This window comes from Argiope bruennichi, chromosome 9 (assembly GCF_947563725.1).
Source record: "Argiope bruennichi chromosome 9, qqArgBrue1.1, whole genome shotgun sequence".
Taxonomy (NCBI): domain Eukaryota; kingdom Metazoa; phylum Arthropoda; class Arachnida; order Araneae; family Araneidae; genus Argiope; species Argiope bruennichi.
In genome coordinates this window covers 943,605-1,087,783 of record NC_079159.1, presented here as the reverse complement: position 1 = coordinate 1,087,783, position 144,179 = coordinate 943,605, and the positions used below count along the sequence as shown (strand labels likewise).

The following is a 144,179-nucleotide window of genomic DNA, read 5'->3' as shown; positions in this document are numbered from 1 at the left end:
TTTACAATTGTTTCTATCTTACATTAATTCAATTTCTTCTTTTCTGAGAAATGCAATTTGAACAGACAAAAGCTGATTTAATCAAGAAAGAAACATTAATTTTCAAAATGATCACTTTTGGAAAGCAAAAAATCCATTCTTCATACGATTGAATGTGAATGTTTGATGATTACGCACCTTTCTCTTTGTATGCAAAGAAATAAATATATTAATCATTGCGGAAAGGCAGAAAAAAAGCAGCAGGTTCGCTCAGAAAGTGTCAATTTCTTTCAGATAAATGTTGGTATACAGTTTTTGTTTAAAAACAACGTGTTGAATGTGTACCCAGCTTGCATGCTGAGATATGCACATGGCATTATTGTCTGTGCATATCTCAACATGCAACGAGCATTATTTTTAAGAGTAATTTAGTATAAAATAATTTGTCGCAACATGAACGTTACATGAATTGTATCTTGGTTAAGTGCCGAACAGTTACGAATTTCAAAGATGCATCATAATGCAATATTTGCGATCAAATAGTGACTATCAAAACCAAGAACCAAAAATCAAAGTGGTGATTATTTAATGATGATTATCACAAGAATTCCTAAATTTCGAAACGGGCCTGCAAATTTGCATTTTGTTGGATGTCTTTCTTCTAATTTTATCGATCATTATCAAGATATTTTCCCAAGACATCTTTTTTTGTCGAACTTTTTTGAACTTTCTAGTTTAAAATATATTGAAATACGATAGAAAATATTTCATCAGACCAGATTTACACACACACACACACACACAAAAAAAAAAATTCTTGTTAGGTTTTGAAATGCAAATTAACGCTATCGTGTTATATTGTTCCAGTTATAAAAAAAATTGAACTTTATTTTTATATGAAAATAGTTAAAAAGATAGATTGGTTGGAGGTTAAAAATGCAAGGTTGGAGGAAATTTGATTTTAAGCATCTTAATTCAAAATAAAAATAATTTTTAAAAAATAGAATAACTGTTTTAATGTTGAAGAAAATTCCGAAGAGTTTCGTTTGCATTTGCCATCACAAATAAAAAATAAAATGTTAAGCTAAATCCATAAGAAACAAAAGCAGAGAAAAATGAGGTTCAAAAGTAAAGACCTTCGAATAAATGATTAAATGATATGTTTTCATATGAGACACAACCTTATAAAAATATATCAAGTAAGGCATCATCAGAAGTTCGTATATTAATTAAATGTATCGATGTCATGTTTTAAAAGTGTATTTGTTAAATGAAAAAAAAAATCAAGTTAAAGTTCGAAAGCATTTTTTTTGCAATAAAAGACCTTTTTTCGCTTTTTATTATTTAGTCTTAGTTAAGTTGATATATCTTCTAATTGCACCAATCGTTAATGTTGCAAACCCTTAATGTTGTTTGATGGGGATTTTTAATTCTTTCTGTCAATGCAACTATTAGAAATTTTATTCTTTCTCTCTCTCTTTCTCTCTTTTTTTTTTTTTTTTTTTTTTTTTTTTGTTATTCCTTTAAATTTTAAAGATTTACTTAATCTTTTCTTTTTCAGTTTACAAAGCAACCATCCCTTATGATTTAAGCAACAAACAAATGACTCAGGACGTACTTTTTTTTCGGGATCACTGTAAGCCGAATGAACGTGTACATCTTCCCCCATGTTTTCCACCAGGTCCTCCAGTCCTCTCTTCATCGAGTCCACCTCTTCCGGGGTCAAGAAATTTTCGATTTTGATGCAGCCATCTTCCAAGTACTGAAAGAAAGGAATGAATGGACATCCTTGCTGATAAAGTGGCGACTGTCATCGCAGTCACTTGCATCGACTCACCAAAAGGGACTCTCAAATGAACGATTATCAAAAAAGAAATTCTAACCACAAAATACAATGCATTTATTTATTTTTAGAAAAGTTCCATTTCTGCGTTTCACGGCAGTTACTTTCAGTGATCGATGACACAAAGAAGAAATTTCTTCTGCGTGAACTGTTCCACCTCATTTGCAATGAAGGACAAATGTTTTCAATCCAACGAAATTGGAGTGAATATCTACAATGTGTTGTATTTTAAACCGAATTCATTTTGAACAAAGAGGAAATAGGCAAAATATTAATTTTCATGTATAGAATATAGCATTTTTAAATACATAATAAATATAATAAGTTATATTAAATTAAGTAAGTGAAATAAAAAAGCTTCATTTCTGAAAAAAGATTTTTCGCTTCATAATAGTAATAGTTTTTATAACGAAGCGTTCGGAAAATTTTAGAAAATAATTTTTGTGTGAAGGAAGGGAGTTTTGGTAGTATTAAAGTGCATTTGATGTATTAGTAACAAAATCCTAAATTTCAGACTTATTTTCTTAAAATTGTATTAAAATATAGACGCAAATACCGACGACGGAATTTAGACACAAAATGACGTTATATTTTCCAACCTTTGATTGACGGAAAAAATGAATTTATATTTAGTTGTATATACAAGTGTTAATGAACACTTAAATATAAGTCAGTAAGCATTACTTGCAATTATTTTAATTCAGCTACATTCATAATGATATGAACAAAATTGTTTTCCACTGCATTCAGGATCTTATCAAACTTATACTAATAATTCTTGCTTAAAAATTTAACTTTCAAACTAATTATCAGTATAATTTACCAACGTTCGGAGCTTGCTGGCAAATATATATATATATATATATATATATATATATATATATATATATATATATATATATATATATATATATATATATATATATATATATATATATATATATATTTGGAAAAATATAGCAATAATTCGATTTGTTTTTCATTCAGAAGCGAAAAATGGCATTTTAAAATAAGGAAATTAATTTATAACTTTATAAGGAAATTAATTTATAATTAATAATTAATTTTCTTTTGGAGCGACCTGTAAGAAAACATTACGTTTATTGCCATTATGGAATTTTTAAAAATAGAAACGTTTTCCAGTAACGCAAATGCAATAATCAAAGTTCAGAAGTTTTAAAACGGTTGCTAAGCATTCCGTGAATTTACATTGATAGTATCTTCGCTAGATAAGGTGATGTGTTAAAGTGATGCCCATTATCTTTTAAACGTAACGAGAATTTATTAAATTATTTAAAGCACATGAACAAGTTTTTAGCAGTTTTTTTAATGTTGTAATAATATTTTTATGTCATGTGTAGCATGGAAACTACAAGTAATACTTTTTGAATAACATTTTAGTGAAAGCAAAATCAGTGGGAAAAGAGAAACCTAAAGTAAATCAAACAAACTTAAGTTTCGCCTAACACATTTTAAGAATGCTTTTACTATTTTTCTGAATTTATCATCAACTCAAAAATGCAATGAACAACTTAAAAATGTCAGAAGATACGTCGCACTATGATTTCAGAGTAGTAAAAAAAAGAATGAATTGGATTTCTATTAAAATGCGATTATTGTTTATATTTAAAAAAGACTCAAACGTTATCAAAAACTCGAAAGAAAGGAAACGATTATAGAAAAAAGTGTACATACATATAAATGATTGATCGTAGTAATTCTTTTATATTTAAACAACTAAAAAATTTTATGCATTATATCCATCATTTTTTTCAAAAACAAATTTTCAAAATTAGAATAGAAGTAGTAAAGTTCTAGAATGGAAAAAAAAATCTCAAATTCAACAGTATTTTAAGAATATTCTTCTTCTTCTTCTTTTTTTTTTTTTTTTTTTCCTTAACTATTTCAAAATAATTGAAGTCTCTATCCAACTCATGGGAAGAAAAAAATCATGCAAAAATTCAATAATTAATAAATTTTACCCATTCCTGTCTAAATTCGGAGAAAGAAAAGGCCTTACAATTTCATAAGCATTTGATGAATTCACCTGCGATGCGTTTTCAGGATAATAATTTCTAAGGGGAGTAAGGCATGAGGGGAAAGATAGCAATCCCTCAAAACTTCCGATTCTTTCCTCACATAATTCTCATCAACTATAAAACTGGATTTGGGGGAGGGGAAACAGAGAATACCGAGACTAGGATTAAATAAAGAAAAATAGAAAATCAATTAATTGTAAAGTATTAAATTGTAATTATTTATTGGATCCATTTTTAACGAAAATAATTTCCATACGAAATTGCGAGGCAGAAATGAAGGGAAAAAAATATTTTTAATTGCTTATATTTTAATTGCTTACTTCTGTTTAACTTTAAAAAGTTCTGATTCAAAACCAAGCACAATTTGCTCTTATGCATATTGTAATTAAATTGTACAATATAAATTTTTAATTACAAAATATTAGCGAGGCATATAATGCGGGAAACATTCAGATGAATTAAGACTAGCAAATAATAATAATAATAATAATAAATAAATTCTTTGTATCGAACTTTCTTTCCTTTCTAAAATGTCTACAAATTTAAATTATTGTGCATCCCACGGTTATTTCCCAGAAATCAAGTCAAATAACTGTGGCCACCATTCAGAACAAAATATAATTTTTTGGATCTAGCTTTAAATGATTTTAATTCCATAGCTAATACTTAACAGCACGAACAAATTTAAAAGATGCCAAAATATAAATTTTAGATTTGAAATGAGTCAGTTAGTCATTCTTCTAAAATGTGAATTTTCATTCTTTTCGAATTCAAGTTTCGTTTCAACTGCATCCCTTTCCGCCACAATTTTCCTAAATTGTAAATAGAATAGAATCTTTGTTTGAAAATTTATAATTTTTTTTTCTTCTGTTCACAAGAAAATCATCCTGAATTTCAAAAATTAGGCAGAATACTTACTTTCTCGTAATATTTTTGGTAGTCCATTGCTATCAGACGATAGTTTCGTGGCAAGAAGTGTCAATGGATTTTCTAGAATCTAGCGACATAGAGACAAAATAAATTTCCGATATATATACATATATATACTAATATTTGTGATCAGGTGATTCACGGCTGACTTACTATCAAAGCGGAACTGAGATAGAAAAATGCATTCTCTTTGTTCTCCACGATTGTGGAAGAATAAGCAAAATGATGCGATAATTCCAAAAGATAAGCGCGCTGTGTAATGACGATAATGGAAAGAAGAGAAAACGCGTTTTCAACGGGTGAAAAACGTTGATTTAAAGAAAATAAAACACTAAGACATCAGAAACTTTGTAAGATACGAGCATTTAAGAAAAAAGAAGAAGAAAATCGCAACTTTTAATGATAAGGTATAAATATCTACACCGATCAACATCATTTCTTATGTTCCGATTTTAAACTCTTTTAACCTCATAAGTCGTTGCGTATTAGTACAAATTTAAGTTTAAATATATTTTTGACTCAAGAAAAGTTCAAGGAAATTTTTGCTTTATACATAAAAGTTACCTAAAATAAGAAAGAAAAGTTTTGATACCTTGTCATATATGGTCTCCACATGTGAATCCTCATCTGTCTAGCTTGATGCATCTTTTAAGTATATCTTGATCACAGACTGACCAGCAGTTAGATAAACATAATCCACCCCCTCCCCCCCCAAAAAATAGGCAATTCTAACGTTCAAAATTCAGCAAAATTTCTAGGTCGGGTTTTTTGATTATATGACTTTTGTCAAATAAACGCGTGCAAATCATAAAACTGTCAATCAGTGGTCTTGACAATCAGTTGTCTGATGGATAAGAACAAATTCCGAAGAAAGTGCAAATTTTTTAACATTATATACAGTCCTGAGATTTGCTGAATTTTTTATCAAATTTTCGAAAGATTTGGAAAACATCCATAATTTGTTTATTTTAGAGATAAATTGTTGTCCAATGAACTTATATATATATATATATATATATATATATATATATATATATATATATATATATATATATATATATATATATATATATATATTGATTAATGAAATTGTTTCTCCTCTTGTAAATAATATACTTATTTTAAAATAAACAAGGATTTTTCAATATTTTTGATATCTAGCATTTGAAGTATCAAATTTCCATTTTATTGAAAAATAACGACTTTCAATAATCCTAAGATATTAATTATGTTAAGTTTTGGCGTGTTTAGTTCTGACTCAATTGTTTAATACAATAATATATATATAATATAAATTGCGTCCGAATATAAATTGCATGGTATTTTATTATGGACCTTTAAAAAAAATTTTTTTTTATCTCGAAGAAAAGTTAAGTGAAGTTATTAAAATGACTTAAATAAAAAGAGATTAATTGCTAATGAAGCATTCTTGAAATGCGATGAAGGAACTTCTAATAGGAACGTTTTCTTTCATAACATGATGTGAAATATCAGTTTCAAAGCATCCATCTACAAAATAGTAAATTTGCTACCAGAAACTTCAATTTTTCTGCTTCTTTCCAGAGTGACATTCTTAATGTTGTAGCAATATTTTTGTACTAAGGTTGGCCTAAATTATTGATTTGTTTTTTACATACTGTCTCATAATATGTATATAATAAATGAAATGATTCATTTTATAAGTACAAAGTGCATAATAATTGGAATTAAGACTAACACAGAAATTGCATCTCATTGACCATTTACTTCAAAAAAGCTTTTAAACAAACAAAAAAGATTTGATTCAATATACATTTGTTTAATTCATGATAAGTAATCTAGTTATTCTATCCCCAATTTGATGATACATTTATCTATACGCTTCACCTCATTGCAATCAGTGCATAGAGCTAATAAAGTTTTTTTTACCGCAGTATCGTTATACTTAATATTTCAATAGAGCATGAAACATTTCACCCTTTTTTCTCTATTTCAATAACGTTGAAAATAGATTTTATGAATTAACATGCAGTTTTTTAAGATTGTTAAAATGCAACATACTTATTGAGGGAAAGGAAGCACTCATGGCCAGAAAAACTGCGAGTCTTGTGAAAGTAGTTTTTCAAAGGAACTAAAGGATTTAAAGGATATTCTCTTACGATCACAATGTACGGACGAATTTAAATAATAATGATAATTAAAAAAACAGTAGTAACGATCCTTTCGAAACTTTCTCGCATACTCTCTAAAAATGGTTATCCCCTAAGAATACCTTGCATGGCATGGGTGTACCCTATTTACGAAATATTTTTTGCGTGAATTTAGCATTGGCGTCTGATTCTTTGTGAATTTTTTGGCAATGAATCCTCGATATGCTGTTAATAATATTCGAAAATACAATCTTGCTTTAGATACGTTTTTTCCGTCCGACTGAAATCGAAGTTGATCAAAAAATGACATTCACAGTCACAAAATGACGCGCCAAATTTGATATGTTTGCGTTTTTGAGTCATCCCATTTGCATGCTTCTGAAAGTGCGGATCGACAAATAATTCAGTCCCTTGATGCATTTCGCTCAAACTTTGATATTGGCTACAAAGTGCGTTATGGGTGTTAAACCTGTGCACCGAATTTTATTTATCTTGCTCTCTTCATTTTGTTGGAATAGCAGACAGACAGACTTCCCCTGATTGTATTTTGTTCAAAATTTGACAGGAATCTGCAAATTGGATGTAAAGACTAAACATCAAATTCCATCCGTCTATCTCAAAGAGTTTTTCCTATCTTTGCCACGGAGAGACATTTTCCAAAAATGCATTTTCCGAACTCAGGAAAGTCTAAAGCTTGGAGATTCGCGAGTTCGAATTTTTGACGATTGCAATTCTTCCCCCATACTTCGCCTACGAGAAAGTCAAAAAGGCAGAAATGAATATCATTTTTAGTTTTTGCAATGGATAAATCAAAATATATTCGAATGACAGACATATCTTAACATTATTTTAACGGGAAATTCGAATGACAGATTTCCACTTAAAATCGTTCTCATTAGCCAAATGTCATAGAAAATAGAAACATTTTAACAATTTTTAGAAATTAAAAAATATATGGTTCATTTTTAAAAATCGAAAGATGATAGTATTAGTTTCACTTATGTTCTCTAACGTCAAGAAATATGTCTTACATTTTTCTCGTCTCGGCGTCCAAAACTGCAACAGAATAATGCGCAATTTTTCTAGATTGCATGCTTTCAATGTCTTCATATCTTCTGCTAAATATGTGCACCCTCGTTATTTCTAAATAACGCTTAGTATGCGTCCGTATTTTCTTATTTCGGTGCATCGCGCTGCGCTTAGGCATTTCGAAAAAAGTGTTATAACCTTAAAAACGATGTAAACGACATTTGCTTGCTGAAACTGACATATGATACATTTCAAAAAACCATCGGCCAGTTTTTTTCTTTCTTGCATACGAAGTTAAACAAAGAGATAGAATTTGAGTCGTCGAAAAGTATACATTTTAGAATTCGACGAATCTCCAAGCTTCAGCCCTACCTAAATCGGAAAACTAAATTTTTGAAAGTCTGTCTGTCTGTCTGTGAACACGTTCACTCAGAAACACTTTGGGGTCGATGAAATGTGGTATGATGTCTTTACGTCAGATTTTTATCAAACTTTAAGCGAAATCCAATTAAGAATAATTTGCTTTTGTCCATGTGTAAGTAAATGCGGTTACTCCAACACACAAAGAGCTAGATGAGTGAAATTTGGAATACAATGTCAGAATCTAAAATACAGATTTTTAAGAATTTTTATCCACATTTCTCAAGGGGTTGACCACCTGTCATCTATACATTCGCATCTATGTAAAAGTTTTTAAAAATATTGCGCAATAACATAGATGAATGAAATTTGATGTGTGATCTTGTTACGAAAAGGGTTCCGCAGCAAAGTTCAGCTTTAAGCGACCGAAAATAAAATGCCCAGAATGAATATTCAGTTTTCTCTTTGTATTAAGAAGTACAAAATATAGATGTGTGATTCTTTAATAAAATGAAATTCTGAGAGCAAGTGGCGTCTACAGCCACATTTTTATGTGGGTGGGGGGTGCTAACAATTTTAATAGAGAGCATGCTGGAAGAGGAATTCCTCTAGTTTTCAGGTGGCATTCCATTTTTGTAATAATTAGGAATTTTTCTAAAATTAAATTTCATTTAATTGTTTATCTTTAGCGTCATTTCCACTCGGATTCATGCGCCGAGGACGGCCCGATATATATGAGCCGTTTATTTTTAAAATGGAGCAAGTCCATCTTTTGTTATTGCGAGATATTTAAAGGTTCGCGTTTCAATAAATTTTAAAATATTGACAAGCATTAATAGATATATTTTTTGTATTTTGTGGCACCAGATAATGTAAGTTTATAATCCAATAGTGTTTACAGTGCTGACCAAAAAAATAGCAGTTCCAATATAACTAAATGAACTTGCCTCACATTTCAAAATTAAAGAATTATTGCAATCATTCATTTAATTGGGAAATAATATTCCAGTTGCATCAGCCTTTTTTATAAGAATAAAAACAAAATACTATTCAAATTTTTATAAACATTTATTCATTTGATAATAAAGGAAACAAAACCAAGAATATTCTAGTAAAAAATATAACATAACAACAAACAATTCAGTTTTATTAAGAATTTTAATGAAATAATATATTTCAGTTTATACGTAGGTATAATAAATTTGAATTTTATTCAAGATTTAACATTAAAAAAAATTCATGATGAACGGGAGGTATATATGGTAATAAATCCATCATATCCTTGTATTTTTAAGATGTAATAAATCTCCTTTTTTTTCTTACATAAAAGATAATTTTATATTTTTGACTTGGAATTATTTACCTTCCTTGTTGTGTTGAGAAATCGATAATTTTAAATTCAGCATCTCGTTCTATCGAAGTTTTGTTGAACATTTTGAATGGTGCATCCCTTGTAAATCTGATCCAGTATATAGTTAATCAATTTACGGTTTCTTCATCGGTATTTTTCTTTCTTTTTAAAACCGCTTTTTCCAGAGGTTGGGTTGAGAATAAATGTCCATGTTTCATTTCATGTACTAAAAATTCATTATGTTTTTGATAAATTTGTATTATTTTATAGTAATCCTGGGGAATATGCAAGGAACTCGTTTCTGGATTGAATAATTACTGGATAGTTCCACTCCAAAATCATGATCGTTCGGTAGAAATGAATGTCCTGACAATAAAAATTTGTGATCAATGTTATTTATTTCATTGTCACTGGACTGAATAATCGGTGATGGAAGTAAACATTATTATCGAAACACAAAATTAAGATATACTTTTTATTATTTATAAAGTACTGTACAACCACCGATTTTCCATATCAAAAATAGATAAATAGAAACACCCTAGATTTCAGATATGATGTGAAATGACCACATTTCCTTCACCATAGAGCAACCGGTGCTAAATTTTACTGTAATATATTCGGTCAAGTTAAGAGTTAAAACTTCCATCACCAAATACTAGAATCTAAATATTTTTTTACTATAAATTTTTTAATCATAATAAGATCATAACAAGTTTTATCTATAACTGCCATGATCTCCATTTTTTTCAAAAATGGACTTGCCCCACTTTCAAAATAAACGGCTCATATATATATATATATTTTTTTAAGCATAGCAGTTATGTGTATCCTACGCATAAAAAAAGTATTTAGACGCTTCAAATTTTGCTGACATAACCAAAATGACTATTAGAAAAGAAAAAGAAAGAAAAGAACTCTGGGGTGCCCGCCAAATACTAGCTTTCTCAGCTACCATCGAGGGATGGAATTAGAAAGCACAAAAAGAAAACGTAGAAGAAAAACTTGAAGGAAAAATAATCCCATGGGTATTTCAGAATGGAGTCACTCCTAACATTCGTTAAGTTAGAATTCTAATAACAGTATGAACAAAATTCATTTGAGGAATTTATTATGAAAATAAATCAATATTTAAAAAAATAAAATCCTATTTTAGGCCACCATTATGAATTCAATATGTATAGTTTGGCCTAGTCAGTAAACGATGTCAAATTTCTAATGTTTTATACAGTGATATGTATTACTTTTCAATGATACCAACAGCCTAAAAACTAAATCCGTTTCAAAATGGGCAGATTCAAGCTACACTTCTTTACAAAGAAATGAAACACTGGCTTAATGCAAAATGAACGTTAAGACCTCAAACAGCCATCACATTCTTGTGATTTTAAACATGGCTGAACGGGAAAGAACGCTGGAGAAAACATCTCCGCACTCGGACACAAAGGTCCCCTCTGCACTCCGAAACACCGGAGGGAGGAGTCTCCCCAGAATATTCTCCTCAATAGAGAGGCCGTCTCCTTCCCTCTTCCTCCGTATTAAAAATTCTGGAAATGAGACACGCAAGTGTTCAGATTTTATTTTTACAATCCTACGCATGAGATTTTTGTGCTCCATAATAAATGGAAGAAAACCATTGATGCATTTTGTACCGACAAAAACCAACATTTGACATGGAACTGCCATTTTAGTATTTCTGTTTCAAAATACAACACATTTCATTCATTTAAATCACTACATTTTTGTATTATTACTTTTACACGGATGCGAAAGTCAAGTTCATAAAGCTGATTAAACCAGTTGGTTCAAAATCGATAAAAATCTACACTGCAAGTGTTATAACTGCCAGTCAAATCTATCCATGTGATTATTTCATCTCGCTTGCTTGCGTGCTAAAGTACAAATCGACACACTGCCAAACCCCTGGGTGATACGGATTTATTCTTCAGATACCAAAACTATGCACTAAATTTGTTTATTTAGCTCTTTATGTTTTGTAGTTAACGCATTGACTTGTACTCGGATCGTCAGTCTTCCTGCTGATGAATTCCGTTCAAAATGTGACAGAAATCTACACACTTAGAACTATTTACTGTCTTAGAGTTTTTGAGTTATGTTCACAGATTCAAAGACAGATAGATATTAATTTTTTTAAACGTATATTTTTTATCTGATCGAGGAAGATATGAAATGTGGAGACTGGTCAAAACCTCGAATACATTTTATTATTATTACGATTACAATATTTTTTTCTTTTTATACGAGACAGTGAAAATAAGAGAAACGAGTTAATGTGGGTTTGAGAAATACCATAAATGTAATAGAAAAAGGCCGCGTGCCAATATATATCTAGTTACATATATTGTATACTGTTTATATAATTGATGTGCAAGGGTTTTTTCTGTTATAAAGATGGAATTGAAATTCATTTTTCTTGCATGACTCATTAATACAAACTTTTAAATGAAATGTTATGGCATCTTTCCACGGATGTGTAAGCGAAAGTTGAAGGGATAATAATTAATAATAATTTTTAAGGAAATAATTAAAGCTATTAGAAACGTAATTAACAAATTTCTCTGAATCTAAATAAAGAGAAAAGCAAATGTGACTTTATTATATGCAATACGCCTTCGGGGATCAGCCGTTTCGCCAGGAGTAATGTTAGCTAAAGTCTACAATTAAAAATTTGATAGAAATAAAGCCTTCTTAAGTATTCATTTTTGATAGATATATAATTCATATGATTTTAGAAACTTTACGACGTTCCTTTCGTTCTATTACGTACATCCTTTGTTATCTGTCAGCTCCTCTAAAATTTCTAAAAATAATGGTTACATTCTGCTATTTTTAGACTTTTAAAAATGTAATCTAATTGTAACCTAAAACAATAAAAAATTTACATTTTTCTGCACGTTAATAGTATTTTAAATTCAAATCTTTTACAGATCCTGCTCGAAAACAAGTAAATTTACGTCACTTGCTTTCCTTAAATCTATTCCGGGAATAAGGATTTGCGGTAAGGAAAGAAACTGAATTTCTCTATTTTGCAAAGAGAACACACATGGTGATATTTCAATACACAGCCTTTTTCAGTTGCTTCAAGAATCTTTTAATTCAAGTTTGTTTTAATAACGCTAGTAGTTAAACTTATACAGAGTTTTTGTTATCTCAAATGTTAAGTCCTGAGAACATTATTTATTTATAATTACAAATGCAAATAAAAGTATGCATCTCGAATTTTTATTCAGTCATGTTTCATTATACCTATCAGCAAATTTTGAAAACATCTTTCTTAAATATTCAATGAAGAAAAGTATTAATATCGAGAGCCATTTGTATTTGTTGAAAGAGCCCCTTCATCTCTTTTCGTGCATATTTCTATGTATTCTGAATCAATTTATCTAAAATTTTATAAATAGGAATCTTTTGTTGCTCAAAAATTATTTAAAAGAGGAAAAATTGGGAAATGCAATCGGAAAAATTCGGAAATTATGCAAATATATATATGAAGATGTCCCTTTAAGTAAATAAAATTTGCATATTTTAAAAGAGGATATACTTACAATTTAAATAACATTATTTTCTTTGAATTTAACTTTTATAGACTATGAAAAATAAGTGTCAGAATACCTATTTATTTACCTGTATCGTGTTTGTGTTTTTCCTACCTGAAAACAAGTTATTAAATTGTGGAATAAGCTGATTCAACAGTAATTAGCAGGCAGAGACAAGTCCTATTTTCATTATATATGCCAATAAGAATAACATTAATTATTGCAAAAATTATATAATTTTTAATAATAGACTCAAGTAACACTTCAGGTCCTAAAAGCTCAGATGTATTGAAAAGTAAATGTTTTTACAGGGTTGCCGTCTGACAAAAGATTCCCTCTATTTTCCCTGTAATTATATGCAACAAAAGAGAAAGTGCGCAAATAAACTCATGTACAATAGGGTGAAACGAAAATGACTTTTTATTTATTACTTTTTTTTAAATATATAATAGTGCGGAAAAAATGCCTTTTGGGCTCAAAAACAATTTTGAAAAATTTGGTTGAAATATTACATTATCTTGAGGTGCCGCAAAAAGCTGGAAATTTGTAAAAAAATTGAAAAATTGGGCCTTTAAAAATTTTTCTTAGTTTTTAGTTTGTTAATAGTGCGGATAAATTACCTTTTAGGTTCAAAAACAATTTTTTAAAAATTTAGTTGCTCTTTCTTGATTCTGTGGGTGGTGGTGCATGGGCGTTCTTAGTTGGTGGGGCGACTTGTCTGGTTAATTCCGATAACAAACGAGACTCTAGCCTACTAAATAGACGTTCCCATCCTCTTGTAATGGGACGTTCTTCTTAAAGGGACAAGCGGCGTTTAGCCGCACGAGACAGAGCAATAACATGTCTGGGATGCCCTTATTGTCCGGGCCGTACTTATCTTGAAATGCCGCAAAAAGCCTTAAATTTGTAAAAAAATTGAAAAAATTGAAATTTTTAAAATGGGCCTTTAAAAATTTTTCTTAGATTTTAGTTTGTTAATAGTGGGGAAAAGTTAGCTTTTAGGTTCAAAAAGAATTTTTAAAAATTGGTTGCAATACAACAATATATCGACGTGTCACAAAGAACTTAAAAGTTTGTAAAAAAATTTAATAATTATAAATTTTGATAAAATATTTTTATGAATTTATTGTTCATATAATGTTACAAAAGATGATTTTAAATACACACATAAGCATTACAACTGGAAAAATTATTAATTACAAAGTATAATAATAATAAAAAAGAAATGTCGAATTTTGAATTTCTTACTTCTGTATCCTTAATGATTACAAATGTTACAGTTGCGGAATGTTTGTTTCTACTTCATTTCCACATTAAACTGCTTTTTTTAACTAAAATTTGGCATATTCATACGTGAGTCAATTTTTGCCCTTATATATTCTTCTCTTGCGATTGAACCACAGACATTTTAAGCCAATTCGGTCACCCGTTTCACACCTCTTTCCACTGCTTGCGTGAGACAAGAAAGCCGTGGTAAGTCAATAACCGAGTCCCCTATACTATTTGGTTCAGTTCCAGACGCCTTCCGTATAAAGTCTTTCAGAGAGTCATAAGAAACATGTTTTAACAGGGGATGTTCAGTTACATCATTTTCAAGCCATGAGATCATGTCGCTGTAATCCTTTGCATCGAAGTTTATCTTTGGAACATTAAACATCCTGACTCTGTTTTTACTTTCTTTTCTTGTTTTTAAAGCACGTTGTAAACCAAGTTCTCTTTGAATTTTACGTTCACCACTTAGTATGGACAAAAGGATATTTTCTGAAGTATAACGTTCTTGAGATCGTCAGACAGATAGCATGAATATGAGATAAGGTTAAAAAATGTTTGGAACCATAAGTACATGAACGTTTCAATTAAACCACACAGGCACCTGCTAGTTTTATCTCTTCTTGTCTATTTGATGGATCTGGTTGGTTTGTCTCTTTTTATAAAGAACACTGTTGTTCTTCAGCGTTGCCATTGTCGCCAGTAATCTTTGCTGCTGTGCTACTATTTTTTTTATCCATTCTTGATTAAACTTAACTATTCTCTGTAGTTCTTTACTCTTTCTTGCTTCTTTCTTCCTCAAAGCGCTTGTGGTAGCTATATTAATATTTCCTATAAACATTTTCCTGTTCGAGCGTTGATTGTTTAGAACCTTTTGTTCCATAACTGGCACTTCTTTTCTTTTATACAAGTCAGCAATATCAAATAAACGTCTAGCTTCTCTAAATTCTGTGAGGATGGAATCAAATTTATCTGAACATTTTCTACTTTTAGATTTTAATAAATTCCTGTATTTAGTATGATAAGCTTTTATCATTTGTGAAATTCTTTTGCTAGAAGCAATGGGAATAGAAGCTCTGGACCATATTTTTTCTATTATGAGAACTAAAGGGTCACCTATTTCGCTTACAGAAGGATCCTTCTCTGAAGCAGTCTTTGAGTTATACCTAATATAATAGTAGCACTTCATAACAGATTCGTAAGTAGGGAGCTTAACTTCAAGCAAATCACTAGATTTCTCAAAAATAGAACGCTCCGACATTTGTCTTGTCTTTACTAATTTAGACTGTGTCATTTTTACTCACAACAAAGCACACAAGCGCACAAAGTAACAAATCTGTTACACAATAGACGGAGCGGAGACGCCAACTCAATTGAACTCGGCTAAGCTACTGATTTGAAACCAGGTCTCCTTCTCACCGGATGCAGACAAATCTCCGCCTTACCTCAATAACACTTTACACTTTTATTCATATAAAAACGCCTATTTAAAGCTTTTTATTTCATAACCGAAGCATGCAAAAATTCTTTAAAAGTTGCAAAAAGTGTGTTTTTATGAAACTTTAACTCCTTGCGGCACCTCAAAATATACTCCAATATTTTTTATGTTTTTTATTTATTTTATTTATACCAAAAGGTAACTTTTCCGCGCTATTACAAATTAAAAATCGAAAGCTGATTCTTTCGTAAAAAACCTTTAAAATGTAACAAAAATTTCAATTTTTTGAAATTTAACGTCCTGACGGTACGTCAAGACTTACTCCAGTATATTTCCTATTTATAATTTATTTTATCTACACAAAAAGGCAACTTTTCCGCGCTATTACAAATTAAAAATCAAAAATTGATTTTTTCGTTCCACCTCACTGTGCAAGTTATAATGAAACAACAGTACTCCGCAGTTTTAAAGGGTGAGAAAAGAAAGGTTCTTCAATAAATGCAGATTTAAATGTAACATTTTTGTACATGTTTAGAAATATTTTTTTAGTACGAGACACCGGGGATGGTTGACACCAATTTTGATTACGAATTTTCGTATTTTTTTGGTAATGATTAAATAATTGATATATATTCCAATCCTTATTACATCCTTTGGCTAGTACAAAACTGAATTAATAACAGTCTGGTTAAATAAATAAGAAAATAATATCTAGTTGAATGAGCTAACCTTATCAGTGTCAACTTTTACCTTGGCCGGGGTTCGTTGGCACCATACGCGGCGTAGGTTGCATTATATATTTGTACTTTTCCTAATTATACTATAGGTACTTATCTAAAAATAAAATAAAAAAATATTTTTTAAGTAGGAACTTTTATTGAATTAAAGTTTAAATAATTGAATTTAACTAAAAATTGCACATTTTTCTTTCTTTTCGGATTTAAGAACATTTAACCAAAGTACAATAAATTGAAATCTGCTTCAAATCGAAAACAGTTTTTTTTCTCTTTATCGCCCCAATGTCCATCTTTAAATCAGCCGTTGAGACAACTGATATTTCAGTGTTATTGGGAATGTTCTAAATGCGTTCGTCATTTTAGAACTTTTTTTTTGAGAAAGTTCACCGTCCATTTTTAGTTCAAAACTTTAGTCACGAAAAATTTTGAATTTCTTTTTTTATCTTTAATTAACAGTTTCCCTAATATAAAACCATTGACCTCTGGATTTTTTTTCAAATTCAAATAATCGGAGTCCTCACTTAGATAACAGTTGATATCAAAATCGTCTTTATCATCGGGAGACACCCATTCTTTTTCACTCTCAGAATGAAAGATTTGCCTCTTGAATTTCGTTTTCTTTCTCTGTTTTTCGTTTTATTGATATTTTCCTACTTTTTAACTTGTTTTCTTCATTTTTATTGGAATTATCTATATATCTTACAATACAAAAATTAATAATTAAATTATTTTTTTTTCATTTTTTTATTATATTATGGAAGACTTGCACCTTGGTTTTCACAGTTGTTTTTAATCTTTTTATCGAAACGGCTTGTTTTTCGGCCTGAAATGCATCTTTCACGGGAGTATCTGTAAAAATAGCAGATACTTCCGTGCGCCGTTCTTTTTTTCCTTGTCCTGTGCCAGCCTTTTGTAATAGTCATAGTTCTTCCAACGGTGAAACAACACATGGAATCAAAACTTCGGGATTTGGGTATGATAACACGTGCAGCCCATTATTTCATGCTCTGCTGCGGAAGTTTCGTCGGGATCAGTTTACTTTTTAGTTTAGTTTTAGTTATATTAACGTCCCGTTTGAAGCAACACTAGGGCTATTTTGAGACGGACCTCGTAATTTTGAACCGCGATCAGATGACGAGCATGACACCTGAGCTGGCACCCCCCTCTCCACACCACACCACGTGCAACTGACCCCCTTACACGACGGTTCTTGGGTGGAATCGGGTCTCGAACCTGAAACCCTCCGGTTCCGAAGCCGAGACCTTACCACCAGGCCACCGCGGCCCCCCGTCGAGATCAGTAGATATCAGATTAGAACAAATGTTATTAAAAACCGAAGAATCACTCTGAGATACATTAGATATGGTTTGAGGATGGCCCTTTGAGTAAATGGGGAGAAATTCCGAATTGGGAAATATGTTTGGGTGCAGTGGACTTATATTGCGTGTTATATTGCTCTCAGCGGTAGCCAGGAGGAACAGCAGTCGCTGTGATACTTGGGATATCATAAATCATCATGGATTTTCCAGGATTGTGTCTGTGCCATGAATCATATGCACTCCTCACATATTTCTTTTGCGGGCCATACACACTGCGATCCAGAGGCTGCAGTGATATGAACCATAACTGCGTTCGCTTTCAAATAACTGAGTGCTGAAATTGAATGGTGGGTGTCATGGTTGCCCAGTAGTAGTAGTGTCGCTCTTTCAACACGAAATGTTCAGGAAAATGCATAAAGTGCTTCTCCTTCAAATGGGTGCCTCATTGAAGAGGTGATCTCTGAAATTCACATGAGGATAAATGAAAAGAGGAAGATCTTGTTTCCTATAGCAGATACAACAACAGCCAAAGTGATAAGAGTTCCTCCTTCAGCAGACAGCATTTTGTTAATCTGTCTAAATCCCCGACGAGCTACCACACGGGGTTTTGAATAGTTGAGATTCTATCTTATCCATATTGCATATATTCGTAGATCCGAAACTACATTTGTCATAATACTGTCAAAAGTCTAAAAAATGCGACAACGTTTGTTTTATTAAATGAGATAGCCCGATTAAAACTCATTGCTTCAGGCTTTCTGAAGAATAAGGAAGAAATTCATTTTAAAAATAAACTGAACCAGTCCTCGTCTGATTGATCATTTTCCTCCCCTGAATTGGGCACTTTCCGTTTCAATGAAATAGAAACTGGTAAGCAAATTTGCGTACTACTTTCAGACTAAGACCAAAATAAACATCCGACGCTTGCTTTACATATTCTGAGAGATCTTCTTCCTCCTAACAGCTGACAATTTTTCATGCGAGCAGGCAGCTGAAAGTCAAAGAATAAGCACTCCCGGCTTTTGAAGTTTTGCTGGTAGTAGCGTTTTAGAGAACACAAAAGTATCTCATACTTTTCAGCAACCTTTGAATACGACAATTTTTTATGAAATATCGCTTTTACTGCTTCAACAATGACCTCCCGGGGGGGGGGATGAAGCTCGGTTTGTTGTCCTCTTTTATTAGATAAGTAAACTCGGCATTGTTCAAAACACAAGGCCAACCTGCCCCGCCTGGTTTGGTGCCAACATGCCACGTCATGCCATTTTTATTTTTATTCCATTTTTTTCAGAAATATTAAATTAATTAAAAGACGTATTCTCACAAATACGTTCATGAAAATCAAAATACTAAATGTAATACGAAATAATCTTCATTGCTAATATTGCATTCTTTAAAAGAAAATCCTGTGGTAAGTAATTATTTTTCAAAGCAAAAAAATAGCAGTTTTACCTCTAGTATCTGTAAATGCATTATAAAACTGACTAAAAACTTCCGAGTGTATGAAGTCATACTTCCTGTTTGTTCTGTTCCTATTTCTATTGCTATCTAGTGACTTTTAACTGCGCTATTACCCGAGTGCCAACTTATCCCTGGTACTAAAATAGCCTGTCTCCCCTATTTATCACAAATATAAAAACACTTTGCTAAAAAGTGTTTTTTTTTTCAGTTTTAATAACTTGACTAATAATCAAGTGATTTGCAGCCATTAATCCAATACTGGTATTTTTCACAGCCCTAGGTTTTTAGGATCCTCAAGCTCCATCAAATATAAGTAACTAATGTTTTTGCTTCTTTTGACAATATTTTTCATTAATTGTTTAACAAAATGAAGAGATTTTCAAATAAAAAAGACACCATTGGTTCAGATATCTGGATTTTTTAAAGAAATGGCTGAAGAATATTATTAATGTAAGAGAAGCTAGTTTTAAACAGAATCACTTTATCTTGCAGAAAATACAATACAGGATATGTTTTTGTTTCAAACTTGCCTGTTTTCTGCCAAAACAGCATTTCTTACCGATGCATAATTCACTGGAAATCTGTTTATTATATATTACAACGTTTTTAAAACAAGCTACAATTTCGGAAACCATCTAACTTTATTTCTTTGGAGGAATGCAAAACTTGCAATACGTTGTTCTTACTTATAGCTATTGATATTCTACGTTATCAATCGTAGAATTTGATTCATTACTAGAAAAATGAAGCTGAAAATTTACTGAAGAAATAATTTCAACTGAGAAATTTTCTTTCAAAATTAAAAAAAGAAAGAAATCAATTGAAGTTTTACTAACTTATATATATCAGATGCATAAAAGGCAAATTAGGTAATCATCCTGATACATTTGAAGAAACGGCAAAATGCGTTCTTCGACTCATGAGGCAACAGCTGCAGCAGTGGTCAGCCAACTGAATACAAAATTTGTGACTGAGGACTTTTGGATACATGATATACGAATCGGTGCAGTTTTTCTATCTTCCTTTGTTTTTAAATTTTTTATATGCATGCGAATACACGGATCGATAGTGAACTCGTTAATGAATCTGGTTCAAAAATTTGATGTGGATCTATACTGTAGATGCTAAATCTGTTTCAATTGTCAGCACTCTTGTGTTTTGATATCATCGCATTCCCTTGCGCCGGGGTGAACGCAGAAGAAGAAATCTTGTCCGAAGTTTAATAGAAATCCGCCGTCAAGAAGTTCTGTAGTGTTTTGAGTTATTGTGTTCGTACGCAATCCAAACATTCATTCCCCAGTGCGATATCATCGTCCTGATGATGTGGATCTATACTGTAGATGCTAAATCTGTTTCAATTGTCAGCACTCTTGTGTTTTGATATCATCGCATTCCCTTGCGCCGGGGTGAACGCAGAAGAAGAAATCTTGTCCGAAGTTTAATAGAAATCCGCCGTCAAGAAGTTCTGTAGTGTTTTGAGTTATTGTGTTCGTACGCAATCCAAACATTCATTCCCCAGTGCGATATCATCGTCCTGATGATGTGGATCTATACTGTAGATGCTAAATCTGTTTCAATTGTCAGCACTCTTGTGTTTTGATATCATCGCATTCCCTTGCGCCGGGGTGAACGCAGAAGAAGAAATCTTGTCCGAAGTTTAATAGAAATCCGCCGTCAAGAAGTTCTGTAGTGTTTTGAGTTATTGTGTTCGTACGCAATCCAAACATTCATTCCCCAGTGCGATATCATCGTCCTGATGATGTGGATCTATACTGTAGATGCTAAATCTGTTTCAATTGTCAGCACTCTTGTGTTTTGATATCATCGCATTCCCTTGCGCCGGGGTGAACGCAGAAGAAGAAATCTTGTCCGAAGTTTAATAGAAATCCGCCGTCAAGAAGTTCTGTAGTGTTTTGAGTTATTGTGTTCGTACGCAATCCAAACATTCATTCCCCAGTGCGATATCATCGTCCTGATGATGTGGATCTATACTGTAGATGCTAAATCTGTTTCAATTGTCAGCACTCTTGTGTTTTGATATCATCGCATTCCCTTGCGCCGGGGTGAACGCAGAAGAAGAAATCTTGTCCGAAGTTTAATAGAAATCCGCCGTCAAGAAGTTCTGTAGTGTTTTGAGTTATTGTGTTCGTACGCAATCCAAACATTCATTCCCCAGTGCGATATCATCGTCCTGATGATGTGGATCTATACTGTAGATGCTAAATCTGTTTCAATTGTCAGCACTCTTGTGTTTTGATATCATCGCATTCCCTTGCGCCGGGGTGAACGCAGAAGAAGAAATCTTGTCCGAAGTTTAATAGAAATCCGCCGTCAAGAAGTTCTGTAGTGTTTTGAGTTATTGTGTTCGTACGCAATCCAAACATTCATTCCCCAGTGCGATATCATCGTCCTGATGATGTGGATCTATACTGTAGATGCTAAATCTGTTTCAATTGTCAGCACTCTTGTGTTTTGATATCATCGCATTCCCTTGCGCCGGGGTGAACGCAGAAGAAGAAATCTTGTCCGAAGTTTAATAGAAATCCGCCGTCAAGAAGTTCTGTAGTGTTTTGAGTTATTGTGTTCGTACGCAATCCAAACATTCATTCCCCAGTGCGATATCATCGTCCTGATGATGTGGATCTATACTGTAGATGCTAAATCTGTTTCAATTGTCAGCACTCTTGTGTTTTGATATCATCGCATTCCCTTGCGCCGGGGTGAACGCAGAAGAAGAAATCTTGTCCGAAGTTTAATAGAAATCCGCCGTCAAGAAGTTCTGTAGTGTTTTGAGTTATTGTGTTCGTACGCAATCCAAACATTCATTCCCCAGTGCGATATCATCGTCCTGATGATGTGGATCTATACTGTAGATGCTAAATCTGTTTCAATTGTCAGCACTCTTGTGTTTTGATATCATCGCATTCCCTTGCGCCGGGGTGAACGCAGAAGAAGAAATCTTGTCCGAAGTTTAATAGAAATCCGCCGTCAAGAAGTTCTGTAGTGTTTTGAGTTATTGTGTTCGTACGCAATCCAAACATTCATTCCCCAGTGCGATATCATCGTCCTGATGATGTGGATCTATACTGTAGATGCTAAATCTGTTTCAATTGTCAGCACTCTTGTGTTTTGATATCATCGCATTCCCTTGCGCCGGGGTGAACGCAGAAGAAGAAATCTTGTCCGAAGTTTAATAGAAATCCGCCGTCAAGAAGTTCTGTAGTGTTTTGAGTTATTGTGTTCGTACGCAATCCAAACATTCATTCCCCAGTGCGATATCATCGTCCTGATGATGTGGATCTATACTGTAGATGCTAAATCTGTTTCAATTGTCAGCACTCTTGTGTTTTGATATCATCGCATTCCCTTGCGCCGGGGTGAACGCAGAAGAAGAAATCTTGTCCGAAGTTTAATAGAAATCCGCCGTCAAGAAGTTCTGTAGTGTTTTGAGTTATTGTGTTCGTACGCAATCCAAACATTCATTCCCCAGTGCGATATCATCGTCCTGATGATGTGGATCTATACTGTAGATGCTAAATCTGTTTCAATTGTCAGCACTCTTGTGTTTTGATATCATCGCATTCCCTTGCGCCGGGGTGAACGCAGAAGAAGAAATCTTGTCCGAAGTTTAATAGAAATCCGCCGTCAAGAAGTTCTGTAGTGTTTTGAGTTATTGTGTTCGTACGCAATCCAAACATTCATTCCCCAGTGCGATATCATCGTCCTGATGATGTGGATCTATACTGTAGATGCTAAATCTGTTTCAATTGTCAGCACTCTTGTGTTTTGATATCATCGCATTCCCTTGCGCCGGGGTGAACGCAGAAGAAGAAATCTTGTCCGAAGTTTAATAGAAATCCGCCGTCAAGAAGTTCTGTAGTGTTTTGAGTTATTGTGTTCGTACGCAATCCAAACATTCATTCCCCAGTGCGATATCATCGTCCTGATGATGTGGATCTATACTGTAGATGCTAAATCTGTTTCAATTGTCAGCACTCTTGTGTTTTGATATCATCGCATTCCCTTGCGCCGGGGTGAACGCAGAAGAAGAAATCTTGTCCGAAGTTTAATAGAAATCCGCCGTCAAGAAGTTCTGTAGTGTTTTGAGTTATTGTGTTCGTACGCAATCCAAACATTCATTCCCCAGTGCGATATCATCGTCCTGATGATGTGGATCTATACTGTAGATGCTAAATCTGTTTCAATTGTCAGCACTCTTGTGTTTTGATATCATCGCATTCCCTTGCGCCGGGGTGAACGCAGAAGAAGAAATCTTGTCCGAAGTTTAATAGAAATCCGCCGTCAAGAAGTTCTGTAGTGTTTTGAGTTATTGTGTTCGTACGCAATCCAAACATTCATTCCCCAGTGCGATATCATCGTCCTGATGATGTGGATCTATACTGTAGATGCTAAATCTGTTTCAATTGTCAGCACTCTTGTGTTTTGATATCATCGCATTCCCTTGCGCCGGGGTGAACGCAGAAGAAGAAATCTTGTCCGAAGTTTAATAGAAATCCGCCGTCAAGAAGTTCTGTAGTGTTTTGAGTTATTGTGTTCGTACGCAATCCAAACATTCATTCCCCAGTGCGATATCATCGTCCTGATGATGTGGATCTATACTGTAGATGCTAAATCTGTTTCAATTGTCAGCACTCTTGTGTTTTGATATCATCGCATTCCCTTGCGCCGGGGTGAACGCAGAAGAAGAAATCTTGTCCGAAGTTTAATAGAAATCCGCCGTCAAGAAGTTCTGTAGTGTTTTGAGTTATTGTGTTCGTACGCAATCCAAACATTCATTCCCCAGTGCGATATCATCGTCCTGATGATGTGGATCTATACTGTAGATGCTAAATCTGTTTCAATTGTCAGCACTCTTGTGTTTTGATATCATCGCATTCCCTTGCGCCGGGGTGAACGCAGAAGAAGAAATCTTGTCCGAAGTTTAATAGAAATCCGCCGTCAAGAAGTTCTGTAGTGTTTTGAGTTATTGTGTTCGTACGCAATCCAAACATTCATTCCCCAGTGCGATATCATCGTCCTGATGATGTGGATCTATACTGTAGATGCTAAATCTGTTTCAATTGTCAGCACTCTTGTGTTTTGATATCATCGCATTCCCTTGCGCCGGGGTGAACGCAGAAGAAGAAATCTTGTCCGAAGTTTAATAGAAATCCGCCGTCAAGAAGTTCTGTAGTGTTTTGAGTTATTGTGTTCGTACGCAATCCAAACATTCATTCCCCAGTGCGATATCATCGTCCTGATGATGTGGATCTATACTGTAGATGCTAAATCTGTTTCAATTGTCAGCACTCTTGTGTTTTGATATCATCGCATTCCCTTGCGCCGGGGTGAACGCAGAAGAAGAAATCTTGTCCGAAGTTTAATAGAAATCCGCCGTCAAGAAGTTCTGTAGTGTTTTGAGTTATTGTGTTCGTACGCAATCCAAACATTCATTCCCCAGTGCGATATCATCGTCCTGATGATGTGGATCTATACTGTAGATGCTAAATCTGTTTCAATTGTCAGCACTCTTGTGTTTTGATATCATCGCATTCCCTTGCGCCGGGGTGAACGCAGAAGAAGAAATCTTGTCCGAAGTTTAATAGAAATCCGCCGTCAAGAAGTTCTGTAGTGTTTTGAGTTATTGTGTTCGTACGCAATCCAAACATTCATTCCCCAGTGCGATATCATCGTCCTGATGATGTGGATCTATACTGTAGATGCTAAATCTGTTTCAATTGTCAGCACTCTTGTGTTTTGATATCATCGCATTCCCTTGCGCCGGGGTGAACGCAGAAGAAGAAATCTTGTCCGAAGTTTAATAGAAATCCGCCGTCAAGAAGTTCTGTAGTGTTTTGAGTTATTGTGTTCGTACGCAATCCAAACATTCATTCCCCAGTGCGATATCATCGTCCTGATGATGTGGATCTATACTGTAGATGCTAAATCTGTTTCAATTGTCAGCACTCTTGTGTTTTGATATCATCGCATTCCCTTGCGCCGGGGTGAACGCAGAAGAAGAAATCTTGTCCGAAGTTTAATAGAAATCCGCCGTCAAGAAGTTCTGTAGTGTTTTGAGTTATTGTGTTCGTACGCAATCCAAACATTCATTCCCCAGTGCGATATCATCGTCCTGATGATGTGGATCTATACTGTAGATGCTAAATCTGTTTCAATTGTCAGCACTCTTGTGTTTTGATATCATCGCATTCCCTTGCGCCGGGGTGAACGCAGAAGAAGAAATCTTGTCCGAAGTTTAATAGAAATCCGCCGTCAAGAAGTTCTGTAGTGTTTTGAGTTATTGTGTTCGTACGCAATCCAAACATTCATTCCCCAGTGCGATATCATCGTCCTGATGATGTGGATCTATACTGTAGATGCTAAATCTGTTTCAATTGTCAGCACTCTTGTGTTTTGATATCATCGCATTCCCTTGCGCCGGGGTGAACGCAGAAGAAGAAATCTTGTCCGAAGTTTAATAGAAATCCGCCGTCAAGAAGTTCTGTAGTGTTTTGAGTTATTGTGTTCGTACGCAATCCAAACATTCATTCCCCAGTGCGATATCATCGTCCTGATGATGTGGATCTATACTGTAGATGCTAAATCTGTTTCAATTGTCAGCACTCTTGTGTTTTGATATCATCGCATTCCCTTGCGCCGGGGTGAACGCAGAAGAAGAAATCTTGTCCGAAGTTTAATAGAAATCCGCCGTCAAGAAGTTCTGTAGTGTTTTGAGTTATTGTGTTCGTACGCAATCCAAACATTCATTCCCCAGTGCGATATCATCGTCCTGATGATGTGGATCTATACTGTAGATGCTAAATCTGTTTCAATTGTCAGCACTCTTGTGTTTTGATATCATCGCATTCCCTTGCGCCGGGGTGAACGCAGAAGAAGAAATCTTGTCCGAAGTTTAATAGAAATCCGCCGTCAAGAAGTTCTGTAGTGTTTTGAGTTATTGTGTTCGTACGCAATCCAAACATTCATTCCCCAGTGCGATATCATCGTCCTGATGATGTGGATCTATACTGTAGATGCTAAATCTGTTTCAATTGTCAGCACTCTTGTGTTTTGATATCATCGCATTCCCTTGCGCCGGGGTGAACGCAGAAGAAGAAATCTTGTCCGAAGTTTAATAGAAATCCGCCGTCAAGAAGTTCTGTAGTGTTTTGAGTTATTGTGTTCGTACGCAATCCAAACATTCATTCCCCAGTGCGATATCATCGTCCTGATGATGTGGATCTATACTGTAGATGCTAAATCTGTTTCAATTGTCAGCACTCTTGTGTTTTGATATCATCGCATTCCCTTGCGCCGGGGTGAACGCAGAAGAAGAAATCTTGTCCGAAGTTTAATAGAAATCCGCCGTCAAGAAGTTCTGTAGTGTTTTGAGTTATTGTGTTCGTACGCAATCCAAACATTCATTCCCCAGTGCGATATCATCGTCCTGATGATGTGGATCTATACTGTAGATGCTAAATCTGTTTCAATTGTCAGCACTCTTGTGTTTTGATATCATCGCATTCCCTTGCGCCGGGGTGAACGCAGAAGAAGAAATCTTGTCCGAAGTTTAATAGAAATCCGCCGTCAAGAAGTTCTGTAGTGTTTTGAGTTATTGTGTTCGTACGCAATCCAAACATTCATTCCCCAGTGCGATATCATCGTCCTGATGATGTGGATCTATACTGTAGATGCTAAATCTGTTTCAATTGTCAGCACTCTTGTGTTTTGATATCATCGCATTCCCTTGCGCCGGGGTGAACGCAGAAGAAGAAATCTTGTCCGAAGTTTAATAGAAATCCGCCGTCAAGAAGTTCTGTAGTGTTTTGAGTTATTGTGTTCGTACGCAATCCAAACATTCATTCCCCAGTGCGATATCATCGTCCTGATGATGTGGATCTATACTGTAGATGCTAAATCTGTTTCAATTGTCAGCACTCTTGTGTTTTGATATCATCGCATTCCCTTGCGCCGGGGTGAACGCAGAAGAAGAAATCTTGTCCGAAGTTTAATAGAAATCCGCCGTCAAGAAGTTCTGTAGTGTTTTGAGTTATTGTGTTCGTACGCAATCCAAACATTCATTCCCCAGTGCGATATCATCGTCCTGATGATGTGGATCTATACTGTAGATGCTAAATCTGTTTCAATTGTCAGCACTCTTGTGTTTTGATATCATCGCATTCCCTTGCGCCGGGGTGAACGCAGAAGAAGAAATCTTGTCCGAAGTTTAATAGAAATCCGCCGTCAAGAAGTTCTGTAGTGTTTTGAGTTATTGTGTTCGTACGCAATCCAAACATTCATTCCCCAGTGCGATATCATCGTCCTGATGATGTGGATCTATACTGTAGATGCTAAATCTGTTTCAATTGTCAGCACTCTTGTGTTTTGATATCATCGCATTCCCTTGCGCCGGGGTGAACGCAGAAGAAGAAATCTTGTCCGAAGTTTAATAGAAATCCGCCGTCAAGAAGTTCTGTAGTGTTTTGAGTTATTGTGTTCGTACGCAATCCAAACATTCATTCCCCAGTGCGATATCATCGTCCTGATGATGTGGATCTATACTGTAGATGCTAAATCTGTTTCAATTGTCAGCACTCTTGTGTTTTGATATCATCGCATTCCCTTGCGCCGGGGTGAACGCAGAAGAAGAAATCTTGTCCGAAGTTTAATAGAAATCCGCCGTCAAGAAGTTCTGTAGTGTTTTGAGTTATTGTGTTCGTACGCAATCCAAACATTCATTCCCCAGTGCGATATCATCGTCCTGATGATGTGGATCTATACTGTAGATGCTAAATCTGTTTCAATTGTCAGCACTCTTGTGTTTTGATATCATCGCATTCCCTTGCGCCGGGGTGAACGCAGAAGAAGAAATCTTGTCCGAAGTTTAATAGAAATCCGCCGTCAAGAAGTTCTGTAGTGTTTTGAGTTATTGTGTTCGTACGCAATCCAAACATTCATTCCCCAGTGCGATATCATCGTCCTGATGATGTGGATCTATACTGTAGATGCTAAATCTGTTTCAATTGTCAGCACTCTTGTGTTTTGATATCATCGCATTCCCTTGCGCCGGGGTGAACGCAGAAGAAGAAATCTTGTCCGAAGTTTAATAGAAATCCGCCGTCAAGAAGTTCTGTAGTGTTTTGAGTTATTGTGTTCGTACGCAATCCAAACATTCATTCCCCAGTGCGATATCATCGTCCTGATGATGTGGATCTATACTGTAGATGCTAAATCTGTTTCAATTGTCAGCACTCTTGTGTTTTGATATCATCGCATTCCCTTGCGCCGGGGTGAACGCAGAAGAAGAAATCTTGTCCGAAGTTTAATAGAAATCCGCCGTCAAGAAGTTCTGTAGTGTTTTGAGTTATTGTGTTCGTACGCAATCCAAACATTCATTCCCCAGTGCGATATCATCGTCCTGATGATGTGGATCTATACTGTAGATGCTAAATCTGTTTCAATTGTCAGCACTCTTGTGTTTTGATATCATCGCATTCCCTTGCGCCGGGGTGAACGCAGAAGAAGAAATCTTGTCCGAAGTTTAATAGAAATCCGCCGTCAAGAAGTTCTGTAGTGTTTTGAGTTATTGTGTTCGTACGCAATCCAAACATTCATTCCCCAGTGCGATATCATCGTCCTGATGATGTGGATCTATACTGTAGATGCTAAATCTGTTTCAATTGTCAGCACTCTTGTGTTTTGATATCATCGCATTCCCTTGCGCCGGGGTGAACGCAGAAGAAGAAATCTTGTCCGAAGTTTAATAGAAATCCGCCGTCAAGAAGTTCTGTAGTGTTTTGAGTTATTGTGTTCGTACGCAATCCAAACATTCATTCCCCAGTGCGATATCATCGTCCTGATGATGTGGATCTATACTGTAGATGCTAAATCTGTTTCAATTGTCAGCACTCTTGTGTTTTGATATCATCGCATTCCCTTGCGCCGGGGTGAACGCAGAAGAAGAAATCTTGTCCGAAGTTTAATAGAAATCCGCCGTCAAGAAGTTCTGTAGTGTTTTGAGTTATTGTGTTCGTACGCAATCCAAACATTCATTCCCCAGTGCGATATCATCGTCCTGATGATGTGGATCTATACTGTAGATGCTAAATCTGTTTCAATTGTCAGCACTCTTGTGTTTTGATATCATCGCATTCCCTTGCGCCGGGGTGAACGCAGAAGAAGAAATCTTGTCCGAAGTTTAATAGAAATCCGCCGTCAAGAAGTTCTGTAGTGTTTTGAGTTATTGTGTTCGTACGCAATCCAAACATTCATTCCCCAGTGCGATATCATCGTCCTGATGATGTGGATCTATACTGTAGATGCTAAATCTGTTTCAATTGTCAGCACTCTTGTGTTTTGATATCATCGCATTCCCTTGCGCCGGGGTGAACGCAGAAGAAGAAATCTTGTCCGAAGTTTAATAGAAATCCGCCGTCAAGAAGTTCTGTAGTGTTTTGAGTTATTGTGTTCGTACGCAATCCAAACATTCATTCCCCAGTGCGATATCATCGTCCTGATGATGTGGATCTATACTGTAGATGCTAAATCTGTTTCAATTGTCAGCACTCTTGTGTTTTGATATCATCGCATTCCCTTGCGCCGGGGTGAACGCAGAAGAAGAAATCTTGTCCGAAGTTTAATAGAAATCCGCCGTCAAGAAGTTCTGTAGTGTTTTGAGTTATTGTGTTCGTACGCAATCCAAACATTCATTCCCCAGTGCGATATCATCGTCCTGATGATGTGGATCTATACTGTAGATGCTAAATCTGTTTCAATTGTCAGCACTCTTGTGTTTTGATATCATCGCATTCCCTTGCGCCGGGGTGAACGCAGAAGAAGAAATCTTGTCCGAAGTTTAATAGAAATCCGCCGTCAAGAAGTTCTGTAGTGTTTTGAGTTATTGTGTTCGTACGCAATCCAAACATTCATTCCCCAGTGCGATATCATCGTCCTGATGATGTGGATCTATACTGTAGATGCTAAATCTGTTTCAATTGTCAGCACTCTTGTGTTTTGATATCATCGCATTCCCTTGCGCCGGGGTGAACGCAGAAGAAGAAATCTTGTCCGAAGTTTAATAGAAATCCGCCGTCAAGAAGTTCTGTAGTGTTTTGAGTTATTGTGTTCGTACGCAATCCAAACATTCATTCCCCAGTGCGATATCATCGTCCTGATGATGTGGATCTATACTGTAGATGCTAAATCTGTTTCAATTGTCAGCACTCTTGTGTTTTGATATCATCGCATTCCCTTGCGCCGGGGTGAACGCAGAAGAAGAAATCTTGTCCGAAGTTTAATAGAAATCCGCCGTCAAGAAGTTCTGTAGTGTTTTGAGTTATTGTGTTCGTACGCAATCCAAACATTCATTCCCCAGTGCGATATCATCGTCCTGATGATGTGGATCTATACTGTAGATGCTAAATCTGTTTCAATTGTCAGCACTCTTGTGTTTTGATATCATCGCATTCCCTTGCGCCGGGGTGAACGCAGAAGAAGAAATCTTGTCCGAAGTTTAATAGAAATCCGCCGTCAAGAAGTTCTGTAGTGTTTTGAGTTATTGTGTTCGTACGCAATCCAAACATTCATTCCCCAGTGCGATATCATCGTCCTGATGATGTGGATCTATACTGTAGATGCTAAATCTGTTTCAATTGTCAGCACTCTTGTGTTTTGATATCATCGCATTCCCTTGCGCCGGGGTGAACGCAGAAGAAGAAATCTTGTCCGAAGTTTAATAGAAATCCGCCGTCAAGAAGTTCTGTAGTGTTTTGAGTTATTGTGTTCGTACGCAATCCAAACATTCATTCCCCAGTGCGATATCATCGTCCTGATGATGTGGATCTATACTGTAGATGCTAAATCTGTTTCAATTGTCAGCACTCTTGTGTTTTGATATCATCGCATTCCCTTGCGCCGGGGTGAACGCAGAAGAAGAAATCTTGTCCGAAGTTTAATAGAAATCCGCCGTCAAGAAGTTCTGTAGTGTTTTGAGTTATTGTGTTCGTACGCAATCCAAACATTCATTCCCCAGTGCGATATCATCGTCCTGATGATGTGGATCTATACTGTAGATGCTAAATCTGTTTCAATTGTCAGCACTCTTGTGTTTTGATATCATCGCATTCCCTTGCGCCGGGGTGAACGCAGAAGAAGAAATCTTGTCCGAAGTTTAATAGAAATCCGCCGTCAAGAAGTTCTGTAGTGTTTTGAGTTATTGTGTTCGTACGCAATCCAAACATTCATTCCCCAGTGCGATATCATCGTCCTGATGATGTGGATCTATACTGTAGATGCTAAATCTGTTTCAATTGTCAGCACTCTTGTGTTTTGATATCATCGCATTCCCTTGCGCCGGGGTGAACGCAGAAGAAGAAATCTTGTCCGAAGTTTAATAGAAATCCGCCGTCAAGAAGTTCTGTAGTGTTTTGAGTTATTGTGTTCGTACGCAATCCAAACATTCATTCCCCAGTGCGATATCATCGTCCTGATGATGTGGATCTATACTGTAGATGCTAAATCTGTTTCAATTGTCAGCACTCTTGTGTTTTGATATCATCGCATTCCCTTGCGCCGGGGTGAACGCAGAAGAAGAAATCTTGTCCGAAGTTTAATAGAAATCCGCCGTCAAGAAGTTCTGTAGTGTTTTGAGTTATTGTGTTCGTACGCAATCCAAACATTCATTCCCCAGTGCGATATCATCGTCCTGATGATGTGGATCTATACTGTAGATGCTAAATCTGTTTCAATTGTCAGCACTCTTGTGTTTTGATATCATCGCATTCCCTTGCGCCGGGGTGAACGCAGAAGAAGAAATCTTGTCCGAAGTTTAATAGAAATCCGCCGTCAAGAAGTTCTGTAGTGTTTTGAGTTATTGTGTTCGTACGCAATCCAAACATTCATTCCCCAGTGCGATATCATCGTCCTGATGATGTGGATCTATACTGTAGATGCTAAATCTGTTTCAATTGTCAGCACTCTTGTGTTTTGATATCATCGCATTCCCTTGCGCCGGGGTGAACGCAGAAGAAGAAATCTTGTCCGAAGTTTAATAGAAATCCGCCGTCAAGAAGTTCTGTAGTGTTTTGAGTTATTGTGTTCGTACGCAATCCAAACATTCATTCCCCAGTGCGATATCATCGTCCTGATGATGTGGATCTATACTGTAGATGCTAAATCTGTTTCAATTGTCAGCACTCTTGTGTTTTGATATCATCGCATTCCCTTGCGCCGGGGTGAACGCAGAAGAAGAAATCTTGTCCGAAGTTTAATAGAAATCCGCCGTCAAGAAGTTCTGTAGTGTTTTGAGTTATTGTGTTCGTACGCAATCCAAACATTCATTCCCCAGTGCGATATCATCGTCCTGATGATGTGGATCTATACTGTAGATGCTAAATCTGTTTCAATTGTCAGCACTCTTGTGTTTTGATATCATCGCATTCCCTTGCGCCGGGGTGAACGCAGAAGAAGAAATCTTGTCCGAAGTTTAATAGAAATCCGCCGTCAAGAAGTTCTGTAGTGTTTTGAGTTATTGTGTTCGTACGCAATCCAAACATTCATTCCCCAGTGCGATATCATCGTCCTGATGATGTGGATCTATACTGTAGATGCTAAATCTGTTTCAATTGTCAGCACTCTTGTGTTTTGATATCATCGCATTCCCTTGCGCCGGGGTGAACGCAGAAGAAGAAATCTTGTCCGAAGTTTAATAGAAATCCGCCGTCAAGAAGTTCTGTAGTGTTTTGAGTTATTGTGTTCGTACGCAATCCAAACATTCATTCCCCAGTGCGATATCATCGTCCTGATGATGTGGATCTATACTGTAGATGCTAAATCTGTTTCAATTGTCAGCACTCTTGTGTTTTGATATCATCGCATTCCCTTGCGCCGGGGTGAACGCAGAAGAAGAAATCTTGTCCGAAGTTTAATAGAAATCCGCCGTCAAGAAGTTCTGTAGTGTTTTGAGTTATTGTGTTCGTACGCAATCCAAACATTCATTCCCCAGTGCGATATCATCGTCCTGATGATGTGGATCTATACTGTAGATGCTAAATCTGTTTCAATTGTCAGCACTCTTGTGTTTTGATATCATCGCATTCCCTTGCGCCGGGGTGAACGCAGAAGAAGAAATCTTGTCCGAAGTTTAATAGAAATCCGCCGTCAAGAAGTTCTGTAGTGTTTTGAGTTATTGTGTTCGTACGCAATCCAAACATTCATTCCCCAGTGCGATATCATCGTCCTGATGATGTGGATCTATACTGTAGATGCTAAATCTGTTTCAATTGTCAGCACTCTTGTGTTTTGATATCATCGCATTCCCTTGCGCCGGGGTGAACGCAGAAGAAGAAATCTTGTCCGAAGTTTAATAGAAATCCGCCGTCAAGAAGTTCTGTAGTGTTTTGAGTTATTGTGTTCGTACGCAATCCAAACATTCATTCCCCAGTGCGATATCATCGTCCTGATGATGTGGATCTATACTGTAGATGCTAAATCTGTTTCAATTGTCAGCACTCTTGTGTTTTGATATCATCGCATTCCCTTGCGCCGGGGTGAACGCAGAAGAAGAAATCTTGTCCGAAGTTTAATAGAAATCCGCCGTCAAGAAGTTCTGTAGTGTTTTGAGTTATTGTGTTCGTACGCAATCCAAACATTCATTCCCCAGTGCGATATCATCGTCCTGATGATGTGGATCTATACTGTAGATGCTAAATCTGTTTCAATTGTCAGCACTCTTGTGTTTTGATATCATCGCATTCCCTTGCGCCGGGGTGAACGCAGAAGAAGAAATCTTGTCCGAAGTTTAATAGAAATCCGCCGTCAAGAAGTTCTGTAGTGTTTTGAGTTATTGTGTTCGTACGCAATCCAAACATTCATTCCCCAGTGCGATATCATCGTCCTGATGATGTGGATCTATACTGTAGATGCTAAATCTGTTTCAATTGTCAGCACTCTTGTGTTTTGATATCATCGCATTCCCTTGCGCCGGGGTGAACGCAGAAGAAGAAATCTTGTCCGAAGTTTAATAGAAATCCGCCGTCAAGAAGTTCTGTAGTGTTTTGAGTTATTGTGTTCGTACGCAATCCAAACATTCATTCCCCAGTGCGATATCATCGTCCTGATGATGTGGATCTATACTGTAGATGCTAAATCTGTTTCAATTGTCAGCACTCTTGTGTTTTGATATCATCGCATTCCCTTGCGCCGGGGTGAACGCAGAAGAAGAAATCTTGTCCGAAGTTTAATAGAAATCCGCCGTCAAGAAGTTCTGTAGTGTTTTGAGTTATTGTGTTCGTACGCAATCCAAACATTCATTCCCCAGTGCGATATCATCGTCCTGATGATGTGGATCTATACTGTAGATGCTAAATCTGTTTCAATTGTCAGCACTCTTGTGTTTTGATATCATCGCATTCCCTTGCGCCGGGGTGAACGCAGAAGAAGAAATCTTGTCCGAAGTTTAATAGAAATCCGCCGTCAAGAAGTTCTGTAGTGTTTTGAGTTATTGTGTTCGTACGCAATCCAAACATTCATTCCCCAGTGCGATATCATCGTCCTGATGATGTGGATCTATACTGTAGATGCTAAATCTGTTTCAATTGTCAGCACTCTTGTGTTTTGATATCATCGCATTCCCTTGCGCCGGGGTGAACGCAGAAGAAGAAATCTTGTCCGAAGTTTAATAGAAATCCGCCGTCAAGAAGTTCTGTAGTGTTTTGAGTTATTGTGTTCGTACGCAATCCAAACATTCATTCCCCAGTGCGATATCATCGTCCTGATCCACTGGTTTCAATCAAGATGACTGGATGAAATTTCGAGTTTCAGTTTTTTGCTATTACAATTTCTTCCTTTCGAGTAGTTCGTATACAAAAAGAAAAAAAAATCTTCATTGGAATTAATACAGTTTGGGCAAGAGTAACAAATTACCTTCAAGTAACTTTGGTGAATCATAAATATTTCACTTCCCTTTTATTTTTGGAAGCCTTGAATTATCGTTGAATTCGTGCTTGAAAACCCACAAAAAATTAAATAGAATATTTTCCAGCATATTAAAAAAATATTATACGCTTTTGCACAAAAATTTCTTGGAGTAAAATATATAAATAATTCTCTAAATGATGTTGAAATATAATTAGCAAATATTCTACAAAGAAGTAATCATCTGCAGAAAAGTAAGGACGTGTTGAAGTTACAGTTAAAAACTAACTTGTGTGGTTTTCCATTAATCTGTAAAATTATTCCTAGAAAGATTACCCCAATCAAAACAAGCCAAAGGAGGTGAAAGAAGATTCAAGTAAATGAAAGGCATACAATTCTCTCACACTATCAGTATTTCCCAAAACTGAGATTAGATCTTTTCCATTCATCTCCGGATTCATAGAGATCCGCTAAACATGGAAAGATCAGACATAGCAAAGAAAGCCGAGTCATATAGTGAAGATCTAGCATGGCTCATCAACATAGTGACATGCTTTTCACTGTCAGAAAGAGAGAGAAAATTTAGCACAGGGATAGAAAATGAGCACTTTTAAAACTCTTATATAACAGCTAGCAAAAATAAGCAGTTTTTAAGGACTTTTCATGATGCTACGCACTCTGATAATATACATTTTTGTACGACCTAAAGTACATATTTTTGGTTATTTCTCTATTAGTGAACATATGTGAAAATATTCCGATATATCATGGAACACATTAAAGGACGAATGTGACGCAACAAGTCACATGAAAGCCCATGAAAGTTCAGCTTTAAATGATTGTTATTGAATTAAAAAACTCGAAACCTGCTATTTTTGGACATCAAATTTGTAATTCGTTTTCGGACTTGGACTATTGGACTTCGACTATTTCTTTTTAGATAAATATCAATTACGATTTTTTTGAACTGGCATGCAGTTTTACGTTCTTCTCTTTTGACATCGCTAATAAGTGCCTGTTTTCCCATATTACTTAAGCTTGCAGCGGATCACCTTGCACATTGCTTACTTGAGCTGTAGAGCGTCCGTGTTGTAAAAGAACTACAACTCAACTTAGAGTACAGCTCAACTTCACTCGACATCTCACGAAAATATAAACAAGACCCTCGCCAAAACCGTCCTGTCTCGGCTCGCTATCGCATGCTGCAACGCAAAAGACTCCTTCTGATTTAATGTACTTTTATTCTTAAATTCTATTGTTTTTAAATTTTATATTGTTTTTAACATATGAATAAATATCTTTTAAAATACTACTCGAATAACCTTATTAATTTCTTATAAAGCAATCAATACACCAACAAATAGATTTTGTGAAACTTCTCTCATTTCTTCGTCGAAGTCGGGATTCATATTTTTATCCATCCAATCTGTATTAAACACGAATTTTGAAGCGTTCGTTGCAATTAAAAAAATACCCTAAAAAGCTTATAGTTTTTCAAATAATAAATACAGGGTGCATAGTGAGAAAGTGCTGCAAAAATGATGTACTTTTAAGAAATTTTTAAGCACTTTAGTCTCAAAAATGAAGCACCTTTGCAAAATATGCACACTTAAACTATGTATTTTCTAATCAGAGTATTATTTTTTTCTGTTTTATAATAATGCATAGATTTTATTGAAAAAAATCTTAAAAATTAATTTTAAATGCTTATTTTTTAAATTTTAATATTTATTTCCGTATTTACGAAACATCTTCTATAGTAAAATTATGCCTTTTTAGATTTGACAAAAGCATAAAAATGATCATAAAATTAAAAAAAAAAAAAAAACTATTAATACCTAAAAAAATTAAGTCAACTTTTATAAGATTAACAATAAAACTCATAACATTTAACATTTCTTAAAATTAGAATAAAATATCAGATGGATACAACATTTCTGAAAATGCTGATAGTGGTGAAGAAGCTCAGCATGACCGCACATTTTGTATTTGATTTCTATATAAGCGACAACAATTCAATTCCAACATGGCTGCGATGGAAAGAGCCCATTTCTCCCTGCACTGACGCATTCTATTGAATCATTTTATTTGCAATCTTATAAAGCTAAGAACTAAAGCATTCCTGTGATTATCATCATACGACTGGCAAGCTGCAAACTGCCATGAAATGGATGATAGAACAATGCCATGTTCTAAATAAGTTTTTAAAATCATTTTTTAATAGAAAATAATAGCAGCGTTCAGAAATGAACAGATTAAAAAGTCTTATCACCTTTCATTTGTAAAGTGCAGTAAAAGTCTTTTTTGAACGCTTAATGTTCCTAAAACTTAATGAAAACCAGCTTTTTAACCTATAAGAAAAAATTCTTACATAAAAAAAAATTACAGAAGAAACGTTATATATATTTTATGAAGCAATGATAATGCTTAAACAAGTTCTAGTTTTCATAAATAACGGGGAAAAATAAAAAAGTAAAAAAAAAAAAAATTAGCTCTGTATTTAGAACCAAAACGGAAATAAATCAGCCAGAGCGTGTCCCCAAAATTGTCCCGCATATTGCCGGAAAATGCCCTGTGTGGCATTGGCGTACGTTACGGAATATTAACACTAGGCGTGAATTTTTACTGATTCTTTCGTGTGATCGTTGACAAGTGTTTTAGGAATCATCTCTGGTAGGCGATTGAAAGTATGCGATGAAGCGAATTTGGGTTTTAGACGCCTTCTTCGCAATGGATTAAAACAAAAATCTGACTCAAAAGTACACTTGTAGTCATAAAATGACTTACCACATTTGATATATTTAAGTCATTACATTTTTGAGGTATTGCGTTTACATGCTTCTGAAACCAACAGAAGTAGGTAACAACATGCGGTGAACCCCTTGTTGGATTTGGCAGATTTTTATGTAATAGATATTAAATTTGTGTACCAAATGTTAATTATCTAGCTGTCTTCGTTTCGTAATGACCGTGATAACTTATATTCGAACAGCCCGACAGATTTCCTCTGAACGGTTGCTGCTGAAAATTTGATCAAATTTACTAGTTTGATGTGAAGACCCTATACCAAATTCCATCCATCTAGCTGAAAGTGTTTTTGTGCTGTCTTTTGTCACAGACAGACATTTTCCGAAAATGTGTTTTTCGCAGTCAAGGAGGTATGAAACGTGGAGATTCATTAAAATCTCGAGTACGAATTTTTTGACGATTGCAATATTTTCTAAATTTTGTATGAGAAAGTAAAAGCATTTTTTTTTTTTTTTAAGTCTTTCTTGAAGCCATCGCGAGACAAAATATCGCAAAGCTTCAAAATTTAACAAAACTTATCAAATGAAGAATTTTATTCAATGAACATACTTTAAAATTTTTTTAAGTTCAAATAAAAGCTTCCCTCCCCCTTTCACTACAATTTTAACAGTTGCGGAATAATATGATTCAACGATTTGAAGAAGCAACAGCATTTTAAATTTCATTATAATAAAAATCTTTGTTATATACTGTGTCCAAAACCAATTTCTCAGAAATTATTTTTAAAAAAATGACATTCAACCAATTTTGCATTTTTATTTTCCTTTATTTAATTATTTTTGAAATTAATTAAAAATTATTATTTTTAATAATTTTATAAATTATTAAAATTTAACTTCGAATTAAAAGTTTGAGAAATCCGTTCTTAGTGTACATCCAATGCCCAAAAAAGAACTTTTCAAATTTCATGCTCCTAATTTCAATGGCTTTATACTGGACAGACAAGAATTTATACATAAAGAGAGATGTCATTGGGGAAAATGTTTCTATAAAAGTTATAAAAAGAAAAAAAAATCATTATAAAATGATAGAATCCGAATCCTAAAAACATTTATTTTTAAAAAGTATTTAAACAACAAATCCAGCAGTTTCTTTTTTTTTTCTTAACCAAAACAATTTTGGCAAGATTAGTCCAACAAATAAAAATATTCAAATGGATGGCAGTATACAAAAAAAATACCGCGGAAGATATCATGATCATTGAAAATTTAAAATTTCAAGTTAAAATTTCATCATACTGTAGCATCAGAACTGTAATACATCACCGGATGGGATGACAGATCTCTGCCTTAAGTGAACATTCTGGCAACCCTTGACACCGGGAACAGAGTATTTCTGGAGTTTTTCTTCAGTCTGTATGCGGTTCCCTTGCTTGCATGTAAGGAACCCATGTTTACTTAAGCTATGTAATTTTTATACAATTGTTTAATAAAAATTTCTTTTAAATTATACTTGACAAATACCTATAAATTGACGCCCTGCAGATTGTGAATTGCACGCATGGCTCAGTTTTGTTTTAGGTAAAAAGACGGTCGTCTGTAGTTTTACGGAAAGGATTCAACCTGAATATTGAAATATTGATCAACCTGATCACTTTGAAAATATTTTACATCGCACAGAATTGTGGAGAACCTTATAAGCCAGATAACAGCTATGAAACACGGGCATTCACTTTTGTCTTGTGGTCTTGTTACTCGGCTGCGAACCACAAGATCCCAGGTTCTACTCTCGCTCATAACAAACCGCTACAGATGCTACAAAATACATCCCGTATCTCTCAGATAAGTTTATTAGTTTTTTCGATAAGTTCATTAGTTTGTTTTCTGTATGATCGTGTATTCTCTTAACAGGAAATGAATTGCCAGAATTGTGAATTTATGCTTTGATTATTTTGTAAGTTCATATATTTTTATTTAAAAAAAAAAAAAAAACTAATTTTGAATGAAGCAAGTGTTTCAAAAAATATATATATATTTCATATGCAATGCAATTACTTTGGTTTCTAACATTCCAAGATGATGGATCTTCCGATGTTGCCACTAGAAATTTTGTAACTTTTTGTTTAATTTGAGGATTAAACTGTTGCCACTATAAATATTGTAACTTTTCTGTTTACAAACATTGGAATTTTGAGATTCAGCTACACTTTAATGTGGTTTATGTTCATGAATCTCGGCAACCATAATTAAATTGTTAATATTAAGTTTAAATTTTACTAACAATTAATTGTATTTGAAAATAAATTTGGAAAATTTTGTGAAATGTTCCTGAGATAAATTATGATTACTGTATGCCTATGATAAACGATAATTTGATGTGATTGATGGTATTAAGTTATATCTAATTGATAATCTGAATGAGATTGATTATTATGTAATTAAATTTATTTACTATAAATAAGATTTATTTTATAAATTACGAATGGCTAGTGAAATCTACTTGAATTGAATTTTGATCACTATTTGTAGAAAATAATTAATGGGTAATATAAAATGAGTTGTTTAAGATATATTTAACATTATCTAATCTGAAAACTTAAATAAATGAAAGAAATTGGTGATATGTGTTTGGATAAAATTATGATCGCTACTAAATAATGTTGGTGACAATATGTTTAATTATGAGTAATTAAGTGAGTAGGATCATGACGATGTAATTAATTAGAATTTAGTTTAATGGATTTGTATATGCCAATTTAATGACCAATTCTGTGATTGTATAAAATAGTAGTAAACATTTATTCAAGTCAAAAGGTTCATTTTCAGGTTTGAGCAATTTGAAATATTTAATTGATGAATTCATTTGCAAAATTTAAAATATGTGTAAGGAACTTTTAAAAAACACTTTTGAGAACATTTGTGAAAAACTCACGCATTTTCTAGCCAGAGCAACACGTGAAGACCTGATCACATTGGCTACAGAGTTGGGTAAGACAGATAAGAGACGAAGGTCACTTTGAAGGATGTCATTTTGAAATCTGTTAACTATGAGGTGGAATATGTTAATGAACTTCTTCTCGCCATCGCAGAGGAGCGAAAGACAGGAAAAGTAAGAGCAAGGGCCGAAACAGAAGAAAGGGAGAGATCGAAAAGATTCGAATTGGAATTCGAGGAAAGGAAACACAAGGATGAGATGGAGTTCGAGTTGCAGAAGTTAAGATTGCAGCACAATACAAGTCTATCACAGACGAGTACAGGATCAAGTTCAGAACCGTTAGTTTTAAGACCCAAGTGGGTCCAAGTTTCAAGACCCAAACAAATCCTGATCCATCGATTCGATGCTAGCAATAATGACATCAGTCTCTATCTCATTCTCTTTGAGCGACAGGCTCAACGTGCAGAAGTACCGAAGGAGTTTTGGGCATCCCACCTCATCGGTTTGTTACCAAGTGACATTGCACAACTGTTGGCTCGGGAAACCAAAAAAGTAGCTCAGGACTTCGACCATATAAAAAGGTTTTTGCTTAAGCGGTACAAGATGACACCAGATAGAAAATTAAATGCAGTTACAAAATCTGATCCTTATCCATTGCCAAGAATGGATGATCTGTTGCATAAAACTTCAGCGACTAAGTACATGTCCACCATTGATTTGAAGACAGGATATCATCAAGTTAAGATCTATACCCCTGACATGGACAAAACTGCTTTCGTCTGTCCATTCGGAGTTTATAGATTCACTCGTATGCCTTTCGGCTTGAAAACAGCTCCAGCAACTTTTCAGAGACTAATCGACCTTTTCCGAAATGGACAAAAGGTAAATACGTTGGCTTATCTTGATGACATTATAATAATGTCCCCCACCTTTGAACAACATCTTGAAGATTTGCGCCTAGTCTTCAAAGGGCTTCAGCAGCTACAAGCAAATCGAGAGAATTGTCACTTTATGTGTCAGAAGGTTAAATACCTTGGACATCTCATCACGAGATCTGGCATTGAAGTTGATCCTGTCAGCCATTATGGACATTCCTCCACCAAAGAATGTGATTTGAGTACTCAAACCAGAAAACGAGCTACCTGAACCTGGAGTTCGGAAGAGCAAAATAGTTTTGATGCCTTGAAGGAAAGTCTGATTTCACCACCAGTTCTAAAACAATTAGACGGGAACAAACCGTTCATCCTCAGATCTGATGTGTCAGCCTATGCCTTAGGAGCTGTTTTGAGTCGAAACCAAGGTTCCGAAGAAAGCCCAATCGAGTACGCCAATCGTCTTATACCGACTGAAAGAAATTACTCAACTACAGAACGAGAAGCTCTAGCTGTGGTCTGGACATTGGAGAAATTCAGAGGATACATCGAGGGTGTTGAAATCCGAGTTCCTGGATCCGACCATCAACCATTGAAATGGTTACTCAGTCTGAAAATACGTATAGAACGTCTTGCTCGATGGGCTCTATGAATACAGTCATGTAACTGGAAATTTGAATACGTTCCTGGAAAAGCTAATGTGATGGCAGATATGTTATCTCGACTGGCGTGTAACCATAGTGAGATAACTTGCGAGTGCTGTGCTGTTGGACCTCCCCACCAGGTCGTCGAATGACATACGAGAGGAACAACTTAAAGATGCAGATTTGAAAATTGTAGAAACCTTCGAGCAAAGCTCAAAAGACGAGAACTTCATCAATTGAACGAGTCGAGGATATCTTATGTCCCAAGGAGTGCTGTACAGATACGCACCTGAATCTGACTCCGAGGAAGCTCAGTTGGTAGTCCCCAAGCAAGAATGGAGCGACATTTTGAAAGCACATCATGATGCCCCGACTGCTGGTCACTACGAAGAGGGGACATATCAACGGATTTCAAAAAGATATTACTAGTAGGGAATGAGATCCTTTATCTCAGACTACGTCAAGAAATGCCCCGAATGTAGTAGGTATAAAGCTGAAAATCAGAAACCCGCTGGACTATTAAGGACCCCAGCTTATTACCAACAATTCGAAACTTTAGCAATCAACCTTTTCGGCCCTCTCCCAGAAACACCAGATGGGAAGAAGTGGATATTCATCATCGAAGACACGGCCACAAAATGGGTAAAGCTCTTTGCCTTGAGGGATGCTACAGCGCAAGAGTGCGCAATAACATTGCTAGAAGAGGTTATCTCGAGTTACGGGCTACCAAGGCATCTCATCTCTGATAATGGAACCAAGTTCGTAAGTGCTGTTAAGTAGCAAATCTGTCATTTATTGGACATTGATCAATGTCTGACTCCAGTATACTATCCTCAAGCAAACCTGGTCGAGGGAAAGAACTGTGACTTAAAATCCAGAACTGCAATCCTAGTTGGGAACGGCCCTCATACCGCCTGGGCAGAAAAAACTACCAGTAATCCGATTTTCCATGAACTCTGCAAAATACAGCTGAACAGGGTATTCAGCTGCATTTCTGCAATTTGGAAGAGAGATGCGCACAGCAGATGACGTCAAGCATGATCTGCGCTCTGTTATATACAACGATAACTTCGTTACTGAAATAACGCCATACTTGCGAAAATTTGCCAATCTACACCAGGAGATGAAAGATCGTGTGAAGAAGCAAGATCAACAAAGAATATGCGGACAAGAAGCGCAGAAATGCTGTATCTTATGCACCTGGGGACCGAGAATGGGTAACTACTCATCAGAAGAGCAACAAAAAATCTGCAAAGTTTACACATCGACGTGATGGACCTTACATCGTAACGACCCAACGTTCCTTGACTAGTTACGAAGTTGCAGACCCCAACAACCCAAATGTCCCACTTGGAACATACCATTCTTCAGCTTTGCGCCCATGCCTTCAGTATCAAGCCAACAGTCAACCTGTAAATCCTCTATGTAGAAGAGATCGCCCACAAAAGAACTGTACTTTATAAACTTCTCTTGCTGGCTCCTTGTCGGGACGACAGCGGAGCCAGAGGGGGAGTCTGTAATGTATCACCGGATGGGATGACAGATCTCTTGCCTTAAGAGAACATTCTGGCAACCCCCGACACTGGGAACAAAATATTTCTGGAGTTTTTCTTCCGTCTGTGTGCGGTTCCCTTTCTTGCATGTAAGTAAGGCATGTTTACTTAAAGAATGTACTTTTTATAGAATTGGTTCATTAAAATTATACTTGACTAATACCTATACTACTGGATTTTACGCGATCGACTAACGAAATTTCATACCGCAATTAATTACAATTCAACACAGGACAGTTGAATACCTGTAGTAGGTCGTTCAAGTTATTGCTCCAAAACGACATATTAATGAGAATGATGATTGAATATATTAGTGATTTTAAAGCAGCTTTTACCACGTTCGATATATCGTTCTGGTGTCCTGCTAAACATAAAAATAGCATCCTACTATTTTTATATTTTTCATTGATCGGACCATATCACATATTTTTCTTTAGCAACACATAAAACTTTAAATATATACTTACCAGGCATAACTTAAATAAATTCTTCAACATCTAAAACATTAAAAATTGAAATGTTTTTCGATTCGCAATAAGTATGGCATAGTACGCATTTCGTACTGCTCCTTCCATATAATAAGCCTTTATGACCATGATTTCGAATTATCATATTTTATCTTGAGAGAAAACAAAACAAAACAAAACGAAAAGCTTTCTTTGTCTTCACGAGAAAATTAAGCAATTTTTAAGGATCTTTTCTGAAAACTAAGCACTTTTAAGGTGCTTAAAACTGATTTTCAAATTTAAGCAATTTTTATGCCACTACGCACCCTGAAATAAACTATTCGATAAATTAACCTGCGAATGACTAAACACCACCGAGATAGTCCTGCACATTGAGTGTTGCTATTCTGCAGGAGAAATTTACTCCATTCTCTCATACAGTTATAGCAGTCGCACCTATCTTTATTAGAAGGAATCTCATCAAAATAGAAGCATCTCTCAAAACGAGATTAGATTGATCTACACAGAAAATAGAGGTGCGAATAGAAAAGTTTCTGCGATTACAAGTGTGTTTCATTTCTGGTGTTATGGTTATGATCTTTTATTCTTATAATGTTCAGAGATCGGCATTTTTTAGATGGGGAAGAAACTTAAAATTCGTTGTACTTTTCTGGTTTTTATGGAAATTTCCCTGCTTCGTCGGTGACTTTTAAATTTCCTATATTTTCCCAGTTATGTGGCAACCTTGTTTTATGAAACAGGAAGAATTGTGGTAACTAAAAAACTTTAATAGTAACTTAAAATCCTGATTTTAAAAATTCATGTAGAATACAAATATTTCACTGAGCGTCATACATGGCCAAGAAATAATTATTTAAAAATTCCTTTGCATTCTTTAATACTACAGAATTTCTGATAAAACTGTGTTAACATTTATTTGCGACAAAAATTCTAATAAACAGAATATGCTGTTACAAAGTCTTACAAAAAGATTGAAAGGGTACAAGCTTTATTTTAAATACACATTTCTTACTAAAGTTCATTTATTTGTTATAAATTTTTATAGTTCCCAATTATTAAAGATCTTGCACACGTGAGTAACTTTCTGTTTCTCTAGGGTTCAATTTATTTAAATTTAACTATGCCTCCCCCCCCAAAAAAAATATTCAGAAATTATGACAATTTTAATTAGTAGCTTTCAAATTAGAATTGTTCCATATAAATAAATGAAATCGGTGTAAACATACCATAATCTGCAAAATGTGATGTTTCCATATGAATATATTTTATAAAAGCAAATCCTTTCCAACAATGTGCAATCCAATAAAGGAGCTAGTAATGTGCAAAAGAATGAAAGGGTACAAACTTTATTTTAAATACACATTTCTTACTAAAGTTCATTTATTTGTTATAAATTTTTATAGTTCCCAATTATTAAAGATTCGGGCATTTCTATATATGAAGACACAATCACTGAAACTGTGAAATAAAGTTTTTATTAAGTTTAATATCTTTTACAAAAAAAGAAAAACTAAACACATGACATTTAGAAATTTGGTGGACCAGTTATTTACTTCAAAATTCAATTTACTTTTAATAAGCTTGAGAAAGCAGAGAAATAGAATCTTAGCATTTAGTTACCCCTTAAAAATATCAAGCTATTAGGAAAAGTTGAATGTCTAGAAAAAAATATATCCCCAAGCCTTTTCTTTGAAACTGTACTAAGCAAAGTTATCAGAAATGACTAGGAAAGGCAAAGGAAATATTTGGAAATGAGAAGATTAAACCAGACAGAGGTAGGTAACATTAAAAAAAAAAAAAAATCAGGTGATTAAAAAGGAAATGTAAATAAAAATAAAAAAAATGGCAAATGAAAATGAAAGAAGCTAGTTTTCCTTTTAAAGGAGAGTGTATTTTTATAAATATACCCCACAGGGGTAAATTAGCAGCAACTAGCAATAGCTGTATAGTAACTTATGAAATGCATTTACTCTACCACTCAAACCAAATTTAATTTAACACTGATACAAGAATACAGGGTGTCCACACAATTGTATCAACGGCATCATGCAGAAGCATAAAATATTTTTTTTAGTCAGTCATCAGTTTCTTATTCAGCAATCCAGATTATTAAAAAAAAAAAAAAAAAAGTAAAGTTTTTAGAAAGGAGAGAAAAGATGTCATTGAAAACACCTTAAAAAAATACTGTCAGCAGGAGAGGGGAAAAATCATTTCAAGATGAAAAGATCTTCATGAATTAAATAGTTAAGTATTAGAGAGCATTTCTCTCATAAATCACATTTGCCTTTTCAACTCGTTAAACATGAAAATAATTTACTGACACCCTGAAATACCAATCATACAGGATGATCTATTCGTTGATGAATGTCATGTTTTTAGTTGTAAGTGATACAGTGACGCTCTCATACCAATAAAATACTTCGTACACACGATTCAGTAATGAGAAGTAAAAAGATGCTCTTTTTTTTCTTTTGTTTTTTAAATATAAACACTTTTGCTGACAGCAATATCACTATTTAAAAAACATCACAATAATGACAAAATAAATTGGTTTAAAACATATGAACACATTACAAAATGGTCAATCAAGAAGATCCAACAGATTAGCATATTTTTAAATAGCATATAAACACAAAACTTGGGTCATTCTATCAAAAAAATATATATATATATTTAAAAATATAATTCAAGTTTAGAAGAGTAAAATTATTTTTCCACAATTTAAGATTTAACATGGTATCTGTAATCAAACAAGTGTTACATAGAGAAGGCTATATTATTTATCTACAGTCGGGAAAAAGTATGGGAGGGGAGAGAAAAAAAAAGAAAGAAAATTTTCTCCTCATAGCCATTTTTTTTTTTTTTTTGCACACAGTGCTGCCTTCAAAAAGAGGCCAATAATTTCAAGATGAGATATCTTTTTTTTTTTGGAAGAATCCAATTAATTTATTTGCAAACATGAAGTGATGTTTATTTACAGCCACAGACAACCAAATTCTTTTAACCCTTTAGCTGGGATAAACACACACATAGCATTTTACACTTTCAAGCACCAGTTGCTGCAAAACTTAAAACTGAAGTTGATTATCTACAAAATATGGGCATGATGTTTGCATTCTTCCCTCAAATATGCAATAACACACATACTGTCCTAAAAATTTCACACACAAAAAAGGTTTTCTCTTGTTTTTTCACAAATATAACTTAAATTCTGAATTCAAACATATGATGAAGAAAATGAGAACATGGCAAAGATACAATGTTCTGAATCTGCAGCGCTGCTGAGTTATAGGTTGCACTACTGAGTGTTTGTGCAGCCTCATCAGTCCTGCATGTCTTCTGCAATTTCATGTGGGTTGAGAATGCCGGGCACTGATTTATCGATTCTTCGTTTCTCCTCCTGGGCTTGGAGAAGGGCGGCTTCTCTCTCTTCGAGAAACAAATCACTATCGTCCTCACCAGCAAATTCCTGAAAAGAATTTTTCACAGTTAATGATACTATCTTAACATAAATACATACATGATCTATATTTAGTTTTTAAGACCTACACATCTAAATAATATTTCTTTCAGGGCTAATGTAGTTAAAAAGTTTTTTTCAGATAAACTTTAATTTAGTACTATAACACAGTTTGTCTGAAAAGTAGTAATAATAACTAGGAGTCGTCCTATTATTGCAATCAGGGAGGGTCTAGTGTCTGTGGAGGAAATCCCCTTTAAACCCATTAGGACAAAAGAATATTTTCCGAGGAAATTTTTACCCATAAGGAACATTTGTTATTTAATCTCTAAAGACAACTTTTCTTCCTTCACCTGAGACAATACAAGATTTATTTTGCTGACATCAAAAGGCAAGGAATTCTTTAAGGCATAAAAGCCTTGATTTCATAGTCAGCGGCATTTTTGAAGTCATGAGATATTGCAGTTTTTGGTTAATTGTACTGCAGCAAATCACAAGATTAAAAAATCAATTTGGAGAAAATGCATCATGTTTTAGCAAGGAAACAAGGTGTACCGATGTTTGCAATTTCGATACAACTATAGCAGTACTTTCTTCAAATTTCTGATATATTTATGAACAGATGGATAAAAACTCCATGTACTCTACAATAATGTCAACATATGCATGGGCAAGTTATAGCATATTTCAAATTTTCAAGAATACTCTAGTTCAGAATAGATTTCAAAGCCTCGTAATCTTTAGAGTACTAAGATGCAGGCTAAGAAAATTTCCTTTGAATCATATAATAGAAAACTTGATAAAATATACCTAAAAAAAAACTGATTTTAGCTGCATCAGTGTCATTAGGACCTATTATTACTGAGAGTCCGCTACTTGCATCTTTAATTATAATAAAGATGAATGTGTATGTGTTGGCACCTAACAAAGACCATTTTACCTAAAGCTATCAAACTTTACATTGGAAGATAGGAATCCGCAGCATGCACTATAACTGTACAGAAATAAATTTTCCCCCATCTAAAATATATCAATTTTTATGCTGTAAAAATATTTTTTTCTATATTTAATCAATTTTAAAAATTTAATATATCTTCCAATAAGAATCATAAGAATACCAAAGTTAGTGATAAAAGTCCTTATTAAAATTACAGATATTTAAATTTTTTTATTATTTTACTATTGTTATATTCTGCCTTAACCCAAGTTATTACTAGTAAAGCTGATTTCAGGAAAGCAAGTGATTATTTAATTCTGGTCAGTAATTCTTAATCTGCACAAGATTTAAATTAGTTACATCGTTAAAAGACTAGAAATAGCAAAGTGCATCCACTTTTTATAAATTTTAGAGGAGTACACACAAGATAAGAGAAATGCATAGTAAAATCAACATGGTGTAATGCTTTTAAATAGAATGAATTAAATATCTTTCAAAATATAAAGATTAAAAATTATCTTGCTGAAAAAGCCATTAAGACCAAGTTACAAATAACACTTAATTAAAATTTTTAACAGTCATTGAAATCCCAACAAACCAGATGGCTTTTCAAATAAAACATGTTTGCCCAAATGTAGCTAAACTTATTTTTTATAATTTAAATGTTTTATTTTTAATTGTGAAATATTCCCTACTGAATATCTGGAAATTGATATATAACTGCTCTATATTTAAATAATAATATGGTAAACATTTAAATGAATTGCTTTCTGATATTTAATTATATTACATAATATATAAATAAAATTTGTGTGACGAATATAGTATGTAAATTGTTAAAATTTTTTTAAGATGTTACCCGAGATAATGCAAATAACTAACAAATAATGCATATAACTAACTGCAGTTGCATTTTAAAGGCTTACTTGTAACAACCTAATATATTTAAAATTAAAAACAGAACATTGTGTGATTCAAGGGTACTTTTGTCATGGTGAAAGTAATTATTATTATAACAATCATTATTTTGGATATATGTACAATCAAGCAATAAATTAAACAGGAAGAAAAATCTTCTAAGAATGTTGACAACATTTTTTATACCATATTACACAGCAAGTTTTAAATTTGAAAGGACCCCCCCCCCCCACACACACACACATACAACCAATTGGTTCAAATATGACCCTTTATCAAATGGATTCTTACACTATTCCTGGTTGCATCCATCAATTACAAAATGCATATTGGAAATTTCCCTTTCATTTCTATTCAGATATTTTAAATTTGCAATGGGTCTATTCAAAAATAGAATCTTATGCTATTTGATAGTTACAATGAATTATATCAAGTTTATAAAATATATTATATACACAACTTTTTTTAAAATTAGAATATTTCCATTTTTTAATTTACAACCAGATTTAATTAGAAAATTAACCATTAAATTTTTAATATTAAAACTTATATCTAAAGATCTAAATATACATAGAAACATTTGAAATAAATGCACTTATAGAAAAATAAATATTAGTGTTGAAAAAATGTTTTATGCATTCAGATTCATGAACAATAAATAAAAATTAAGACAAAACCTACTCGTATCTGCACCAAAAAGTCCCGTAAATGCTCCTTGAATGCAGGGATATCTTGATCCAAATTAAAGAAACCTTGAACTGTGATTTTGATTTGAGGACTAGAGGGGGAAAAATAGCTTGTTTATTATTAGTTAATATCATTAACATTGTTCATACAGGTACATGAAAAGAAATTTTAAAGATATTTTAAATGTAGGTTTAACATAAAAGGAAATCTTACTCAGACAAATGACCAAATGCAGTTTTCAACAGATGCGCTACAAACTCTTGGACATAGATGATATTATTCTGCTGTGTAGCCGCCTGCTCAATTGGGTTCAAGGGCACAGTGATTTTTCCACTCTCAACCAAACTGAACATATATGCCAATATTGTGGCCTGCATTGTTAAACCTGTAATCATAATTTATCCATAAAGACAGCTGATCAAGCACAATAACTTTTTTTCAAATCAATACGTCAAGCACAAACTGGAAAAATGGTGCAGATGTTTGATTTTTAAATTTTTTTCCCAAGCCCACTTATGAAACATTTTTCAATTTGATAAAATTAAATTGTTTTTCAATATATTTAAGAAGTACACCGGCATATTTCTAAGAGATCTATTAATATATAATATTCCGTCCCCCTGTTATGCTGCAGCTGGTATAAAAATGTAAAATCTGTTTTGCACGATGGAAAAAAAAAAAAAAAATCTTACTACCACTACTTATACTTTAATTAATCATATGTACAAAATGCAAAAATTAAAAGTTCTGCATCAGAAGCATTCAGCTTAATACAAGTTCTTTTTGAATTCTAATTTCACAACTATTTAAAATTCCTTAATAAAATAATAGAATATAAATTAGCTAATATAAAGAAATATATTGTATAAAAAATTGTTAAAAAAATTATTTGAAATACTAGCAACTGATATGAAACATTTCAAATGCCAAAAAAACTTGCACGACCCTCTTAAAATATAGCAAAGCCAAAATGCTTTGATAAAAAGAACAGCTCTTCAACATTTCTTTTAAATACTAGCTCCTTTACTTTCAAAAGGATCATATATGTTTCAAATTGAGTTCTTTCTTAATACTAGAAAAAAGTTCTTAATAAACAACAATTATTTCACTTTCACTTTAGTTTCTTTTTCTTATATATAAAAAAGAAAGATCTTATCTTTAATAAAATTTTCAGCAATGTAGTTTCCACAAAATGATTTCAAATCACTAGCGGTTAAAATTCCATTATTTATAGGGATGATGGCATAAAATAAAATCTACTTTTGTAAATTGGATTAAATTAAAAAATTGTAACTGCACTTCTTTGAGAACAAAATCAGCTTTCATGCAATAATCATTTAATTTACATTTACCTGCAGTATGAGAAGTATCTGTCACAACAGAAAATAAATGCTGTAGAATATCTGTGTAGTAGGTTTGATAAAAGCTTTGCGATCTGGCCTCATCACTAGCAATATTTTGCAACAACTGATATAAAATCTGAAGACCTGAAAAAACATTCAAAAGTTTTTACATAAGTATTTTGATAAAATTTGGAGAATATTTTTCACTTTACAATGAAATTTCAACATGAATAATTGCACCACCTTCACTACTTATTTAATAGGAATAAATCTAACAATAATATATCTTTTTATTCATGAAATTCCACAAATAATTTAAATTTTGTCATATTTCATTCACACCATGAAATAAAAGATGCAATTGCATGTATTAAATAGTGTATATATACACAGAGTGACTGGTAAAGTCTTGATAAGCCATAAAGCCAGGAAAGTACAGTATCTATAATAAAGTGATGACTATGCTGAATTCACTGACACTAATGCCAGCACCACCACCAGCAGCAGCAAAATAAGAAAGCTACAAAAAATAAAGGAGATCAGCTACAAAGTCCAATTAGAAAAATATATATTAAACAAAAGAAAAAATTCCATAGTTATTTGTGATTAAAATTATGAAATTTCAATTACTTGATAAAGGGTTCATCTCCTTAATAAAAAAAATGTAAGTTGCAATATTCCTCCCCCACCCCTCAGTGCATTTCAGACTTTTTAAAATATTTATTTTTGTTTACTTTCCCTGATGTGCAAATTTCCTTTCATCATTGTTTTATACTTGAAATTCTGTAGGATAATACCAGAAAATACATCTTTCAACTTAAAACAAACCCTAAGTTCAACACAAAGAAAGTTTCATAATTTAAATGTAAATATCTCCACCAATTTTACAGGCAATTCTATAAGCTTTTTGGATGATCTACTTTATTTATAACTTCCTTATTTCATTTCTAGAAATGCTATAAACCCTTCTCAGTAAATTTAGCATAGTCATTTTGGTACCATAGAGTAGAAATAGCGAGTAGAGATTGCAACTCTTCTCTGGTGTAGGACAAGATAAAATTAGGTCACTTGTGGTCACATAGAATTTGTATTCCTGTAATCGTATTATGTTTCAACAGCAAAATATTTTCTGCTTTTAACTGTGAAATTTTAAAGCACATTCAAACTGATGTATTTTTACAGTGCAATTGGATGCAAAGAAAAACTTCAAAGGAAAGTCTGGCATATCAGAGATATGCCAGACTTTCAGGCATAAACAGGATATTTACTGTTTACTGCAGGATAAACAGTAAATATCCTGTTTATGTCTATTTTAAAATTTTATTTAAAAGTGAATTTGATTTGATGTTCTAACTAAATAATATTTCATAATTTGGTTTAGTTATTGAATTTAATCAATTTGTTACTAAGCTTCATTTAAACTGTTACAACTGCATCATATTTAGCATATGCTTTATTTTAATCACAATTCATTTAAATAATCGTGTCGCATATGTTCAGTATGATTTCTTTTAATCACCAATATAAGTGCATATATAAACATTGACTGATTTATCATTGAGTAATTATTTTACTATAAATGAAATTTCTTATTATTTCTAACATTAAGTGCCTTTTTTTACTATAAATATTCATATAATATAATCCTGTAAGCAGCATTAAACCATCATTGTGAATGAAATAGTGAAACTGAAACATAAATTGAAAGTGTTATACAGTAAAATTTCATAAATGCTCAAGTAATAATTGCATGCTTTTATAAATTTAAATTAAGACTATGCCATCCAGTAGCTTCATGTCGAAACCATGTGATTTTTATTATATATATATATATATATATATATATATATATATATATATATATATATATATATATATATATATATATATAGTAAATTATTATTTTAACTATTTTATTGAAAATGAAAATTATCATCATTGAAAAAACACCAGTGACAGAAGTACTACTGACGACAAACAAAAAATAATTCCAATTAGACATGTAGACAGCATAGTATTAAGATCTAAAAAGATACTAGAAGATATTGTAAAGATTTAAAAGAAAATACTATCAAAAAGAATACCATCTTTACAGATGAAATTTTGTCTGGATGCCAGCTTTTATTAATAATTTAAAGTATGCGCATATTAAAAACGCCATTTTCATAAATTTTTTTTCTATTTTATATTACAGTCAATTTGCTTAGGATTCCAAAAAAGGTTTGCTTTTGTTCCTGGGGTAATTAGAAGCAAGGTATTGGCAGAATTATAAACCAAAAGTGAACTTTTTTAGAACAAACTAAATAACAGAAATACTAAAAATGTGTCTTAATAGCTGTAGGAATTGTCATTTATGCTAATGAATTGTTAAAAAGTCATCCCATAATATTTTATTTTGAAGGAAATTTGTTTAAATAAGGTACTTACCCAAAATTTTAATTAAATTTAACCACTTTAACATTAGAATTACATCTTAATATAACTAATAGATAAATTATGACAAGGTTGTTGATTGAGATTAACAAAAGATTAGTTGAATTTATTAAAGAATATTTTTTTTATGGTACAGCTCTATTTATTATTGTTACTAAAATGAATAATCTTCATAATAAATATTTAGAATTATAATAATTAAGGATTCTTCAACCAATTCTTAACTTTTTTTTTAAATCAAGATATTAAAGAAGTTTTTATTTGTATTACTTTTCATACAAAGAATCAACTTATAAATGATATTTAAAAAGTTTTTTTGTACAGTTTTAATTTTTTTAAAAGAATTACAATAAATAAGAAAACCGCATAATATGATATAATTGTATCTATAATATACAATATAAGATTCTATAATCTTCTATTTCTACTAACATGGATAGTATTGATATGTATATATAACACAGTATTTTAGGAGGGGGGATAAATCATATTAAAGCATGCAGAAAAATGAAAGTGAAAAGTAAACATGATATTTGAATCAACCAACTCGGCTACTGATGTTATGAAAAAGAAATCATTATTTTCGAAATCAGTATACTTATTTTTAAAAAATGACAATCTCAAGGGGGGGGGGGGGGGGGCAGGCTGACCCAATGTTGGTAAGAAAGAGGTTGTGTGACAGTTTTAGAGTATGCTAAGATTTGCAGTCTGTTGCCACAAAGTATTCTTAGTCTAAGATTCACCACAAATCATGCAACTCAAGTTGTGTATATTTTTTTAAACTTAATTTGAGAAGAAATAAACAACTCGCTCCCTCCATTTAAATCTCAACTCAATGATATGTACATGTTACTTTCTGGTCAATAAGATATACCATTTTGAATTTAAAGGGAATTAAAAGAATGTTATACTTATCACTCTGTATATGTATCTTAACAGTGCTTTACTAAGACATTTTGTATTTTATTTTCCCTGGAATATAAATATAATTTTTAAAAACCCAACTAAGGATTTTTATTTTTCAAAAAACATGGTTATACTAAACATTAATAAATAATATTTCACAATTTTTTTAAAGTTAATACACATGTTTTTTCACATAGATTTAGGAGAATCGAACACTATTGAAGGAAAATAAAAGATATGTTACAAATTATTCTACCACAATTTACATACCAGTATCAGCTACATTTCTCATTGTATGCTTGAAAGCCCAAATAATGGAGTCCAGTACCAACTTAAATTGAGCAGGAGCAATATTTAACAATGCTAAAAAAATAAAATTTATTTTAATAACTCTAATGTAAATGGATTAAATAAATAAAATTATATACTCTATTGAATACCTGGGAAACAATGAGTAACAGCAGCATGCAATAAAAGGAAAAAATTTGTTCGATGCTCTGGGAATTCTTCAAAGTCCTGTTAAATAAAAGAATATTAAAAATAATTTGTCACCACAAAAGAAAGAACAATTTGCATCAAAATAGAGATTTGCACAATCTCCATCATGATGATAGTTTCAAATAAAAATACACTGTATAATAAATACCTTGTTAATCATATCAAGAGTGCATTCAAACACATGATCGAAGATTTTTGGTATTTCAGGAGTAATGTGTCCCTGAAAAAAGGTGAGAAAGCATTCAGTTACATTTATTAAAAATTTTTTAGCAGAAAATTATTTCGAAATTGTGAAAATTTTCTTACTTCTAATCTATTTACAATAGTGGCCATAGTTGAAAGTACTTCAGGCTCTCGGGCGGATGGAACCGTACACCGCTGGTAATCCAATAATACTGCATCAAGTAGGGGTGGTATAAAGTTTTCCAATACCTAAAGTAAAAAATTTTTGTAATTTCTTTCATTATATATAATGAATAATTCATTATTCCACTGAACTATAGTACACTGAATAAATCTGGAACACGATATAAATAGTATAATCAAGGAGGAAAAATGCTAAATTTATTACTGTAAAATGAAAATTTTTTTAGTTCTTTAGTACAGGAAATATAGAAATAAGCAGAATTTCATTAAACAAAATTCAAATTGCTTTTATATTAGGTTGTAATCAAATTCAATGGACATCCAGGATTTTAAGTATTATATTAATTTAACAAATGATTTATTCTGTTTCAAATGCATAAAATTCTTCAATTCCACAAAAGGCCTGGATGATTTAAGTTATCTTTCAAAATGCTACAATGCTATTTATTCTCTATTTTCATAAATATTATATAATATAAAATAATATTCAAAATACAAGAATTTCCTTAAGTATAAAAAACTTTGGTTATCAAAAAAACTTGCGAAGTAAAATATTAAAATAATTATCCTCTTATACAATGAATGAAATGAATATGTAAAAGATATTTAAAAAAATAAACAATGCAAGATGATCTCACCATTTGAGGATCAGTAGACCGGCTCACCCATGATGATATTAACTTTAGAGTTTCTTTTTTTACAGTTCGCATACCACGGATTTTAGATTGTTTCATGGCAGATTCACCATTTTTAGCAATAAATCCTATAATATTTTCACTCATCACTTTATAAACATTCAGCATATCTAGGTAGATACGACCAAGCTGAGAAGATAAAAATTTTCCATCATATTTTTGACATTAAAATTATTCTAAAAAATTATAAGTACAATTGAAATAATGATGAATACATAAATGAAAATAAAAAATAAATACTAATTTGCAATAACTTACCTGCATAACGTATGGATGTCCTAAAGCCATGCAAGCTCGAACATTTGTCTTCAAAATATTCCCCAACTGTTTCACAGCATCTTCATGTTGTAGTACTTCTACTGACTGAACAAACAAAATTTATAGAAACAAATAAATTTTATTTCATGTAAACTCAATTATTATGCTGTAAAAGTTAAATGCATTAATTATAAAATTTAAGTTAAAAAAAGATTTGAACAAGATGCAGTTGAAACAACTGAAAATATATACCTTAGAACACAAAACTGAAGAAGTAATTCCAAATTAAAATTTTACTATAGCTTGAAAAAGAAAGAAAAAGCACTAAATATTTAAGTATTTGCTGTATTCCTACAACAAATATAAAAGTACAGGAAACTAACTTATTCCATTATGTACGGATTTAAAATTTAAGGATGACTTATTAAAAATGATGAAAAGGCAAGAATATGAACTACTTTGTACATAAACATCTTTCATAAAAATGATTGTATATTAGCAGTTTTCATAAAGATAGATTAGCAATAAAAGTTTTGAGAAAATGTAACTTTAAATACCTTAGTAGCTTGTCTAATGATTGCATCCCAAACTTCATTTGGGAGTAACATATATTTGTCAATCAAATGATCTCTGACAGCTTGGTCAGTCTGGGCAGCAATCATGCATCCTACTGCTTCGTAAAATGTGTGAACCTATAATTTTTAAGTATCATATTGAATACTGTGAGTATCCACATTTTATGTATTCTAAGTCTTAAATATTTCAGAAAATAAATAATGAAAATTACAACAACAACCCACCTGTTGTGGTTGCAAATCACAAATTATTGTGTTTATACTATTCAAGATATCCTCAATAAATGGCATAACTTCTCCAACTTGAACCTACAAATATGAAAGAACATTTTTTTAAAATCAAAACAAATATTACACTTTTTAAAATCTTCCCCATCAGCAGTCATTATTAAGAAGAAATCATTAACACGAGAATTAACCCTTTTTTTTTAATTAAAAATAATAGTAGTAAAAAAAAATTTGAGACTAAGATATTTATGCTAATTAAATCCAATAAGATATTTGAATAATTATATTAACAAAATAGCAAAAGTTTTTACATTCAAGGCGGAAATATGCACTATAACCGATAATTATTAAAGGGGGGAAAAAAAAAAAAAAAAGAGAGAACATCATAGGATTACCTGAACAAAATGTCTGCGACATTTCTGAGCTATTTTTATGAATGTATCACAAGCCATATCTTGAACACCAGCATGAGTTTCTATAAAAACAGATCTACAAGTTAATATTATAATGTCTGTGTTAAACTGAAATTAAAATGTATAGATAAATAAGTCAAATGTGACATCAACTTTAGCTTATTTTTTATTATCTATAATATTTCTGTATTAAATCTACTCTATGAAAAATGCACAATTAAAAACTTTCTAAGAATTCCTTTAGTGCATGTATTATTAATACATTACCACTTAATTTTTTTTTTTTAAATAATGAATATAGGCTAATTTCTAAAGCTTCTGTCATCAAAATATATAAAGCAAAAAAAAAAAAAAAAAAAAAAAAAAAAAAATAAGTAAAAATGGAACAGTAAAGCACACAATTATCTCTAATTCAAACTTTCAAGCACTGATAATAACAATTTGCTAATTTTGAATACGGCTTTTCAAATGATGCAGCTTATATTTTCCATGAAAATTAATCAAATTAGATCTTGATAAAATAATTTATTATGTTGTTTGGTCATATAATAAAACAGCTGGAAGAAAATTAAAAGGTTACATTTATCTAGGATTTTAAAACAAATAGGATGAAAAAAAAAGTTAAAGTATCAAGAAGAGATTCAAAAATCAGAGATCCACAAAGATATTTCAAACCTGCATATTATTGCATAGGTTAGTCAAAAGTTAATTACACTCTGGTGGCAATTTTATATTGTCTGATATTATCAATCATAGACATGACTTGGTAGTTTCAAAATGGAGCTCCAAAAGAAATGCTTGCAAGGATTTTTTTTTTTTTTTTTTTTGGTAAGGGAAAATGTATAAATGTACTGAAATTAATCAGCAATTGCTTTAAGTATGTGATCAAAATGCAATGCAATGTAATAATCAAGCTATTGCAAAATGGTGCAATATGCTTGAGAATTGACAATATTAATGATGATGAGCATGAGGAAGACCATCAATTGAGACTATTGTTTGTGAAAAAGATATTGGGCAGGATTTCTTTATAGAATGCCTTGAAAAACGCAAACCATTCCTAGACAAATGTTCACACAAGTAACTACATAGAAAAGAAGATTCTGCATGGATCAAATAAAATTATTGAGAAATTTTAATTATGTTCTCTTAAACAATACAACTAATTTTTTGACTAACCTTCATACACTATATGAAAGTTAAACATACACACACTTTCACCATGGGTATAATTTTAAAGATTTAAAAATATTCAAAATAAAAAGATAACTTTACCGTGCATGAATTCGAACAGTTTGTTCACCACTGTTTTCAAAAATTTCCAATGAGCTCGTAAAAATCGTGGGTATTGTCCAACAACATACATGATATTGGAAGCAATTATAGCTTTATTGTCCTTTCCACGTTTCTGTTCACACAAACCCAATAAATCCTGCAAAATGAAAAATATACACAAATATCAAAACATATACAAAAAGTAATAATCTCAGACAAAAAAACTTCCAACTTTCTACCATATGACCAATGTGTGCGAGAGGAGGAAAAATGGAAATACTTTAACGGCTACTTAATGCAACCATTTCAAAACTAAAGAATCTTAATACCATTAATCTTTTGATAACAATAATTAAACTGAGTAAAGTGAACTATATTTTTTATCATACCAGAGGAAAAGATGAGAAAAACAGCAACTTCAGGTATTCTATAATTTGAAGATTACATTTGAAATATTCCTTAATTCTTTTACTTATCAATAACTGTTATCTTAACAATTTAGTTGCTTTCATGTTATGGAAAATACTTGTTAAAATTCAGTTTTTAGATGGCATCTAATAACTAAGAAGCAACTTATAGCAAAATTCCTTTTTCCTAACTTCAATGGTTTTTATTCGCAGTGCCTCAGTCAATGGGCAAACCTCTCTTATATATACAAAGACTTTGATAGGGGAAAAAAAAAAAAAAAAAATCCTTAAGTTACAAAAAGAGAAAAAGCAAAAAATAGTTAAAAATGATATAATCTGATACCTAACAAATAAAATTAATTTCTTAAAAAATTATAAGCACCAGATCCAACAGGATTTTATTATACAAGTTAAAATTTGTCAATAGTGACCCAACAAAATAAAACAGAAAGATATCATGATTATTGAAAACCTATGGCTTCATGTTAAAATTTCATCATAGTGGAATTTAGGCAATGAACTAATGTAATTACACACCTCAATGAATTATCTTTTAATAGATTGTTCAAGAAATTGCTCCAAGATGACATATTAACGAGAACAATGATCGAATATATAACAAACTAAAGAGGCTTCAATACAAGTATTTTCATGCACTTTCTCCCATGTTCCACATATATCTTCAATGAACCAAATTTATTCTCTGTATTCTTATTTTATCTAGATTAGATCAATTTCCAGATTTTCTTTAATAACACATAAAAAGTTTAAACATACAATTATCAGGTATAACTAAAACAAAATTTTCACCATCTCTGAATCCCACTCAAATCCTTAAGCTGTACAGGAGGAAGGTGAGATAACCTTAAATAAATGTGCAGTGCGACTTTCTGCATGGTCGAATTATTGAGTTTTTTCTATTCCAATCCATATCATTTTCCAACAGAATGGGACACTACCACACAGGAATTTGAAAGTGCAAAAGGTTTTAGATGAAAGGTTTCCTGGATGATGGACTGAAATATGTGGTCCAATACCATGACTAACTAAATCACCAAACAAAATACCTTTAGACTTCTTATGGGGATAAGTGAAAATCCTTGTTTACCAATCTGCCAATTCATGACACTGATGAACTGAAAAGCCAAATTACAATGAAAATTCAATGCTGCTCTTGCATGCTTTACAGAACATGGCTAGAAATCTTGCACACAACTAATGGTGTACACGCCAAAATTGTGCAATAAAGCACTGCAAGAAAACTGATATTTTCTTTTGGCACCATAAAAAAAAACTAAATGAATATCTATGTTTAAGTGTAATTTTTGAAAGTGTAGTTATATTTTCTAGAGATGATTATACATTGATGATGAAAAAGGGAGTGGGGGGAAATGCATTAAGTGTTATCTTACATACTCTGACATTTTATTAGAAGAAACATCACATTATACATAATAGATTTAATTGAAATTAATCTCAATCACACTTTTCAGTGAACTCACTGACCATCAAAGGCAATGAGTAGTATGCTATAAAAATACATTATATACACTTAACAAGCAAGAAAAGTTAATATATATATATATATATATATATATATATATATATACAAATTTAGAAGATTATATATATATATATACAAATTTAGAAGATTAAAAAAAAAAAACTAGAATAATACTCTGTGCATGCATATAACTGTAAGGTTTCTTACCTTAATGACTGTGACTAGAAATCGTTTTTCATCTTCCTCGTGCATGGCACCACTTATAGAACCAATAGCCCAACACAGCTAATAAAATAGTAAAGGTAAATTTAATTTCAATATTTCATCTAAATGTTATAACATACTCTTTAAAACTAGCATAACTTACAGTATTTAAATTCTTCCATGACCACTCAGAACCATTCACTTGATTATGTAATTTTTCAGTCATTATTCGCTCTGTATCATTATAATCCAGATGAGTAAGATAAACTGAAAACAACATGGATATATGAATAAAATATATATATATATATATATATATATATATATATATATATATATATATATATATATATATATATATATAGCCAACAACATTCATTGTGCTTATATTTAAAAGCAAATATGGAAAGCTGGAACATTTTATTAAATGAGTTGATATACAAAACATTTCTCAAAATGAAAATACTTTCATATTTAATACTTTAAAATAAAAAATAATTCTGCATAAAATATTATAACACAAACTCTCCTTTATCAAACATTTTTTTAAAAATTAAAATGGAATATGAATTAATTGATCATACAATTAAAAAAATACCTAAAGAAAAATAGCCATTTGTTTTTTTTTTTTTTTTTTTTTTTTTTTTGTAAAATATTCATATTTGTTACCTTCCTATAAATAAAGGCTGTATTGAACTTTTTGAGATAAACTACTGAATTAATTTTTTTAAAAATGAAAATATAACAATATTTATGAAATTAAGCTAATAGATGTCTCTGATATAAGTTACTAATAGCCTATTTTTAAACTTTCTACTTCATTATATATTGTTATGAACTGCATATAAAATTAATTATTTATGAAAATGGGAAAAAATTATAAGGAAATTAAATCGATTTCTAAAATTTTTTTCGGATGTAAAAAATTCCATACTACTTAAAATTCTATATTCAAATACAATATTTATTTAATATTAGGTGCAAGTAAAAATGTCAAGATGTTAAAAATGGCATTTTTTAAAAATCAAATAAACTTCAGAATTCCTTTAAACTTATACATATATAAAATATATTCTTTAAAATTAATCAAATGTCACAAAATAAAGATAGAGTAACTCAAAAGTCTCGCTATTCCTAACAATAGAATCTCAATTTTAAAATGTAAAAAATATTTCTTTAATGATCTTCTAATATTATTGAATATTTAATTAATTTTTGCACTTTTGAAAAGTTGATTGATTATTGTTTCTCATCTTAAATAAAAAGTATGAGAAGTCTGAATTTGATCCAATTGTTAGGGCACACACATTAAATTTAATAATTTCAGATTTAATGTGTCATTTTTTCCTTGTATTGCTTTTAGATATTAAGTTCAACATCAAAGATGACTCCTTTAAACTGGCAAGCAGTCACACGTTTTCTTCTTTTGGCTTGACTAGTTAAGTGCCTATTTTCCCATATTATTAAGGCCTATTATTTTCTTACAAAGTGTTAGACAACAAATGGATTTTGCGTAACTCCTCTAACCCATTCAGCAAAATCAGGATGGACTTTTTTTTTATTTGGCCAGATTAAAATAATGTTAATACAGATTTTGAGAAGCTGACAGTTTCTCGAATAATAAACAAACCATTCAATAAACTCAAGTAAGATAGACTTAACACCACCGCGCTTCTTCTGCAGATTGAATGTTCCCACTAGAGAAATATATTTTATTCTTTCACACAGTTACAGGAGTCTTGTGCAAGCTCATTTGCTGCAATTCGGTACCTCATTGAAAAAGAACAACTGTCTTTCATATAGAAACTGGACTGATCTATTCAGAAAAAAAGGAAGGAGAGTAGAAAAGAGAAGAGTTTCTGCATTACACAATCACGAATGGTATTGTTTCGTTTCTGGAAGCCACGAGTACGATCTTTTATTCTTGCAATCTTTAGAGATTAGCATTTTTTTAAATAGGAAAACAATAAGTGAGGATTCTCTGTATTTTGCTGGTTTTTCCTGCTGATTTTTAAATTCCCCATGTTTTTCTAAGGGCATGACAACTGATTTATATCAAAATTAGGCAGGCATTGTAACCTGTTTCAACTATAAACACAGCATATAAAGGTAACCAATCATTTTTTTTTTCAAATATTAGAAAAATCTTCTGCAATTACCCATTAATAATATATGTTATTACTAGCAAATACAAGATTTAGAATTATTGGTAAGAAAACAAACTATAGTTACCCAAAGTTTCTCTCATATTTTTATACAACTGTATGGAATCAGTATCTTTCATGAATTCTCGTACCACTTCTCCTTGTTCATTCTCGACAACAAGAACTTCTTCAGGTTTGGCCATTCTTCCAATCATAATATATCTCAACTGAAATGCAAATATTTATATATATATATATATATATATATAAGTTGAACAGAATATTTTATCTACAGCTACCAAATTTGGCACAAACATACTTTAGAAGGTGAAAATGTGTACATTCATTTTTATTGATATTACTAATATTTCATAATGGTCTTTTTCTCACAATGTTGATTATCAGGATATAAATATTTGGCTTACTTTCAGGTAATCGATTTTTACTGGCAGCATTAAAGGCACGATTTTAATAAAAATTTTGAATCTACGAGCAACCGAAATTTAACCTTAGAACTAAGAACTGATAAAAATTTCTTAAAGCAGATCCATTTTTAGCCAGTGCTACTCTATCCTAAGAATAAAAACTGATTTTTCTGAGAAAAAATATTAAGGTAAAGTTTCACATTAAATTGAAATTTTTAATTACAATGTAAGCACTAATATTTTGACAAACCAACTGGTTGCCAAATATGGCAAGTCCATGCTTATAAAAGGATGTAACACATAGAAATTTCTACAAAAATGTAAGCACCCTAGCAAAAAAACTTTAGTATAAGCAAATATACATAAACATGCAACTTTTCTATCTGTTTAATAATACTACATAGTTTTAACTGAAAATTTGCTAAAAAATTAATTCCAAATATTTATTTATTAAATTTTAATATTTGTTTCAGCACTTGCATACTGTCTTTTATTGTAAAACATATGTCCTTTGGTTTTGACAAAAACATAAAAAAGGTCATAAAAATTTGAAAACTATTTAAAAAGTAAATCAATTTTTATACAATTAACAATAAAAAATGTGATCTTTATCAACATTCCTTAAAATTGATAAATTATCAGGTAATTCGAATGGATACATCATTTCTGAAAATGTCAATACTGATGTAGAAGCATAACACAGCTAAATATCTTATATTAGATTTTCAAATATGCAGCAACAAAGAAGATATCTGAAATACTTATTAATGCTTTTAGTTATTTGCTTAAAAATCCAAACATTGAATCGAAATATTCTACAGTTTTTTTGGGGGGAGGGGGAAAATCAAAATTCTCCACTAAGAATCCATCTAAACAATAAAATATAAAAATGACAATATTCAATAAGCCAGCCTATTACAGTACGGATGTGAATTTTACAAAAAGATGAAATAAACATATGAAAAACCAAAAGAACAAGCAGTGCTTAATTTTCTAACAAAATGAAAGTTTTATGTGTAATAATATATACTCTCAAGTACTACAAAAGTGTTACTGGTAGATTAAAAAAAAAAAAAGTATAATAGAAAATAGTAATTTAATTTTTTTCTTTTTTTAAATCTTCAATATTTAGCAGTAATGTTAAAGCAGTTTTCCTTTTTCTTCTTTTAGAAATTTAAAAAAATATCTAGTTTAAAAACAACATTAAATATCTTTTTTCAGGTACTGAAACACTTTCATGTTGTTGCACATTGCTATCCATTTGTCATGTTGTATGATACCACCATTTTGAATATCTATGAATTATCTATTCAAAATGGTATTCTATTCATATCTATTCAAATATCTATTTCATAGATATTTGAATATCTATGCAATCAAGTTAACTCATCAGCAGCAAGCCAGGTAAAAGAATTTAAACATGAATTTAAATGTAAAAAGACCTTAACTGCACTTTAATGCTATGCATAATGAAATAATTTATTTAGAAAACATTAGTACTCATGGCAACTAATATTTAATAGAATCAGTAAGAAGATCAAAATCTTAAAAGGTATTAGCCATTTTTGATTTCAATATAAATAGAACAGAAATCCATGCTACTACAACATTTTTCAGAATATGCAAAATTACCTTTGTTAAAACAGGATGGTAGAATTGTCTCCGTAAAGGCTGCACAGCACTTGGGCTTCTTGCAACAATGAGAGGAGTATTCGGAATTCCACCTTGGCATGGGCTTTCCCTATATAAATCTGCTGCTAAATAATTCCAGTACTCTAAGCAGATTTTAAATATTTCTACTTCTTCAACCTCTGATATTAAAAGTAAGTAGTGTAATGCCTGAAAAATATTTATGTTAAATATTTCTTTTCCATGGCTTACACAAAATTAATGACTTCTAAATGTTATTTCTTTTATGATAAATTAATTGAAATAAAGCAAAGTAAATTCAAAGATTTAGATAAGTACAGAATTAATACAAGATTAATAGTATTATATACCTGAAGAAAAGTCTTGCTAAGTTCAGGTTTCTTTTCAACATAGGATCCATGCTCTTTCAAGAAAATACTCAAAAATAAGCTAAGATTCTGGATAAATTTTTGGTTTTCATCTTCACCATTAGCATATGCATCCTTTATGACAGTGTCAACAGGAAGCATCTACAGAGGAAAGAGAGTACATTTTTTTTTATTTTAAAGCGAGAATCAATTTGCAAGATTCATAATATGACAGAATACTGCAAATTTCATTATTCAATTAAAGTTGTTTATAATTAAATAAACAACAAGATTAACAACTAACAATTCTCAATATTTTTTCTAGTAATAAAATTTACACCACTGATTGCCATTTTCACTAGTTTTAATTTCCATAATCATTGGCCTCAATTCAGATGTAGTAACAATTTAGAAGAAATATCCCATGATATCTATCCAAGGTTGGTACAATAGATAAACATTCGCTTTCATAAATTTTCGTGTTGGGATCTTAAGTAAGGTGAAAATTAAGGGCTCAAGAATAATTGGAGGGGGGGGCACGTTTAGAGCCTTGAAACAAAACTTTTTGGGACTCTTAAAAAAGGACTTTGATATATATGACAATCTCAATTTAAATAATATATATTGGAACCCTGCATGACTAAAAGCCTTCCTTTCTTATTTATATATTTGTTTCTGTACAATTGCATACAAATTCTACAAATTAAAAATATTTAAATAGTAATAAATAAATAGTAAACAAATGTCAAAAAAGCCATATTCGTAGAAGATTTTTCTTCTGTAATTTTAAAAAAATGCATGACTTTCTACTCTGTGCTACAAAAGAGGAAATGGGACACAATAGCTACATTACAATTCTAAAGAAATTAAATAGAAAATTCTGTTTTCTTGTCTTTATTTCTATATTAATGATAAAAATAACTACAGGAAAAAGTAAATAAAATAATAAATTTATAATAAACAATAATTAAGTACTTACCTGTTCAAGCTGCTCCATAGTTTGAGTAAAGAGGAGAACAAACATTTCATTGTAGTGTCCAGCAGAAACGCCAGCTTTAGAAAACAGAAAAGTAATTTAATTTGTGAAATCCAAAAAAATAAAATTTTATAGAAGAAATATTAATTTTTAAACACTTACCTATCTCAGTCAAACATTTTAAAGTCACATTTCGGAACATAGGAACATTAAAGAACTAAATGAAAAAGGAATAACAATTATTAAATTGTAATCATCATATAGAGTCAACACATATAATTTAGTAAATTTTACTGATAATAATATATATAATTACCTTATAGATAAGAGTGCTGATAAGCTTTGTTTCAAATATATAACCAAGAGGAATCCAGTTTAAAAATCGGAGCAATGTTTCTAATGTTGCATGAACTAGTAAAGGATAAGATGAGGTTTCCTGAAACACAGAAAATATTCATTTTAGTATAAAAAGAAAGCAATTAGCTTACATAATAATATATAAAGTTATAGTACCTGCACACAATGAAATTAATAGTGAAAATTACTCACCAGGACAGTGTTGCAAAGTTGGAAGATCTGAGAAAACTCATTACACATTGTATCTTTCAAATGTTTAGCTTTTATCTGTGTCATTTGACCACTTGAAAAATCGAACACCTCTTCACTGAAAAATTAACATAGTAAATAAACATTTAAATAGGAATTCATTAATTTTAAATAACTAAACAATTCCAATTGTCCAGACCATTTTAAAAGAAAGAAAATCTACAATAAAATTTTTTTCTGATAAAATAACAGGTATGATAGTAAAACAATTGATTTAGACTAAAATATATATTGATGCTCATATTTTAATATATAATATAAATATACAAAAAGGGAGCAATATTGCTTTAAAAATCAAATTTTCATATTATAAATAAATTTTGCCTTTTAAAATTTAATTATTATGGTAAGAATGAGCTCCCCCCATTTGTATCAAGCCTGGTTCCATTTATTTCAAAAAATTGAGTTCTACTGCAATTCTAAAAAAAAAAATACAATATCATTATTTAAATATTTAAAAAAATTCATATCCAAGTACAGTAGACTCCTGATTATCCGCGCCTGCCACACACAGTTTTTTTTTTTTGATTGATTTTTTCAAAAAGTGCAGTTTTACAGTTATGCTTTTGTAATTACATAATACATTACAGTATTAAAACAGTACATATGTATTCATTTTTCTGTGCATCCTTGACGCCTCTTGTAAATACAAAGCACTTTTCTGTTTTCATTAACAAAATGCATTTTAGGTTCGTTTTGAGTGATATACTAAAATATTAAGCGTTAGTTAAACATCCTGCTGTTTATTTTACGTTTTATTGTACATAAAACGATTTTTCCAAGTTGGAAGGACTGTTTTCTTTTTTGCTGTACCCGTTTTTAGCTTTTTTCGGATTATCCGCGATTTTTGTTATCCGCGGAGGCCGCGCCACCCAATTCCGCGGATAATTGGGAGTGTACTGTATTGTACATTAATCATTCATTTTTTTTCCATAATAAGAGAGCATCAATTCCTATTCTATTTATTTTCACAGTTATGTATAGTTTACATCTTAAATATCTATTCTGAAGATGGAAATATTTAGACTAGAGAATTAGTTATGAGAAATGAACCAGTAACAAAACAGTGTTTGATAATTTTACAGCTATTAAAATAAAATTTTATAAAAATTTCATATCTCCAATTATAATAAACGTATTTAAGATGGGGAAAAAAATTACCTCAACAGTTTTAAAATGGTCATGTTGTTCTGGCACAGACTTTCATTTGACTTGCTCGCACCCACAATATCTGTAATAAAACTTGGCCAATTTTTTGGCCATTCTCTCTTCAAAATCTAGAAGAATCAAAAATTAAATTATTACTCTAAATTTGGTTACCCAGAATTAAATCAATTCTTTTTCAGAATCATTATAATATTATACAATTATAAAAATAAAAACCTACCTGAACCAAAATCATGTTCAATTTATTCAAATACACCTTTTCTTGTTCCAAAGTTTTGGGATCAGAGGAGGTTTTAATAATTAGACTAACAATGTAATTCTTGATGCCTAAAAAATTTTAATTGGGAAAAGTTTCATGAATATTTAGTTATATTTCAGCTATATATAAGCTATAAACAGAGCTGTGCAAGAACATAAATTATGTTGCTTGTCTCAAAATGTTGAATAAAATGCATATTAAAACTAAATTAACCAAAATTAAAAGAATTTTGAAAACCTGAAATAAAAATGAAAGACAAAAACACTATAAGGGATATTAAATCTATTAATCCAATTCTTACCATCACACTGTTCCCGAGGCAAAACCTTCCACCTTGTTTTGATTACATTTTCCAAAATCTGCAACCCATAATACTTGGTTTGCTGATTCTCTGAAAACTCCAAAATGGTATCGACTCTAGTCCAAGCATCAGGATGCTCTTTAAGAGCTGTCAATATTTCTTGAGCAATTTTTTGCTGGAAAATATAGACAGTAAATACAAATGGATTTAAAAACTAATCTGGATTTTTAATAAATTACAAAGTATTTTAACTGCCTTAAAAGCTTTCTACAAATTCCAAGGAAGCAAATTCTTGAAAGATTCGAATCATTTTTTATATCCAGCATACAGAATTTACTGTAGAAGACTAACATCAACATATAATATGATCTCAAAAAAAGTATTAAGAAAAAACTTCCATGCTTAAAAAACATTTCCCAAACATGATAAACTTACCTCATTACCAACACCTGCATACATGCAATTAACGACATTATCAAGTAAAGTGATATCCAATTTCTGTGTGAAGTCAAGAAGCCTAGCAGCTTCAGGCATGCCCATCATGTTCCCATTAACTAAAATAAAATATGAAAAAATTCTGAGTATTTTTACTGATACAAATTTAAAAATTGGTTAAAAAAAACCAAAAAAATATCTTAAACCTTTAAAAGAAATTTTGGAAAAATTTAATTTGAAAGATGTATAAATATTTGAAGTAATTATCATATCAAAATAATGAAACAACTCGAACACTCAGCAATAAACTAAAATATCTAGCAAACAATTAACTACATAAAAATGACTGTGCAGAGTACACTTCTAAAAAGGGAATTTTTAAAAATTTTCTTGGTAAATTAAATATTCCTCAAAATAAATTTGGCAGAAAAAAAAATTCTAAAGTGCAACTCTAAAAAAGAATAATATTTTGGCAAACAAGAACATAACGCATAATTTGTAAGTTAATTTCGTATTTTAAGTTTGTCAATTTAAAGAATTAGCTTGTAACCTATAAATACTTACTGGTATAAATAAAAATGTTAAATATGCCAGAAATCTATAAAATGATTTCTTATCCTTCAGAGAAATAAAAATATATTAATTAGTATTTAAAAGGATAATTCAAACACCACATCTAGAAATGTTATATTCCAATACTGATCACATAATTATATGCCACAAGACATATAAAATTAAAAATAAATCACCTCATTAGCCTTAACTTAAGAGACTTTGTAAAAGTGAAATCATATTCTGTCAATATGATTGGATTTTTATGACAACTTTTAACTTGAAATAAAATTAATTCTCAATAATTTTCTATTTCAGAAATTATTTAAATTAAACTATCTAAAATTTGCTAAGTAAAAATAAAAATATATGGGATCTTGTGGGATAAACCATAAACTGAAAAAATATTCTTATGGCATAATCAATTTAAATTCTTAAAAAGCGTAATACTATAGATCAATATATGAACTCAATCATTACCATATTTGGAAAGTCGGCTTAAAAATTTTTTATAGCAAGAATAAAACCCTTAAAAAAACTTAGTATTCTTAACAACAAGGAAAATAAAACAATATAACTCTAGAATCGCAGTGTTCTACCGGATATTTTTCCAGAAGCAAGCAAATTTTTTATTCCATAATTTCATCTTAGAAAAACAACTCAGTTGGGGGGATAGGGGGGTAATTTTATCAAAATAACCAGTACCTGGGCCTCCGAATCCAACATGGTCCTTCATCCCATCCAATTGAACAGATGTCATATAGCGGTATTAACTAAGCGACCAGATGATCTGAAAATATGCCAAAAAAATTATACACGTTTTTTTACCTACAGAACAATTGATGTAAGGAAATTTTAAGTGATTACTAAGAAAATTTTAAGTGATTTTATGAACAATAGGGACAAAGAAAACCTAACCAAAATTAAATTACGATTATTCCTATAAATATCAAATATTCTACAATAGGTGAAAAATGCATACTGATTTCTTTTATGAATAATTCTGAAAGAGAGAGAATTAATGCAACTGATTAATTTATTTAAATGAAAGAAAAAATCTTTGCTTTCCAATCCAATAATGGATTTTTTTAATTTCAGTCACTTAAAGCACAGCTTAACAATGATCTCTGCCAAAAAATTAACACTATTATTTCATAAATGAAAGGTATTGAAATAATGAAATTATCTATGCATTTCAGAAAGATGATATATAAAAAAGTCCTATATATATCATTCTATTTAGAATTTATTTTACATATATCATATTAATGCTGGGATTTAACCCTTTGCACTTAGAAAAGTAATTTCATGCATAATCATTTACCCAATACAAAGACTGTTTATTACTCCCAAAAATAAATAGATATATAACTGTTTTAAGTTGAATTTTTTCATTTAATTTGCATTTTCTTACTACTCTGCAGGTATTTTTAACAATCAAAATTAAATAAATTTATCAATAAAACGTCAAAATAATGCACCATTTTGAATGGTGAATGAGAGTCACCATCCAAATGCAAAGGGTTAAAAATGCTATCACATTTCAAAATTAGCATATTTTTAGCATTTAAATAATGGTTCAGGATTTATTTTCTGGTGGACTGAAGATTAAGAATACAATTCAATTACTAACATAACTGCATTTTTTTCTGTTGTTGTTCCAGAGATCTATATCAACCACTAGAATTAAAGAATTGAAAAATAAAATCTATTTAAAAAATAAACATTAAAAAAGCTTTTAAGAGAATACATTTATTTATTCAACAGCAAACAAATGATATTTTATAATTCCAATAAAAAAATGTATGAACTTTCACCATTTATTTGACTTTATTTAAAATTTTGTTTGCTTTACCTTTCTATGAAATATGGATAGAAAATGAATGGTATGCAAATATCACACACCTTTTGTTTCGACAAAACCAGAACCACAAGTAGCTACTATTGACAAGTACAGCATTTTTTTAAACTTTTCTTCATCTTTGGCAAGTAAATGCACCATTTCTTTCTTTCATTTTTTTAAATATAAAAGACTGATTAATGCCATTTAAGCTGTTGCAAGTTTTAGTGATAGTGGGATGTACAAAGACCAGAACAGGTAACTACAGAAATTTACTTTTTAAAAAGAGACAAAACTAAGAGAGAGAGAAAACTTAGGAACTAAAACAGTAATTACACATGAAGGTTCTAAAACAAATTTTCTTATGATAATGAAGACCTTTACTACAGGAATAAAAGGCAAAAATAATAATCTTTAATTGTGAGTACTAAATGTTTACATTAGCAGCATATTGCTTTCAGCATTGGTAATGTAGCATATTTTTAGAAATTAATATGCACAGATAAATAAATTTAAACAAAATTACTTTCCAATAGTTATTAAATTTAAAGTTCTCTTTCTTTTCGATCTTAATTAGAAATGAGCTTCAGATTTATCATCCTTATCATATCAAGAAATTATGAATGTTTTTTTTAAGTAATATATTGGCTAACTAACAATTGACCTACTATGAATTCATACATTCTAGCAGTAATTTCAAAATGGCATCAGTTAGAAATCAAAGTAGGATTTTAATTCAAAATCATTTTTTGCTGAACACCTTACACTGTCTCTAATACCAATTTAAGAAACAATGACTGATGAAGACTGAAGCTATTAATAAAGGCACATTTACAATCATCAAGACAAATAGCTACTATACAGTACTAGAAAATTTATTAAAAATACCAAGACAGTTTATCACAATATATTAGATTGTTAAAATACTTACTTTTATTTACAGATCAACTAAAACAATGAAAATACACCGTTTTTTCCCACCTAGAAAAATAAAAATTCACATCATAGTGACTTTTGCAAAAATAAATAATTATAAGTATTTTCATAAAAGAATAATTCTGTTAAATTTACAAGGCTATTTCTATGGTTAACTTAAAAAGATCAAATGCTTCAAATAATACATTTTCAACTTTAAATTCTTTCTGAAAAATAAAGCAATTAGATCACTCATTATAATTTAATAAAAAATAAAATTCTCTCTTGGGTAAGTAAAATAAAATTTCTTATTCAGCAATATTTTTATTTCATTTTCTCAAGCATTTTTAAATTTTCAAAAAAGCTGATTTTAAAAAAATTTCGAGAATCCTGAAAAAAATTTCAATCAATCTCATTCAAATATTTATCAAATTTGTATTGAAAAAAACTTAAATTTTATAATCTGAAGTTTTATTCAATGAATTTACACTTTTAAAATCACACTGTTTAAGTGATGCATATTTAATTTATTCTTATAAAAGAAAATTTCATCTCCTCTGATGATAATTTTTCTAGATTATATATGTAAAAGCCACATGTAACATTAATGTCAACAATAAAAGTTTTACAAACTACATTAAAAGATAAAGACTGAAAACTTAACTAATCACAAAGCAATATTTTCCAAAAATATTTTATCTTTTAGTGAATTCCATGCTTACACTTCACAGAACTATTATACAAATTTAATGTTAGTGCAATTTTTTAGAAGAAAATAAGTTGTATAATTATTACTGTTCTACAGTATGCATTCTTTCTGCCATTTCAACTTCTTTTATTGATACTGAGAAAAAAAAGATTAGGAAAAGAAATTATGCAAAAAAATAAAACAAAACTCAATATTAGGTACAACTCTATTCATATTAAATAATAAAAAAGTAAATTCTGAAATTCATAACATTTATAATATTATACATCATTTTTAACTATAAATAAAAAGTTTGAAAGTCACATTAAAGCTTATTGCTCTTAATGAGACAATATCATTGAATTAATGAATAATTTCAGCCTTAAAAATAAAAAAAGAAATAACTATGAATAAAATAAGAAAATGAGATAAAAGCTTTTTAAGTTATAGAAATTTTGAAGATACCTGCCAGAGATTTCCCAACAAATATCCATTGTTTATAAACATTGGATGAAACGTATAAATGCTTTCATCAGTACATTCAAAACATTTTAATGCTATTTGAAGATTTACCGTTTTCAATATATTCATTCCAATGAATTTATATTCCAGCAAATATATATATAATTAATACAAAACAGTCTTGCATAATTAATTTAAACAATTATATAGCAATGAGATAAAATCTACTTAAACCTATTTCATAGGGAACCATATTTCAACTAATAACTTAATGCTAAGAATATTCCATTTAAAAAAAAGTATATCAAATTAAAAGAGCTTTGTTAATACACATACAAAAAAATATATATATCAACAGCAATTTAAAATACTTAGATCAGCCTTCTTATTATGTTTGCTTTATACATTTATTTTATGACTTTACTTGCCAACAATTTTCACTATATTGTGCAATATTGTTATTCAAATTTTGAACAAACTTCAAAAATAGAATAATTTGACTTCAAAAATAGAATTTGGATGCATTTAATTTTTATCTTATATATACATACATTAAACAAAAAATTGTCTTTGTAGAAGCAAAAGAATTTTTATTTATTTCTTTTGGAAACTTTATGAGTATATTCAATTTTGATAAGATATTAAAAAAATACCAGTGAAAAAAATACCTTGAATGAATTACTCTAAACATGAAAATTCTAATTTTAGAAATTTTTATAGTGACAGAAATAAATAAAGCTAAGAATTTTATGCTTCATAGATTATATGCAATCAAGAGAACGAAAGAATTATTGAAGGTAAAAAAAAAGTTATTGGAATTAATTCATATTTTCAAAAATACTAACTTTTTGATTAACAATGGAAATACAAGATAATAACATGCAACACATCCATAAAAAATTTTTAAAAAATTGTTTTCCAAATTGGAAGTATATGTTGATGAACTTGTACAACTAAATATTATATTAGTATGTATAATAACTGTCATAATTAAACATTGATGTGCATATCAAAAATGCAAATCACATAAGGTATAACCCAAATACATTATATTGATATAAAAGTTTTTCCAATAATAAATTTATATGTAATGACATAATATAGAAAGAAGACAACGAACTGTACATTAGCTACCATAACATTATAATGCTATTAATTGCAAAAATTCTTAACAAGTAAAAAAAATGAAAAACTGAGGGAAGGTCTTAACTTATTATGACATTATTTTACATCAAGGGAGGTAAACTTCTCTATAAAGAGAAGTAATGCAATATTCAATTTGTTTGTGAACTTTTCTTATACGAAAACAGAGCAGTTAGTGATCATAAGAACTTTCAAATTCAAGAAATATGTTAAGAAACTACACAGTAAATATAAATTTTATCAAAGTGAAAAAAAAAAAAAAAAAAGACACTCTACAAACACAGTAGTACAAAAAAAGTTATTAAAAAGCTTATACTATCAACAAATATTGAAGATTGATATTAAAAATTTCTTACCAAAAACAATAAATATGAAAAGCGCTGAAAGTATGGTTTATTATTATCAAGCTTATGCTTCGTTGTTACAAATCAAGTGATTACTACTACTCGTAACAGCTAAAAATAACAAATTTAGAGTAAACAAACATATATATATTTAATTTGGAACAGGAAAAATTGAACTGGAAAAGAAAGATTGTATTATGAATAACTGATTAAAATGTTATGGTTTTGGATGTAACATTATATTGTTATCGCAGTTCATTATAATCGGTCAAATATCACTAAGATTTCTATAACTGATATTTCTCTAAGGAGCGCATAAAATCAATGGTCTAACTACCGTTAATTTATAAATTAATGGCAGATCCTACACATAATGGTATCAGTTAATTACACTGAATACGATTCTGTTTCTTAAAACGCAAGTTGATTGAACAGCAACTAAATTAACGAAGAATAGATTAAGCAAAAATTCAGAAAAAGATTTCATAATTTTCAAAAATATAAAGAATATCAAGCCTTTGAAAATCAATCCGGCGTTACTTAAGCAGTTTTCAACACCTTATATATTAAAAAAAGAAAGAAGGATTTTATACGCATTAACTTGGGGATATACAAAGAGAGTTTCAAACTAAAATATTTTCTGAAATTAAATCTTATAATACTTACTAGACGAATATGAAGGATCGAATTGTCAATCGCAATAAACAAGAAGGTAAATATTAGAACTTTATAAAAACATTAACTCAAAAACCACGCTCGAATTTTCAATCACATTTCAGCGCATTATCTTACCTTCTTCCCGTAACCGGTTTGAACTGGTTTGCTTACATTTCTTTCGCGGTTCTCCTGGGGAGAGAGTAATTTGTCGCAAGTTTAAATAATTTTAAAAAATAATAATCAGAATTATAAAAAAATTAAGGCATCGAAAAATAAATTATTTTAAGCGGTTTTTTTATAAGAAAGAATGCATTAAGCAAAGCAATTTGAAGAAATGCAGAATTCAACAAAAGCATATGTTGGTGTTGATTTCATTGGTCGAATCGTTTATGTTTATGCAGTTGTGATTATCTGAAACAATAGAAGAGGTTCAAAATAAACATTTCATATATTTGCTTTATTTTTTTGCCCTAATTCTGAATTATCAACTTTTTATTTTGGAAATAATGCCATCAAAGTTACTATAGAAATGATTTTTTACACAAATTGCTTACGTATAGTCTCCAGGTATTTACTGCTCTTCAACTTGAAAGTCACGTGCACTGCATAAAATGAATTAAATTTTAAAATTTACTAACTCTATACTTTTAGTAAAAAACAAATCACACCTGAAGTTTAGAATTTCACGAATAATTCGTGAATATTTGAGAATTAATTTCTAGGAACTTTTAACATATTTGAAATAGTGACTACAGTTCCCAAGACCAAATTAGCTCAAAATAAAAAAATTTTTTTAAAAAAAAGGGAGAAATAATTAATTTATCATAAATTATGACAATTAAACTTCGAACTCTCTACTAAACGCTAGATATGAAATCATAAAAGGATTCTATTTGTAATTTATAGAGTGAAGTCTAATATTCCAACTTATCTTCAATGTCGTAAGCTTCAAATGACACAAAGCAACAAGCGCACAACATAGAGCGTCTAAAAATATCCATTAATTCTTCATGATCTTTTTTTCTTTGCCAGTGTTTTCCGTTTTTTTTTTTTTTTTTTTTTTTTTTTTTTTTTTTTTTTAAAGTGGACAATAAGCAATTAGTAGCTTCTATTGAAATGAATTGCTAATTAAAGTAGAATTTTTATTTTTCTCTTCCGTGATTAGGACTTTGATGTATGAATCATTCTAATTGTCATTTATCATATTCAGTAGCAGATTTTGAAAGTATGAAGCATGCGCAAAATTTTATTGAGAGCTCTTTCATATCTTATCCTGCCACTTTGTAAGGGACTTTGTATTTAATTGCTTAATATAATGTAATATAATTAATAATATATAAGATCATAAACTAAATTTTAATTAATAGTGTGAGCTTTATGCTTAAATTTTAATTTTGACAGTGTAAAATTTGTCCTAAAGTCTGTGACTTAAATTATTTACAAAATTAATAAAAAAATTATAACATTTGACATGAATAAACACTATGAAGAACAAATTTAATCAAGGAGTTTTAATCTACGTTCGGAGAACTTTTTTTTATCATATATATATTAATATTTATAACATATATAAATATTAATATATATATAAATATTTAAATCATATATATATATGTGTGTGTGTGTGTAATTTTATAGGTAATTCATATTAAAACAATACTTCACTCAGAAAAACGCATTCATTAATTTAAAACAAATGAAAAAAAATCCATTGCATGCGAACTTTCTTCAAAAAACCAAGCAATCAAAATTATATAACCTTTTGTAAGCATAATCATAGATGTGTGTTGCTAGATCCTATTCCAGAAATTTTATAATATCTTGAACCATTTCTAAATTATTAGTGAAAAAAAAAATCTTAGTTTTTTTTTTCTTTCAAATTTTCTATCTGTTTGGAAAATATCAAAACTACAGAATTTAGCAATGGGTCAAAATTTTACATATATTCTGCTACAGGACTTAGGTAATATTGCAAACAACAATTATACCGAATTTCATGGAGATACGTTAAATAGGTATTTAATAGTGGTTTTTAAAAATTGACTTTTTGTTAAAATATCACATTTTGTGAAAAATGCAGTTAAAGATTTCATTACTATATACTACGAAAAGAAAAATATTTTCGTCAAAATTTTCTAGTATTATAATTTATGTCTTTCTTTCTTTTTATTTTTCAATATAACTCAATTTTTCTTTTCTGACTGCTAGTAGTTTTTTCTATTACGAGCTGTCAGAAAACGCTATTTAGCAGAATCAAAAGAACGTTTTTCACATTCGGCTATTCAAGAACTGTCAGTCATTCGAAATTTTTATTCAGTGACGTATAACATGTCATGGGGAAATATTCATTTCATCTAAACTATCAATAACCCAGAAAATCTCATATTGAATTGAATAACTGCAATATAGACACTAAATTTAAGTGTCATAAACTCAACAAATGCTTCTTTTGGTGTTATCGAACAAATTGAAAGATTCGCTTGAAATTTGAGTTTTCCCGTAATGACATTTTATCCATGACGACATTTTATTTTTTTTTACACAGAGTTCAAAGTACATTGAATTTACATTGTTTGTCATAGTAAGAGGAAGACCATATGAACCTTCTTTGGATTTTTCAGTTGTTGGCGTAGCTAAATATATTTGATATTTGTACCAGCTCTTTTTACCTCTCTAGCGGATTGATATGAGCGAGGATAGAACCTGGGACCTTGTGGTTCGCAGCTGAGTAACATAACCACAATACAAAAACAGTTACTCGTGTAGTGTAGCTGTTAACTGGCTTATAAGTTTTCACTGCACCTCCTAGACATTGATCATGCATTAAATGGCAAGAACTGGAGCAGCAATGAAAAAAAAGAAGCCATGAGAGCTGATTGCATATTTGTCAAATTGCCCATATGACACGGAAAGCAATTCCATAATAATTTTGCAGTTTATCGATGAATTTATCGGTCAACTTACCCTTGCCATGAGCAGATGGAGTTTTAGTTTTTGATTTCTGAGTCAAGTACCTACTCTAATTTCGATATGTTCCATGCACTCTTATTGATGGTAATTCCATTGTATATATTCTTTACAATATCAAAAGCTTCCGACTCACCATCTGAATAGTATTCATTATACAAGAGTTGGTATGAGCTCTGTGTCCTTCCAAAGATTCGGTGTGCTCCAACAGATTTCATTCGAACTTTGATAATTAGAACAAATGAGAGTAGATTTAGATCTAAGATGTTACATATTACTTTCATATACTTTATAATATCTTCAATATTGTGAAAGGACTTCTATATCAAAAATTTCACCTCATTTGGTACTGAATCATGAATGGATTCATACCAACGTGGATATAGTTCATGAATGGATGTGTACACTTACACGTCCATTCATTGAACTATATCCACGTCGTTGTCTTGTCGTCTCACCAAAAAGAAGCGTGTGATTGAAACTGGTCTCAAATATTAAGAGGCGACTGAGAATAAATAACGCAGTTGAAAACATCCGTTCATTCGGATTTCGCATCTGCCTTTGCATTTAAAACAAAGAATGACTGCATGAAATCAGTGGGATTGGTTTTTCGGAGACTTCCACATCTACTCGTTGATACATGACCTTCTGTGCCATTTACCGTATGCCATTGGCGAATAACAGGAATGAAGGAGCCTTGCAGCGTAGGACCTTTGGCAGTTATTTTTTTCTGTTCATCGCCGCTGGGGAGTGTTTAATATAGAAATAACAAAAAACTTAATATGAAACTTGAATACTTCTTCCAGACTGATTGAAATGAGAATTTGATAAAAAATATACAACTGAAATCCCAAGGTCACATACCATATTTCATACGTTTAAATCATTGAGTTTGATAACTATTACGTTTACTTGCTTGTGAAAGTGCAGACCAAGAAATAACAAAGACCTAAAATTTAGATACTAAAACTACGAATCAAATTTCATTTACTTTATTTTTAAATTGTCATATTTATATATCTGTAAAAGAACAGACCAACAGTCTGTCAACTCCTTAACAGATATGTCTCTAAAACTGATGCACATCTACACCTTAAGATATTTTATCTGTGCCCTACATTTCCTGCCTCTTTGTTTTGCAGCTCTCGTGTTCACTCGCATTCGGAACACTGAACAGACGACATTGCTCTTAATGGATTTCGTTCAGTATGCGAGAGATATCTACCAATTTGTATTTAAAACCGAGCCCCATCCGCTGGACTCAAAAAGCCTAGGAGTCATCGTGTTCGCAGGAGGGCAGACAAACAGAATTCTAAAAACGTGTTCTTCGGTACGCGATAAAGTACGTGTAACCACTGGTTATTTTGCCTTAGATGAAATGTGTAAAGCGAAATCACTACAATCATCATAAAATTTGGCATCGATATCCGATCGTTTATACCTTCTGAAAAATACTGTATTTTTTCGGTCACTGGCAGAAGGGTATTAGTACTTTCTTATATACATTTTGTGCACTAAATTCTCTACCAAAATGGTGGACTGAAAGCAAATTTTGGATGAAATGCGTCGAAAAGAAGCTTTTCCCGTTATTTGGTGGAAAATGAAATAAGCTAGGTAAATAAAATGAAAATCACGAGCTTATTGCTCTAACAATCATACGTGGGCCATTCTACTAATTAATTAGGTTTAACATCCTAATATAATTTATTACAGTCTTAACTGTATATCTATGTCAAATTCTCAAAAACCTCTTCCTGATTGTCTGTCTGTTGTGCAAACGATAAATCAGAAACTTAACGATATTTGGTATGTTGCTCTGATACCAAAATCGTAAGTCAAATTTTGTATTCAGTGTACCAAAAGATCGTTATCTTTCGTCAAAAATGCATTATCTTTCTTATACTATGAAGTCTAACACAAAACGTGTCATACGATACTGATGAGAGAACACTCGCGCTGATTTGAATTATGTCCAGATGCGTAGAGAGTAACTGAAGAATTTGGACGAATGAAATTTAGTATGTGGTCTTCGTTACATTTTATATTTATTATACTTGTCGGCTTTTAAGATAGAAAATTCAGATAAAATTCCATGTTCATGATCCCACCAAATTTTTTTGACATTAAAGTCATGTTATTTTAATTGGCTTACTTACTTTGTATATTGTGTACTCGGACCATTCTAACAGAGACAATCCCTTAACATTGCATCGCTGTTAAAAGCGAAAATATCCAGTTTGCTTCATCTATCTTCTAAATATCTGGGTTTTTTTTTTTTTTTTTTTAATTCGGTCTTTTTTTTTTTTTTTTTTTTTTTTTGCACGTCTGCATAGATGCTAAACAAAATCCTTCTTCTCCAACTTTGAAAAAAAAAGGGAGGGGGGGGGAATCGCGCAATCAGATAAATGTTGAAACAAAACAGTTTGAAATTAGGATAATGATGCTATTGTTGGAAATTAGGTCAAAAAAAAAGTTTTCAAAATATTGCCAAATTTCAACAAAATTTCGCACGACTATAACACTGGTATTATTATGAAGACAGTATTTTGAATTATTAAACGGTATAAAATTCCTCTTTTCCGATAACGGAAAGTATAGCGCAAAAACGCAAAAATTCAGCTTTATTTTTCACTAGCCACCTTTGGCGACCAGCCGGTTCGCCAATCTTAATGTTTGTTAAATTTTAATAATTAAATATTTTATGCAATTCCTACTTTAATAGCTTCTTCATCAAAATATTTTAAAACTTCAAATTTTGATTGTCATATAATTCATTTATAATATTATAAAGGCCTTCAGTCATAACGTAATATGTATCTCAATAATATTCTGTTAGTCCCCGTAGAATTTATGCTTTAAATTAAAGTGGAAAGGATTAATCTGCAATTAATATAATGATATTTTTTTACTAAAACAAAGCATTTTTTTTATAATCTGATTACTGAAAATAGAGTCACTGAACGTTTAAACTTTATGGGCACTAAAGAATATCTTTCTTAATTTATGTAATATCTCAAGAATTTGTCAACAAAATTTTCTCAGATTCATTATGAGCAGATCGATTAATTAACAATGTTTAATTTTAAATGCATCAAACACTAAGAAAATAAAACGAATCATCTAAAATAAACGGTTGAAAACAGGTTTTAAAAAAACTAATTAAAATACGATGTTCGTAAAACTATAAGCATATACAAAAATATATATAACTAACATAAATACATTTTAATTACAAAAGCATACAAAGAACCTAAAAATAATTTAAATCCAGTCCGCATCCGTTGATAATAATTGTCAACAATCAGAACACAATGCGCATGCGGGAATTTTCAACGCCAGTTACGGTGACGCAAATGCGTGAATTTTTCTACACCAGTTGGGGTAACGCTATGCAGATTAGAAATTTTTAATTTCCTTTATTCTGTTTTATTTTAATTCAAAAGTACTTCAGAATGAATCTGAAAGATCGATTAATTAACAACGTTTAATTTTAAATGCATCAAACATTAAGAAAATAAACAGAATCGTTTGAAATAATCAGCCGAAAAATGTTAAGCCTAAGCCTCATTAGCTTGGGAAAAAAAATGCTGAAGCCTTACTCATTTGGCGGTGGGGAAAATGAAAAGAATTTTTTGGCGGGAAAGTTAATTTTTAATTAACAATTAAAATTCTAATTAAAAATTCAAAAAAGGCACCTCAGGGGCACATTCCCGACCTCCAAGGTATACATATACCAAATTTGGTAGCTGTAGGTCAAACGGTCTGGCCGGTAGAGCGCCAACACACACACACACACACACACACACACACACACACACACACACACACACACACACACACACACACACACACACACACACACACACATCTCTATTATTAATACATAGATAATTTTTGTTTACCTCAGTTTTAATGCAATATAATTCGCAAATTCTTTTGCTAACCTTAAACATTTTTATAGGCTTTGCCATCTTTGTTTTAGTTCACTTTAATGTACTATCATTTGTAAGAGATTTTGATTAAGTTGTAGCATCTTTCTTTAAATATTATAACCAATGTTTCAGCGAAATTAATTTTTCTGGATTGGTAATATAAATGTCATTTTTAAAATTACACAGATTAAAGAACGAAAAAATTAGATGGAATAAAGAATTAAAAAAGTGAATTTTTGTTTAGTTGATTGTAGTACATCAAATTTTCAAAACAATATCAAATGAAGAATCACGAAAAGAAGCACTTGTATTTCATCAGCACTTTTTTTCAATCTATACACAGTTCCCGAATCAGCAGAAAAATGTCCAGATTGGACTTCCTCTCTCTGTGCTCGGTATGCATGAGAAAAGTGAGAGCAGAATTCTCGTTAGATTTCTTTTAAAAAATTAATATTTCGTTATTTTTTCCGCATATTGCAGCAGCATTTCTACAAATAATAAAGTGCGTGTGTTGGCGTTCTACATGTACAGATGTTAGACCTCGAATTGCTACATTTACGTTATTTTTGATGGTAAAATTGTACATCTCGGGGAAATTTCTTAAAATTTTAATTAATTAAAAACTAAGCAAGATTTTGATACCCCTCCATAATTACCGAGAATATCGCAGCATAAAAATTAGTGTGCATCGTCTTAAAATTTTTTTTTAAAAAACCGACCTGTCAATGACATAGAATTTAACCATCGTACAGTTTTTTCATTAGTTTTTAATTAATTTCTCAAAAGAAATTCAACTCATTTTACAACAATGTATTTCACTATTGTGAAGATTCCCAAATCGTTTTCATTGTTGCTGTAAATGTTTCCTCTTGGAGTTTTCCTCCAATTTCGAAGATGAAGATTTTCACAGTGAGAAGTCTTCTACTTAAAAAATGCTCTTAATAACATGTTTATGATCTTTTGTTATACTGATTGCATAATTAAGGTTGAGTTTCACGAACAAAAAATACTAATTTTTTAAAAGTGTTATAAAAAGTTATAACAATTTAAAAAATAACACTTTAATCTTTTAAAGTGTTAAAGAAACTATTTACCCACTTGTAAATAGTTTCAACAAGAAAATTTTTGTATTCGAGACTACTATTCCTTTGGATATTTCATAAATATTAATTGACATTGATTTCCAAGTATTCATTAGGGTCGTGTTTGTTATTAGCTGAGTCAATTATAAAATTTTACATACTCCTCCTCCCCTCCCCATCCTTTGTTGTGGCGTTAAAGAGGAGAAAAATGAACTATGATGGACTTCATTTTTCTTCTGTTATTGAGAAGTATTTTATTAATTTAAATGGCATCTCTTGACAAAACATCTAAATGCTTTTCTGCCAAACTGTGTTATTTTCCAGCAGCGTATCATTCTTTAAATAATATTTTTATGCCTATTTCCTTTTTACTAAAAATTTAAATGAATGCATTAACAGTTTTCTTACGAAAATAGAATAGCTTAACGTTATAGCAAAACATTTGATTGCGCGACATTTTAAAAAGATTTAGCTCCAATGAACTTGGCATATACATTTTTTTATTAATAAATAGTTTTAGTTAAGATAATAAAAAGATACAAAATCTTTTTAGCGCAATCTAAATACTGTAGAGCAAAGTTTCTCAGAGCTGTTGATTTCTGAGATAGTTAAACATTTGGGAAAAAATTTGAATTATGCTAGCATACAAGCGAATTTGAAAAGAATTCTGGGAATAATGTTCGAGATTTAAATGATACTTTATTTTTATTTGAATTATTCCGAGGGCGAAAGCCTTCTTAATCAAAGGATTGCTCCAAATTAAATTACTCTGAATGTATTAAACCCTTCTTCCAAATTGCGGTGACTCTTAGGAAAACTTTGCATTAATAATGCGACCCAATCTCATGAAAAGACAAAATAGTTTCATCTGAGAATCTGAGAGGAATTTCAAATACGAAAACAGAGTCAGAGAACCGTCAGCCACCAGTTTTTCCACCAGCATTCTGGATTTGGAAATTGCCTTAAAATGGACATTGTGGACTCACCATCTTTGCAATGAAAAAAAAAAAAAAAAAAGAAGAAGAAAAAGGCAGGAGGTTTTTGTACTTTCTAAAATTAATGAGCAATTTTTACTAAGATATGAGAATAAAAAGGAACATGGTTTAGTCTCAGTTCAATAGTTTAACGAGTAAGGAAGTGGTCTCCCTACAATTTCCTCGCTTATTACAATAACAGGCACAATCCTCCGAGGCAGTGAATGCTGCGAGTATTCAGATTTTTAAATTTATGGCTCTCCAGATAAGATTTTTTTTTTTCGCTCTGCAATAAAGTATAGAAAACTAAACTTATTTTCAACCGATTGCAAACACATTTGGTGCAGAACCAAAGTATTAGTAGCAAGATCAGATAAAAAAATTTCATTTATTCAAACCGTTGAATTTTTTCGTTCCCAAGTTGACATGTATGAGAGAGGTATAGGTACGCAGACGATCCATCTGTCGATGCATTTAATTCAACATTTGATGCTACGCTACAATTTAGGTACTAAATTTGTGTATTACATTTCATTTATTTAAATGGCTGCGATTTTAATTCATCGCGTTTCCACGTATACAAAAGTAGAGACAAATCTTCGGTCAATCCCTTAGTAGATAAATTTGGCGAAAGATAAATTTTGATAGTACATAAATTTGGCTTAGTTTAAAATTGACTGACTAATAGATTGAATCTGGGGAAAGATAATTATAAAAACTATTAAATTAAGTATTAAAACTACTGAGAATGAATTATTAAAGTACTGACTGAATTACTGTTGTCTTAAATAAGTCCGTCCAGCACAGTGTGTCAATTCCATTTTGGATCGCACTATCAAATGCTGCCGCTAATCTGTTGAGTAACAAGGATGAAGTATGAAAGTATTTAATTGGCTTTCATCTTCATATTTGGTTTTAAAAGAATAGAGACAAATTTAACAGTTTGTTGTCCCCACAATACAGATCCTCCATACCTTCTGATCCTTCGTCATTCCGGCTCTGTCATCTCTCCAACATTTGCTAAAGAATATATAAGAAGGAGGCCTTCTGAACCACCAAATCCGCCGTTATCCACTGTAGTAGGTTGAGGTGATATATTATTTATTTATCTTATACCTACACATCTTACTTACATGATCGGATTATCAAGCAAAGAAGGGTCAAAACTTTAATTGGGTTCTGGAGCTTCACATTTTGTGGCGCGTTTTCATGATAATCCGATTTTCAGTTTTCATGTAATATACTGGGCCATGTTCTCGAAATTATTCAAATTTAAAATCAAGTATAGTTTTATTTAATAAGATATTTTTTCTGGTTTTTAAATTTGACCGCAGATTATTTTTTTTTTCCAACTGACTTATTGCATCAAAACTCTTTTAGAATATACAGATTGTATTTTAAAAGTTTAGTCATTTTTTACATTTTGTTTAAAATTATCTTCATTTTTTTATACGCCAGATAGTAAAAGAAATTCTTTTAAGGTTGACTTGAAACGAAACTTTTTCCTATTTTAGTTGGTCATGAAATTTGTTATAGAAAGGCTCAAGAGTTGGCGGCTGATTTTATACCTCAGACGATTGCATTTGCTGATAGAGAGAAAATTATGAAACAGGGTGTCAGTAGCGTAGAATCAACAAAGGGATTGTAATAGGTATGCTTGTGTTGAATTCGGTCGTTTTCTTCTACATATTATTATCTAATTACTTGCGTGCAATGAAGGAACAAAGTGCAGTCACATTTTGCAAGATTTGATTCAAGCCCATTTTCTATTTTATCAAAATAGATGACATTACGTAATTTTTTTCCTCGCATACATTAATTCGATGGACCCAGTCTCTAAATAAGAAATTATTTATATAGAGATTAAGATAAAATGATAAAATGTATCTGATTTTAGAAGTTGTGAAAGGGACACAAATGCCCCATGATCAGAGTTTAGTTTGACCTTGTTCATTTATTATTATATTCATTTTGCATAAATATTCTTATGAGCTAAATATTTTTTTGAAAGGATTCATATCTTAAATGCGATTGAGAGAGGTTGATACGTGCTTAAAAAATACTTAACTGATTTTTTTTAAGAATCTTTATGAACGCTTTCGTTTCCGGCAAATAAAATAAAAAGAATTAGTTGCAAGTTTTTATTCTTTTGTATTATAACATTTTGAAGAAATTTCACACGGAATATATTTATTCAAAGCTTCTTGTAATAGTTTTTAATAAATAAAAAACACTGCTTACATTGTGGCTGTAGAAAAACTGAAAAAAATTAAAAAATGTATTTAAACAGTTATTTGTATAAATCTTTAAATATTATATTTAAAATTTAAATTTTTTTAAAATTTATTCAATTTTTAGTATTATTATTATGTCAAATACAGGTATGGTTTAGATAGTTATAGTTGACAAATTAGATATTGATTATTACATTATCTGGCATATTGGTAAAATTAAATAAAATAAAATGAAAAAAAAAAATTCTCAAAAAAGAAATTTATTTCAAGCTCCACATCGGAAATCAGACTGCCATTTCATTTGGATGGTTTTACTGTTCAAGACGATGGAGATCTGATGTGGTTCATAACTGAAAATAAGAAGGTTTGTTAGTAAGAAAATATGTAAATACAATAACATGCATAAAAAATTCCACCAAATTCATAACACGGTCAAAGAACTTCTTAACCTTTACTGAATGTTCCACACATTTAATGTAACCACATTTGAATGTTCGTAAGATTAAAAATAACACTGACTGATTTTTAATGATCCACATCCAAGCCATAATGTTACAATCATTTCCCATAAAAAATGCGTTTTATTGAGGTCTGAATTTAGTGAAAAACAATAATTTGGAGAAACTCAACGTTGCATACAATGAAATATAGCACTGTAATCGGTAAAGTCCTTTAAATTTAAGACGGTGTTTCTTACAGCCAGGGAAATAACGTGCACCTACAATAAAGTGACTTTGCTGAATTTATTGAGATAGATTACAGCGTCCTCAGCGGCGAAATAAGCAAGTTGCAAAAAATAACTAAAAAAATAAAGGACATTGGAGAGTAAAGAAAATGTACGCTATACCATAATAAAATTAAAGGAAAATTTTTCATGAAGTTATCATGTAACCAAATGGAGATATTTACCATTAAAATTATGAACTTTTCGTTATTTGAAAAAGGAATCATGTATTTTCAGGAATTACAATACAATTTCTTAATAATAATAATAGTAATAAATCTGAAAAATACACTCGGCGGTGGGGTTGGGAGTATTATCTGTGGCTACATTTTTCAATTTTCCCTTTTTCAAGTTACGGAAAATTTATAAATTTAATTACAAATAACTTCTCCAATTTTCCAAATAACTTCATGAAACTTTTTCCTATTCTTGCATTATGGTACTAGCGTACATTTTCCTAACTGGACTGTTTGACCAAATGTTCCTTTATTTTTTTAGGTATTTTTGTAACTTTCTTATCTCGCCGTTATCAATGCTGTAATTTGTCGCAACAAATTCGGCAAAGTCACTTTACTCTGAGTACACGTTATTTCCTTGGTTATCCGAGACGCCGTTTTGAATTTAAAGGACTTTACCGAACTCTCACGCAATTTTATATTCATTATATATATATATATATATATATATATATATATATATATATATATATATATATATATATATATATATATATATATATATATATATATATATATATATAAGCTGAATAGTTGTCCATGGTTTTTCTAAACACTTTGGTTTGAAAGAAAACGTTTGCTTTAAGAACCATTAAGATATTAATTGTGCTGCGATTTTATAATCATTCATTTTCTATGCCAATTTGCAGGTTTTCTATGCCTTTTGCAGTTCCCGCAAATTTTATATTAAGTTGATACAGCGCTTCGAAATGTCATTAAATATCACAAATATATCTTCAAAAATAACTTACTTTAATGATGCATTAGCATGTCTTACGAAGAATTGAAATGTATTAGTGAACAGAATTTAAAAGCATATCCTTAAGTATTGGGAAAAACCGAAATAGGCAGTTTTTCCATTTCTCAAAGTGTTCTTTCTCCCCCCCCCCTTTTTTTTATTTTCATCCACAATGAAGCCGTTTTCTTTGATTTCTGCTTAGTAGCATTTTGTTAAATTTTTTGTTATTTATCTTGTAAATCAAAACTTAAAGACCATTAGAGTCCAAATTGTCTAGAAAGTGAACTAAATGTTTGTCTTCGAAGTGCTAATCATTCATTAAAACTAAAAATAAAAAAATTGTTTTTAAGGAGTATTTTTAAAGATTTTATTCAAACCAATAATCCAATTTTAACTGGTGAAGCAGCAGATTAAGCTAACTATGCATCCTTCTTGTTTCATTCTAAAAAATTTGAATAGAAGTTATATGGATTTTTTTTATGTCTTTTGGAAAACTTCTCATTTCTGAATTCACCTGGTATCAATGCCTTAAACTTAGATTTTGGCAAATTTATATATTATAGTTTTATTATTTCATGATAATGAAAATTGCATCATCGATTATTTTATTATTATTCTTGAAATAAAATATGATTATTGAATCCAATCCCTGAAAATAATTTTCAACTATCACAACAGCAATTAACAGACGCTTCATCATACTAGAGCAATAACGCATAAATTTTCCTCGGGAGAAAATGCTTAAATACTCACAACTGTTGTCCAAGGTTGCGCAGAATGGCAGTCGCATGCCTCCCTGCTTCTCGTCACATGTGACCCTCACTCTCTGGGCGGAATGGTTGTCATATTCTTCACATGAGATGTCGCAGTAAGCTGGCCTGTTGGTAGGTTCCACGCATTTTAAGTCACCCGGCGATCTTAGACGAACTTTGCAGTTGAGATATGCTAGAAAATCAATTGGTTTGATGAGTGTAACACTGTTGCTTTTATGAGATGGGTTTGTTAATTCTGAAACACAGAACCATGATGGTTCTAATCTCACTTTTTCTTACATTTGTGAAATAAGATATTCATTACGTCAACTTAGAGGTAATGGATCCAAATGCAAGATGTATGGAATGGAAAATTTCCTTCCATTGCCAAAGAAAATTAGTAATTTTGATGGAATTATATTAACATAATGCTACCGCAAATTATCTTGCATTTTACAACTTTACCTTTGAAATAAACTCATATTGATATTTAAGGGATCTTATCTGTTATTTCAATATTTTATCGTCTTAAAAATGGACCTCCGATAGATTTTTTCCACTGATGAATTTTTAAAAAAAAATGATAGAACTAGCAACTACTTCATATTCACTCAATTAAGTTAAGCGTCACTTCAAATTTTGCATCAGCTGCGTATCGTACAGTTGTCTGCCCTAAAGGAGCTCTTTTATTGATTGAAAAAAACTGCCTTTTTTTGTGTTTTTTTTTTTTTTTTTTTTGTTTCGCATTTTTTTCAGCAATTTATTTCTAAGTCATGACTAATATTAGACATCTCGATTTGCTATTAGCTTTCAAATTTGGTATAATGCGTTTAATATTGTTTTCTATTTACAATTGAATCATTCCCTTTCATTCCGATTAGAGTGTATAATCTGAATTATATAAATATTTTATGAAATTTACAGTACATTTGACTACTTAAAAAAAATAAAGTGTATTACTTAAAGTATATTGCTAAAAAATATAGTGTATTTTTAAAGAAAATTTAAAGTTAGCTAATAAATATCATGCCAATGTTTGGCTAGCATTATAGATTAAGCCTAAAACACACTATTTGATATAAAAACATTGCACCTTTTAGGTAAACTTTTTTGCTGTATTTTCAGTTTAATTTAATTTAATGTTTCTTTTGATTTGCAATAGCCCTGCAAGAGTCCATTTAAAATCAAGCATATTTAATATTTCATAACATTATTCTCGAAGTTTTTTTTTCAAGTTTTTTAATGCATTTTCAGATCAAAATGGGCGTTTTTTTCTTGTAGTTGGTGGCCTAATTTGCTACTTTATAGCTCATTGAAATTAAATCGAAACATGGTAAATAGAAGAAAAAATTATATATGTTTTAAACTTCAGCTAAATATTCTTTTGACCTTCAGGAACTGAGAAGCAAAAAATTCCTAGAAAAAGAGCTTCCCTTTTATTCCACTCTTGAAAATTTTAAAAAATCAAATGGTGAAACCGTCATATTTTACTTAAAAAATAAATTAAAACAATGATTTCTTTGTAAATATGGATATTTAATTATTCTACACATTACTGCATTAAATTAAAATTTATAACTGTCATTGTTTTTCTATACAATATGTTTTACATAAAATTATCAGTAAAATATGAAATTTTCCTATGACATTTTTTTTATTTAGTTGCATCGAATACAGATTTAATTGAACATTGAGGAAATATAACAGAAATAAATATTATTTAGTTAAATATTAGTTAATATTAATAAAATTTAGTTAATATTAAATATTATTTAGTATAATATGCTTTTTTACCAATTATGCCGTAAAAAACGTAGATGAATTATTCAATGGGAAACATTCGAGGAATTCAGTTTGGAAGGGAAAACATGTAAGAGAATTCAAACCGAATCTTTCTAAAACACTAAACAACGCAGAATCTTTTTCAAACACAAAAATTTGGAACATAATCTTTTGAATTAAGAATTCATAACTATTGCAAATGAAAAAGAAAGACGTTTACATTGAACCTTAATATTATTTTATTTAAAAATACTGTCATTATATTTTTTCTATCTGGATAATTTAGAATGATATAATTATTCGGATTATGTCATTTTATAAATATTATCTGAACAATAATAATATTGATGTTCGGATGAGATAATGATAATGATAATATCATTATTTTTATCTTTTCTGGCATTATATATTGCTTCGATATTAGGACAGCTTTGGTGTCGATAATTTTTAAAGAAAATACAACGCAGATTATGTTTCGCACACACGTATTTCTTTCCACAAACTTTATTGCGCCTACACGTATTTAGAAACAAGGACTTTGGCTGTCCTTTAGCAGAGTGTCCGTGCTTCAATTATTTGTACACTAACTTCCATTTCCAAGTCCATAGATTCAAACTGTGTCCCTGCCATATTTGCATTTGGCGGATTGTACATCGGAAATGTCGATGTGGTTGAAAGAGGACAGCTGCAGCATTCGCTTGACCTACCACTTCATTAAAAATGTCATATTTCATCTCAATCAAGTTTTCTTTCTTCGCAGGGCTGCAGAGTGCAGTAGCCTCGTTTTATCGTTCGGTGCCATTTTGAGTAGAATCCTATCTCTATTAAAGATGTAAGTAATATCTTGGACCTAAATAACATCAAATTCAAACTTGTAATCTCTGATACCGTAGCAATATGTGTCGCCGAGGAAGATGATAATATAGTACAGTAATATCAGAACAATTACAATATTTCACATTATCTAGCAAGAAATGTTTTTTATGGCTACAGTATTTATAAATAAAAAAGTGAATTGAAATGAAATACAAACTACACTTGTGAATTTCTAATTTAAAAGATTGTGTTCCAAATCCTATATCTACAGGAACTTCTGAGCTGCTTAGCGTTTAGTAAACTTTGATTTTAAACTTTCTTACTGGTTTTCTCGTCCAAAAGAAATGCACAACATTCTTTTTAAAGAAAGGCAAGGACGCAGAGGTTTTTAAGAGCATCATTTGTAAAAAAAAAGTATAAAACAGTACAGTATTTCGAATATTCAATTAAGCGGTATTTATATTTTTGCATTTCAAAGTTCAATCAAATCTTTATTTTGTGCTCTTAAATTTAAAAAGATTACCGTAGAAAAAATTATATTTTTTATGGGAATTTAAGATTACACTGGTATTACTTATATTGCAGGAAAACTGTGGCAGATACAAATTTCAATCTGATATGATAATACATAGAATGATCAATTAATCATATTTACGAAAAATCAAAGTTTTAACAAGTTTTATAAGCAAGATATAACAGTTTTATATACTGACTTTTTCAAATTTTTAGGGGAGAGTGAAGGGGGGGGTGGAAGTTGGAGCTCCACATTCACAGGTAGTAACTTTTCAGTTCTTTGTTTCAGAGATCAAAGGAATACTCGATCAAAGTTTTAAAAAAATTACAAATTCTTTCTCCTATTCCCCTAAATGCAGTGAACTACTATACTATACTATGCTGATAACCTTTGTATTAAAGCATTTAGATTATGTTAAAAAATTATCGCAATGTTTTCAATATTTTGCTTGAAATTACTTTTAACTATATACTTTTATTTTATTTTGGTCTAAAGCTTAATAGTATTATTTTAATTCAGTCTGCGAATAATCCGAGTTTATTTTATTGTTAAATGTAAATATGCCATCCTTTCATCTTTCCTCTCACCCCTATTTTGACGAATTAAACTCATCCTAAAGCATGCGCTAAAGCAAGGGGGTTTTAGAATCCGTTGTCAAACAATAAATGATACAGCAATCCATTTAGAATATAGCAGATCAAAATTTATTCCTTTAACTTAAAAAAATTTGGATGGTAGAAAGGCAGAGTTATACTTACGTTGGCAATCTTCCATTCTGTGGGGTTTCCACTGATTCTCTGTGTTTCTGCAAGTGTACGTTGTACTTCTCAGCGTACCTCTTGGACTGGTGATTCCATGCCCATAAATGCAAGTCTGCTTGCAACTTCTGAAAGATGACAACAAATAAACGACATTGCCAGATACCGGAATATTTTGTCGCATTCGAGGAAGTCTTTCGCAAACGAACGATTAAAATCAGCATGATTTGTCCCTGATCATTCTTTTATTTGCATTCATACTAGGATATGGCCAATTTTTTCTCTCTATTTTTCGATACCATTCTTTTATATCCTATCTGTTTTTCTATCATATTATAGCATAACTATGAGAAATTGGTATTTGTCTTCTCATCTCGCTTGGCATGGTGACAGATAAGCGAAACGGAAGGTGTGTCGATGAGAAATAATAGCGTTTAATAAACACAGTTACGGCCAACGCGCACATTTCTTTTCTTTTTTTCTTTTTTACTTCTTTTTACATTTGCGTGTTTCGGACGTGTAAGATACAGCTGGATATGACTAATTTTGATCACTCTTAATTTACTGAAATATATTCGTCTGGCATCAAGCAGTTCTTGTGTCGTACCTTTGATAGTAAAAATAATGCTAATATATATTGAAATGAAAATGAATCAGAATCATAATGCATATGCATAAAGATACCGAAGCATGTAATAAGGTTCCCTTTATCAAAATATAAAAAGAATCCATTTCTTGACGAAGTAAAGATTATTCATAAATTTGATTGGAAGCGGGGTTTTATAGTATTGCAGAGCAGAAAATTGTTCCATTTATATTGTGTTAGAATTTTATAGTTAATGTTGCTATTTCATTGTTATGCTATTGAAAATGCTATTTCATTGTTATACGTTATTAAAATGTATAACAATGAAGAATCCATTAGATCTTAATCGATTCTATATAAGAAGATAAATCGAAATCTATTGTTTATAAGAAACGCATTATATCACTTATTTTGAATTTTATCACCAGAAATATACTTGGTATATTTCTTTGGAATCCAGCTTTTAGGTATTGTAGGAATTATTGAAGAATTATAGGCCATTTTAAAATTATGGATTAAAATTTATAAATTAATGATGAGATATTGTATAGTGAGCATAATTTTGATTATTTTTATTTGGAAGATGATTCAATTTATCATGATTTTTTTTTAACTTGAAACATTGATGTATTTACCAATGCTAATTTTAGATACGTCTATGAAAAACAGCACTGAAGTAATGATTCCATTTTCTTCTTTAGTTACCCGGAGAGATTCGGCATTTTAGTAAAGCAGGACTATTTGTGAGCCGTGGACTCTCTCTCAGTTGGAGTACTTCAAATAACGTGAATGCAAACCCAGAAATTTATTATTTTTCTGAAAGCCGGTTATGGCATCTCTTGCATTTTCACTCTATCTACGCCCTTATTTGTGATTTTTTTTTCGTCGTGTGACTATTTAAACCAAATTTTTGCGCAGTAGCTTCTGAGAGTAAAGACCCCTGAGCACCCTAGGGCAAAAGTCTGACTTCTAGCTCAAATGAAGATAACATACAAACACTCACTTGCACTACCTCTTTTTACTTGGACCTCTTTTTACAGGGGGGACTCGTTCACGCACCTCACAGAGAGAACACAAAGATGAGAACAACCATGCTCGAACTCGGAAGGCCTAAATAACGGGGAAGACGCACTACCCCTAGGCCAGGACGCCGGCGTTATTTGTTAATTGAAAACTGGAAATGGAATATACAGTAAGTGCCACATTCAAAGTTTACAGGAGAGTAAACAATGAATTTCGGTTTAATTCTGGCACTCACTGTGCCTTCCTTGTCAGTAATATTGACTTCGTGTTCCATTTTCCTTTTTCATCAGTTTTCATCCGTCAGTCTGGGCAAGTATGCAGTACGCTTGTATTCATTTAGCAAATTTCATTTGAATTACGCTGGCCGATTATTTTAAGACGCATTTTGTGATGCATTGGACACACAATAGTTGATGAAATGATAATTATCTTAAGAAAAATTAACCTTTCTACTTTGTTCTCCAAGTCACTTCTCTCTATATTAAACGTCACTGGTGAGAAAATATCAATTCGTTTTTCAACTACTCAAATTTTGTTGCACACTATCATCGCTTCTCAGGTTGGAAACACTGGCATTTATTAAATTTTGATTAATTTCTTTTTTGCATTTACTGCATTTTCCATTTCAGTTTTCAATTACTCCGAGAAACAGATATTTTATCATTAACCCTGTGACTGTGGAATTTTTCGAAATCACTATTTAGATGCATCATTTTCAAACAGGTGCCTGATAATAGTAAAATATAATAAAAATCTGCAATAGTGGAAGATAAACACACTAAATCATCAAAAATCGGGGATGCCACAGAAAATAGACTGACCTTCCTTAACCACGAATATTTATGGATAAGCAGTTTTAGGGTTAATGAATAAAGCAAATAAATAATGACAACATATGTTAGTAGAATCACTCACTGCCAATTGGGCCACTTCCAGCAAGTTACTTCAGAGTTTCTCAACTGTGGAACCCTGCATGCATAGCCATAATTTCCTCCCCAATAGGTAGGGTCCCTACTCTCACTTTGGCCTCTGAAGGATGGATGTTCGTCTAAGTGAGGACTGTTGTGTTCCTCTTGTTCGAAAGTCTTCGAGGGTGTATCATTATTGTCCGAAAGGAATGAACTATCGGAGTCGGGTGAATCTTCGAGATCTTTTCCATGTTTTATATCCCCAAAATCAGGATCCGAGGGATGCCTGAAGGAATTAGAGTTTTTCCTATCATCTCTGAAATCAGGATCTGAGAGAGATCTGAAGGAATCAGAATCTTTCCTTCCATAATTCTTATCCCCAAACTCAGGATCCGAGGAAGGTCTGAAAGAGCCAGGACCTTTCCTATTATATTTCCTATCCCCAAACTCAGGTCCTGATGGAAGTCTGAAAGAACCATGATCTTTCCACGCATATTTTTCGTCCCTAACAGCGTGATCTGAGGGGGGCCTGAAGGAACCAACGTCTTTTTTCTCGTACTTCTTCCCTCTTAAATCATGATCTGATTCCCCGTATCTGTCAGAGGTCTTTACTTCAAACTCCTCTTCCGCAAATTCTGGGGGTGGTATGAAGGTATCGGGATCATTTCCACTGCTTCTTTTCACGAGCTGCGGGGCTTCTTCTCCGTGAACTGAAAAAAAAGAAGGGAACAACTTAATAGTTACAATCAAATGTGCGATTCATACTCCCGCGGTGTAAATCACTCTGCATATCACATACATCCGAATTATCTTTATGTCCCTCCATGCCCATGCATTTAAAATTATTTGTGGTTATCTGACAACTGGGTTGCGCAATATCGTACAATGCGCAATGATCGACTTGATAGAAGGCAAGAAAGCTATGAACAGGAGATAGAATAGTCTGTATCTTCATTGGATAGGAAATAATATCATATAGATATAAGAATTAGAATTCTAGACCCTAATTGAACAAATTGCATTCTAAATAGTGTTTTTAAAAAGAATATCATTAAAATTTAAAGGAAAAATATTTTCTAATACATCAGATCAAAGTCTTATTCAGAACTAGTTCATTCACGGCAATAGTACAATATCTTTTCCTATAATGTTTGCTTCGACTGATTTCACCTGCATTATGTTCTGCTTGTGCAATATGGTACACCATGTAACTTTTCTCTTATCGTCCTATCATAAATTGCGTTTAGCATTAGGTATAAACGAGCATAGTCCTACCTAATCGAAAAAAATTGCTATCGAATTTTCATGTGTCTGATCATTTTGGATTGTTTAGTAGTAAAAAAATATATTGTTACAAATTTTGCGAGCCCTGTTGCGTTAAAAAAAAAGTTTAAGCTTCGTTTTCATCGCAAATTTTAAAAGTTTAACTTTTTTTTTTTTTTCTAAAATCGGAGTATTTTTGCTTTCATTCATATTCAAAGAATTCAAACAAAAACTTCATCAAAGCTTAGTTATTGTCAAATGTTTGCATTCATTGGAATTAAAATTGTAACCAAATGTTTGCATTCATTGGAATTAAAATTGTAACCAAATGTTTGCATTCATTGGAATTAAAATTGTAACCAAATGTCTCTCTATTGCAAAAATGACTCAAATGTTGTAATGACGCCAAAATGGTTAAACAGTGACATCATTAAAAGAAGCACCCTTTTCAAACGAAAGGGAACCATTGGTAATAATCTCACCGAAACTTGTTCGCATATTCCGTAATAAAGGTATTACTCTCTTCCCTTCTACCACTACCACCATCATAAAAGATGTGGATCCCGTGCAAGGCGGTGAATAGCACGAGTACTCCGGATTTTTATTTTCGGAATATTTAGTGCCTTCTAGTATCGTGAAGAAAACCAAATGCACATCTTGGAAGACTTTTTTTCTTTTTCTACCGGTTGAATCTAGAATTTGACACAAAGTTAAAATTTCCTTAATAAGATCACTTCATTTTTCTCAGTCGTTGCGCTTTTGAATGATCGCATTTACATGCGATGCAAAATGCACATATGTTGGTCGAGAGTCGATCTGTTGATGGATTTGGTTCAAAGGTCGATGCATATCCGCACTTTAGACATTAAAACGACGCTCCTGATTTCATTTATTTAATTCGTTATGCTTTGCGACAGGTATACTTGCTGAGAATGTTTTTGTTCAAAATTTAATAGAAATCTGCAAAACTGATGCAAAACCGCATGTTGGATTTCATCCTTTTAGCTCAAAGAATTTTCTGTGTCGTGTTGATAGTCATAATCACACAAATATATTTTCCCGAATCACGGAGGTGCGGCAGTGAAGCGTTGAACCAAATCGTTCATTCACGATCATTTCAGTCGAATCTTGAGTCAAACATGGAATCGAAATTCGTCAACGTCTCGAGTTCGAATTTTTTGATGATTACAATCATTTTTCTTTGTACACTTCATTAGCCAGAAAGTAAAAGTTTAAAAAAAAAATCCTTAGGTGTAAGCCATTTCTTATGACTTCAAGAGATATTCATTGAAGGGGGGAGGCATTTACAAAAAAAGTGGAGCAATGCGTTTGTTCGCAACTGTGCACACAAAGTTCGAAAAGATAATGGAAATACCATACAATCGAGTTAAAAAAAATCTCGTCCTTTAGTAAACAGCCCGATTAATAGCAAAAGCAAAATTATGATTTTTTTTTTACTTCAAATGATTTCACAAATTGTAAACAAAACGCAAATCGTTAATGATGAAGACATCCGCTCTGCAGTTAGGTGTCTGCGACGTTACACGAATTGATTTCTTCAGACCGTAGAGAAAGCTCCGAGTGAGTTATATTTAAAAAAAAAGTTAATAAATAAGTATTGAAAAATTTTACTCATTCTGGGGTAAGTCAGTTCAATTGGAAAAAATGGTGACGAATCCTCATCTGAAAGTTCCGGTCCCACATTTTCATCTGAAAAACAGGAAAAATGAAAGTGAGTTGAATTGATTTTAAAATCGGATGTATAAAAATCATATAACTCGTGGGTGACAGTATAAGAAAGTTGTTCAGAAATAGATTATGATGCAAGTGGGAAAAAATTCAAACCTGTTTGGTTTGAGATGTTGCTCAAAGTTTCATTTTCAGATACAATATCACCTGCTCGTAAATAGTTGGAAGGAGACATCTTTCTTCCCTCTAAAATGAGGCAGAGAGTAGTTAGCAGTGAATCTTGCTAAAAATATTCGAAGAGTTTATTTAACTTATTTCTTTATGTATTACAAATTACTACACTAACTATTACGCTACGCTTAATTAAAGCTATTTCATTCATTTTCATTTTTATTTATTTCAATTAATTTGTAAAAAAAATCAAATTAAATTCATATAGATTTTCTAATGACCATTAATACAAATCCATTTTATTATCTTATAAAGCTCATTCATTGCTTGAGAATATAAATTGTTTGTTTTTATCGAAAATTTCATAGATACCGTTCACGACTCATTTTGGTTTATTTTACAATGAAGTGATCGATGATTTTGTGTATTCTAATGTTCATTCTTTGCTGCAACAACTTGCAATTTTTTATTTGGTTTAATTTGATTTTTCCTATTAACTTGATTTTATTACTTTTGTCTCAATTCATCTGTGTTTTAGAAGTAGCTGCATTTGCGCTCTCTAAATACTATGAAGTTTTTCCTGTTCCTTTTTTGATTTTTGTTTGAATAAGGAATAATTTTTAGTTGTGGTTCCGAAACTATTTCGTTTCGTTTTCATTTTAGTTTCGTTTTCAAAATATTTCTTACTTTAGATTGGTTACTTCTGCATCTATAATGTATCCAGAGTTTTATTGGCATTCTGGAAGAACACCGAATTTCAAATTCGGTGTTCTTCCAGAATACTTTATGTTTTTGTATTATCATTCATTCGTCATATGTTTAATGCCCGCTCGGAATTCATACATATCTTTGTATTTTTGCTGGAAAATATGCTTAAAATATTTTTTAAATGATCAAAATAGAAAAAATTTATACGGTAAAAAAATTGTTATCATTTAGAACAGAATTAAGATGTAAAAATAATTTTAACACTATAACATTTTCAGAAATTGTCACGGAAGAACGGCCAAAATTCACTTAATCTTTAATTAAAATTTAAAAAAAAATTGTTTCGAGCTTCATATCCTCTCCCTCCAAAGTATGTATATATATATATATAACTCTAGGTAAACTGTTCTAATCTGTTAGGGGCCAAACATACACGCACACGCACGAAAATCATATTTCGTATATGTCTTATAAGTTTAAAGGTTTTCAACTTTTAACTAATGATTGATTTTCGTAATTATCGCATTTCATGCTTATGCTTTTCTATGATGTGGAATTTTTTTGCATGCATTTATTTTGTGAATCATAGTTTTTTTATTTTGTGCATTTTGTTTCAATTGCTTGTATTTCGAGTACTATCGTTTATTTGAGCTAATTTTGTCATGTAACATTGTAACTGAAATAAATAACGGAGGAAAATCAGTACTCACTTCGGAATAAAGTAGCAAAGTTGTCGTTAGGGATTATGATGCAATTGCGATTTTCGCATAAGGCCAAGGGATCTCCATCAGCAATACAACGACCCAAGCCAGTATCTTCATCCGAAATGTTCATTCTTTACAAAGAGAAATATTTAATTAATGACTTTAGTTCCAATATTTCATGCAACACTGAGATGTGCTTCACATAACATAGTAGCAGTTTGCCAAATGCGCTCAAATGACTGCGTTTGCATTGCGTATTGGCTTGTTGTACAATCATTAGTAGAGACTGAAAGTGAACAGCAAACAAACGCTTTGAAAATGCAAGAAATTCTACAATTTTAAAGTGATGATTCTCAAACAGAATAAAGAAATGGGAGAAAGAAATCTTTTAAGAGAGAAGTGAATGTTTGAAAATAATTATCATTTCTGATTATCATATATATATATCCTAACAAATAAAAAGATCTTAAATTATTAATCTTTAAAAGAATTTCTCTTTTTTATGGAATCATGGTTACTTTTCACTTTGAGTAGTTTTCTATAGAAAGGATGCTTTTAATAAAGTTTTTGAATTTTTTTTATACTTTCAATTAAGGTTTAACATCAGAGTCAAGCAACGTTGAATAATTTTTAAAATGTGCTCATTTTTAAGCATTGCTATTCTCACATGTAACATATTCCGACGAACAAAAATACAGACAGAAAAGCAAATGCAAAGTGCAATGAATAAGCTGGTGTAGGTTGTGTGCCTATCAAAATCTGATATTTAAAAATATTTTCTTAAGGAAGCCGTTAAGACGAAATTACATAAGACATTTAATTGAAATTTTTAACACCACTCATCCCGATGAAGCAAACAGCAGTCGAAGGTGGCTAATGGAAAATAAAAAAAGCATTTAAAACATAAAAAATAATATATGGAAAAAGAATTTTCTCAAATTAATTATTGCGCTATGAATAGTATCTTCGTAGTTGGTTCAAGCCAGACTGTAAATAGAACACGCTTATGTCGTCGTTCGAAAGCAAGATTGAAATCTGCAAACTCGTAAAAGTTTCCTGTGAACTAAGAATTATGAGTTCTCTATATGAATGAGACGGATGCCAAATAGCACATTATTTTAAACTGAAAGAGAATGAAAAGAAAGAGAAGAAAAGCGAAAAATGGCTCACATTTTGGGCCGGTGAAAAATTTTCGAGTGAGGAAATAACGTTTGAGATTTATTTTCGGTCCCTCTGTAGGCTTGTTTCTTTTCTTTTCATTTCATTTTTGACTATCACAATATAAAAGTACTACAAAACATTGTTGGGGAAATTGCATCACAAACCACATATATGTAATAAATTAAAAATTTATTTTGAAAAAAATATGTATGTTATCACCTATTTCTGTAAATCTTTCTTAGGCAGTATTTTCAGGAATTTTTTTTAGATAACTCTAATGCAAATTAAATAAACTTATGCAGTCTGGGAAACTTAGGAGATGTAAGAAAAGGGGAGTAAAAAAATATTTTTCCTGTAGCAAATAAATGAATTGAAAAGCTTCTATCAGATTTCTATTTTTAAAATAAATATAATAAGTTTTAACAGATGCATATCTTAGATATCGTTATATTTTATATCAAGTTCAAGAAGAAAAGGAAAATCAGCAGGAGTGATTTCCCTGAAACTTTCTCGCATACAAACCAATAAAGATCCTATTTTTCATCCTCCGCAAAAAAAAAAAAAAAAAAAAAAAAATTGTGGGCTTTCGGCGATACTGCGAATACCTAGCATGGCATTAGCGAATAATAACTAGGAAATATTGATCTTCTTTGAGGTGAATCTAGCCTTTTCTTTTTCAGAATCTATCAGGAGAATATGTGATTTGGGTACCTTTTCTCTGAATGCAGAACCAAAATTTGACGCGGATCTACAATAGTAACCATAAGATCGAATTTCATTCATTTGAGTTGTTGCGTTTGTACGGACGAGAAAGTACAGAATGACAGACGGTCAACCCTTTGACGGATTTGGTTTCAAAATATGATAAGGACCTCTCAGATGCTAAACCTGCAAATGAAATTCTATCCACCTAGATCTTTATCTTTTGTTGTTGTAGAATTCACTTGTGACACGGACAGAGAGGCAGATAGATTTCATCTGCATGGGTTGATTGAAATATACCTATTTGTTCCGAAAACCTTACACTCAATTTTTTTCTTCCATCTCAAAGCGTTTTCGAGTTATTGCGTTCATGGACAGACGGATGTGGTGTCAAAAATGTGTTTTTCGAATTCCGTGAGATCTGAAATGTAAAGATTCGTTAGAATCTCGCGTTCGAATTTTTTTTTACCTTCACAACACTTTCTCTGCACCTAGTATAGGAGAAAGTAAGAAGTGCTGCACTGCGTTTGATTCATTTATTTTACTTTATTTTTAAATCTTTTTTTTATTATTAAATGAAAATTATTCTTCTATCAATCCAAATGAAAAGCTTCATTGCCTTTATGTATTCATTTACCGAAAATAGATGATAATTCGATTCTAATGAATACATGAAATAACAAGTCTACGATCACGAATGAGTTTTCGACCGCGGAAGACTTCTTAGGAGATGGAATGAATTTACGTACGTGGTCGTGTTGATCTGTATCGTGTAAAAGTTGCCGTCCTTCTCCGCACATGCGCAGTCGACGATGGTGGGCTCACACGCTGCTTTCTTTTGGGGGGCTTCTCCTCCAAGCACAATTCGAGGAAAGGCGAACACCACCAGTAGTACTAATCCAACACCTGACAAAACTAAAGGGGGAAAAAAAAAAAAAAAAAAAAGACATTTGATAGTCATACGATAGTTAAGACAAGGGGGGTGGGAAGCGAGCATATAAGATTCGTGCAAATTGGAGTCTAATTTCCCAAATCGAATCGTCATATATTGCACTTTAAATTCATAAAAATCTCCAGATAAAGAATTTTTTCAAGAATTGTGGATGAAAAAAAAAAAATAAATAAATAAACGCGGGCACACACAACACAGTTTATGCAAATAGAATAACATTTCTATTTATCGAACTGAAATCTTCTAATGAAAAAAAATACTATACATACTTATTCGTGACACAATGCAACCTGTGACATCATTCATGAAAGAGAATGTAAATAAAATGTTAAGAAAATCATTGATTGTTACTGCAATAGATATTCACGGAATATCGGAAGTTCGGTAAGAAAAGAACAATAAACATTTTCTGGTGACTCATTCATTATGTTAAGCAAATCGCTTTTCTTACTTCGTTGCAGATTTTTAATAGAGAAGTCGATTTCTCAACAGAGATATGGAAGAGTCCGAAAGAGAAGTAGAAGGAGGAAAAGAAATAAAGACGCGGCATAATTATGAAATTTTGACGTTTTATCAATATTTTTTTAATTGGTTATTTGTGCATTTTTTAAATTAAATCTCTTTGATAGTTTAAGATTTCTTAAACCTTAATAAAATAATTAAATATTATATTTTAGAAAGAAAATGATACAATATCAGTTTCTATATAATCAAATTTTTTCCAGGAACTTCAAGTTCACTCCGACTGTACGTGCGAATCTTAATTAACCAAAGGAATGCGTAGAAAATAGCAATTTGGAAGAAAACTAATTAAAGAAAAACGCAATTTTCAAAAGAATGCATATTGAAAAAAAAAATTGCTACACAAAATAAATTTTTTTTCTGACGTTTTGAAAAATCAAACATATGGTCTTTTTTTTTCTTTTGACTTTAAGGATAAACCTTAGTTTAATTTTTTTTTTTTTTTTTTTTTAGCAATTTTCTAATGCATCGTTGTAAGCAATCAACTGCATCTCTTTGTTATTTGAGTCCAGCTGGTCATTGACACACTTAAGAGGGTGAAACTGACAACTTCTTCTATTACTTGAGTGGTTCGATCGGTTTCTGTGGTTGTTTCTTACTCATTTTTGAAACAGAATGGAAAATTTTTCATTTTTGTGAGGATTATTATCTATTTCTGTGGATTTTTTTTTCTATTTTTGAATTTTGCCTTTGTATAATATTCTGATACTGATTGCCTTTAACGACTTATTGATTCCGAAACAATATAGGTTGTGTTAAATTTCATTTGAATTTTTTATGCGCAATTTATTCATTCAAGGTTCTGTAATCCAAATGTTTGTATCAAACTTTAATAAACATGAAAGACGTTATTCCAACAGTCGAATACTTTTATACTGTTTATTGAGCACATGAACTTTCCTAATGGAGTTATTATAGAACCATTAGATACATAACTGACCTGATAGTCTATCATCAAATGGCGCACAGCCTTCTGTGATATTGTAACTAAACTTTTTTCTTTATAGTCAGATAATAACAGAATTTTCTTTCTTTAAGTTTTCAACAATGGAATAAAATTATGAATTTCAATATTTCATGATTGGTTGAAAAATATTTGAATTTCTTAGCAACAATAAGAAACAATGTACAGATGAATGCAAATAATAATAATAATAATAATAATAATATATAGATATATATATTTTTTTTCAAATTCGACAAAAACATTGAGCAGTTAACTTGCTGTTAGCAGGAAAAAAAAAAAAAGCTGAATAATGCGATGATATAAAAATCTCTTTTGTGGGATAGTACTTTCGGGAACCATCGCCGGAAAAAGTCAACATTTTGTTTCATATTTAATGAATTAAAATTTTTAAAAAATCCAAAGAAAATAACTGCTTGATGCATATTTCCTCCTTCCAAACTGCATTTGTGAAAAATTTGAAATTTCTTAGTCCGATAGTCTAACCTGTAGATAGTTGACGCAGACACACAGATTCTCCTTTATTTGCAGCAGAGTACGGAAATATTCGAAGTTGAACTTTGAATTGACATAAATTGGGTTTAATAGTAAAAATTAAAAATTGTAAGAAATGCACTTTTATTAATACACTGAAAAGTGGAAATGGCTTTCTCCCTAAGGTATAGAAATCAAAACAAAATCTCATAAGAAAGAAGAGATATTAAAAATATATTATTCGTGGAATCTCTATATAAATAGTTAACTTACATGGCACAGAAATCGCGTTTATTGCTTACTAGCCGCCTTTGGCGACCAGCCGGTTCCAATCTTAATGCGAGTTAACATTTTAATAATTAAATATTTTATGTAACTCCGGTTTTAATGGCTTCTTCATCAAAATATTTTAAAGCTTCAAATTTTGATAGTCATATAATTCACTTATAATATTATAAAAGCCTTCAGCCGTAACGTAATATGTATCTGTCTAATTTTCTGTTAGCTCCCGTAGAATTTATGCTTCAAGTGGAAATGATTAAAGTGCAATTGATATAAGAACATGTTTTTTACTGAAACGAAGCATTTTTTTAATATGAGTACTGAAAAAAGAGCCTCTGAGTATTTAAACCTTATGGGTACTAAAGAATATCTTTCTTAATTTATATAATATCTTAAGAAGTTTTCATAGTGAACAGATCAATAAATTAATAATGTTTAGTTTTAAATGCATCAAACACTAAGAAAAAAAAAACAGAATCGTTTGAAATAATCTATCGAAAACATGTTAAGCCTTCAAAACCAAATGCCTTCAAAACTTCAAAAAAATTTTTAAAAAAAGTTGTTAACAATTAGAAGAAAATGCGCATGGCTGAATTTTCAACGCCAATTATGGTAACGCAAATGCGTGAATTTTCTATACCAGTTGGGGCAACGCTATGCAGATTAGAAATTTTTAATTTCCTTTATTCTATTTCATTTGAATTCAAAAATATTTCAAAATGGATCTGAAAGATCGATTAATTAACAACGTTTAATTTTATATGCATCATACATAAAGAAAATAAATCGAATCGTTTGAAGTAATCGGCCGAAAATTTGTTAAGTTTAAACTCTTTAGCGTGGGAAAAAAACTGAAGCCTTACTCATTTGGCGGTGGGGAAATGAAAAGATTTTTTTGGCGGGAAAGTTAGTTTTTAATTAATAATTAAAATTCTAATTAAAAATTCAGAAAAGGGACCCCAGATGCATATTCCCGACCTCCAAGGTATGCATGTGCCAAATTTGGTATCTTTAGGTCGAACGGTCTGGCCTGTAGAGTGCCAACACACACACACATTGAATTTTATTTTAAGTAATAGCCGCCTTTGGCGACCAGCCGGTTCGCCAATCTTAATGCTCGTTAAAATTTTAATAATTAAATATTTTATGTAATTCCTACTTTAATAGCTTCTTCATTAAAATATTTTAAAACTTCAAATTTCAATTCACTCATAATATTATAAAGGCCTTCAGTCATAACGAAATCTTTTTATTTTATGTTAGCTCCCGCCGAATTTATGCTTTAAATTAAAGTGGAAATGGTTAATCTGCAAATAATCTAATAATATTTTTTATTGAAACAAAGCATTTTTTTTTAAATATGTTTACTGAAAACAGAGTCACTGAGCATTTAAATCTTATGGGCACTAAAGAATATCTTTCTTAATTTATGTAATATCTCAAGAATTTGTCAACAAATTTTTTCAGATTCATCATGAGCAGGTCTATTAATTAACAATGTTTAATTTTAAATGCATCAGACACTAAGAAAATAAACAGAATCGTTTAAAATAATCAGTCGAAAACAGGTATAAAAAAATTACTTAAAAAACGATGAACTTAAACTAACATAAATACAATTTAATTACAAAAACATACAACTAACCTAAAAATAATTTATATCTAGTCCAGTTCCGTTGAAAATAGATGTAAACAATCAGAACACAATGCGCATGCGTGAATTTTCAACGCCAGTTGCGGTAACGCAAATGCGTGAATTTTTCTAGGCCAGTTGGGGTAACGCTATGCAGATTAGAAATTTTTAATTTCCTTTATTCTGTTTTATTTTAATTCAAAAGTACTTCAGAATGAATCTGAAAGATCGATTAATTAACAACGTTTAATTTTAAATGCATCAAACATTAAGAAAATAAACAGAATCGTTTGAAATAATCAGCCGAAAAATGTTAAGCCTAAGCCTCATTAGCGTGGAAAAAAAAATGCTGAAGCCTTACTCATTTGGCGGTGGGGAAATGAAAATTTTTTGGGCGGGAAAGTTAGTTTTTAATTAATAATTACAATTCTAATTGAATTTTCAAAAAAAGGGACCCCAGGTGCACATTCCCGTATACACGTATGGTATATACACGTACCGAATTTGGTAGCTGTAGGTCAAATGGTCTTTTCTGTAGAGCGCCAACACACACACACACATTGAGCTTTATATAAGTATCGATAGATTTCCAAATAGCGACTGTCAATTGTTAAAAAAAATGTATGAATTTTCGACTGATTTATTTATTGAACGTTTTGCTGCTACATTGACTCCACCGCTTTGTTTAATTAATTAATTGCGATGGTTCGCTATGTCACTAAAAAGTACATTCAGTTAGGGGAAAGCAGTTTTAAAAGAAATCAAGAAATAGACTTCAAGCAAAAAGTTTCATCAAGCGAAAAAAAAAAAAAAAAAAGACGCTTAAGTGTCGACAGATAATTAAACGTAATAAAGTTTAATGTATGATTTCTTCCTAAGCACATCAAAATCATGCCAATCATCCAAGAACTCGCCAAAAATCCGCCATTCTAGATATGTACCACACAATACTTTTGGTATCCACAGAGAAGATTCTCTTCTCTATGGATACCAAATATGGTAACAAACGGTTTTAGGATTGTTATAAAAATTGTCACGGTTACGTTTTGCAATGGCTATCGCCTCAAAATATTTCAACTTTGACGACCACACATTAATCTTAAGTTTAGCTGTTGTCGTTATGACTTGCCTACGGAAATTGATATTCATATTTCCCAAAGCAATTATTTCACAAAAAGTGATCTTTGTATTATTTGAAGATCTAAAAAATTACCTTTTTAATGATATCAATTTCATCCCCGTAGAATATTTTCCCCTCCATTTTAATTATATTTTTAATTCAATTTGATACACTATTTGAAAAAAATGATTTTAAATGCTATGATTGAATTCTAATTCATCCATCGGAATACACAATCGCATCCATCGGATTTTATTAATCATTAATCAGTAGGATTTCCAATTTCGCTTTTATTTCCTATACATACACGTTTTAATTCGCAGTTAGTGAATTCACGCTCTTTAGTCGCATCAAATAATGAGGCGAAATTTTTTTTAAACAATGCATTACATATTAATCATTAAACTCTTAAAAATTCAATAATCTGAGCGGACAAACTGGTCACCAAAAGCGGTTAGTATTTATAATTCATCGAAGTTTTTTTTTTTTTTAATCATAATCGTGATTGCAGCTTTTTTTTTCTTGTAGTACTGTTTTTAGTTACTCATCATTTTAGTTTTCTGTTTTGAGCTCTGCACTTTTAATTAAAAAACGTACTTCTTTTCAGCACATTAATAAAAACGTTTTTATTTATTAATATTCGATTTTTTAATAATTTTTTTCTTTTTAATCTTTAATATATTTCAGAATTCCTTATCGTAATATTACAGAACTTTAAAGGCTATTTCTTCCCAAATTCACAGCCAGATAGTAAAATTATAATAATAAAATATCAACTAAATTCATAATTCTTTTCTTAAATATATTTAAGAACAAATTTTTAAAAGAAACGTGGAATATTACTCACTCATTTCAATGAATACCTTGCACTCGTATGTTTATAAACTAAGTATCAGTTGAGCAACTCTTTATATAGCCTTAACGGCACGTTTTGGGTGCAACTGGATAAAACGGATATCTTCTCAGAATTAAAAATAATACTCCGGTAACTGTTCTCTGAATTGAGATCGCCAGTTAAACCTCAAACTTCTTTCTGTAACTAAAGATGTAAACAAAATTTGTTATAAAATAAATGCTCGTTTCACAATATTGGCTGATGAAATAAGAATGCCCGCCTGTATATGATAGAAAATTCTGGAATTTTTCATCATACTTTTTCGTTTCTGTCAAACAAGGAGGGGTAAATAATTAGAGCTAATATAAGCCTTTCGCTGCTTGTAAAGAACGCATTAAAAAAAAAGCGGAAACAAAGAAAAATTCTACTTTCCACTAAAGAAATAACCAAAATTAGAATAACAAAATGAATACTATAATTTTGTCAATCTTTTAGATATAATATTAATTGCGATTTCTAAAATGAAATACAGAGAGAAGGTGTCAAAATTAAACAAAAGCGAAAGGCGTGTCTTCAGGATATACACATTTCAGACTTTTCTGCATCCAAAATTCCGACTGTTTGTGAATACAATCATTCAAAAACATGACGAACTAGATAAATAAAATATAGAATGCGATCAATATACTAAAAATGCACACCAGCATCAAATTTGGAATGAAATCGACAATAAGGACGAACACCCGTTTGATCGTCCGTGGAAAACAAAAAATATTAGATCTTCAATGGACACGGTGGGAAATTGTAATATTTGCTAATAATAATGATGAATGCGAGTGCGTGTTAGCACTCTACGGACCAGATCGTATGACCAAAGTGAGGGGTATAAAGATGTTCCTGGTGCTAGCCCCAAGGAAGCGAACCCCTCCCCCCCCTCCTTAGGGAAAAGTGTTGATGCTCCCTTTAAAATAAAATACGACGAAGGGGCGAAAAGATAACACTAAGCCCTGGTATCACTGACTTCTGCTGTATTACCGAACGCAGAGAACTGTTATTATGTCTTCTGACGCTACTGACCTTCGCCATGCCCCTGATTCTGCGTACATGGCTGCGTATAAAAGAAGCCAACAAAATGGATTAGAATTTACATTTGATCTTTACCAATATTGCACATTTGTGTAAAATTTCGGATCAAATCAATCAATCTACATGTTGACTGTACATTTGCGTTGTATATGATACGTACGATGTTTGTACGTTGTATACGATAGCCCGAATAAGCAACTAACTGAGTGAATGAAATCTGCTGCTTGGTCTTGATTCTAAAATTGTAAATCTATACCGATTTTGGACTCAATCAGTCGGGAGACGGGTTCAAAAATATTCTCCTCGCCGTACTACGAAACTAAGTATAAAATGGGTCATGTTTTGAAAGCATACGAAAAGGCCGAGGAGAGATTTCTCCCACTGGCCGTGTGAAATTTATTTAAGAGCTATGAAAGTTTTAGCAGAACAGAATTTTCACTAGAACAAATTCTGAGAATAATTGCATTATAAAAATGGGGGTTACAGCCTCTCTCATTTTCAAATGTATTTTGAATTTAGCGACTTCAGATTTATAAGTTCCCTATTAATAGGGATCGTGCCTTGTCTAAGAAAACAGAAATGGCATTATATAAAAGCATGACTAAATGCAATAAACGTAACAAACAATATTAAAGTCATAACTACATATAAGGCAAATATTAACAAATAGAAAATAACTAAAAACATAAATACTTAAAATTAAAAAGGGAAAAAAGAAAATATGTAAACAAAACAATCTAAATGAATGAAAATATCTCATTAAAATATTCTGAATTATATTTTTTTATACTAATTTTAATCAACCTACCTTGAATCATGTCTAAAACACTCAAAGCGTTAATGTTCTTTGAAAATTATTTGTTTCTATTCTTTCGTATTTTGGCAAGGAAAAATACACGCATATCCATAAAATAAGGATGATTCAGAGTCACGCGAAAATCGAACTCTAAAACACATACATCACCCGTAAAAGGACTGCACACATCTTCAAAAATCATATGCAAATTGCAGGAAGCCACCAGATGGCACCGATAGTACGTCACAATGACGAGAGTGTCAGAGAGTGATGTGTAAGGAATACAGGCAAAGAAGTAAAATTGTTCGCAAGCGCTTTATAAGCCTTTCAGTACAATAACCGCATTCAGTACAATAACCGCATAACCGCACAAAGGACGCATTTGGATGATTTTTTTACGTGGTAGAATTATTGGCCGTCTGGAATGTGAGCGTACACAGCTGGAAGTATCCGAGGAACTTGGAGTCGCCCAGAGTGTCATCTCCAGGCTTTGGCAATGATTCCAAGATGATGGCAATGTGAGTAGACGTTGCAGTACAGGTCTCCCCCTCGACCCGAGTTACAACGCAGAATGAGGACCGATATCCGGCAGTTACTGCCAAAAGAAACAGACGGAGTACAGCATCAGACCTGTCTCGCCAGCTCTCTTCAACTACTGATACGACAGTTTCAAGGCAGACCGTGTACAGACGCTTAGGGCAGATTGACCTATATTCTCGTAGGCCTGTCAGATGTATTCCATTTACTGCAACTAACTGTTCCCTGCGGTTAGCCTGGAGTAGAGAGCATGTATTGTGGACAAAGCACAGTGGACTTGTGAGATGTTTTCCGACGAGTCCAGTTTTAGCTTGTAGTCGGATTGTCGCCGGACTTTCATATGGAGAATGCAGGTACCCGTTATCACATCACTGAACAATACCGTTACGGTGGTGCAGGATTGCTCGTTTGGGGAGGAATTATTCTGGGTTCCAGAACTGACCTGCATGTTCAAATTGGAACAATTAACAGGCCAAATCTATCGGGACGTCATTCTGGAGCAACATGTACGTTTGTTTCGGGGCGCCATGTGCGCAGAATTCGTGTTTGTGGAGGACAACGCCCGTCCTCACCGTGCAAATATCGTAAACGAATACCTTCGATCGGAAGATATCACCCGTATGGACTGGCCAGCATTCTCACTGGATATGAATCCAGTAGAGCATGTGTAGGACATACTTGGCCGACGAGTTGCAGCCCGTCAACCACCTCCTATAAGTCTACCGGAACTTCGGAGAGCATTGCTTGATGAGTGGTGTAATATTCCCCAAGATCAGATCAATAATTTGATACTCAACATGCCTAGACGTTGTGCAGACTGTATTGCATCGTCTGGAAGACATACTATGTATTAAACATCATACCAACCATGTAATATTGTTTTTTGTAAATATATATTTTTTTTTTGTAATTTGCTCTAAGGAGCAAAAAATCGCAATTTTTATTAATGATACCAAACATATAGCACCTTTTTTGCTCTTTACCTTTTGTTTAATAAATAGGCTTTACAAATAATTCACATTTGTTTTGCTTCTGACTCTATCTTTTCCTGAACTTGCATTATCCTTAATTTATGGGCATGAGTGTGTATTCCATAGGTAGGGTTTGGTTTGGTTATATTAACGTCCCGTTTGAAGCAACACTAGGGCTATTTTGGGACGGACCTCGTAATTTTGAACCACGGTCAGATGACGAGGACGACACCTGAGCTGGCACCCCCCTCTCCACACCACACCAACGGGAGGACGTTTGGCATGACGGATTTAACGTGCAACAGAATCCCTTACACGACGGTTCTTCGGTGGAATCGGGTCACGAACCTGAAACCCTCTGGTTCCGAAGCCGAGACCTTACCACCGGGCCACCGCGGCCCTCCATAGGTAGGGATTAACCTGTCAATGTTATAATCCCTATCATTATGTTATAATGATACGATTATGATTATAGGTACATGTTATAACCTATAATCATAATCGTTATAATCTACGTATCAAAAATAAAATGAAAAATTTCAATTAAAAGAATGTTGAAAATGAAAGTTAATTGCAAGTTGTGAAGACACAGAGATCAAAAATTTGCAAAAGGCACAGATTAGGAAAAAAACATTTATCGAAAGAAATCTGTTCGAATGGAATGCAGTATTTATATAATTACATATACAATCCCAGAATATATCTAATTTTATTTTGAAGCCACCTTTAGCAATCGGTTGGTTCGCCGGGAGCGTTAATTGTGTTTGATTAAACTTCTTAGGCATAGCTTCATAATCCATAATCATAATTTTGTCAACTAACTATTTTTAACATCATAGATATTTAGGTACCCAACTAGGTTCGGAAAAGAATTTAAAAAAATATGCATAAAAATTTTTTATTGGACTAAGTATATAAAATAACCTTATATAGTACCATTAGATTTTGAAAAAAAAAATCTGATTAATTAATGAAATTATTCACAAAATTTTCAGTGTGGGGAAAAACAGCATAACTTAAAATATAATGGAATTATTTAATTTTTATTTCACGTATGTATTTATAAAACTTCTTAGAATGTAAAAGATTGCAAGTTGAAAATTATTTTAATAAATAAATATTTTATGAACATTTTAAATTATTGTTAATGTGTTTTCGCCAAAATTTCTTAAAGTTTTGAACCGAAAATATCTGTAAGACATGACTAAATAATATGGATATATTAATATCCGTGGTTTATTATACCTTTGAAAGTGTTTGACGCATGCAAACCAAATTTCATGAAATTTTATTCATTTACTTTTCAGGTATCATGTTTACCGTGAATCAATCGTTCAATCTTCAGATGATGCATTTAAAACATGCACTTGCAGATTTTAATAGAATTGCCTGAAATTAGCATATAGTGGTTGGTTAGGCAGTGAATATAAATTTTTTAAATGTTATTTATAGAGAAATTTACGGTAAAAATAAAATAAGCATTCACTTTCGGTTGAAAATATTATTGTTTCTAGTTTTATTTTTTATCTTTTTCTTATTACTGTAACACTTGTATCTGTCAATCTAACCCATGCTGCTTTAGAAGGCATAAAGTTTAGGCTTTATTTTTAAATCATAATTTTTTTTCAAATTTTTCAGGAAAACAACTCTGATTCAGATTTTACAACTCATCTGATACTTTAAAATTGCTTATTATAACACTCTTACGCTTTATTGTTCATGAGTAAGCGAACCATTTTAATGAATCCTGATATCTCAGTGCTATTGAAAACGCAAATGTATGGATTCCTGAACTTACTATGCCGGCACTATTTTTTTCTTATTCTTCACCAGACGTATTTAGTGACCCATTGGTACACCGGGGTTACTGATATTATAAAATTTCAATTCAACATTTCGTACGTAATTTAGTCTTAATAACTTCTTCAGCAAAGTATTTATAGATTTGAAATTTTGATACTAATGTAACTGGTACGATTTTAGAAGCTTTACACCGAACTGCAATACACCTCCCTAATTTCTTGTCATGTCCTTTGTTGAATTTCCGAATTCACATATTTACAAATACAATCATGTCCAAAATTAAGGTCACAATTATAAAATCAGCGAAAAATGAAAAAACTATTCACTGTGTTGCCAAGAAATTTGGCACAGAGGTACACTGCAATGGAAGAAAGAACATAGACACATAACAACATGGAAAAGATTTTAATTGGGAATTAAGAAGCATGTTATATCAAAAAGTGTTACATTATGAATCAAAGAAAAAGCATTTATCTCGGGGAAAGCTTGTCTAATATGGAGTGTGACCACCGTGCACTGCTATACAGGCTTCACAACGAGCTTTCATACAGTTTATGAGGGTATCAATAATTGCTTGGGGCAACATAGCCCATTTTTCTAAAAGCGCGGCTTTTAACTCTTGGAGGGTATTAGGAAGGGGATTACGCTGTGCAATGGCCCTTCTGAGACCATCCCAAACATGTTCAATAGGATTGAGATCCTTGATTGCCAGTCCATGCGTCGAATATCCTTTTCCTCAAGAAAATCATCAACGATCTGGGCTCTGTGTGGACGCGCGTTATCGTCCATAAACATGAAGTCTGGGTCAAAAGCACCCCGGAACAACCTCACATTGGCTTCAAGGATCTCATCTCTATAGCGATGTGCGTTGACAGTACCCGCATCGAAGACGTGCAGTGGTGTACGATTGCCTAACATTATGCCACCCCAGACAAGGATTTCTCTGCCACCAAATCTGTCGATTTCTTTAACGTAGGAGGGTTGATTGCGAGCTCCTAGCTCTTTCCAGATGAAGATTCGATGAGTGTCACTCTGTTTGGTAAATCTCGACTCATCACTGAAAATAACACTACCCCATTTTTGTTTTGCCCAAGACTGATGTGTTCGGCACCAGAACAACCGGGCTTTTCTGTTCAATATAGTCAAAGGGACGCACTCAACTAGTCGCCGGGCATAAAAAGCCCTCTCTGCTAGACGTCTGTATACTGTTTGTCTGTAAATTCTTATTCCAGACGCAACAGCAAGGTCACGAGCAAGTTGAGGAGCCGTTGTTAGCCTATGCTGTCGTGCGCCTAATGCCAAATAGCGATCCTGTGCAGGCGTCTTTGCTCTGTGACAGCCTTGGCCGGCTTTACTGGTTACAGTACCACTTGTTTGGAATAGATTCCACGACCTGAATACCACTTTCGGAGACTTGTAACCATCGAGCCTCCTCCGCCTGAGGCTGCCCTGCTTCAAGCCTGCTAACGGCTCTCCATCTCAAGTAATCATCTAAACGGTTATGAGAACTCATTTTCACTGGAAACCAGTTAAATTTTTTATTTTAATGCAATATTCATAAAATTATAGGCAAAACTCCCAGATACCTAAACGATCTAATTTCAGTAGTTCCTCAAAAACTAATGCTAAACAACATTTTTTCTCACAACAAAGGTTAATATCTTGTTACCGGTCCTTCACAATATACAAAATATAATTTGTTTAAATTTTACTGGTAGCTATTTAGAATTACTTTGAAAAACATTTTTGTGACCTTAATTTTGGACATGAGTGTATATAGACCGACAGATGGACACCTCTTTGGCTGATTGGCTCCAAAATTTAAAATAGATTTCGAATTCTAACAATAAACCTTCTTCAGTTTTAGTCATCTGCGTTTTTGAGTTATCGCGTCAATACGGGCATGAGGATACGAACAGATATCCTCAGACAGACAGAGAGACAAAGAGGAAAGCCCGACATAGTTTCAGATATGTGCTATTCGTTCCCAGGAAGGTCTGAAACTAGAGATTCGCCAAAATGTCGAGTTTAATATGTTTGATGATTACAATATTTTCTCTTTGTATATTTTGTGTACAAAGCAATAAGTAAAAGAAAAGGAAATTTTTGACGGCAAAGAGATAAATAATTTTTATCATAATGCTTTCTTTTTGTGTGCTTCGTCTATCTGAAAAAAAAAAAAAAAAAAAAAAAAAAAGGAGAAAAGCTGGTAAAGATTGATCTTCAAAAAGGAATTCATAATTATCCAAATGATAAAACATCACTTTCTAACAGACCATTAAAATATTGTAAGATATTTTGAATGAAGTAAACAGAGAAAATAAAATTACAAATTGCACAGATTGAGCTAGTCATGCGTTTACATAAACAAAAAGATCATTTGAAAATGTTGTCTATAATTTATAAGGACTTCAGTTCTGATTAGTTAAAGGTATTTGATCTTATTGAAAACTGAAGCACATTAAATTCATATTTTCCAAATTAAAACGAAACATGCGAAATTCAGTTATATGTAAAATTTTACAAGAAATAATTAGAGTTTAGTGAAATTCTGGTGAATTAAAGCGGAACGAAGTCTGGAGCTATTTTCTATAGACAATGAAAAGAATTTTTTTTTACAATCAGCATTTATAAATTGCTCCTTTAAAAGATTTCACGGTGTACATATTTTTTTTTTTTCATTTTTTTGCAGATATCATAATACAAGACTTGTAGTTGAGAAGACTGTAATAAAATATTTTTGTTATCAGTTTGAAAACATCACGGCCCTTTCATCAAATCAGCCATCAGACTCTTCAGGAAATTATTGAAATTTGTGTCATCGGTTGCGATTGCATTTCATTGTAGAAAAGAAAAAGATTTAACACCTTGGTTATTTTTTTACGTGATTTAAGAAAAAAAAATTAAGATTTTTGTTTGAATTATTAAAAAAAGATTTTTTATTATTATTTTACATTCAACTTTGTATGAACTTGAATGAACTTTGAAATTCCTTACGCATTTCTTTTAAGGTAAAATTCCTCATATCCTGCTTCCAAAAATAACGAGCCAACATTGCGCATTTATTGTTTCAGATCCGGCTAAAGATTAGAGTCCCATTGGTACTAAGAAATATCTATAAAGATTTCAATAATAAAGTACAAAATATTCTTGATTTGATTAATTTAAATGAGCACAGAATAACATTCTTTTACCATCACGGCAACAGTCGCGTAGTATTTATTTATCACAGTTCATTTACAACTGGCATCAATGAAGCCGAGCAACGGTAAACGCAAGCGTTTGTTTCCCTTTGCTCTGAAAGTTCAATAAAGAATAAAAATCAGAAATTTTTATTCTTGATTAATGAAATCCATAACTAATCATTTTCATTTTCATTAAATCCTTTGCCATAATTTCAGTTCTAACTCGATTGCAGTTCTATTTTTGATAATACACAAATGCACAAAGGAAAACCCTATTCGACTTCATTCAATTAGCCGCTTGACAGTGATACAGCAATAAAAGGCAACTTTATTCTAATGATAGAATTCAAATACAGCTTCACTTTACTCCTTAACATGAATCAAAAGGATACCTTGGAAGTCAATATTTATTTCTGATTCCTGATTCTTACTTAAAAAAAAAAAAAAAAACGGAAAGAAACTTTGGAAAATGAAGAAAGGCTTTTTCTTGTTTTTGATTACACTGAAATTATTCAAACTGTTTTCTTCCTCTTATCATGCTAATACATTAAACATTGACACTTTAAATTAATTTTTTCAAACAAATAAAAATTATTAAAATTGAGTCACATCGAAATATAAAAGTATAAAAGATGATTCTATTTTTTAAGGATTATTTTGCTTTAGTGAAAAGATTTTTTTTTTTTTTTTTTTTGCATTAATGAACAAAGAATGCAACTTTTTACTCACTTAAAAAATAATGAAAAGTAAATGAGGTTAAATAGCGACAATCGATTTTAATAAATCAGATATATTTTAAGTGGAACCCATTTTATTCGTAGATTAGAAAGTTTTGGTTTGAACAAATTTTTTCGATTTCACTTTCCCAAATTTTATTATTATAGAATTGCATACATGATTGCAAAAGATAAATTGAATTCATTAATGAAAAGTTTTATTTAATCATTTAATATAGACTTAACTTCTTGATAGTAATTATAAAGTTTCCAATCTGCCCAACTGGCGAAATAAACTTTTTATATTTTTATGAACACAGAAAATGTTTTGAAAGGTGTCCTGGCATACATTATTCTTCAAACTTAAATATTTTAATAAGTGGAAATATCCTTTTAACCATTGTTATGCTCGGAGAGCGAGGAATGTCCAGTACACGAACTTTATCTAGCATATCAGTATCAATATAAAAAAAATATATGTGATTTTTTTATAGATATTAACGAATATATTTAATGCTTTTCTTACTAACATGATAAGGTTTACAATTCAGCATACTGTCTGTGAATTCTATTATGTAGCAACACCGACGTATGGCGACTGGAGCTACCAAATCTGGTATTTTTGGGTAATGAAAGCTAATTATAAGAAGACGGTGCTTCAGATTTTCATTTGGAAATTTAATTACCGTCTTTATCTCCTAATTACTTTAAAATTCGAAAAACAACGTTTCCTTTGGAACCCGTTTATATTTACACAGTTTTTCTTCTATAATAAATTTCAAAAATATTCTTACATTTATCTATGTAAAAAAACAACAACCGTATTTTGCAGTAAATATACAGTAAAATTATAGTAATAAAATCTAATATATAAGATGCTCGTAATCCTCCGAAACGGCTCAACCAATTTGTATGAAATTTTTTATGTGTATTGATAGGTATGAGAATACGTCGTAAAGTATATTTCATAACGCTAGGCAATTAGGGTGTCCCCTACCCTGTATCCCCATCAGCGTAAGTTCAACGTACGCTGATGAGATCAACGCTTGCTTGAAATCCTCCCACTGTGGCGTAATGTTGAAAAAGTCCAGTTAAAAATAAGCATGCGCGTCCAAATGCTACAAGATCCATCTGCTGACACATTCTCGGACCAATTGTTAGATATCGGTGATAGAAAAGTTGCTGTCTATGAAAATACTGGATGCATAAAATTGCCCACTCATCTCTGCACTATCGTTGATTTGCAAAATGCTCTCTTTGACCGCATATTTCCCGATGCACGCACACAATACATAAATCATGCGTGGCTGGCAGAAAGAGCCATTTTGGTAGCAAAAAATATGGACGTCGACGATTTAAACTTCAAGATACAGCAGTCGTTGCCAGGTGACTTGGTATCATACAAATTGATCGATACAGTTTGCGATGCTTACGAAGCTGTAAATTATCTAACAGAGTTTTTGAACTCACTGGATTTGCCAGGCATGTCATCACACCTTCTACGACTGAAAGTTGGATCTTCGGTTATTTTACTTCGGAATTTGAACCCACCATGGCTGGGCAATGACAAGCGATTGGTCATTAAAAAATTGATGAAAAACGTTATCGAAGCCACCATTTGGAATGGCAAATTCCGAGCCGAAAATGTTTTGCTGCCACGAATTCCAATGATTCTCACAGACGTGCCAATCGAATTCAAACGCGTTCAATTTCCTATTAGTTTCGCATTCGCAGTGACAATCAATAAGTCGCAAGGCCAAACGATGTCTGTTTGAGGCTTAGATTTGGGCACACCATGTTTTTCACACGTGGCATGTTCTCACGTGGACAAACCATCGAGCTTATTTGTGTTGGCTAAAGACGGACTGAGAAAAAATATCGTACACTCAATTGCTCTTCGAAATGAAACTGATTTTCTTTATTTCGTTTTTATACTTTAGGACAAAAAATATATTACTTTTTTCACTTTACGTTTAACTTTTAAGAGATCTGTATATGTTCGTTACGTTAATGAAATACATTGTATTGAGAAAATGAATGGTTGGTGCTTTTTTGTTTGTTTGTTTGTTTTTATCGGCGATCATCGTCTACAGTGCTCCATTCCTCTTTCTGTCATAGATCTCATCCCTACACACTTACAATACATTCGTTAACAACCAAAATATTCACTAGAAATAATTTATAAGGCAGAACAATGTTTGCCGGGTCAACTAGTATTACTATAAAAAAAAATTTTTAAGTTGAAACTTAATTTATAGGTTAAAGCATTGGTATCATTAAAGAGATTATTTTTTGAACTTCAATATGATGTAGAAATCAATTTTGTGCTGTAATTTTTTTGGAAGTTATAGTGGAAAACCGCCGAAATTTCGCTGAAGTTTTAATTAATTAAAATTCCAATTAAAAATTCAAAAAATGGCTCGGAGGTGCATATTCCCGGCCTCCAAGCTATATACTTGTCAAATTTCGTAGCTGTAAGCCGAGCGGTATGGCCTGTAGAACGCCAACACACACACACACATTGCGCTTCATTATAAGTGTAAATTGATAAAATTTAAATAATAATGTGAAATTTTTTTCCCGATATCAACGCGGTACATGTCATTTGAGAGGATGTTACTAATTCGTCTTTTCTATTATTCTCTGTTGTTTGAGCGCACAATTCTTATTTTCCGACTCATACAAATAACTAATTAATGTAATGAATTACTTATTATAATTAAATTATCAAGTTATTGAATATTGAATCACCTCAATTTTAATGCGAAATTAATTGATTTTATGTATTATTTTCCAGCTAAACTGGCGAAGTTTTTAAAAATCCCCATCAGAAAATTTCTGATCTTGATTCCCCCAAGAAAGTAATTTTCACTTAATTGTGACAGCGATCAAAGCCATTCTATTTTAGTACTCTTACGCCTGCTCTGTTCTGCATGTGAGCCATCCGAATGAGTCAAGTTCCATAACATCATGATAGGCGCAAATGTGCAATTCATCTATCATCTAAATTTCGCGGTGCCTTGACTTCACTTTTTTATTCTCTTGTAAACTACACAGATATTAAACAGAATCTCTGGTTTTTAACTGTGGTAGAAAATTGTATGATTTTATATTTGATCGAACAATGAAAAACTGTTTGAATTTTAGTGCAATTGGTAATTACGTGAAGAAAAAAATATTTGAGGAAACTGTTCAAAGTCGAGAAAAATGTGCACGACTATTAATCTGGTATCACCAAAAAACGAAAATTATTTCAGTTTTAAGATGGAATAAAAATTCTTGTGTTGCAATATTTTCAACAGTTCCCCTCCAAATTATACCAAATTTTGACTTTTCCCGCCAAAGTTTTGCATAAAATTTCAAAGAAAATTGCTCCGACGTACACATTCTTTCCTTCTAAAGTGTATCCTTTCCAAATGTGGTAATTATTTAACAGTCTGTTCTATAGAGTGCCAACGTATGCATACTTACTCACTCACACATTCGCGCACATCATATCCTTGACTCATGGATGCTATTAGTTTCGATTTGCAGTGCAGGCGAATGTGTGGCGGGGAGAGTGAGTAGCAAAGGGATGCGAGAGTATCCCAAGAGATAAAATCCTGAGTCATTGCTTTTCTGTAACAATCTGCTGAAATGACACGACCACCGTGGCGATTGAGCAATTATTTACAGAGTGGAATTACATGCTAAACAGAGTTGGGATGATAACAATGTTTAAAAACTAGTGTTAAATATTTGATTAAAGAAGTTAATAATTTGATTGATCAAAGAAGTTAATAATTTGATGTGTAATATTGTAACCTTTTTAGTCCTGAGATCCACAAACGTGAATCATTTGTGCCATAAAATTTCAACCATTTTGAGGTTCAATATTTTGACTCACTCTTACACATTCATTGTCATTATTAGTAGCCATGTCAACAACAAAGATATTAAACCAGAGTCCGTCCTCCTTAGTTTTCAATGATGGAAGCAAGTGGCGCGATTAAATATTGGACAGAGCAATGAAAATTAGTAGAATTTAAGACAAAAATTATCTTTGTTGTAGAAAATTATGCAAAAATAAATAATAAAACATTTCTAAAATTTAGGAAAAATTTGAGCTACAATTAAACTGATATCATTAGAAATTATCATTACCATTTGTTTAAATTTTAAATTGATGTAAAACATTTTTATGCGATAATATTTTCAGAAATTGTTTAAGAAAAACTCTAAAATTTATTATATATTTTTTATTTCCAACTTCATTGCTACATGAATGTTTCACTCTTTTTTTTTTTTCTGATTTTTTAACATATGGATTTTGAATCATAAAACTCTGTAAAAGCATAAAAGCGTTTTTTCCAACTCCTCTTTATATCCTATTTAACTTATATATCATGACCTAATTCCTGTTTATTAAATTTACTGTATTGTTTGTTTTATTTTACGATATTCATTCAATGTAATTTTTATCAATGTAACTTTAGCATTTTAAAATACATTTCATAAATGTTCTGCTTTAAAAGTATATTGCTCAACCTTATGTTTTTATTGGTGATTAAAAAAACTGTTGTTTAGTATCTAGGATGTTTGTTGAATAAAACTGATTTCATCATTTACTTTGACATTCTTTTCATGCTATGTTTACATTCATTGTGTCTAGAAAAACAAATGTCAATAAAAAGTTTTTGAGTTTTTTTAAAAAAGATGAGTGGAAAATGATTGAAACATCCATTTTATATTTTTTCAAATAATTATTATATGTATTTTATCTATGTTTTTTGTAATGTGTAAATAAAAATTATGAAGGTGTCATTTTGTTTTCTTGTCCATTAATGATTTCTACAAATTAAAATGAAATAACTGATTCATAAGTTGAATGGATTAAAAAATGGTATTTATACCTTGTACATTTCATAATTTGAAATTATAAACATAATTTATTCAATATATACAAATTTGAGTTTCATGTTCTTTTCTCTGAGGAAACTAAAAACATCAAAGTCTCAGTTTTAATAAAAAATCATTGCATAAGAAGAAAAAAAAGTAATAATTTTATTAGTAAGCTTCAAAATCTTAACTTATCTAAGAGTAATAATTACTTTTAAAAAAAAGATATGGGGAAAGTAAAGAATAAAATAGCACCAAATTAATTAAAAAGCGATATTAATTAATTATGCAAAAACAATAATTGCATTGAAAATACTAATTAAAATTTTAATATCAGAAATAAAATTTCATTACTACGAAAATTTGAAGAAAATAATTCAAAATATTGATTTCTTTTTTTTAAAAAAATCAGTAGTTTTTAATAATTATTCGGCTAGTGTAACGTTCAACTTCAATGCTTTCATCAACGTTATCGGCAGGCATCCCGACATGCGCAGAACGGTTGATAATTGAACAGAAGCGGTTTGTTTGATACATGTCACGTGATCGTGAATTGACCCCATTGCATCAAAATCCGTCCTCAGTTTAGAATGATGGAAGCAAGCGGCGCTATTCAATATTGTTGCTGTTACTTATGGCACATGCCACGGAAAAGCCCGCTGTTTGAACTCAGACAGCCGATTTAAGCCTAAGGGGGAGTGCCTCTTGTTTTTATCTTAGAGCCAACTAGGGCCAAGAGTAAAAGAATCCGGCCAGAAGACTTTTTCAAGGGTCACCCTCAGGCAGAGATTCAAAGAAAGGGATTTTTTTCTGTGAGGAAATCCAGACAAAGTCTAATAATGATTCCTCGTGACCCGAAAATCCCCTGAAATTAGGCCCAAGAGATATACCATTTTAACAGAAAGGAAAATACAAAACAACAAATTAGAAGAAAATAACCACCACAAAGTAAAAATACAATAACAAAATTAACAATATAAACAAAAATATCATAAATAGCACTAACGGAAAAAAGAAAGGCAAGAACTTACCATTAGCAGTCAAGGAAATTTTTAAGCTATCGATTGTGACACCCGCTTTTAAAAAACAGTAACGGTAAATTAGGTAAGAAATTGTAGGCTCCCAGCGCCATCTATTGAGTGATCTAATATGCAAGGAAAGATCTATTTTTATTTAAGCTAAAGGATTAATCCCAAACCATACCTTGTTTACTTAAAAAATTGACATTACAATAATTTCTTGGAAATTCATTTTTAATTAAATTTTTAATTAGGTTGTTTGATGCTTCAATATAGGAATTTTTATTATGGCAAACCCTTTTGATCCTGTTAACTTGTGAGAAAATTAGATTTTTGAAAATTTTAGAGTTTAGATTGGAATGGTAGAAAAAATTATATTTTTGATCATGCCTTATGTATAATGATCAGACTTCAAGTAATTTTTTTATTTCATTTATATACTATCATTATTATTGAGATAAATAGTTAATCATTAAAACAATTTCAACCGTGTTGTGACAATTTTTTTTAAATATAGTATTTAGTAAAATAATCTGGCATCAATCAAGAAAGCCTTTTCTTTTTGTTGACAAACAAAAAGTTGAAAATTGCGGCACATGTACCACTGCCTTGTTTGAGTTCAGCATAATTTTATCACTTAAAAAAAATGGAAAACGTTCACTTACCACAGAAAAGATATTATCGACAAAGAGCGCATTCAAATCCCATAGCTGATCATAATTTCGATTAGTAAGTTAAAAGCTTACAATTTTTATACAGACTTATCATTTTTAATTTATTTGTAAACATTTTTACCTTAGGGTAAAAAGTTGAATTACACTTTTATACATAGAAAATTAGCATTTTTCATTCATTTGCAATTGTTTTTGGAGTAATGCTATTTTTATTTTTTTTAAAATATTTCTGTAAAATTTTGATAGTAAAACATGTTTGTTTCATGTAAGATTTCTAAGATTAACATGAAGTTGAAATAGTAGTAAATCAAAGCAAAAGAAAAAGTTTAGCAAATAAATTCTTTCATGCAATTGTATTAATTCATACAGTATTACACTAATTTTAATTTTCTCTCAGCCCTTTGACTCCAGATCATATGAATTGGGCTCCTTTGTATCCTATGTATTTTGGGGAGGATTCCAAAAATTCTGAAGCCAAAGTAGAGTTTGCTGACATAGGGTGTGGATATGGTGGATTACTGGGTAATTTTTTTTTAAAGAAAAAATTTATCATTTTTTTTTTTTTTTGTAAAATGCTTATTATGTTTTTTTTATTATTTGTTGTTATGAAAAAACAAGTCTTTTGTTTAAATAAAGTAATTCTATTACCTTTCTTTTGTGCTTTTCAAAGGAACAAAGAAATAATTGTATAAATTGAGATAAACTTTATCGAAACTGTAAAATATTATATTTTCACTACTTTTTTCAGATAAGTATCCCCTATTGGAAAGAAGGGTTTTTAAAAATAATGTGTTGCACATTCTTTAAAACTTCGTTTTCTTTCAAACATAATTCAAATTCTTTCCAACGTAAAAGTGATGCATCATCACACATTTGATTTTGAGGAAAAGTGGAAATTTCATATTAAAGACCTGACTATAATTTTTTGGTTTGGTCATTTTGCCATGATGACTTCATTTATTTGTGGTAGATTAAAACAGCATTTTTACTATGACATTGCCCCCTTCCATTTGAACAATCCGGCATCATGATAAGCATAGATGTAAACTTTAGAATTTTAGTGCATTATGAACAATGACACTCTAAGGAATGAATAAAAATTATTGCATATATTATGACATAAATGTTGAGTAATACTGTACTATAAAATTATATTTTGTTCTAATTTCAATTATCTTAATGTGAGAAACAAAATTGTACTATGTATAAGAAGAAGATCGTTATTAAAAATATTTTTATATAGTATATTTAATATCTTATGTGACATAATTTCAGAATTTTAGGAGGTATCTAAATTTTATTCATATATTTATGATGTGAGTTGGTTGCAATCATTAAAAAAAAATGTATTAAGATTGGATTTTGACTTTTTTTTTTTCTTTTTTTTTACATAAAATGTCAGATATAACACTTAAGAAGGCTTTTTAGAATGAACTACCATTTGATGAATTCGGAGTTTATGTTGTACAAAATTAAATTACATTTCATGATTAATGGATGACTTTGTGGAAAATATTGCATCAGGACTTTTTTTTTTTTACTGTCCAGCGAAAAAAAAAAAAAAAAAATTAAACCATTTTGCAAAACCATTTGTATCTTAAAATGTTTTCAGAAATGGGTCAGCATTTCATTATTGCGATGCTTTATGAATCTATCTCAAAGAATCAGTTGTTGGAATTTTTGGTATTTTTAACACTAAAACAAAAATAAAATGCAGTACTATAATTTGATTTTTAAATTTTTCATATGTTTTTGAATTTAAGCAGCTAAAATAAATTGTATTAAAATAATGAATGCATTCAAAATAATGTAATAAGTTTTTAATTAATACTATATTTTATGGATAATATTTAAAGCAATGAATCTTTTTTAAATATTCTCTTTGCTTATGTATTTACTGCAAAATTGCTGAAGTGTGATTCATCGCAACATTTTGAGTTATTCATGTGCTGAAGATTTTTTGTTATTTTAATTTAAATATTGGGATAACTTATTGTATTTGATAAGAATAAAAAAAAATGTCATCATTAGTTTAGCTACAATCTTGCCAACCTTTATGATGACCATAATCTTATTCAGTGCTATTTTAATGTTCAAGTTTGACTACAGAACAAATTCTGCAGTTTAAATGCAATTATTTTTATGCTGTGTTCTTTTTCATTTCAGTTTTGTATTTTGTTATTCATATATATTTTGAAAGCTCGCCTCTTTATTATCATTTTTTTTACTACATATTGACTTTTGTGAGAAATGAAAAAACTGTATTACAAAAGAAGATTAAAAGAAAAAAAAGGAGAAAAAAATTATTTGTTTGCAGTATAAGTTTGAGAAGTAATATTTTACTAAGAAAATGTGCTATGTATTATTAAACCTTATTTATTTAAATTATAATTTATTACATACTATTTATGTTTCTTTTCTGATCTATTGTAGTTGAGTTATCACCTATATTCCCTGATACACTAATGCTGGGTTTGGAGATTCGTGTAAAAGTCTCAGATTATGTTCAGGAACGTATCAAAGCTTTGCGAATACAAAATCCTGGGAAATATGAAAATATTGCTTGTCTTAGGTCAAATGCAATGAAATATCTCCCAAACTTTTTTAAAAAGGGACAAGTAGGTTTGTTTTTTACTTTTTAGAATATATTTCTTTTAGATTGAGATATATTTTATATAAATATTTAAGAATTTTAAAAATATTTATTTTTTTAGATTTTGGAAAAGTGTGGAAGATAATAACATTTTCCTATATATTAGCTCTTTCTTTTAATATTTTATGTATTGCAATACTATATTGCATTGTGAATTCTTTTAATAAAATTCTGAATTTATTGCTGAGGTATTTTGAATAATAATTGTATGCATGGCATAATTGAACTTTTTTATATGCATAAATGTGTTATAAGTGTATTGTTTAGACATGAATACTGCATGATAAATATGATTCTTATTGAATATATTTAAGCTGCTTTTTTTAAATGAAAATTAAATAATAGAACTGAAAAATTAAAAATAACTATACTGCACTCAAATTAAAAACCATATTCTATTTTGAAAATTTCTACTAATTTCATCTTAAAATTTGGTTTCTGGAAAGTGATTTGGTAATTTCTAATGCTCTAATATTTTTTATTTGGATATTGCATGGCATTTCCGATATATTTGAAAAGGCGTCTGGTGTGCATGTACTTTCATGAGAGTTGATTTCAATAATTATATATATATATATATATATATATATATAATTTTTTGAGAGTTGATCTTATATATATATTAAATTTTAAAAATTATGCGATACAATATAATTTAAAAGTTTTTTATAACATAGTTGAAATTGTATTTAATTATAGGTTTGAATGTTTTTGATCTATTAAAACATCATACTATTTTAGAAATATAAAATAACATGATAGAAAACTTGCAAATAGTAATTAGTTGTAAATATTTTGGAATGTTCCACAATTTTAATAATGCTCAGTTTTGATTTGAATGAATTTGTGATTTTGGGCTTTTATAAATTGAATGAAAGCACAAAATTAAATTTTTCATATACTTCAAGAAAAGGGGAGGGGGGGGGGACTTGACTCCCAAAGTTGAAAAGCTAGGCAGCTGCCTATTTAATAATCATAATAATACCTGCATATATGGTATATGTTAGTCTGCTCATCTGCAATGAATTGGAAATGTTTATAATTTATAAAATTAAAATAATAATACTGATTATATTCATTTTATTCTTTAGTTGAGCAAGATGTTCTTTTTATTTCCTGATCCCCATTTTAAAGCAAAAAAGCACAAATGGAGAATAATTAGTACTCAGCTTTTATCTGAATATGCTTATGTGCTTCGCGTTAGGGTAAGTATTTTACAATTGTCAAGCAACATGCTCGGTGTTTTCAATTACATTTCCACAAAATTAATATAACAATGTCCAACATTTTATAAGCAGGTAACTAATGTCTTATCTAAGATGTATTTATGTCGAAAGATTATTGTTATGTTACTATGAATGAGAAGCTGAAAGTAAGTCATCATATTTATTAGAAATTGTAACTTGAACTGAACTTTCACCTATCAGATTACAACATAGTTATTTAGTTTTATTTGCAAATTTTTTTTCCTTGATGTTCTAAGAATAAATGTCTTTTAGTTTCAATTATTATATTAAAAAATTATTAGTTTTCGGTAATTTTCCCCCCTTTCAGATTCCTTTTATGTCCTTTCATATAATTTGTTTTATTTTTATAAATTGAATGAAAATTTTGAATACTAAATTTGCTCATTTAGTTTTCAATGTATTATCAAAATGTTTATTACATTATCACTTACAATACAATTATATGAATTCAATTCAAATTATAAATTACTTACAAAAAAAAGAAAAGAAAATCCTATAATTATTTGCAAAGCAATAATGAAATTCTATTTATTTTGTTTAAAAATTTTTTTTTCTTAGAACTATTTGATCAAATGATTAATTTGAAAATAAAGTCACTTGCAATCATATACTTTTTAAAGCTTCATAATAAAAATGATATTTTTGATATCTTCAAGAAGTTTAAAGTTGTGTTTAAAGATACAGCAGTAATATTGAGATTAAAGTTCCAACAGTAATATATTATTAATGTATTTTTTATGCATTATATCAATTTTGTATTAATGAGATATTTTTAAGTATAAATTAATATTACCATCATAATAACAGCTTTGCAACTAACAAATAAATTATGAAAGGTTACTTATAATTGCTCGGTTGTTAAGTGGTAATTAAGTATTATGTTCATTACAAGTTTATTTTTAAATATACTGTCTTTGTTGTAACTCTTACCCAGAAGTTACACTCAACCATCATATTCATATTTCAATTTGTTTCAGTATAGTTATCTTGGATTATTTATTAGTATACAATTATAAATGCAATATGAAATTATTACTTTAAAGCTGTATTGAATTATTATACACAAAATCATTTTATACATTTGTTTTCATATAGATTTTTTTTAAATGCACTGTCTCTTTCTATATTTGCATTAAAATGTCATATGTAACTGTACTCGTTCATATTACAAGAAAATTTTTTATTAAAGACATAGGTCATTGAAAAAATTTCTGAATATTTTCAATGCAGATTCATTGGTTTTGTTGCATACTAGCTGTTTTTAGTGACTAACTTACATGCTAGGATTAAATGTTGCTTCATTTCAATTAAATATTTTGTGCAACTTAATCTTAATAGCCTTTTCAACAAAATATTTTTAGGCTTCAAATTTTGATAGGTATAATTCATAATGTAATTTATCATATATTAGAAGCCTTATGCCTTTCTGTTCATTTTACTTTGCATCTTCTTTTTTTTTCTGCCAGTTTGCTTAAAATTCTTTAAAAAAATTTTGCACTCTGCTAATTTTATCTTTTAATATGTAATCTAATTTCTAACATAAAACAACATAAATTTGGCATTTTTTTTTCATGTTAATAATATTTTAAATCTAAATTTAAATATTTTACAGATTCTTCTCAGAATTAAATAAATATGTTGCTTGTTTTCCTGAAATTACCTTTGCTAGTAATGATTTGTGTTGACAGAAGTTTCATTATTTTTCACAATTCATTATTTTTTGTATTAATATCTATAGTAATTCAGATTAAATAATAAAAATGAAAAATATGTGCAACTTTAATACCGACTTTTATCAATAACTTTGGTGTTCCAGAATTTTTATGTTTTGTGTTATCATTTGAATCTGTTTAAATATTCTTTCAGAATTCTTATGTATCTTTGTATTTGTGTTGAAAAATTTGTTTAAAATATTTATTAAAGATTGATTACAAATAGAAAAAAATTAATGGCAAAAAATTGACATAATTGAAAAGGTAAATTTTTAGCTTTTAAGGTGATGAAAAAACCATGTTAATATTTGTAAAAATTATCTGAAAAAAAAAAAACTTAATTTTCAAGGTCTTAAAATTCTAAATAAAATTTTTAAAAAATGCTTCATGTTGCTATTTCTACTTTTTAAAATATATATGTACCTAGTTTGGTAGTTCTAGGTTAGATGATCAAACCTGTATAATAGCAGCACACACACACAACCTTTATTGTAAGTAAAGATAATAACTTTTCTAGGTTGCTAGAAGTTATTTCATGTAGTAACATCATTACATATATTTAAAAAAGAAATTGATTGTTTTGAAATTGATAATTGATACCTAAATTAAGTATGTATTTTAAGGTAGATATTTGAAACCTAAAGTAAATATGTATTTTAAAGATGGAAGTATATTCGATTTAAAATTTAAAAAAAAAGAAAGAAAAAAAGTAGAATTTTTTTTTTCTTTCTGTTTAATATCCCTTTATCATTCAAAGTTTTAAAAATATATATTTATTTTTCTTTATTAAAATTGAGTTTTTGGTATACATATGAAAGTTTGCTTATAATTCTAAACTTTATTAGAAAAGAGTAAATAACTTATATCAAGTTTTGATACCGGGAATTTTTAAACTGAGTTACAGGTATTCATGTGTGCCGAAAACAAATATGATTTTAACTTTTACTTATCGTGTCTTGTTTGGAAGATTGATTGTTGTGCTATTTTTAGCACTTGAACCTGCAAACTGTTTCCAGCAAGCAATATTCTCTCTAACAGATCATATTTTGTTATCTGTTAGTATTATTTGATTCTACTCTTTCTTAAATACAAGAAACAAGAATATTACATGTGGTTCCTTTGCTGTTCCAGGGGATAGTTAACCAATTTAATGTCCATACAAATTACTTATTGATATTCATAAACTTTTCCACGACTAAAGGTACTATAATGTTGTGTAATTATCCCCCACAGGAATTTTCGTATGAAAACAAATATTAATATTTTTTCCCCTTTCAAATAATTCTTTTGTTTGAGAAACAACCTTGCTGTCTAAAGTTCTTGATGTTTTATAATTCAGTTACACTAAAGTTAAAAAAAAAAAAAAAAAAAAAAAAAAAGAGAGGAAATGGAGAAAACTGTTTACAAATTTGAAAGCAGCATATTCAAAAACTTAAATTATTTCAGTAACAAAAAAAAAAAATGTATTGCTCTGCATAATATAACAACAAACTTTATTGTGTTTAATAAAAATCATATCAGCTATCATGATAAAAAAACAAATTGTGCAATATTCATAAAAAAAAAAAAAAAAAAAAAAAGGGAGAGAAATCTTTATTAGCTTTCTTTATTTGTTAAGAGTTAAAATAGTAAACACAAATATGATTAGCTAAGAATTAATTAAATTTTTCAATGAACTTTTTCTAGAATAGCTGACTTATTTTGGCTGACTTTTACAAAAATCTGCATAGATTTTCTTCATCTTATTCTTTGACATCTCCATAACACTGATACCATGGAGATTTCGATTATTTCTTAAAATTAATTCCTTGAAGGCACTTATTTATGAATTTTACCATAGTGACTTTGAAATGTTAACTATTATTTTTATTTTGTTTTCTAGGGTATTTTATATACAATTACAGATGTGAAAGAACTTCATGAGTGGATGGTAAAACATTTGGATGCACATCCTCTTTTTCAAAAAATCCCTGAGGATGAATTAGTAAGAATTTCATCATAATGCTTTATTCATTGGGCTGCCATTTTTAAACAATCTATATTCATTTAAAAGGAAAAATTATTTTCAGTTGAAAGCTCATTAATTTCAATTAGGAATGTACTACTTAGTAAATATCAATTGATGCAAATATGTTTGGGAACAAATATAACTATTTCTTAATATTATAGAAAATTATATTCTCTAAAATGGTTTTAAACATAATAATAAAAAGGTTAAATTTTTAATTTGTGATTTATAATTAAAAATTATAATCGAAATTATGATTTAAAAGTTTAAATTATTCGAAAAATTCATGAACTATAATGAAAAAAGTAAAAAATTTTTAATTTTTGAAAAGAGCTTTGAAGTTATGAAAAGAAAAGTAATCACTACATATATATATATATATATATATATATATATATATATATATATATATATATATATATATATATATATATATATATATATATATATATATATATATATATATATAATATACTCTAGTTGCAATTAATTTTATTATTTTGTTGAAATTTAAAAAAAAATGCTGAATTTAGCTTTACTTATTAATTTAATGCATACACATTTTTGATTAAAATTTGTAATAAATAAAAATATCACAAAGCAAAATCATTCAATGACAAATAAATAAAATATATTCTAAAAAAATTCTGTTTAATTATTCATCTGATCTTTTAAATAGACTTCATTCTAAAAATTTCAGTCCATGAAAATTAATTCAAAATAAAAAATTGTGTAGGGGATAAGATATTTTATTTACTATAATTTTTATTTTCTTCATGAAAATGAAAGAACTTGAGATAACTGTGCATTGCATTCAGAAACATGGTATTATAAAGTACTAAAATCTGCAGAGGAAAATGATTGATAAATTGAAGCTATTTAAATATTGTTGCACATCATAAATGTAATTCATTGGTGATTTAGTTTCTTAGTGACAACACTAGTGTTCAATTGCTTTGGGTTTAAATGTACTAACAGAGTTGATTGTGGGCGCAGATTCTCAAATTTTTATATTCTAAAATGTGGAATTGCCCTATTTCTTAATTGCAAATCTACAATTTTTCTCAAATATTGTTTTTGGAAAAAAGTATTTAGCGATTGATTATATAGAAGATTTTATGATCAAGTATTTTTTTGGTTTATCAATGAGACGGCAGTTAAAATGGCAGATTTCAAAGTGGGCAAATACCTAGTACTGCAGGTAGTTCAGTGGAAAAAATTTATTACTCCAAATGCCAAATAAATAAATTTAAAAAGAAATTCAAATTCTATTAAATATGAAATATTGGTGTACTACGGTTTATCAAATATAATTGGTCATGTTTCTACTTGTTTCATCATACTCACTTAGTTATTACAGCAAATATAATCATCAAAAATGAGTAAAATTGAGAAATAAAAATAATGCATTTTTTTTAAATTACAACCATATTATTAACCATTCTTAGAATTAAATCTGGTATTGAAATTTTTACTAAAACCAGATTTTCCAGTTCAAAGATTTTTATATGAATCCTTACATAGAACAATTTATAGCTTTATATTCAATTTTTTTTTGTCCTGTGAAAGCTTTTTTTTTTTTGAAGATCTGTAACTTTCATTGTTTTTTTTATATAAATTAATCACAATTGATCTTTCTTTATAAAAAATTTCATCTGATTAACATTTTTGAAAATTGTCTGCATACCTTTTTTTTTGATGAGTGAGTCTTTAATAAAAGAAAATGAATATTTAATAAAATTAATAGGCTTATGTTGAATCAACAAATAATAAAACCAGAATTTATAACTAACCAATCTGAGAAAGCAGGAAAATAATAATAATAATAATAAATAAATAAAAAATTGAAAGAACAGAAGCTTTTAGTTTAAAGCTTATAACCAGATCTGATCAAACTGTAGTTATAATATTTCTAAATTCAAAGAGCTAAAATGATTGCTTTGAATGTCAGATCAATCAATCAGTCATATACGTTATAAACTTTTATAGACCTGTTCTTCTCTTGCTTATTTGATTCATTTTCTTTTGTCTCTTCGCCCCCCCCCCTCCAATTTTTCCATTGAGAGGAGATTTCCAGGTTGGAAAAATATCGTAAAGTAGATGAAAAACGAAAATGCAGCTTTTTTTTTTCAGTGTGCTGCATGTTAGGAGTCTTAATGGCCAAACTGCCTCTGTTATTAATCTCTAATTTTTCTATTTTTCTTAAATATGAAAGTAGAGATGTAGTTCCAAGAATCATGAAATAGATTTGAATTATCAAATTTAGGAAATTGTTTTCTTTTTTTATAATAAAAAATATTTTCAATTGAAAATATGTAAGCTTTATTATGGAAACATTATATATATATATATATATATATATATAATATTATACTATAAATGTTAGGATATATAAAATATTACACTATAATTATTTTTTATATAATTATATTGAGATGCAGCATTTTTGAGATTTTTTTGATATTTTATGCTTTCTCCACAATTTTAGGCTAAAGATCCTGTTGTTGATAAAATTTTTGAAAGCTCAGAAGAAGCTAAGAAGGTATCCAGAAACAAAGGTGACAAATTTCTTGCTGTCTATGTGAGAATCGAAGATTCTTTTTCTATAAAAGCAGAACCAGCAGATTCTGATGGTACATTTCAGTCATCTAATTGTAAAACGTAACTGTCTATGAAAATAACACAATGTTTTGAAATAAATTATATGTATTTTTTTTTTTTTTTTATAGAATTTCATTTGATCCTTGCATTTTTTTAAAATGAATTATCTGCCTTTATTCATTCATCATAGAATTTATTATGCTAGATTATAGGTTATTGAAAACTCAAAAGTTCTCTTAATTGTGGCATTTACAGAAGATTAGGAGATAGGTTGCATTGCACTTTATTGCATTGCATTCAAACTATAGGAAACTGATTATCGAAAACTCAGTTAACAGAAAATATGTTTTAAAGCATGCCTCTGTTTTTCGATGGGGAAAGAAAATGCATTGAATTTACTCATATCATTATTGAAGAGCTTAACAATGGTAGCTGTTTTTATTAATTTCTCTGAATCATTTCTTCAGTTATAAACTAATTGTATTTGTAGATTTAAAAACTGGTTCTGACATTAACGTATGTACCTTTTTGAAAAATGCATTGAATTTATTAAAAAATGTAGAATACTTTGTTATTTTTCTGGTGTTGGTTTAGTTAACAGGTTCCTCATTTGAGACAATCGGAGCTTTACTGTCATGAGAAAATGATGTATGTGATCTCTTAATTAATCGTAGATATTATTTTTATCTTTCCTGATTGAAGCGAAACGTTCATTCGAATAATTAGCTCAGAAACCTATTTATTCAATGCAAAGGATGAAATCCTCATAATTTATTAATGCTAGCAAAGGTAAACATTCTTTCAGTACAGAATTTGGAATGAAGTTGTTTATTTATAAAACCTAAATCATTTATTATTCATGAAAAATCCTTGATTGTAATCTTTATATCAAAATTAAAATGAAAACAATGCTCTGTGTAACCATTGTTGGATTTAAGACTTTTAGGGGTTTAGTATGCGTGAGGATAGAACCTGGAACCTTGTGGTTCACGTTCCAGTAACATAACCATTATGCAAAAGCAATTGCCTGTGCAGCGTAGTTGTTAACTGGATTATATGCTATTCACCACAGACTCATCATGTCATTTGTTGATAATTATGAAGTTTATAGGTTATGCATATTGCATAAGTAATTAATGATGTCTTTCTGATTATGATCCCATTTTTTTAGATGTTCGACCATCTTGTCTGTCAGCAATATTATAAGTAAATGGCGGAAATACCGGTTTTTTTCCCCCCTCATTTTAAAAATTTTGAGGACACTTATCCTATTTTAGTTCAGCTTATTTATATTAACATAATATAAATAAGGCAACAAAAATGTTATTTTGGAGACAGATCTTCTAATTTTGAAGATGATAAAGACAGTACTTCAGTTGATGCAACTTTCTCCAAATGTTTTCACAACCCTAGTATACTTTCTTAATAGAGTGGGCAAAACTGTGTGGCTATTGCTGTGTTGTTTTTCTTCATCGAAGATATTTTTTTCCCATGGTTTTACTATTCCTATCATACCATATCATTGCAGTGATATTAAATTTGACTTAATATGATTAACATGGCTTTGAAACAGCTTAGTTATCTCTAACTTTTGTGCATAATTGTTAAAATTGAAATGAAAAATAATTTTCGTTATGTGCGTTTTCTTACTATCATTCATAAAATTATTTTTTATTTGTATGAAGTATGCTACAAAGATTTATTTTGCCACAGAAGAAGAATGCATCATGAGAAAATGTGCTGCCAACTCCTTAATTATTTATTTCGAAAGTTTTCTGTAATTGCATAAAAATGTTTACTTTTATGTTTCTTTGAAAAATTTTGATAAAAAAAATGAAAGTAAAAGGAAACTTGTATTATTTAAGATTCTAGCATTGCAACTGCTAAAATTATATTTGAGGTGACTTCAAGGCAAGGTGCAGCAAACCCATTTTTATTTTCAGATATAAACGTACAAATAATAATCGAATTTCTATTATTAATATATATAATAATAGAAATATAAATGAATATAATAGAAATATAAACATAAAAAAAGCTATCTATGTTCAGAAAGAAATTAAACTACATTTCATGTACAGACTTTCAAAGTAACAACAGCAAAAAGGCAATAAAGGTAATTGATAAGAGAGATTTTGGTGTTGTCAGAGCAAAAACTGAAATCAATGATTATAGCGGAAGCACAGAAAATGGATTATGCCAAATTTCATTTATTTTAGAATGAAGAAAATGCACCTGTAGAAATGAAAGACGTACTGTATGAATCTCCCAGAGAATAATTTTTGTATGAATCTACATTAGTGTTACATTTTCAACGAGCTGATCTTGCTGTCATGTGTAAGATAAAGCATCCACAAAAGTAAGAAAGACACAGCATGCCTATCTTCGAGCGAAAAAAAAAAAATCCTTATACAGTTCAGAATTTCTGCTGCATCGTACACACAGTAGCAACACGCATTAATTTCGCTTATTTTATTTTATTTTATTTATTTATTTACAGTTCTAAAGGACAGTGCCAGAAAGACAACACTTTCTCTTCCAGGGATGGTGAAAACGGAATTTCAGACATTTACTGATGCAGATATTTTTTTTCGAACCTTGGTAAATGTGCCGGGTTCAAACTCTTCTCAGCAATTGGGATTTTTACACAGCGTTACGCATGCCACTTTCCGCAGAGCATGTCAAGCTCTGAATTTATTGGAGAACGACCGGCACTGCGATGTTTGCATTAATGTCGTTTGCGACATGTCATTTCCAAATCGAATTCGTTCGTTGTTTGCAATTATATTGACCGCGTACTCTCCTCTGTCTCCAACACAGTTACAGATGAGTTATAAATCGCGCATGGCTGAAAATATTTTCTGTCGAATTCGTAAGGAAGTTTCAAATATGAATATGGATTTCATATTTGGAAGAAATCTGCAACGAAGCGTTCAATATGATTGAAGATTTGTGCTTAGAAATCTCTAACAAAGTTGTTCTCAGTCGATTGGGAATGCCACCATTGAATCGATCTGCTGATGTTTCTTCCGAGGGAAAATGGTGTCGCGACCAAATCGTGAAGCAATTTCTTTTATCTTACGTGCAATCAAACATTCTTAAACTAACTCTTGAGCAAAAAGGCATTTACGATCAAATAATTGAAGCTATTAGTGACGAGATTTAAAAAATCCTTCTCAAAAATGCTCGAAAAGAAACTGGTAAAATTTTCTTAATTAGATTTGTTTGAGCAGCAATGCGATCCTAAAATAACATAACCTTCGTTAGCTCTTTCTTCGCCCGAAATAGCTGCTGCATTGCTATTCTGGAAGAAGTTCTCATTCCGCTTTGAAATTGCCATTGATCATGCAATTCATTGAAACTCACATGCGCAACATTTCGAAAGCATTCTGCAAGCGAAAAATATTGCAGAAAGGCAAACTTATTGTTTGGAATAAATACACAATGACGCACAGAAAAAAAAAAAAATCACTTGAGGCTCTTGATCGATAAGTGCAAGATTTGCCGGGAAATATCATACCATTTAGGAATGTATTAATATTGCTTACCGGAAATTTCAGATAAACATTACTTGTAATTCTTCGATCGACCCCAGCGGACGAAAAAAATGTTTGCCTGAAATATACTACTTTGTGTCGACACATAAACGATCAATCAGATGTGATATTCTCATATCAATTGGGAACGGAAATATAGCTGTTGATCTGACCCCAGGGAGAATTTCATTGCCTCATAACTTCTACAGTTTGGCGTTGTCAAATGAAAAATGAGTTGAAAAAGTATTTTCAAATATTCAAAACAGTTGTAAGAATCAGGATTGGCTGAGTGAATGGGCTATTCTTGCGGTCAAGGACAAAGAAGTCTATAAACTTGATAGAATTATTCAGTCTAACATTCAAAGTGAAGCAGTCAAATGCAAGCCCGTCGACCCTGTTGTGGGAGACGAAGCGGCTAATTATCCAACAAGAGTTTTGAATTCACTCGAACTGCCAGGGATGCTGCAGAACATACTGCAATTGCAAATCGGCGTGCAAATTATCATGTTACGAAATATCTACTAGACAAAGCTTTGCAATACCGCGCGTTTTGTCGTAGGAACGATGATCAGTAATATAGTAAAAGCAATAATTTTGACAGGGCCTTTCAAAAGTGAAGTTTAAGAGATTGCCGTTCCCGATTCGAACGGATCTAACAATCATCATCAACAAAGCTATGGGCTAATCTTTAGAATTGCGTGGACAAGGGTTGCTCCTCGCATGTATAAGTATACGTTGCATGTTCTTGAGTCGGTAAACGAGACAATCTCTGTCTGCGTAAACCATGGGGAAAATAAAAATAATTGAAAATAATACAAGCATTTTTAAATTAAACATATTACAAGCGTGCGCTTTCTCTTTGCTTTCTTTTCCATTTAACCAGACTGAGCCAGAACAACGTACGGCCGGATACAGCTAATCTATAATTAAGAGTAAGGAATAAAAAAAATTAAATAATGGAAAACATTTAGATGTTTAATTTAAAAAAATCAGTCATCACTTAATACCACGCAGTGCAACATATTCTACAATATTGTTATGATATCTTCAGGTATTGCATGGTATTCACAATATCGACAACAGCGGGCTGATATCGTAAAATAATTTGTGCTGATGAGGACAGCTTTTTGTTGAGGCCCCTTGATACTCCTGTTTTTAGAACTTTTTTGCAACAATGTTGAAAGCATTTAACAATTTTTTAGATTATGTTATTAAATTGATTTTTTTTAAAAAAAAGTCAGTTTCGTTAATATCATTATTTTAAAAGTGGAAAACAATTTAATTTTTGAAGTTTTTAAAAACTTATAAAATGTGTATTCTTCATGTTCTTTAGTTCTTTCAAGCGATTATATTTGTAATTATTTTTTAGCTGAATCTGCAAAAATATTGAATAATCTAAAAGTATTCACTTTGACATTGAAAAAATGATTATTAGATCTGACCTAATAATTATTTTCTATATTAATTCCCTACTATTTCTTGTAATAACCTGTATTTATTGCAAAGTAGGTACAGAAATTCTTCCTCGAACAGAAATAGATCCTTCGGGAATAGAAAGCACTCGCTTGCATCAACTAAAATGAAAGTGCGAGAAAATTGGCTTAACGTTTGTAAAAGCATAAATTATTGGCAATAATACTTCTTTCTTCCGAAACAATAGTTTAACTCAATATTTGTACGTATGCATGTTACGATAAATCTGGATTGATTCGATGGTTATTCATAATCGTCACTGAACTTCATAACATCGTAAACAGAGGGTGATCACCGGTAATTATACAAAGTCACCAGTTTATTACGTTTACAGCAACACATGTGTATATATATTATAACATTATGTTTATATGCTATATGAATGACATTCTTTAACATAACGACAGATTATCAAATGGATTTTAACTTAATATTTTCATGACAGTTTTGAGCATAACATATGTATACAGATTAATGATAATAATAACATAATTTAAAATTAAAAATAACTAGCTTTGTACATAATACTTTGAAATTACTTTTCACTTTTATTAACTATTTTTATCTTTCGATGTGTGATTATATACTGTACTTTACTTCTCTCAAGTTCACAAAATTTTATTCGGAAACTGTGCTCGACTCCGCAATTTTAACGATGCATCGTAACAAGATCAGCACGTTAACTTTTTTTTTTTTTAACAAACTACTTTTGGTTTTCAGTATTCGCTATAATATAATTTTAAGGAAAGGTTCTAAATAAATAAAAAATGTAAAAATTAATATTGTTCTTGAAAAAGTTATTTTAATAAATATTATTTAGGCAGTAATGAGAACAAGAACACAGAACATAAAAAAAAGAAAAGATTTGTATTTGTGAAAGTTGAAAGTTAATAACCATTTCATTGAAGGAATTGCTTTATCTATACTTATATATAAAGCTCAATATGTGTATGTGTGTTGGCGCTCTACAGAAAAGACCATTTGACCTACAGCTACTAAATTTGCTACATGTATACCTTAGAGGTCGAGAATGTGCACCTGGGGTCCCTTTTTTTGAAATTTTAATTAGAATTTTAATTATTAATTAAAAACTAACTTTCCCGTCAAAAAATCTTTTCATTTTCCCCAACGCCAAATGAGTAAGGCTTCAGTTTTTTTTTCCCCAACAGTAATAACGCTAGGGTTAACATTTTTCGGCCGATTATTTCAAACGATTCTGTTTATTTTCTTAATGTTTGATGCATTTAAAATTAAACGTTGTTAATGAATCGATCTCTTCATGATGAATCTGAGAAAATTTTGTTGACAAATTCTTGAGATATTACATAAATTAAGAAAGATATTCTTTAGTGCCCATAAAGTTTAAACGCTCAGTGACTCTGTTATCAGTAATCATATTATAAAAAAATGCTTTGTTTCAGTAAAAAAATATTATTATATTAATTGCAGATTAATTCTTTCCACTTTAATTTAAAGCATAAATTCTACGAGAGCTAACAGAAAATGAAAGAGATACATATTACGTTATGACTGAAGGCCTTTATAATATTATGATGGAATTATATGACTATCGAAATTTGAAGTTTTAAAATATTTTGATAAAGAATCTGTTAAAGTAGGAATTGCGTAAAATATTTAATTATTAAAATTTAAACGAACATTAAGGTTGGCGAACCGGCTGGTCGCCAAAGGCGGCTAGTTCTTAAATAAAGCAACTGCTTAAAATATTCAATTGCTTAAAATATTTTAATTCAAGCAATTCATTTTAAGAACGGGAAATGCTCCAAAACGAAAGATAAGCTAACTATGCTCCCTTGACTTGCAAATTTCGAGACTGATAGATACTCAGAAACTTCAAAAATCTTTAAAACTATTAGATAACTATTTAGATCCAAAATTTGGAGCTAACCGTATAAGCTTTCAAAAAATGGCGTGGAAAAGAAAAATCGACATTTTTGTCATTTTTAGATTACTGTGTAGCTTAAAGTTTACCCATATCTAACCAAAAATCTGATTTTATTTAGCTGATAATAAATTTGCTCAAGATTAATTAGAAATGACGAAAATTAAGTTATAATGAAAGGAATCATGGTGCAACGAAGGGTTAGTTACAGCATTCCTATGGATCCTTGTTTGAAGAACTATATAATTATCAATTACTAGCGATTATTTAAATTATTTTTATCTGAAAATTTATCAATTTGTTTCAGATTAAGTTCTTGTGAATAAAAGCTTGATATAAAATGCGCCTGTATGAAGAATAAAATTACATCATGCCATATAAGATGTTATTTTTTTTTTTTTTGCAAGTGACGTGGTGCATTTTCAGATAATTACATGTTTCAATTCTTTTATATTATTAATATTATTAAATTATAAATAGCATGATCACTTGAATGCGATTACTTTACAAGTTGTCCTAATTTCAAGTTTTATTATTTATCTTTATAAGCAATTATTTATAAAAATTAAATACCAAAACTTATTTTTCTTATGCTGATCAATATATGTTTCATTCATTTTGTGAAAATTATTATTTCTATATTTATTTACATTATAATGTGATGAATGGATATTTATTTATTTGAGCCTTAGATTTAGCTAGGAGCTTGGTAGCCTTGGCGTAATAGGTGTTAACAGTGTCCCCCAATCATATATTTTTTTTTTAAATTCTGGTTGATTATTTCGTTAATAGTAAATCTTTTCTTTATGCTTTAACGGAATGGACATTTTTTTAATAAATGTATAATTGAAGTGTGTTTTTATATATTATTATATAGCACTATTTATAATTACTGAAAACCTATTACAAGAGATAATCATTGATCTATTTGCTTAACACATTACCTTTGTAGCCTTCCTCTTGCTTTTTTTAAATCTAATACTTTTCTAGACCAGTTTGCTCTTATAGAATTCTGCAATAGTCTCATAAGTATGTCATCTGATTAATCGTGAATGTTTTTGTACGTGTCGCTTTTTAAATGATTAAAAATAATCTTTATTTCTGTTCGATAAATAATATGTGAGCTTGAAAAGTAAAAATTTAAATAAAAGTTAAAATTAAATTTTATTTTCAATTTTTTAAATAAAATTTCCAATATAGAAAAATGGATAGTCTTTTTCCTCCTTGCTTGGACCCTGGTGATAGTTACTGCGTATAAATGTATTTATAATATCTAGTATTGTTTTTTTTTAGTTTATTTAAAAGGCAAGGGGGGGTGGGAATCACCTTTGGAAGAAAAGGCTTTAGAGACAAAAGAAATAGTTGTTCATCTTTAAGCTATTTTTATTTTAATAAAATCTTTTTACAAAAGTATAATACCATCAAAAATAACCTTTTCTAATTTGTCATTCCAAATTTTCATCAAACATACAAAATGCATCTTCAGATACTTAAAATAGCAATATTATAAAAATAAATTCCACACGAAAATACAGTTTTACTTTCAGTTTTGCATTATTTTTAAAGACATTTTCTAACCCATTGC

The 144,179-nt window shown here is 30.9% G+C and overlaps 4 protein-coding genes across 4 annotated transcripts in view; 1 reads left to right on the top strand and 3 right to left on the bottom strand.

Moving 5' to 3' along the window:
- LOC129983836 (phytanoyl-CoA dioxygenase domain-containing protein 1-like) overlaps positions 1-4,953 on the bottom strand; it is a 20,330-nt gene extending 15,377 nt beyond the window's left edge. Inside the window, exons 1-2 of the mRNA XM_056093495.1 lie at positions 4,780-4,953; positions 1,598-1,741 (exon numbers count right to left, since the gene is read on the bottom strand). Coding sequence (XP_055949470.1) covers positions 1,598-1,741; positions 4,780-4,806 — 171 coding nt within the window. The 5' untranslated portion in view covers positions 4,807-4,953. The remainder of the gene's footprint in view (positions 1-1,597; positions 1,742-4,779) is intronic.
- A 41,071-nt stretch (positions 4,954-46,024) lies between these two features.
- Positions 46,025-76,910, bottom strand: LOC129983706 (exportin-1-like). The gene is made up of 30 exons (XM_056093298.1): positions 76,599-76,910; positions 73,312-73,361; positions 71,246-71,330; positions 69,989-70,107; positions 69,554-69,728; positions 69,214-69,320; positions 68,988-69,103; positions 67,770-67,884; positions 67,537-67,656; positions 67,383-67,437; positions 67,224-67,297; positions 66,248-66,406; positions 65,880-66,086; positions 63,911-64,049; positions 61,842-61,945; positions 61,682-61,759; positions 59,564-59,720; positions 58,271-58,350; positions 57,873-57,956; positions 57,630-57,764; positions 57,073-57,177; positions 56,758-56,943; positions 56,060-56,185; positions 55,902-55,973; positions 55,696-55,771; positions 55,526-55,618; positions 51,926-52,060; positions 50,787-50,958; positions 50,568-50,664; positions 46,025-48,040 (listed from the first exon to the last, which is right to left on the bottom strand). The coding sequence occupies exons 3-30, from the start codon at positions 71,298-71,300 to the stop codon at positions 47,894-47,896; spliced, it is 3,288 nt and encodes a 1,095-aa protein (XP_055949273.1). The 5' UTR covers positions 71,301-71,330; positions 73,312-73,361; positions 76,599-76,910; the 3' UTR covers positions 46,025-47,893.
- Positions 76,911-88,036: 11,126 nt separating this feature from the next.
- On the bottom strand, positions 88,037-124,850 carry LOC129984624 (uncharacterized). Its single transcript, XM_056094546.1, has 9 exons — positions 124,800-124,850; positions 103,764-103,929; positions 101,158-101,282; positions 99,725-99,814; positions 99,512-99,589; positions 96,624-97,326; positions 94,100-94,227; positions 90,231-90,422; positions 88,037-88,128 (listed from the first exon to the last, which is right to left on the bottom strand). Exons 3-9 carry the CDS (start codon positions 101,279-101,281, stop codon positions 88,097-88,099), a joined length of 1,347 nt encoding a protein of 448 aa, XP_055950521.1. The 5' UTR covers position 101,282; positions 103,764-103,929; positions 124,800-124,850; the 3' UTR covers positions 88,037-88,096.
- A 486-nt stretch (positions 124,851-125,336) lies between these two features.
- LOC129984117 (tRNA (guanine-N(7)-)-methyltransferase-like) lies at positions 125,337-135,800 on the top strand. Its single transcript, XM_056093899.1, has 6 exons — positions 125,337-125,516; positions 125,859-125,983; positions 127,895-128,079; positions 129,206-129,319; positions 132,956-133,057; positions 135,570-135,800. The coding sequence occupies exons 1-6, from the start codon at positions 125,434-125,436 to the stop codon at positions 135,744-135,746; spliced, it is 786 nt and encodes a 261-aa protein (XP_055949874.1). The 5' UTR covers positions 125,337-125,433; the 3' UTR covers positions 135,747-135,800.
- The last annotated feature ends 8,379 nt before the right edge of the window (positions 135,801-144,179 follow it).

What these genes read in the sequence shown, in the direction of transcription:
- LOC129983706 (XM_056093298.1), bottom strand. Translation starts at nt 71,300, where the DNA reads ATGACATCTGTTCAATTGGATGGGATGAAGGACCATGTTGGATTCGGA. An exon ending in ACTGTTCGAATTCATGCACG is followed by an intron (nt 58,351 to 59,563) that starts GTAAAGTTATCT and finishes CTGTTTTTATAG; the next exon opens with AAACTCATGCTGGTGTTCAA. An exon ending in GTCGCAGACATTTTGTTCAG is followed by an intron (nt 57,957 to 58,270) that starts GTAATCCTATGA and finishes TCATATTTGTAG; the next exon opens with GTTCAAGTTGGAGAAGTTAT.
- LOC129984624 (XM_056094546.1), bottom strand. Translation starts at nt 101,281, where the DNA reads ATGAACATTTCGGATGAAGATACTGGCTTGGGTCGTTGTATTGCTGAT. An exon ending in CAACATCTCAAACCAAACAG is followed by an intron (nt 99,590 to 99,724) that starts GTTTGAATTTTT and finishes CCTGTTTTTCAG; the next exon opens with ATGAAAATGTGGGACCGGAA. An exon ending in TGGAAGTGGCCCAATTGGCA is followed by an intron (nt 94,228 to 96,623) that starts GTGAGTGATTCT and finishes GTCATCTTTCAG; the next exon opens with AAGTTGCAAGCAGACTTGCA.
- LOC129984117 (XM_056093899.1), top strand. Translation starts at nt 125,434, where the DNA reads ATGGAAAACGTTCACTTACCACAGAAAAGATATTATCGACAAAGAGCG. An exon ending in GCTGATCATAATTTCGATTA is followed by an intron (nt 125,517 to 125,858) that starts GTAAGTTAAAAG and finishes ATTTTCTCTCAG; the next exon opens with CCCTTTGACTCCAGATCATA. An exon ending in ACTTTTTTAAAAAGGGACAA is followed by an intron (nt 128,080 to 129,205) that starts GTAGGTTTGTTT and finishes TTTATTCTTTAG; the next exon opens with TTGAGCAAGATGTTCTTTTT.